Here is a 139177-nt window from a genome sequence, read left to right as displayed (position 1 = left end):
TGCGCCTGTAGCTGGCACATAAGATAACACTATTGAGTGGGGGGATGATCTCCCCCCTGTAACTTTTTTTTATTTTATTTTTTAAGAAAAAAATGAAATTACAAACCTCATTTTAAATGTGTTGTGTAAAATGTTTTGGGAAAGGAGTACAGTGTGTTTTGTCTAGTGGGCGAGATCTCCCTCCCCATTTCAGTTTCTGATGAAGTTTTAAAGAATCGTGTTACTGTATGTTTTGATCATGAATAGTCTGGTGGTGCTTCCTCATAGCACAAGCTTAAGTACTGAAAACAGTCTTACAAGCTAAATGTCTGCATGATGTTACATCTGTTGTACCTACTGAGAAGAACTTTGTATGTAAATTGTACAGAATAAAATGATGTTGTCCCATCAGTTTGCTCTCCCTGGTCTGGCTCCCTTGCAGTGACTTCTCAAATACCCAGCAGCAGCTGATGCCTCAGCAAATAGCCCTACCCTGCTCTCCAAACAGAATGAGCTGTTTGTAAATCAGGCTAATTAAAAAGGCACATTGATTTGCAAGTAATTATCCTTTACAGTCAATTACAGAAGGATAGTTGACTCTGTTTCCTCAGTGGTGTAAACTGAAAAGAAAATACCCTTCAACAGTTGCTTTTTGCTATTCTGATCTTGAACTGCAGCCAAGGACAGGCAGCTGTTCCTACCAGGTAAGGAGGGGCCCTCTGCACCCACACCAAATCTGAGACACTGAAGCCACTGGGTATTCAAACTCTTTTGGACAAGAGACTCAGCAGCTGTGCCTCCTACAGCAGCAGCCTCTCAGTTACAGGTTTTAATTGCTGATTGTGGCACCACAGCAAGGTAAATCCATCACTTTTCTGTAGGTGCTTAGGACAGCTGTCTGGAAGCAGCACCAGCAGTTTAGTTTAGGTTTGTATCAGAAGCTGATGCTTTAGCACGAGGGTTCAACTCAGAATGAAAGAAAAAAAACACCAAAACCCAGATAGTTAACTCCTGGCTGCCATCTCATAAACAAAACAGCCAATGCCCTATTAAAAGACAGCCATCCTACCTGAAAGTAAGCCCAGAGATGTAGCAGCAGGATGTTTTTCACTGGTGGTCACAGTAGCAGACCTCTCTGATTTTATGTATATGTTCAATTTACATGTAATGCTCTTCTAGCAGCCTGACAGCTTTATCTATTGCTCCAGAACTTGGCTTGTGCTTTTTCCTTCTATGTAGTCCTCAGAGATGCATAAATAACCCTTTGTGAAATCCTTCTCATGTTCTGAGTGCCCAAGGCATGGGAGGAAATCCACTCTTTAGCACCAGTACTATAATCAAGAGAGGCTAAAAGGACAAAAGTAACACTCATGTCACAGCTTTACCATACAAAAATGTGGGGGTTCTTTATTTGAACACTAAAAGCTACTATACTATGTTCAGTGCTAGTACACAACAGATTAATTGTAGAGATAGCATTTGGAACTGATTTGCCATCAGATCCCAGCACTGTGTGGAGACCACACACCACATGCACTTTTTCAGTCATGTTCATCCATTGCAGCATCCATTTGTTATCCTACTTGGCAGGGTAGGAAAAAAAAAATTTTGCTTTGAAAATTCAAATTCTATTTGAAAAAAAAGAAAATCGTAGTCAAGTGTATCTATATTTAATAACAACCACAAATTCAATCAAAACAATACAAAAGAAATATACTAACAATGTCAGTGTGAAAATTGCAATAAGATTTTCTGAAACAAAACCTTCATCTTCTTTTACAATGATGCACAATCAGAACTTGTCTGGAAAAGCTGTCATTTCTTCTTTGATCCTGTTTTCTATGAGTAAGGTGAAATTGCTGTCTGTGTTTTGAAGATTGTAGCTGACAAATATCTGCTTTTTGGTCTTGCTGGCTAAAACACAAAACAGAGTAGTCAGCCAGAGTTTACTCTTATATAAAAGTGATTATGGTATTTGAGCAAGCCTCTAAAAAAGCCACATCATGCAGATTTCTAAGATGTTCTCCACTCTTGCTGTGCTGGGTGCAGTTATAAATGAAAAGCAGAAAAGTCTCTGACCACTGGGGAGTTGGGCAAGATTTTGCACATCACAGAAGTGAACAATATAAGACTGGTGACTGTCAACTAGTTTTTGACCTGACACAAGACACCACTAGCCACTGGAGAGCCTTGCAGAGCTTGTAGTGGATTTTTGGACACATCTTCAATATTTACATTGTAAGTGATACGACAGACTGTACTGGACTCTTAGCACTGAAATTCAGAGTTTGTAAATCCGTGCTGTGTAAAACATTAGAGGGAAAGTCAAGAAAGTCATTGGGCCTAAATTAATTAAGTTCTGGTTTTTTAATGAACCTTAAAAGGTTCATAAGCCTTAAAAGGCCCCAAAAAGCTATGCACCAGTTCTGTCTAAGCCTGCTATCACTTTTGTTTCCATTAACCTTTTTTCATACAGTGTCCATGAATGCTCCTAGAGGCTGGAGAGCCTTTGCTGAACATGATGAAGCCAAGCAAAAGTTCCAGGCTACTGTAATGAGTACCTAGTACTCATACTACGTACTAGTACCTAGAGAGAGGTGCTACAAAATTAAGAGCTGCCTTCCATGACAGAGCTAATTAAGAGTGACAAAAAAACTGTCCAGTGGGACAAGAAGACTTAATTATCACAGTAGAAGAGATAACACCAAGAACTGTTTTATAAATAAAATACTTAGATTTTTACCATGGTAATACAGCAAATTTGTGGCTCTTCTTATATATTACTGAAGCGAGACTTTTTGAAAATATAAGCATATACAGGGAAAATAGGCACTAAATTTAAATTGAGTTATGTAAAATAGAAGACAAAAAATAGTATTTGGGTCACAAGATATTCTTGTCCAGGAATAAGCTGGGAGCTAATGACCCCAGACACAAATCAGACTGTTCTGCTGAATATTCAAAAATGTCATCTGAATTTTTAACACTTCAAAATAGAGACACTCGGACTTCTAAGATTTTAATCCTTTCTAAACAGGAAACGAAATAGTTAAACCCATACATTGTATGTATAAAATGTAGTTAAACAACTCCTTTAAGGCATTTTCATTATGCAAATGATTTTTTTATTATTTTCTATCCTAATAGGTTACCAGCTTCCTGACTCAGTAAGTAGAGCTGCTTCTGAAATGCAAGGATTCATTTGCCTTTTAAGACTTGGCACTACAAAATGCTAAGATAATGCAGCGTGGTGCTCTGATTGCAAAAATTAGCACCTGGCACTAGATTTTTGTGGTACAAAGCAGCATGTTTTGTAAGCACTAGTGCTTCATCATTAAGCCCTAAATGAATGCAATGCTAATTCTGAACTAATTAATGCCGTTATCCGAGCTAACAAAACTACAGAGTGCACTGCAGTGTCAAAACTCAACCTGTTAATTATGTTTGCCTATAGAGTCTCTGGGATGCTGCTCCAGTTCCCAGGAACAGTGTGAATCTGGGAGTCTCTCTGGGCTGCCTGTGCCAAGGACCGCTGCTCCCAGGGCTCTGGCCCAGCTCTGAGGGGCAGGGGGACCTTTTCTGTCCCTGCTTCCTGAGGATTCAGCTGGACGTGTGCACTCCTGTGGAAAGGACAAAAGAGGGCACATCTCATGCCTCTGTGGAAGACCATCTGCAGCTTCAGAGTAAAGCAGAAAACTGCAAAGGACAAGGCTTACCTAAAAAGCCCTCCAGCAGGTCTGCTTCCCATGCAGCCTGGGTAATAACCCCTGTTGCACTGGCTCTTCAAAGTGGAGGAAAATCATCCTTGACAGCCATCGGCCGGGATGTGCTGAGCACCCGGAGAAACTACAGCAGCACAAATCTGCTCCTACAACTTCATGTACTGAGCAAAGGCCCAAACCAAAGCTTGAAGAGGAGCCCAGCAGGAGCAGAAGAGGCAGGACAAATGTTAGACGTGAGTTTGTAGACTATTTATGCTGGAAAAGAGGTGATCAAAGTGACCAGTGCCCAGCTGAGAAATACTGAAAGAAAAGATTGAGGTGATTTTCACCAAGAGTCTGCCAGTCCCTACACAAGGAAGATTGAAGATATGGCACTAATCAGTACTGCAGCCCAAAGCACTGTTATTTCAGGATATGCACATGAGGGAGGCACTAATGGGCAAGGACTTCCTCAAGAATTGGCCTCCAGTATCCTACAGGAAACTTTCCCGGGATTTGGGTTTAGTGAGACTTATCTTGTGCCAAAGCAATCAGGCAGGGTGGTGGGAAACAGACCCTGCACCTCACAAAAGCAGATATAGATACATGTAGAAAGAGGACTAAGAATGAAGTACATGTGTCTTCAGCAACAGAAAAAAGTCAGAAATAAGGAAGGAGATAGAGCCAACACAAAAAATGCAGCTGTTGTGGCTAGGACCCCTATCAAACTGTCCAGAAAGCAAAAGGAGAATGTGTGCACTGTGATGCACAGCAGCACTGAAACTCCTGCTCCAGGGCAGGAAACCTGGCATTGCAGAAATAGTTATGTGCAAATGGCACTGCATGCTGCTCCTGCTAGTGCCTGTGGAGACAAGAAACTGCACAGAAAAAAATGATGGGGGGAGAAAATGTGAGAAAAACTGGCTGCCTGAAGGTTACCACATGTCAGGATGGTTAAAAAGGCTACCTTTTTTTACCTTGGAAGTACAACTGCAAGTCAGACTTGGCTGTGAATAGCATCTCTGCTATTACAGATTGTGTGGGTGTAACAGGGATTTAAATTCCCAGAGAAAAACTAAACACCAATGACTGCAAAGATGGGTATTTCTAGCTGAGGTGCAGCACAGATTTCCTTAGCAAGCACTTTGTGAAACAAGGATAAGGGATGCTTTTTGATGATCTTGCAGATCCACTGGCCACAGGGTAAATAAATTTTAAAAAATAGATAAATAAATAAATAAATTTGGACTAAGTGACCATGAGTTGACCTAAATTGCTGGACTGTCAAAGCCAGCCTAAAGACTATGATGTGAGATTTCAAAAAGATGTATTTCTTTTCCCTGAAGCTCAGGTAAAGAGCAAGCACAGTTATTCAAAGCCATAAGTGTATGATAGACTTATAGACCTTTTTTACCTTTGGTTCAAAGGAGAAAGTCATTCTCAAAATAATATACCTTAACCAGGATCACACAAGCAACAACAGTACATAAAAATAATATGAAAGGAGCTGACTGGCAAGGAAACCTGCAACCCAGTGTTCAGATGTCATGGATACAGAGGAACATGGACCAAAATGTAGGTGGGCCACAACTGGCTCAGAAGTTTAAGATGAAATAACAAAAGACACCTAAAGCACTCAAAGAAAAAGAAAATAGGAAGGTGCATTATAGTCCAAGGATAAAGAGTAACTTATAGACCAGTACCAAGCAACAGTATCAGCTCTCAGTAACAAAGCATGGGAAATTAGGAATGCAAATAATAAAAGGGCTTTAAGAAAAAAATTTAAAAGGGTAAGAAAAAAAGGCAGCAAAACTGAGACAACTCACTAGGATTTGTCAGAAAAGTCAGGTGACTCAGGCAGCCTCTGTCCTAGAACACTGAAAGAGCTAATGGAAGAAATGGCAACTCCAGCTTATGAACTTCAGCTATGAAACATGTAATAAATCCTTTAAGAGAGACAGAAAGCACATGAAAGAAAAAACCCAAAAGAAGCATGGCAATCACTAAGATAACTCAGAGCTGTCAGCCAGGCTGCAATGCTACACAGAAGATTAGAGCAACATTCAGAAGAAATGAGTGACAAGGAGACCAAATGGAAAGAGGAATAAACTCTTATACTTTATCCCCCATAAATCCTCTCTGACTACATTTTTACTGACTTCTTAAGCATAAGGCACTAATTACACATAAAGAAGCTGTGTTATATAGTACACCATAAAATTATTACTTGAGGTGGAATGGATTGAACTTGGTGTGTAGAGAAAATTGTGCCACCAGGGTCGACTAAAACAGTCTCTTACTTTCATACAGAAGTTATTGTGAAGAAGAAAAGATGCTAACACCATTTTTCAAAGATTAGTCTTGTGAGCAACCCTTTTTTATATGAGGCCATGGAGAAGAAGGTGTTGCAGACTCATGAAAGTGCCTGACAATACAAACTCAGGACCTACTGTCTGAAATGGAGATCAGCACACAGATCATTAATAATTCTGTGGCCTTTCCATCTGAAACAGAGGAAGTAAGGTGACACTGATGCTGCTTTTAAAGCTTGGTAACAAGCACCGCAGCAGTTCACCAGTAGGAGCTGCATCAGCCACTGGTGGGTGATGATGAGTAACCAGCATGACACAGCTCTCAGAGCTGAGAAGGTACTAGGATGTACTAGGCCGTGTATTTTTCATCCTTTCAGTATGGACACGGGAGTTTGCAAGCTGTCATTAAAATGCAGGATTTCAGCTACTGCACATAAGAGAAAATGAAGCATCCTGAGCGGAGCCCATGTGGGTCAGTCAGATCAAGGCCGAGCATCTGTGAGACAACCCTGGGCTTCCCAGGCCAGAACTTCTTGCAGTGTGGGGGCTAAAAGGTGCGAGATGTGATGCGGGTTGGCTTCGTCCTCAGGTGAAATGCACATGCCTGGCATGACGGCCACCTCGCCCACCAGCACAGCAGTGTCACAGCTTTACGGAGACGGGGTCACTTGAAACCCCACTCGACAGGTGCAGCATGTGCTGCCCCTGTCTCGCACCCAAAGCCAGGATAAGGACAGCAAATAATTCACTTCTGGTAGTGCACAGCGTGCCCAAGGCCGCTGACTCAGGTACCGCAGGCTCGTACACGGATGGGAAAATAAAAGTGACTCGGTGGATTGGATGGAAGATGTCGGAACCCGCAGCAGTGCCGGCCCCGCGGCCGGGGCAGCGAGCACCGCGTCCCTGCGCACCCCCGGGCCGGGCTGGCGGCTCAGGGCCCCCAGAGAGGCCCGGCGCGCTCCCGACCCGCGCGCTCCCGACCCGCGCGTTCCCGGCGGGAGGCGGCCCCCGCAGCGCGCCCCCGCACCTACCCAAGCGCTGCGCCAGGCAGGAGGACGCGGTGTCCGAGGGGTCCCCCAGGAGCGAGGCGGCCACCGGGATGCTGTCCTGCAAGCGGAGCACAGCACAGGGCACGGCTTAGTCCCGGCGGCGCGGGGTGCACGCGGCGGGGCCGGCCCTCAGCCCCGCGGGGCTCCGGGGACGGGCGACACTCACACGGGGGCTGCACATGGCGACGGCCAGGCTGGCCAGGGCGGGCGCGGCGCCCACCCAGAGGAAGAGCGAGTCCCGCAGCCGCATGGCGTGGAAGTGCACCCGCTGCTCGCCCAGCTGCCCGCTGAAGTCGTGCAGGGCGATGCCGCCCGCCGCTCCGCCGCCGCCCGCCGCCTCCATCGCCGCTTCTCCCGGCGCGGCCAGGCCCGAGCACGCAAGGCCCGAGCGGGAGGCTCGGCCCGCCCCGCGGCCCCGGGGAGGCGGTGCTCGCTCCGCTCCGCTCCGCCCGCCCCGCCGGGAGACCCCGCCCTCGGCACCGGCCCTGCGCCGCCGCCCGCCCCGTCCGGCTCCTGGGGCTGCGCCGTTCCCACTCCCCCGGGAATACCCGCACACGGACACGCACGCCGATGCCCGCACTCCGCTCCGTGCGCGCCCCTCCCCGAGCCTCCCCTCCATCCGCGCGCAGACCCCGCCAGCACGAACACGCCCGGGTACAGCGCCCCGGGAATGTGCCCCCTCCGTGCCCCCTACCCCTGAACTCGCGCTCCCCCCGGTCGCTGCACTCCCTCTCCGTTTCCCACTATTCCCCTCCCATCCCAAAAGACACAGCCCCCTCCCGGTGCGCCTGCTCACCCCCCTGTATGGGAACACAGCCGCAGCCCCGGTGGGCACCCGCTCCGAGCACGGCTTGCCGCGGCTCACGCGTCCCCGGGCTCAGCCCGCCCAGCAGAGGGATAACGCGAGGCAGCCGCAGGGATGGGGAAACCCCGCTAGGTGGCAGGTGAACCCCGGCGTGCGCGCCCGGCACACCGACGGCTCCGGGGAGCCACCCGAGAGGAGCCCCGGGGTTCCAGACGAAAGGGAAAGGGTTCAGCCTTCCCTGTGCAGCCTCGGGAAGGGGGAGGAAGGTCACAGCGACCTTGGCTTCATTCAGCTATGCAGGTTTTCGGCATCGGGGATCTACAAAGCAAGTGATTCGGGTTTGCATAGCTCTGGAGAATATGGAGCCGTGAATAATTAAAAGCCCTACTTTGGGTGTGAATTCTGTGCTCATCACTCTTTCCGCCGCAGCACAGCAAAGTCGGTCATTACTGGAGAGGATTTTCAGTAACTGTACCGTCTGTTGCTGATAAGAATATTGTCGGGTCCCCGATGGCCGTGGGCCCTTTACAATTGGAAACATGGATCTTCACGCCACCGGCAGGGCAATCATCGCTGCACAAAGAACAAGCACGTTAGGTGCAGGTTGGCTTTTTAATCAGCATTTCCTCTGCCTCCAGTTTCCTACATATCGCTGGAAATCAAAATTCCCATTTCTAAATGGTAAGATTTCATTTTCCCATTGAAAAAATGGGTGGAGAGGAAAGAACCCTTCATCACTTTTCTTCCCTGAGCCACTCCAGTTCTCCTGGCATCTGCCAAAAGAAAATCCTCAGCCCTGTGCTAATTTCTGGCCATGCTGCCGCAGTGACACTAAATCCCGGGAGGCAGCTAAGCCCGGCTCAGCTGCCATACCCCGACATCCCATGGCACAGGATCAGCTTGGAATGAGGGGGGGTCGCACGCCACCCCCCCGCCCTACATTTGTCACTTGATTCTTTTTGTACAAAGCATTATGGGATGTATGGTGTCAGCCCCCCACTATGTCTGTCCCCTGCCTCACTGCTGAAACAGCATCGGGCTTGTGCTGGTCCCCCATGCCCCCCACTCTACAGCCAGTCCCGACCCCTTCCCTCCATGTGGGCTGGCCTCCCACAAGGTGAAGTGCTGCAGAAGCTGGGAATTGTGTTGGGGCTCAAAAACCTGTCCCCACAGCCTGTTGCAAGCTGACGCTTTGCCTGCGGCAGCTGTGAAATCAGACAGGCAAATAGGTGACAAAAGCCACCTTGGAAGGGAGAGAGTGTTGGCTGCATGCACCGTGCTCGTTGCAGCTGCAGGTTCACTCTGCAGCTGGGAAGGCAGGCCTGGCAGCTAAAACAGCCAGGAGCATTGCAGAAATAAAATTCTAGGAACAGGATAAAATGTCTGCTGGGAGCCACACAGGTGGTGGTGATGAGATTCCTGTGGTTAGACACCTGCAGGTGATGGAGGAATTTGCCCCAGGCTTGTTTGATCAGTAGAGAGAAGAGGGAATATTAGGGCACAGTTCGGCTGAGCCCCTTTAGGTCTCTCTTTTGAGAGAGAAGGAACCTCTCTTGCCTGGTTTCCATTGACTTGAAAGGAGATGAGGGTGAAAGGTAAGGCATTGCACAGCTTTGCAGACAGATTTATTCATGCAGGTAAATCCTTCTCTAAGTGTTCAGAGCTGGTTTCTTTGCTATGCTGGGTCAGAGTTGACTTCTGCAATGTAGTCCTAGTGGAGGATCTGTTCTAACAAAGTTCCAGCTCAGGGTGTCTTCCCACAAAGTAGAAGTTTGGGCCTCCCTTGTGTGCTGAACCTTTGTTAAAGTCATCTGCTGGACTGAAGTAAGAGTTTTCTTCACTGCTCTTTCCACGTCAGGTGCAAATGTCTGGTATTACTTCTGAGGCTGTCTCCTGACTTGTTTCTCCCTACAGGGAACTGCCCCTATTTCATCATGCTGTGATCTGTTCCTCTTCTCACCAGGAGTCTTCTCCAAAGTGCCTGTAACTTCCCTTATCCTAAACCCTGCAGACCTCTAAAAGTAAGTCACAGGGCTCCTCTCCTTGTTAGCAGTTCTGTGTATTCAATGCTTTTCTGTGAAATGCAGCTGCTCTCTGTAAATCATGCTAAATCCTTGTTTAAGCTCAGAAAAGGAAAAACATTCATCTAGTGACTAAAATGCTGGTGAAGCATTTTTATTTGCAGTGCAGGTGTGTGAGTAGAGCTGTGCAGAACCAGACCATCAAGTGTGAAATGGATTTCTTTATTACAGCACTGCAAGGTCATGAGAATCTCTACAAAATAAGAGGGGAAAGCACTCTATATGTGTATGGACCTTCTTGCATTTCTTTTGAAATGCTCATTTTTTTTCCCTGTGGCCTTGAAAGCAGCACCCATAAGTCTGCCTTGTTTGTCAGGGATGAGGCTGCAATGAGCCTCAGGTGTAGAGACATCTGACTGGAGAGAAAAATAACGATAAAGCAAACACATCTTGGTAAAAGCACTGCCTGTTTATATGGGTGTGCCTGTATTCCTGCTCAGGTGAGATCCAAGCTCTGGGAAGGGTGATTTAAAGGTATTTAGGATTTAGAGGTACTTCTATCTACCTTGTTCTTCTCCAAAAGTTAGGTTGCCCTTAAGAGTCACTAGATCCTAAACCTTGATTTTTCTAGATCATCATCTCCCCTCCAGTACAGTTTTAAGTGAGGAGTAAATCTTCTTCCTGGTAACTGTGAAGTCAAGACCCATAAAGCATAGTTATGAATTGGGATATCACTGAGAGCAGCAATTTTTTCTGATTCTAAAATGTATTCTGTGTTTTGACTCCTGCATGAATAAAGAGTGAATCTGACGTGCAGGAAGGCAGGTGACAATTAGTGTGTGTCAGTGAACCTCCTGTTGATGCCTAGGATGTTCCAGTTTTCTTGATTTGCCATCCTTCTGCAGAGGAGTAAATCACTCTTGATAAAGCCAAGAAAAACCTTCCAACTGCTCTGCTAAGGCTCCATGACACCAGGCTGCTGCTGTGGTAGCTGTGCTGCAGTCCCAGGCTTCCAAGGATCTACTTTGTTTGAGGCTTGGATGCTCATTGTATGTTGACTTCTATCAGTGGCATCAGATGGCTGAGGGGCTCTTTTCTCTCCCTCTACATCAAGGCACCTGAGGATCTGGAAAAAAATACTTCCTTGTTTGTTTTTTGGGGTTTTTTTTTTTTTCTGTCATTGAATGGTTTTTCTCAGCTGGATCTATCCTCTGATGTATATTGTTGTCCCACTGCTCAAAAACTTGTGCTGCCATCATGGAGGGCAGAATCAGGCAAACAAGAAAGGCAGAAGTGTCTCTGCTTACACTTCAGTGTTACCATGATTGTGAGGCTGTGGCCATCTAAACCACTTTAAGGTGGGGCTGGCCCAGTCTTTCTTTCTCGTGCATCTAACATGATGATGAGTCAGGATCCTGGCATGGGTTGTTGGTTAGCTGTTATAGGAAGTTGCTCCTGAATCACCTAACCATGGCCATAGGGCTAACCTGAGGACTCAAAACCCTTTGTCAAGTGTTGATCAGCCTGAGTTGTAGTCCCAGAAAAAGCAATGGAAAGAGAATCCAGGCTGGAACTTCTGAAAAAGTTGCAGAAAATGGAGGAATCTGACTTGTGAACTTGTATGAAAATCAGTTTAAGAGGTCTGCAAGGGGACTGCACCAAGTTCATGCTATGAATCTCACAATCCAACGCACTATCAAAGCCAGCCCTCTCTGAAAAGCACTAGTAAGCAGATGCAAAATATACATGTACAAGCAATTCCACACCTGCAGTAGCTGCTATGACAGTGTTAGCAGAACTGCTACAACACCTCCTCATCATACATGTTGGTACCTAGGCAGGCACTGCTGCAAGGAAATTAAGTTCCTGATTTCCAAAAGACTTAAGGTAATGGTTTTTGGGTTTTTTCCTGGGGTTTGTAACCTCAGCTGTTAGGATTTCCATACATATTGGATGAAGCCTGGAATGCAGGTGGCACAGCAATTCTCTGTCAGTTGGATCCTCTGCACAGTGTGTTTGATTAGAAATCGTGTCTGTTAGGTTTTGTGCCTGACTGACCCAGTGGCCTCCTGAAAATCCCTTCCACCCTGTTTTATTTCAGTCCTCTGCAGACTAGAAGAGTACAGTAATTGTTGCCTATCTCCCTGCAGCTGAACACAGCTCCGTGTGACACGCAGCTTGTAAGGACCTTTGTGAGCCCAGACTAGGTTTCTGCTGTTATCAAATCAGACAGTTTCCTTTCATCGTCATATGAGTCATTGGAGGACCTTGCCTTAGATCTGCTGGAGCATTTCAGACTCGTGGTGTCGTAGCTGCTGGACGGGAGGCGCTAACACAGAGTGACTCATTGCTCCCCTTGGGGACAAGAGGTTTATGCAGTGAACTGGAAATCATATTTTGTATGCAGATAGACCACTTCATGGTGGAGAATCCCAAAGAATCTCACCCACACCCCTACATAGATGTCAGCAGCTGTAGTGAGATCTGCAGGAGCAGTGGGTTATTACACACCTGTGACCTGACAGGGAAGGGCACAGGTGGGAAAGGCTAATGGAACTGACTTTTTGAAAGGCTGAGAAGGGAAGGAAAAAACCCCACGAGATAGTACTGAAAAACATTTTCCTTTATATTCCTCAATTCAATTTCTAGATCTTATGTGACATACAAGACACCTGGTGGATCCTGATATTTTTCTGTCCCTGGGTTACCTAGACCAGTGCCAAGCCAGGGCAGAGAGTTTGTAGTGCTCTTGAACCAGAGGGAACATCAGTCTGCTGCAGACTCAGGAGCTCACTTGTCTGCTCAGCCTGAACGTGACAGAGAATCACGTTCAAAGCCATGGAAATTACTGATTCAACATGCAGCACTGGCAGCCACATAAACAAAGGTTTGACCGAGATTCAGGCTGCTTTGGGAGTGGAATGAAATTCCTTTTTTTGACAGATAGTTTGCTGTTGCCATGGTTATGGAACTTGCTGCACTTCTGGTCTCTTCCCCACCCCTCTGGGTACTTTCCTACTGCTGATGCCAGGATTTCCATTTTCCATTTTTCCTTAACCTGCAGGTCTGACTGGACGTGCCTGTGTGTGGCTTGTCCCATTCTCCAGCATGCCAGCAAGGGCCTGCCTCTCAGTCTGGTTCTCCAAACAGCCTCTCTCTTTCATTACTCTTTTAAGTGATGCCATGGCCTTTTCATTTTTCCATTTGCAAGCAAGCAAAACTAGCTGTACAAAACCAGCCTTGATTATTTTCCATCCTCTTCCCTGAGCAAGGCAGGAGGCTAACAGACCTGGCATTGTCCCTTAGCAGCCTCCCAGTCTTCACTCAGAAGTTCCTCAGCTCAATTCAGTTTTTTCTCTTGGCTTTTCCTTCCTGCTCTGTTGAACAGAGTGTTTTAGCCAAAAGAGTAAATATCTCAAACAATCATTTGTACATTACTAGAGAGCAGCAAATGTCACCTGATCCATAAGGATATGGTTGCTTTGGCCAGGATCTCCAAGTTCCTAGTACAGTTCTTGAAAATCATTATTTAGATTTGGTTTGTATTTTATTTTCTATCACAAGTGTATCAAACAGCCACTGTTTGCCGCCTCATCGGTGTATCTGGTGTTATTGGCGATTACACAGGATACAGCTTTCCCAAACATCACTTCAGTGACCTGTTTCCAAATTTCTGAGTTAAAAACATTTAAAATATTAATTCCCATTAGTAGCCAAAGATAAGGGTGTTCCCTATTTGCATGACAACAGAACAGACAGAATAGTTTGGCTGTCAGAGGAAAATGTTATCAATTCCTTTACTGCATTTTCAAAGTACAATCTCAAGAGGCTGAAACTGCATCTTCAAAAAGTCTGTGTCCCACCCTTGAACAGCAGCTGAAAAATATCCTTCTCTGCTGCCTCTCAGAAAGCATGAGAAATTATGTCTGTTTTCTGCTTTTGTGTTTGAAATAGGTGGTGCCAGGCACTGTTGCTGCTATTTCAGTGTCCTGGGGTGGATTCTTCCTCAGGATTGAAAGATCTGTGTCCATGAAGTTAAATGTTTCTTGTGAGGCAAACACAAATTGGTGAAAAGTATCCCTAAATCCTGCGAAGACCTGTAAAAGGGAAAATGGGAGGAGAGAGCAGGACAAAGGAATTAATGCCATTTGGAAGTGTTACCTTTTTTTAATGTGTTCAGAATCTGAGCCAGCCTCCACACAAATCGATTGAAAAAATAACCTGCTCCTGTGAGCAGAAGATAAACCTTGTAATGATGAGCCTCACTTAGCCATTGTGTGAAATGCTGCAGTGTGTGCTCAGAGGCAGTGCTGGGTGGTTTGCTTATTTACCTGCATCCCCACCTGTGCCAAGGTGAGGCCTCAGCCCATAAACCCGGGCAGCCCTGCAGGCACAGGTCGACACCCCCCTACAAGCGCCTGTCAGTCACCTACACGGATGCTCCCGAGTGACAATGTCAGTACTGGCGCTGCTGTCCTCTGCCACCACACCCCAATTTTGCTGCCTTTTCCTCATCACTGCAGCTCCAGCGCAGGGATTCCGTAAAGCACAAGGGGGAGGAAGGGATGGAAATGGTGCTGTCTTGATGAGGATGCTTCCAGCTTTAATAAGCAGACGATCAAAGCCTTTGTGTAAATCCTGCCACCAGAACGGCTCTGCTGCTGCACTGACAGCACAGCCCAGCCCTGCACAGCTCCCCCAAACCCTGCTTTTGTCAGCTGCGAGCTCCTCACACCCAGATCATCTCCCTCCAGCCCAGCACCGGACAGCAACTGGTGCCAGGGACAGAGACATCACTCAGTCATTTTCTTTGCCAGTAAGACAGATATCTAATGCACATATGAGTAGTCTGGGGACCAGTTTTTTCAGCCTTCAAAATCACATTTCTTTCCACTCTTCTGAAAATGCTTATCAGAAGCACCTGAGAGGCCAACGCAGCTGCTTGATGAGGTCTCCGCGATTAATTTGCACGATCATGCCTTTAGCAAAGGCAAAAAGAAAAGTGTTAACGAGTTGACGAGCACACTCTTCCGTACAGCAACCAGCGCTGCCAGCCGCAATGTAACTGCAGGGAGGAGAGAGCAGGGTGGTGGCAGAAGACCTTGAAAAAAATTTCTTTGTTCAAACCGGTTACAAAGGCTCGTGCTTCCCTAACATACCAAATCCGAGCTGGTCGAGGGAGGCAAGGGATTCAGTAGAAATTAGACTTAGTACTGATGCAGGGCAGCGTGTTGCTATCAGGGTTTCAAGGATGAGTCGTTGGGGTGGAAAGAAAATTTTTTTTAACCGAGGAGAGTTGAAACAAATAAGGAATATTTGCTGGGCATGTGGCTCCTGTGTTCCGCACTGCCAGATTCTAACCTGATGGCTGCAAATGACGGTCTTGCCAGCGTTTCTACCCTCTGACACTGCCATTTGCAACAAGACCTTCAAATTGTGCAAATTTGTCCAATTACTTGAGCCCGAACATACACACACGCAAAAAAAATCCTGCTTATGAAAGAAAGGAACAAGACCAGATTTCAAGAATAACTCAGACAAGCAAGTGAATATTTTCTTTCATGCCCTGCTCTTTTGCATTTACTGAATTTGTTCCACATGAATGTAGAAACAGCTGCATCAGCAACAGTACTGAGGCTGGAACCTTATTAATATTTATGCCTGGCAAGCAGAGCACACAGGAATCGAAATGCTTTCCCATCATTGGTTCAGGGACCCCAGCGTCCATTCAACATCTTGCCACGTTTGGGGCCAGGCAAGCGGATTTATTAGAGAGCAGATCAATTTCTCATCAACACTCTCACCCAGTAGTAGGCAAACTGCCCTTTGCCTCTTCTTACCTGCTCTTTGCTTCTCATCATTTAGTAATTTCCTAATTAGAGAAACCATTTTTCATCTCTCTTTTGCATTTCTGTAGTTTATATTCCCACATATTATATATTCTTGAAGACTTTATAGATGCTTGAATTATTATATTTAATATTATAATTTCCTTACATGGGGGCATACCCGTCAGCCTTAGTGTGAATGAAATGAACCAGGAAACAGCACTGACACAGGTCCATTATGTGCTATGGGAAACCAAGTGCACAATATGTGGCACTATGCACATGAAAGGTGTCATGTGGTCCTGGGATGTCCTTTAGAGCCTCCTTTGGGGCTTTTTATTGCTGTAATTTTTGCTGACAAAGTGCTGCAGTGAGAGTCCTTAAGCTGAGGCTGGGGGGTTTCCTTTCTGAGAGCACTGAGTGGGGTTCTGGCTGACAGCCTTGCTCCAGCTTTTGTTTTGTGAAAGCAATCCTTACTTTGTGTAATAAAGAGGAACTGGTGAGCACACAGGTGCTCTCAGAAAAAATTTAACAGTCACAGAGTTTTAACTATTTGCTAGGAACAATGATTTGTAGCCGCAGTAAAAGAGAAAAAAATTATCTTGCAATCTGGCTGAAGCCCATTGTGGGGAGGATGCACCAGAAGTTCCTGGCCTTAGCAGGGATGGGCCAGGATGGGCAGCACTGGCAGGGGCTATGGGGCAGCTGCCCTGGCCCTGGGCCCTGCTGGCAAGCATGGCAGCACTGTGGGGGTGACCCTGTTCCCCTGGGGGGCTGCCTGGGGGACATGGGGGCTGTGAATACAGCCCAGACCTCACCCACTGGGTTTGTTGGGTGGCCAGAGCCCACCCAGCAGACAGGATGGTGTGGGGCCACTGCTGACAGTGTAACCACCCCTCACTGTCCAGTCCTGGGTCACCGTGTGGATGTCTCATTGGCACACGTTGGCATTAACCCTGGGTACTGAGGCTTGAGGCAGCTTGGCATTGATGAGCTGTGGGGTTTAAGCATTGCACTGATGGGCAGAGACAGACTCTGGTGTGCTGGCCAGGCAGCTGCAGGCAGAGGGAGGAGGGCTGGACTTTGCTGCTCCCATGAACAGTGTTGATGCATTGCAGTTTTCTGCTGCCTTTCTGCTTTCTTCCTTTAGAGCCTCACAGCTTTCCATGCTGGTGTTGATTCTACCCTGTCCTTCAGCCACTGATGATCATGTTCCTATAATCTTCTCTCTGCCTGCATTTTTTGTCAGGCAGGGGGCTGTGCTGCTGGCTTTCCCACAGCTTAGCAATTTTCTCAGGAGTTTGGGTCCAGGCAGTGCTGTTGGGCTATGTTACAGCCAGGGGTTTTGTTGGGAGCACGGGTAATGAGGGTCACAGCGCAGAGCTGTGGCTACTACCAGCCTTGTCCTTTCCCAGCAGCTGGCACAGGTGGCTTCAGCCACAGACTGTGGGCAATCTGTAAGCAAAACCATGAAGACATGTGGAAACAGAGATACTCAACAAAATTTTGTTTGCAAAATGTTCCTTCTCCACCTGCACCATCCTGAATTCCTTCAAATATACCCAGAGTCCTCCCAGCCCACCCCTCACCGACCCGCTGCTGAGCTACAATGATTCATGCTGAGGAGCAAAATATTGGTTTGCCCTAAATGACCTAATGAGCCACTCTAGATGTCCAGCTTGGTCGATGGCCTAAGACCTCAACTCATGAGAGTCCAAACTTCTAATTTTGGATAATGCAGCATCCTTTCTCTCAATATACAGAAGGTCTTGGTGCTTCTCTTGGGGGTTTGGGCATAACTTCAAGGTCTGTAAGGAATTTCCATCCTTCTGAGAGGAGCCACAGACAAGGAGTGGGATCTCCATGAAATGTGATGCTGAGCCATGGGACAGGTCCAAGTTTCATTTTAGAAAAAATGTTCTAATGACCCACAAACTATGCTGCAGCACCTCCCACAAAAGCACGTATTTTCTATTATAAATTAAAATGACTAAGTCTTTCCCTTGGGCTTTTGTTAGCTGACTTTTGCAACCTTCTGCATCTAGCAAGGAAACCAGGACTTTCTTTAATCAGTGCCCCCTTCAACTGGGTAAGACAGAGGCTCTGACAGTGATCACACCCAATCTTGTAGTGGGAGGATGGGAGCAGCAAAAGGGAGTTTGGAGAGCACATGTTAGACAAAATTGGGTTGATCTTCTGAGTTTCATTAAAGGAGCTCTTGACTGCGATTGTCTTATTCCTCCTCTAATTCCAGAACGACTGTGAACAACCTTGCAAGCTGACATTTCATCCACCCTGCCGCCGTTACCGCAGTCCCCTACCCACAGTGCTTTTACACCCTGGGAAATCAGCCTGGCGAGTGAAAATGTTGCAGCCCTTTTTTTGTTGTTCCTTTTTTTCCTGCCGGGCGGGGGGGCGGTTGCCGGGGAGACGGGGATGGAGCAGCGCAGCCAGGGCCGGCCCCGGCGCTGGGGCAGGGGCTGCGCTGACAGACACAGCAGCGTGAGGCAGAGCCAGAGGGGGAGAGGGGCACGGGCAGCCGAGAGCGGAACACTTCCTTTCCCTGCGAGTCATTCACAACAAGCTGTGCCCAACCTTTGAGGAACCCTCCGTCCCAAAGGCTCACCTTAGAATTAAAGTGGACTCTGTCTGAAGTCTCCCGAAGTGACTTGAACGGCTGCATTCACCTCTAAGGAGTCTGGTCTAGGGGCTGCAGAAAAGCTGACCTGCGTTTCCTCTCTCAACCCTCTGAAAAGCAGCTATTTATTTTTAAAATAAACATTTCACCTATTTTTCTTTTAGTTTCAACAAGTTCTATATAGTAGATATACTTGAATCCTCCCGGCTTCGAAGAGGTGTATTAATTTATTTTAAGGCAAAGCTGTTGGGGTGGGTTTCTTTCCTCCACTGTTAATAATCTGTTTTCCTTGAATTGGATTTTAAAATGGCTTCCTTTGAAGCCTCAAGCTGTTAGGAATGAGCTTAGCGTAGGTATGGAGGATGTGTAAAATCAGCTACTCCCCTTCACACCGAAATGTCTGTTATTCTCCTCATAAAAAAACTAATCTGCAGTGTACAACAGGCAGGATACTTGGAAATAATAGTAGCAAAGAGTCAGAGTACCTGTATTTTGCACCAGCTCTGCTGTGACAGGGTTTTCAGGAGCACACCCGCAGCAGCCATGGGAAAGGCTGGCATTAATTTGAATCATTACCTGGAGCGGTCAGTGGTCCCCTGGAGCTGCTAATCTGCAAGCTATTCTTGAACAAATAATTATAGATGAGGATGTTGATTATTCAGTTAGCATGCCACAAAAAATGTACGCTTGGAATTACAGCTACACATTGTTTGTGAAGTGTAGTCAACCAAATAATTAAATTGTTCTTGGCTTGGGCCAGTAAAAACAGATTTCACAGGGACTGCAAATGATAGGATTCATTTTCTCAAAATCACTACTGAAGAGACAAACGTGAGGCTGTATTTTCTAGCACGCCTTTTGGAGATGGGATGCCTTCTCACCGTAAAGCAAACAAAAGAAAGGTGTGGATGCGCTGGCATATCAATCAGAGGAAACCGGGTTGTGCTGGAGATTGCCTTGGAAGAAGGTAAAATCAGATCTGGAGTAATCCATATGCAAGGTTATCAATCTGCATAAACCAGGTTAGAGAGATTAGGGACATCGGCACGTGTGTAGAACAAAGGAGGGGGAAAGAAGAAGAAATATACCGAAGAAATATGGGTTGAAAATGGTGATGTGCTTTAATTTGCACGTCTAGAGTAGCCAAGTGTAGAATAGACGAAGTAGCCTACATCTAGTGGGTCACTAAAACGGGGTTTAGTGGAGTCCCGCCCGGCGCTGGCTACGGGGAGCCTGCCTGGGCTATCGGTGGCTGGGAGCAGCCCCTCGAGGGAGCCGCGCCCTCCCTCCGCTGCACACGCACACCGAGACCATGGTGAGAACCAGGCGATGCCGAGGAGGAGCGGGCACGCCGGGCTGACCGCCCCGAAGGGCACCGGGCACGGCCGGAACCGTGCCGCCCTGCCCGTGCTCTTCGTCCCCGCCACCTCCTCCTCCTCCGGCGGCGCGGGCAAGTGCCGTGCCCTGCCCGCTGCCGCGGCCCCCGCCCCGCCACCGCTGTAATGCCCGCGGTGACCTACGGGCTGCTCAAAAATAAAGTGAGGGACGAGAAATCATCTCTGGGGACCACATGTTCAACCCTCTCCTGCTCCCCCCTCCCCTCCTTTCTTAATCCCTCAGCATCTGTAAATCCGCAACGAAGCGCCGAGGAGCGAGAGCCGCTTGCTGCAGAGCTGAGGGAACCTCCCCCCTCAGCCCCCGGCCCCGGGCTGCAGCCCCCGCGCCATTGTCTGTCTGCCGCCGGGTCGCGGGTGGCTGCGGCCGGACGGGGCACAGCGCGAAGCAGCGCGCTCGGCTGGAGAGCGGCTCCTGGCTCAGCTTCGCACCAAATCCGACCTTTTTAGGCATAGAGAGAGAAGCCGAGCTCGGCACCGAGGCGAGGCAGGCGGGGACCGCTCGAGGGCAGGCAGGGCTGGCGGACAGGATCAGCGCACAGCCCGTGCTGGAGGGAAGCCCACCCGCGTCGTGCCGAGGGTGGATAAACCGGGTCAGGGCGCGGGGCTCCTGACCGCCGGTGCGGGCTTGTGCGGGCACACGGGCGGCGACCACGGGCGCCTGGTGATGCCGCCGGGTGCACGGTGCCTCCATGGGGGAGGGAGTCTCCCGCCGGCACCGTGTGAACGGAGACACGGGCGGAGGGGCGGGGGCAGCCGCGGGGTTCCCCCTCCCACGCCCCCGACGGCAACGCCCGCTGCTGCGGCAGGGAAGGCTGCGCTTCACGGGGAACAAAAGGCTGCGGCGACGGCGGCCATGGGAGGGCCAAGGGTGGGACGGCGGCCGCAGGGAGGTTCCGCGGTTCACACGTGGGCGGCCCGGCCCGGCTCGGCCGCCCCATCGCGGCGCTCGGCGCCTTTGTCCCCGCTGTCACGCCGGACCGAGGCGGTGGCGGCGCGCCCCGACCGCTCCCGCCGGCCACGCCCCGGCCGCGCCCCCCGCGCCCGGCCACGCCCCCCGCGCGGGACACAATGCCCGGGCCCGCCCCGCCCCCGCGCGCTCATTGGCTCCGCGCCGTTCCCGCATGACGTCACCGGCGGGGCGGGGCGCGGCGCCCGATTTAAGGGGCGGCGAGGGGCGCGGCCGCCGCAGCGGCGAGTGCGGTAGCGGGCGGAGCAGGCGGTGAAGGCGGCAGGAGCAGCGGGGCGGCACCTTCGGACACCGGCACCATGCGTGAGATCGTGCACATCCAAGCCGGGCAGTGCGGCAACCAGATTGGCGCTAAGGTACGGACCGGCCACCCGCTCGTCCGCCCGGGATTCCGCGCGTGGGGCGGTGCCCGCTCAGCCGGGCTCCGCGTGTCCCGGGGATAGCGCTGCCGAGAGGGCGGGACCGCGACTTCCCGCTGCGGAGCACCCTCGGGCTCCCCCATCCCTGCGAGGGTGCGCGCGGGACGGTTCCCGGCTATTCCCCTTAGGGGGAAGCGCGGTGGGGCATCCGCGCCGTGGGTACGGCGCGCCTTGGGGAAGAAGGGTAGGGCGGGGACATCGGCTGCTGTCCATCAGCCCCTCGCGGGCTGCAGGGGTCCCGGGCGGGCGGGGGAAGGGGCGGCGGGGCGGTGCCACACCCCTCCCGTCGGTGGGGGGTGTGCAGGGCGCGGTGGCGGCTCGGTCTGGCCGGGGGGCCGCACCCACGCGCGGCGAATCCCTGCGCGCCACGTGGCGGGGACTTGGCCGGAGCGCGAGAGAGGGGCGTGGCGGCGCTGACCACCCGTCTGTCCCCTCAGTTCTGGGAGGTCATCAGCGATGAGCACGGCATCGATCCCACGGGCAGCTACCACGGGGACAGCGACCTGCAGCTGGAGAGGATCAACGTGTACTACAATGAAGCCACCGGTAATGGCCCTCTGTAATGAGCTTCCCGGGGGAGGGGGAGTAGGGTGTGCAGGCAGGGGTCCCCCAGCCCTCTCCGCAGTGGGTGACGCCCCAGCACAGCTTAAATGGCTGCTTTGTTTTCCCATCCCTGGATTTTTGCAAATTCCCACACCCTCCGTGCCCTCAGCAGCAAATCGTGGGGAAGCGGAAGGGAGCACAGCAGGGCTCCTGTGACATCGGCTGCCTGCTGCAGGGCTGTAACCCTGCTGCTGCTGCTGCTGGTTCCCCCCACAGGTAACAAGTACGTCCCCCGTGCCATCCTCGTGGACCTGGAACCCGGCACCATGGACTCCGTGCGCTCCGGCCCCTTTGGACAGATCTTCCGTCCCGACAACTTTGTCTTTGGTGAGTGACCGTGGCACGGAGGAGTTCCCGGAACTCCACACACAGAAAAGGCTCGGAGCGAGTATGCAAGGGACCCTGGGGAGCCTGAATCCCCATGGCAGAGTGGAGATGGAGAGAGGGGAGGGGCCCAGAGGGAAGGGGCAGTGGCATCACCCGTGTCTGTCCCCGGGGCTCTGATGTGGCACGTGGCTTGTGGTCTGGCCCGCAGGTCAGAGCGGGGCTGGCAACAACTGGGCCAAGGGGCACTACACGGAAGGCGCCGAGCTGGTGGACTCTGTGCTGGACGTGGTGAGGAAGGAGTCGGAGAGCTGCGACTGCCTCCAGGGCTTCCAGCTGACCCACTCGCTGGGCGGAGGCACGGGCTCCGGCATGGGCACCCTCCTGATCAGCAAGATCCGCGAGGAGTACCCCGACCGCATCATGAACACCTTCAGCGTGATGCCCTCGCCCAAGGTGTCGGACACGGTGGTGGAGCCCTACAACGCCACCCTCTCCGTGCACCAGCTGGTGGAGAACACGGACGAGACCTACTGCATCGACAACGAGGCCCTGTATGACATTTGCTTCCGCACCCTGAAGCTGACCACTCCCACCTACGGGGACCTCAACCACCTGGTGTCGGCCACCATGAGCGGCGTGACCACCTGCCTTCGCTTCCCCGGCCAGCTGAACGCCGACCTGCGCAAGCTGGCCGTCAACATGGTGCCTTTCCCGCGGCTGCACTTCTTCATGCCGGGCTTCGCCCCGCTGACCAGCCGCGGCAGCCAGCAGTACCGCGCCCTGACGGTGCCCGAGCTGACGCAGCAGATGTTCGACTCCAAGAACATGATGGCCGCCTGCGACCCCCGCCACGGCCGCTACCTGACGGTGGCCGCCATCTTCCGGGGCCGCATGTCCATGAAGGAGGTGGACGAGCAGATGCTCAACGTGCAGAACAAGAACAGCAGCTACTTTGTGGAGTGGATCCCCAACAACGTCAAGACGGCCGTCTGCGACATCCCCCCGCGCGGCCTCAAGATGTCGGCCACCTTCATCGGCAACAGCACGGCCATCCAGGAGCTCTTCAAGAGGATCTCGGAGCAGTTCACGGCCATGTTCCGCCGCAAGGCCTTCTTGCACTGGTACACCGGCGAGGGCATGGATGAAATGGAGTTCACGGAGGCCGAGAGCAACATGAACGACCTGGTCTCCGAGTACCAGCAATACCAGGATGCCACTGCTGATGAGCAGGGCGAGTTTGAAGAGGAAGGAGAGGAGGATGAGGCATGAAGTTCAGATGGGTAGGAGTTAAGTATAGTCTGAGCAGGCAAGTATTCATTGAGAGAAGGAATCTGTGCAGTTGTGCTGAAGCATGCATTTTTTAATTTGGTGCTCTCCACTGTTGCTTCTGTCAGCAGTTTTGTATCCTTGACTGTCCAATGTAACAGTAGTTGCAAAATACTTCAGAGTCTTCTGTTGAAATGGTTAACTTCTCAAACATAAAGGCTTTTTGTGTCCTAAACTGTCTCCTCTACTTTATTTCTCTCTAGATTAAGCAAGTAATTCTTGTGTAGTTTTCTGTAGCTTTGCTTCTCAGTTTATTCCTGAACTTCAGTGCAAGGTTAAGCTCAATAAAACAAGAATTCTCAGGCTGTGAATTTTGCAGCACATGGGAGCTCTAGTAGCTCAGCTGAAGATGCCAGGTATTTCTTAGGAACTCCTGTGTTTAACAGTGTGGCTAATTGTTGAGGCAAAAGCTGCTTTATCTGATAAAAACAAGTCGCTGCACTTGAATCATGTAATTCCTCTTTATGGACATACATGGTAGAGAGGTCAGAGAGAAGGTATTGAATTCCACATTGCAGGCTGTCAAAACTGATTTGACAGGATAGCTGCAGGCTTCCCTTCCCAGGCTGCCATTCAGCAGCTTATTTAACTTGTTCCAGGGACTATAGTCCAGGCATATGGGTGGCTGATTGGGATTTGACTTGATGCTGAGCTTGCTTGTCTTCCCCTCAACTCTCCTCTCTAAATACAAAAGTTCTATGCAGAGAAGCATAGCTTTGTACTAACAGGCAACTTGAGAGCTCAAGCAGAAACCCAGGCTTTTTCTCTTCAAGAATAAAATTTGTGTTTCCCAAAAATAGCCACTAACCTGCCCTTAACTGTAAAGGGATTGATTCTACAGGGCAATCAATTCCCTCTAGGAGACAGGAGATGCTGGACAGATTTCTAGGCTCAAAGGTACCATATGGTACCAGAGCCTACCATGCAATCTTAGTCACCTGTAGATCCCCTGACTACAGCTGTGTCCAAGTTACATGTTTACAGGGCAATTGTTTGCTCCTGGTCCCTGAAGTAGGAGATAGACCTCTACCCAGGCAGGGGAGAGCAGTGCAGCTGCACCCTGCTGTCCATCTTTGCAAAGGTAAGTGTAATTTCTTTACAGGGAGGGAGGGGGGATTGATGTTCCTATCTTCTTATAGGATGCAAGAACCCTGAATGAATCTACAACGTTCTTAATAGCAGTTAGCAAAGTTTCATAGATCCTAATGCTCCCACAGAGCAAGAGTGAAATCCCTCGTGGAGTTTAGCAGTTGCCCAGTATGTAAGCTTAGTCCTTAGTTCATTCAAACACCGCTTAGGGGAGTGGTCCTGCACTAGAAAATGTGTTGCTAAGAGAACTGCTACCAATGCTACAATTGCTGCAGTCCTTGCTGCTCTGAAAGAGCTGGTATTCACATGTGTGCAGCCTCTATTGTGATCCTTTGCTGAAATGCTTGCAAGGCATTACTGGAATAAAGAATGAAAAGGGAGCTGCTGTGCATAACTAATATCTTGCCTGTTTTGAGTCCTCTGCCTGTGGACGCTGCTCTGAATGGATGCTGTTCTTTGCAGATGGGCCTGGCCACGCTGGTGTGTGCAGGACAACAGGCACTTGCTAAAGCTTTTCTCTCATCTGTAGGTTTGGTTTCTGGTGTGCAGAGGAGTGAGAAGCTCTTAAACTGCCTGGACTGTCAGTAAACAAATACAGTCCTGTATACCTACAACATACTTGTATTTCTTAACACTTGAGCCGTTCTAGGATTAAACATTAGACAAATTGAAGTTGTTTTTAGTAACTGAGTCAATACATGCTGCCTCAGGCCCTTTGGGGAAATAACACTGTATCTGGTTGCCACAGTAACCTTGCCTTGAAATTACCTAGCTGGGTTGCACTTGAAACTGTTGATCATATAGGTTTGCGTCAGCAAATGAATCTAAACAGTTTCACTAAAAGAGAAGACTTTGATAGTAGAGATCTTCCTTTCAGCTGTGACACTGTAGCAGTTTTCACTAGTATTCAACATGTCTAGCATCTAATTCTTAGTGTAATTACACTCTGTCTCTAGCTAATCCTTAAATATAGCTACCCAAGTGACACATTTCACTACAGCTCCCTTACTAGAAAGTAGGACACCATCCTACGTTGCTTGCCTGTTGTTTCTAGTATGGCTTTTTTTTTTTTTTTTTTTTTTTTTGTTCTAGAGGAAGAAAGCCCAGAAATAGAAATACTCTATAAAGAAACATGTCCTTTCATAAATTCTACATGTCTTATTTGCCAATCATAAGCATTAAAAATTAAAAATCAAGCCATCATTTCAGTGGGAGTTGAGAAACACAGAAAACGGGGATACTGAAAGATTTGAAGGGAAGGTTCAAAGCCTGGTAGGAACAGTAAGTCAAATATAAGGGAGGTTGAGTCTCATTCTGGGCCTGGGACTGCAGTACCTATTTTTGTCTATCTTTGATCTTTAGCTGTATTTATTGCCCAGGAGACCTTTCATTATAAAAACTGGAGCTGACTGCTATATGCAAAACAACAAAGAGGTGTATTCACAGGTCTTTGTGGTTGCAGTATTTCTGTTTCACAAAGAAAGCAGAACCACTGGAAGGATTTCAGACGAGGTTATCTGACTGCCTTAACCTCTCCTGGGTGAAGATTTGTATTTGTTCATGTAATGAACATTTAGGGCTAAAGGTCTTGCATGAGGCACCCTGTTTGGAAGAAATGGGGATAGATAATATAAATTTAGTGGTCTGCAGATTAAGCCACTAATAATGACTGATTTGTGTTGAGATATAAGTTAATAGTATAAAGCAATCTATTCTCATTTCAATAGATCAGTTGTGGCCTGAAGGGAATCATTCTCCTCTGTTGACAATTAGAGCTGATAGTGTTGGAGATGGGAACAATCTCTTTATTTTTTTTTTTTTAATTCCCCTCTGTTAAATGTGTGGAATTTTTAAGCACATTAGTAGAGTGTCTTGACCAAGGGAAACAATCAGTGCTTGACTGCTGTTAAGTGCAAGAGGGTAAAGATAAAGAAGGCTGTAAAAACAAGGCAGCATGCAGGTTTAATTTGAATAGAAATGGCAGGAGTCATGGTAGTACTGGGATGCCCTCTCTCCTAATTTCCCTTCCTTGGTTATTTCTAGAACCTCAGTCTAAACCATTGTAGCAACAGTGTTGTGGAAATATAATCCAGTATGTGGTCTGATATTTCAAAACTTGTAATGGGATTGTAAGCTTACATCTGTTTTCCAGTCTTTCAAGTGGGAGCAATAATGATTCTCCTCTTCCCAAGATACATGAAGTGCCTATATTAATCAAAAACTGGGTTGCATTAAGTATAAAATGGCATGACAGATAGACTAACAATCAAACCAGAGGCCCATTCTGTTGACAGGTGTATCCTTCCAGAAGGTATGAGGTGATGAACAGAATAAACCAAAGGAGCAATAGGATTTAAAACCTGAAGAAAAAATCCTGATGTTTGGGGTTTCTCTCCAGTGAATTCCATGCAAAAACAGGGCACACCTCTAATCTGGAGCAGGGAAATTTGCTCATGGATGATGCTATCATGTGCTACATAGCTCAAAAGTGTGTGGTGCTAGTAGGTTTCTCTAGATATGCAAGTTCTCTGGGCTTAAAGAAAGCGTGATGGACTGACAGAGTCCTTATGGGATGGTGCTGCCATGCACTACTGCAAAGCACAGCTCTGGTGCCTGGAGCGACTGTGACAAAGTGGGGCAAGAGGGACAAGTTTTCTTGCCTCACTTGAAAAATTTGGGGTCTCTTTCTAATGCAGGAGTATTGTTAGAGTTCTCCTCTTGTTTCCTTTGTCCTTTGCTCTCCCTGCAATCCCCATAGCCAAGTTATGTCTAAGACCAGGATGAAATCCAGTAATGGCTTTCAGAAGGGCAAGTTACATGGTTGTTGCACTGAAATCACTTTCCAAATACCCACCTCTCTCCCCCCCAAAAGAACCCAAACCCAACCCCTCACATCTCATTGTTTTGTTGCTATTTTTTTTCAAAGAAAGGCTGTTAATCTATATTAGATTCTGCCTCACAGTGGGAGGTGCTTTAACTACTGCTTTCTGTTTAATGAATCCTAATATTTTTCTTTGCTATAGTAGCTATGAGGAGGTAAAATCTTCTCAGGAGAAATCATGTGACTATCCCTTATTATTTGATACACAACTTTTCTCCCAAAGGATGCTATTCTGCTTTTCCTCTCCACATCAAAGCATAATGAAGAAATATGGTTTAGAAATGGTAGCCTGCACGGGAGTTATAGGTTACATTATTCTCCAAGCCTGTTCATTGTAGGGAAGACACTGTTTTTTTGCTTACAAATAATCCCCTTCTCAATCTTCCCATTTGTTTTTTCAGCTGCTTCTACATTTCCACAGAACAAAGCTTGTGACACTTTTGATGCTTTATGTGTGGCTGGGGTAATCTGAGTAAGGTTATTTTTTTCCCCTTTTCTTCAGCTGAAAATAAATCTCCACAGAGAAGGAACTGATTTTGTATCAGGCATAAAAAGGAAAAAAAAATTTCTGAGAATTTTTCACCTTCCATTCTAAAATCCATTCATACTAAGCACCTGCCTTTTGATACTTCAGCAATCGCCTATCCTGGGCTGTTTGTTATTTATTAAAATGGGAAAGAGCAGACTATTTATTGTCAGATAAGACCCATTTAAATGGGAGTATCTTTAGCTTGCCTACAAGAAAATTCAAAATGAAAGCATTTGGTCAAAGAAAAGTGCCTCAGGACATGATGCATTTTGGAAAAAGACATTTCTTGGCCCTGAATCTCCTGGACAGCTGTTCAGTTGGAGCCCTCTGAGCAATGGAAACCAAAGCAGAGGGAGGATGTGGGATTTGCTGTGAAAGCCTGCCCATGCCCAGACGTTCTGCCAGCAAAGGACACAGTGCAGGTGACAGCTCCTCTCCCTGGGAAGTTTAACAAGAAATGAACTGTTTCCCTGCTCCTAGCTTCACTCCTATTTTCAGTATTTTACTTGTGAATCTGCCAGAAAGAAAAATTGTGTCTCTTTGAAGTGTGTGTATAAGAAGGCTATCTATTTACAGTACCTAGGTAAAAAAGGAAATAATTTAAGGTCATTCCCTCCTCCCCACTCAAAGTCATTTTTCCCTTACAAGCAGAATTCCACTTGTAAGGGAAGAAATCAAGTTAACTCTGTTAAATTCTTGTTTATTAACATTTGATTCTTCTAGTGTAGAGATTTTCCAACTGGTCTCAATTTGTCCATATGTCATCCTTTATAATCAGGTTATTTTTCTCACTAGGCCTCTTTGGAAAGCTTAAGGCATAGGTTTTTGTTGGTTTTGTTTTTATTTTTTTATTTTTAGTTAGTTTGTTGGTTTTTGTTTTTTTTTTTTTTTTAAATTTCTGGCAAGAATCCCTCTATCTTTGGAAAAAAATAAATTTAAAAAGTTCAGTTTAAGCCGAATGTGAAAAACCCACACTTGCTCCAGAGTGGCTGAAGTGAAGTGGCTACCCTGGCAGAAGCTGTGTAGCTTATTCAGTAAAAGGTTCTGTGTTGTTTTGCAGTGAAAAATGTTTTCACATTTTCCATGAATGTAATAGAAAGACACTGCCTGTCTCCATAGTGAATAATTAAATGAGGTTTTAAGCAGAATTCAAATGGTCTCACAACAAGCTTTACAAACACTTAATGAAATTCAAGCAGTGACTTCTTACAGCAGCTTCTCTGCATCCAGCCTATTGCTGGTCTTATAATTAATAAATTAATTGTGTGGCTCTTTTTTTTTTTTTTGAAATTTCAGCCAAGAAATTTCCAGCTCCACCCTAGCAGGCAGGGATTAGAGATCTTATTGGCATTGAGAAAACTGCCACTTCCATAGGTGGGGCTGATTCAGTATCCTCCAGCTGCCAAAAAAGGATGGTCCTATTCCCCTTGTCCCTCTTCGAGTGTTACCTCTGTGTCATTTCCTCTACCAGCTTCAGACCTTTTCATGAGTCTTTTCCTTAGCTCAGAAGTTAAGGACAGAAAATTGAGGGGGTGGCAGAAAGTTTTTCTTCAATTAGGTGGTGTGCCAGAGGGAGAACATGTGCAAAGAAGGAGGGAAACGTGGGCAGCTGGAAGCAGGAGAGAGCAAAACAAAGTATTGTTTGTTGATTCAGCCACCTAGTGCAACATCACCCTGAACTCCCCTGCAGAGAACCCGGGCAATTTTAAACAGTGTACGCTGAAACCCACCACAAACTACTGCATCTCTTAGCAGACCTCACAAGATGTAGTTCAGAGTTTGCCCAGTGTCAGTTTGAGTTACAAGTAACTATCAGATTGCAAGACAGCAAGGAGGCTGAGGAACAAAAGAAACAGTAACTAGCAGATCAAAGTCTCTATCTGTACATTGTTCTCGATGACGTGCAGGAAGCGAACTGCCCTGGAAAACATGATAGCAGCATTTCATTTCTATTGGTGCTAGAATCTTAGGCATCTTTTGACTGGAGGACCCAGTTCGTAGGGATATCAGATGCGTTTGATCTACTGAGCAGCCTAAAAAAGGTAGATGCAGCCTGGATGGGGGCAGGAGCCATCTGGCTGCTACCCCATCACATCTGGTGTGCCAAGAGGAAATAATGAGAGGCTGCATTGTTTTGCTTTTCTTCTCAGTAAATCGCTGCCTGATGATGATCACCACATTTTCCCCTTTTTGGAATTGTTTTGTGACATGTGATCATGTTTATTATGGTAACTTTGGAAGCCAGAGAAGCAGGGTTCTGTTTGCTATGTCCTGTAGAAGCACATGCACAGAAATGCCTGACTCTCAGAGGTTATAATCTAAATTCACAAGAGGAACCATATGGTGTGGAAGAAATATTAGATTCACTGAGAAACTGTTCTCCCCTCTAAAGGTGCATGGGTTATTTCAGAATTGACTGTGTCCCGAATTGCTCTGTAATGTGATTTTCTCTCACATGCTTATCCTCTCTCCTCTTTTGTTCTTTGCCAAACACACAGACCCTCAGGTATAATAAACAAAAGTTCAGAGGGCTCTACGATGAAGCTGCTTTTGTTCATTCATAAAAACATGCTCAGCATTGCTATATTTAACACATTGAGTTAAATGCCAACAGTGAGTTGTAATATTGAAATAAAAATAGATTTCCCTTTTAGATATTTTATTACTAGCATTAAAATCACTTTCACAATCATTTCATCCTCTTGCTGGCAGAATATTCTTTTATCTTAATGCATATTGCAAATGATTAAGCATCGTGTTCCAAAGGTGGCCTCATACAGTCCTCATCAGTGGGAATGTCATAGTTACCAGGTAGAAGGCAAACAATAAGGTAACAAACAGAGCCTGATCATTTGAGTACCAACAGAAAGATTCAAAAAGCCATGCAGTCTCTGATATACACATCTGAGCAACACATGACATCAGCCATCACAAATGACTGAGACTAAAGCTGTGGGCAGACATTTTGTGTGCTTGAGAAGCTTTCCTATGTGTATGCTCGTGATTCTTTCTCAAACAATGGGAAATCACAGACAGACATGAAAATGTTGTGAGATCCCTGTTGCCTCCCTTGAGCATCCATCACCAGGCTCCTTGTTGCCTTGGAAACTGGATAGGCAGGGCTTCATGCAGGCAGGGAAGAGGCTGTGGCAGAGTTTCAGCTGCCGAGGGGTCCAAGGGTGTTCCTGAGCACATGTCCTGCCTTTGTATGAACAGGAGAATTTTGGCTTTCATTTGCAATTCTGACAACTTAGAATTTATAGAGCTATATTTAAAAAAATCCAAAACAATAGGGAACTCCCATATCTCAGTACCCTTGATGGCTAAGATTTGTTAAAGCGTTTGCCATAAGCAAAGGTTCTGAATTGACATTCAAGTTGTTGACATTTAGTTCAGTTCACTGTGTTCATGGATGTTTGGCATTGCTGAAGATGAAGGAATTTGTACACATAAACTTGTACTTCCCTTTAGGTACTCAGAATAAAACCTGGAGCTACACCCTCACCCTGAAAGAAACAGTGGGAATCTACAAAGAGAACAGTACTACAGTATCTAAGAATTAGTTTCCTAATAAAAGAATTCTTAGTGGAATAACTCTAAAGGAGGTCACCATGTGCATGTGGGAAGACAAAATCTCAGGGAGTGTCCAGGTGTCTTCAAGAGCAGAATCATAATGCTTCAAGCCACAACTTTGTGGATTGCCAGGAATATTCTGGACCCAAAAAGCTCTTCAGTGTTTGTGTGGATCTCTCAGAGATGCAGTTGTGTTGCAGTCCCACCAGTAGTTAGAAGATGTAACTTCCTGCTGCTGCCCAGAAACGTGGGTTATGCCTAGAGCAAGCACACATGGATATGCCTAAGTGGTGTGAAAAATAACAAAGGCTGCCTGTGATTAAGTGTTGCTGAAATATGTCAAAGGAAAATACTGACGACAGCTGGGCTATAAAGAACACAAACTCCGAAAGAATTTGGTGAAAATATCTCAGTGCCAGCACAGTCCTGAATATTTTGCGATTGCAAAAGCCACATGGAATAACACCACACTTAATTCCCTGTGTTGCAAAGCTTAAGCCAATCTCTGCTCATGACATTTCACAGCAGCTGAGGTTTCTGCACTAGGGAAGAAAATGAGCTACAGTTGATAAGAAAGTCAATTCACTGGAGCAAACTGAGAGCTACTTTTGAAAATACAGTCAAAGCACTTTTTCAAGGTCACAGCAGCCAAATTCCAGGCAAAGATATGGTAGTTGTTTAGCCACTAGTATTTCCTGCTGTTGATGGAAAAAAAAGAATGAAAGTGGTGACATTGTGCATTGATTTATATTGCATTAAGCATAGCTAACCTGAGTATTATGTAAACTATTCTGATCATTCTGACTTTATTCTTGATAGTGGTAATGATTTCCCACACCAATTATTACCTCACTTTTGCAAAAATCTTCATGTTTTGAAGGTGTTATAATTGCAATATAATGTTATACTGCAGTGAGAAACTGAGATTAATAAACTGTCAGTCTGGTGTTGCTGATCACACACAGCCTCCCACTCCTTTCTTTCCCTTTCATACAACCACACAATTGTGGAGGTTGGACAGAACCTCTGGGATCATTTAGTCTAGTCCTTTATTTTGCCTGACAAGGTCAGCTAGAACAGGTTAATCAGGGTTGTCCCCACTAGGGTTTTGACTGTCTCCAAGACTGGGACACCACAATCTCTCTGGGCAACGTGTACCAGAGCAAAGTGATTTTGGTTTTGTTTTTAGGGTTTTTTATGTTCAGATTTCTGTATTTCAGTCTGTGTCCACTGATATCATGTGATATCATGTGTTGCTCAGACATGTCCACTGCCTCTCCTCCTGTCACTGCACACCTCTGAGAGGAGCCTGCCTCCGTCTTTTTTACTGCTTCCCATCAAGTATTTATACACACTGATAAGAATCCCCTGAGCCTTCTCTAGGAAAACTGGTCCCAGCTCTCAGCCACTGTGTGTGACAGATGCTCCACTTCCTTAACTGCCTTCATGGCCTTCCATTGGACTCACTCCAAAATGGCCATCTCTCTCTTATATTAGGGAGCCCAGAACTGGATGTAAAACTCCAGATGCATCTCACCACAGTTTATCTCCTTCCATGACCTGCTGGTAACAGTCCTCCTTTAACAAGGATGCTGCTGGACAACCCTTGCTGTTAGGGCACACTGCTCACTCATGTTCAACTTGGTGTCCACCAGGACCTCCAGGCTGTTTTTGGCCTGGAGGAAAGCTCCTTCCCATCTGGGTGGTCCCCAGCATGTACTGGTTCAGTGAGTGGGTTGTTCCTTTCCAGCTACAGGACTTTGCACTTCCCTTTTTTAAACTGCATGAGGTTCCTGTCAGCCATCCATTTCTCCATTTCTCCGGCCTACTGTGGTCACTCTGGATTGGCAGCACAATCCCCTGGTGTGTCAGACCATCCTCCCAGTTTTGTATCATCAGCAAACTTGCTGAGGGTGCACTCTCTTGCCATTAAACTCACTAATGAAGCAGTTAAATGGTGTTGGCCAGGGATCAGCCACTGGAGTACAGCACCAGTGCCTGGCTTCAACATGAATTTCATGTTGCTGATGTCAAGCCCTTCAGCTTGGCAGCTCAGCCAGTTTTCACTCCATCTCACTGTCCATTTATCTAGGCCATACCTCATCAACTAGCCTACAGGGATGTCATAGGAGACATTTCAAAAGCCTGCACAAAATAAACAATGTAAACTATGCTGAGCCTGTTGATACTTGGGAAAGTTTTAGAGCTTGCACTACCAGGCTGTCCCCTTGGTGCTTTTATGTTGTTCTTAAGGTGAACTCTCTCCAGTTCCATTATGCTGAACACAAGGCACATTGTTTTGCTTCCTCTTTACCAACCTAATCCTTGCTTCACTGTGGGCTGTCATCTCCCTTCCCTGGTGCTAGTGTAAAGCTGTCCTCAACAGGGCGGCCAGATGGGGAGCAAAGCTACTTTCACTTCTAAAAAAAATTTAGAGTTGTGAATCAAGTACTATTTCACAATCAAGTTCAATAGTTTCTGCACAATCAGTTATAGACCCTGCTGAAATTTGTTTCTCTCCTTGGCAGCAGTGCAGATATCATTGTGTATCAGAGTTGGTTAGTTGGTTCAATTATATTCTCCTTGTTGTCCTTGAACTGCTCCTCCTTCCTTGGTCATCCACCATGTACTTTTCTCAGTTTTTGTTGGTTTTTTGGTTTTGTTTGTTTTTGTCTTTGTTTTTGTTTTTGTTTTTCTACAAGAGATCAACCAGAGATGCTACTAGCAGGATTCAAAGTTTTCCAAAATGAGATGTGGCAGGTGTCTGGTAACAAAGAAGACAACTTCACTTTCAAAAAAATAGACATATTCCATTCCTGTATGTGGTAAACTGCTATCTCTGCTGGACAACTCCCAGAAAAAGCCATTCTTTAACAGCAGCATAAAATTTTATGCCAGCCCTCTGTGTTCCTGAAATTAGAGCCTCTTGTATACAGGTTTAGCAGCACTATCTAAAACAGAGTTCTCTGCTTGAAACTGGCTGTGGGCTTGAACATCACCATCCAATCTTTGCTTGTTTCAGGTGCCTGAGCTACGGAAAAATTATGCTTGTGCTTCAAACATATTGAAACATAATTAAGCAGGCCTGAGCTAGGAATACAGGCTTGAGGGTACTAATAAAACATAGCAGCACGTGCTTTGCTGCTGTGGCGTAGTAGAGGCGAAGGAAGCAAGGGCACGAGTTCCAACAGGTGTGCAAAGACGAGTTAGGCGGTTTTGTTTTCTTTTTCACTTTTTCACTCCAAGATAAGCCACGTCGTATGCGATCCCGGCCTTTTCCCCGACGGCTGAAGGGAAGTTCCCCCGGCACCCCAAGGCAGCGGCGCTCAGCATGCGGACGAGCCCTCAGCCTGCCCCTCGCAGCCCGGGCCGGAGCCGGAGGCGGACGCGGAGCCCGAGCGGGGCGCGGGAGACAATGCCGGGCCCGCCCCGCACCCCGCCATTCCCGCCGCACGTCACCGGCGGGGCGGAGCGCGCCGCCCCATTTAAGGGGCAACGAGGGGCGCGGCCGCCGCAGCTGCGAGTGCGGGAGCGGCGTGGAACGAGGCGGTAACAGCGGCGGGGGCGGCTTCGGGCACCGGCACCATGCGTGAGATCGTGCACATCCAGGCCGGGCAGTGCGGCAACCAGATCGGCGCCAAGGTACGGACGGGCAAGGAAGCGGGGCGCTCCCACAGGTCGCACCCGCGGGTGGCGCTTCCCGAAATGAAAAGCGACCCGGGCTTTGCTGAGGCGTCGTGGCTCCTGCCCCTGTGCCGGTCCGTGCCGCTCGGAGGTGCCGCGGGGCCGGGCGGGGCAGGGATATGCCCGCGCTGCCGTCCGGCGTGCCCGGCCTGCCCGCGCTGCCTCGCCCTCTGCGGCCACGGCGCCGGCTGCCGAGGGAGGGAACGGGAGTGTTCCAGTGCCACACACCGTCCCCGCTGAACGTGTGCGGGTGTTGCCATCTTGTAGAGGCTACAGGGTCTTAAGCCAATGCTAGACAATGGGAGGATGACAAATTGATATAGCCAGAGATGGCTACCCTTTGGATACAAGCTACAAAGGACTTAACTTGCACTTCAGGGCTATGGCTGCTTGTCAGCCTCTTGCTAGTTCAGCTGCTGCGGCCAGCGAAGCCCTTGTGCACTGACTCACCTTCCCACCCGGCAGCTGCTCTGCCATGCGAGGGAGTGGTCAGGGCCGCGGAATGCATGGGATGCACCGGGGGTGTGTGATTGGCACTGGCCAGCTGTTTCCACTGGCACTGGAAATGGCTAATTGCCATTTTTCAAAAATTTCCTTTAGTTCTGGGAGGTCATCAGCGATGAGCACGGCATTGATCCCACGGGCAGCTACCACGGGGACAGTGAGCTGCAGCTGGAGAGGATCAACGTGTACTACAATGAAGCTGCTGGTAAGTGCCTGCTTGCTCAGATGTCCTCAAATAAATGGGGCAGCCATGACAGCTCATTGAGGCTGGAAATATCCCTGAACAAGTGCTGTCATCTGCCAGCGACTCCTCTAAGAGATCTTTGTTCTCAGAAAGGCTCTGATAACACGGTACTCTTGATTGTGACAGTGTCTCTCCAGAGAAATGCAGGGAGGTGGAAGGGAGCCCAGCAGGGCTCCTGTGACATCGGCTGCCTGCTGCAGGGCTGTAACCCTGCTGCTGCTGCTGCTGGTTCCCCCCACAGGTAACAAGTATGTCCCCCGTGCCATCCTCGTGGACCTGGAACCCGGCACCATGGACTCCGTGCGCTCCGGCCCCTTTGGACAGATCTTCCGTCCCGACAACTTTGTCTTTGGTGAGTGACCGTGGCACGGAGGAGTTCCTGGAACTCCACACACAGAAAAGGCTCGGAGCGAGTATGCAAGGGACCCTGGGGAGCCTGAATCCCCATGGCAGAGTGGAGATGGAGAGAGGGGAGGGGCCCAGAGGGAAGGGGCAGTGGCATCACCCGTGTCTGTCCCCGGGGCTCTGATGTGGCACGTGGCTTGTGGTCTGGCCCGCAGGTCAGAGCGGGGCTGGCAACAACTGGGCCAAGGGGCACTACACGGAAGGCGCCGAGCTGGTGGACTCTGTGCTGGACGTGGTGAGGAAGGAGTCGGAGAGCTGCGACTGCCTCCAGGGCTTCCAGCTGACCCACTCGCTGGGCGGAGGCACGGGCTCCGGCATGGGCACCCTCCTGATCAGCAAGATCCGCGAGGAGTACCCCGACCGCATCATGAACACCTTCAGCGTGATGCCCTCGCCCAAGGTGTCGGACACGGTGGTGGAGCCCTACAACGCCACCCTCTCCGTGCACCAGCTGGTGGAGAACACGGACGAGACCTACTGCATCGACAACGAGGCCCTGTATGACATTTGCTTCCGCACCCTGAAGCTGACCACTCCCACCTACGGGGACCTCAACCACCTGGTGTCGGCCACCATGAGCGGCGTGACCACCTGCCTTCGCTTCCCCGGCCAGCTGAACGCCGACCTGCGCAAGCTGGCCGTCAACATGGTGCCTTTCCCGCGGCTGCACTTCTTCATGCCGGGCTTCGCCCCGCTGACCAGCCGCGGCAGCCAGCAGTACCGCGCCCTGACGGTGCCCGAGCTGACGCAGCAGATGTTCGACTCCAAGAACATGATGGCCGCCTGCGACCCCCGCCACGGCCGCTACCTGACGGTGGCCGCCATCTTCCGGGGCCGCATGTCCATGAAGGAGGTGGACGAGCAGATGCTCAACGTGCAGAACAAGAACAGCAGCTACTTTGTGGAGTGGATCCCCAACAACGTCAAGACGGCCGTCTGCGACATCCCCCCGCGCGGCCTCAAGATGTCGGCCACCTTCATCGGCAACAGCACGGCCATCCAGGAGCTCTTCAAGAGGATCTCGGAGCAGTTCACGGCCATGTTCCGCCGCAAGGCCTTCTTGCACTGGTACACCGGCGAGGGCATGGATGAAATGGAGTTCACGGAGGCCGAGAGCAACATGAACGACCTGGTCTCCGAGTACCAGCAATACCAGGATGCCACTGCTGATGAGCAGGGCGAGTTTGAAGAGGAGGGAGAGGAGGATGAGGCTTAAGCTGCCCGGTATCAAAGGAACTTCTGTAAAGCAGGCATGCATCTGAATGACTTCTGATAGTGGTGGTGAAGCATGTTTTCTAGAAACTATGTACCCAATTATCCTCTCAGCTTTTGTGACTTTGCCAGATTTCTCAGTGTAACAGTTTTGAATCCTAATTCTTACAATGTTTTTGTCCTTTAATATTAAGAGCACATAAAGGCATGTATTCAAGGTCATGGTTTCTGTCTTTCTTAACATCTCTATTGGGCAAAGAACAGCTGTTCAGCCTGGGTGGCAACAAGTAAGTTTAAAGACATGTCAGAAATCTTGCACTACAGTGGTATGCTCTGATCGCTGAGGCTTACATGTTCTTAAGACATATGCTTTTCATGCAAATATGTTTAATGTTTTTCTTACATGACTCAAACCTACCTATAACTCCATTGCAATGGAAATTCCAACCAAAATTCCTAACCAAGGCAAGGGCTAAGCACCTCTGACTTGCTTTACAGTTCATGTCAGCGTAGGAAATTTTCCACTTCTCTGTTGAAGTCCTTTGCAAAACGCAGGTGTAAATTATGCTTTCCTTCTGGCATCAGAAGCAACCTTAAAAGAGAAAAAAAACCCCGCTGATTATGCATTTCATTCTGTGAGTATAGGTATTTAAAATGCTTGTTGCATTTTCCTTGCCCTTGGTTACCCAGTAAGGAATTGTAGTAACTCTCATTTTAAGTACTGTCCTTATGTGTGTGGTTGGAATGTGAACCACAGCAACAGTTGGAACAGCAAGCATACTACTTGTCCCAGTCTGGGGAGGATAAAATAAGCCTAAACCAAATTTTTGTGCCCTAGACCCAGTTTCTAGAAAACCTTCAGGTGATCTTCAGAGAAGATAAGTTCCAAAATGTATGTAAGATGCATCTTTGAAAGGTATGTGAAGTACCTGAGCACTGTTGCTTCTTTCAGAGAACAGTAATTGTGCCAGGCAGTGAAACATAGAGTTCTTGTCATTACCCAAACTTGGTTAGTATTTGTACTTTGTCTAATCTTTCTGCAAAAAGACAATTGAAATCTAAAACCATTAATCCATTAAAATAAAAAGGTAAGTCTGAACTTCTCTGGCTATGCCAAAAGCTTAGAAGTAGTACCTGTGAATAAGGGTAATTTTTTATAATACAAGTATGAGTTTGACATGCCTAAAATTCTGCTTACTTTTACTTTCTATCTGAGACAAACTTTATATATCAGGGATGAACACTTCTTTATATGGAGGTGGGAAATTCTTTAAATTGTCTTGTTTTGCCACATACCAAGCAGTTCTTATAGAGCTAAAACCATTTTGACTGATATTATGCTGCCTTCACATCCAAGTCCCACTATAGCAAGAGGGATCACCTTCTTTTGGTGGTGCCAAGTGGTGTTTTGTTTTGGGAGAAGTGCAGCAGCATGAGAACATGCCCAGCTTGTCTAGTGAATTTCATGAAGTCTGTTTCTTGTAAGGTAAGCAGCACACAGATGCACAAACTAAAGCACTGTGCATGCAATTTCCTATTGCCATTAATGTTTCTGACTATTGTAATGCTACCAGACTCCAGCCATGATATTCAAATGCAGAATGATGGCACACTCTTTCACCACGAGAGAAACCAGCAATGTATCTGCACTGTAATCAGAAGAAGCTTTTTCTACTTTACTACTACATAAAAGTCAAGGCAAGAAAAACTGATGGTGGAAGCATGTGTTACTGAAAACATTCTGAATATAACATTTTCTTTCTGCTTCACAATGAAAAATTGGCACCTCTAATGCAACCAGGAAAGAATAGGACCATGTGCCCAAGCATTAATTTCTGAGAACACCATTAGTCTGGTTTCTTTTCTGACAAATAAGCATAAAGGGGAGCACTTCAGCACAAAGGCATGGAAAGAATCACTGTTTAACATTTTATTAGATGGCAATTTCTAACAGTGTTTTCTCTTTAACTTGTCTTCCAAAGGGAAGCTATCAGATTCTTGTCTATTTTCTTAGGATGATTTGCCTTAGTCAGCAACTGGAGTATTTTGGAGCTCAGTGAAACCAAGCAGGATGGTAAGTGTTCTGAACAGGGCGTGTAGGAGTGACAAATCAGCAGACATGAAATCAAACACCTGCATGAAACTGTGAGGAAGATTTCTTGTTCTCATCTTTCCTGTAGCAGAATGTATTACTATGATCAGCAGGGCTGACTTGGAGGTATCATTCATTTTTGCACTGAGATGACACCAGCAAAACAGTTCCCTACACTCTGCATTCATAAAAATGCTTTCCTCGACTCCACTACTTCTGTTCTCCATTGCTAATCATCACAGTCTGTTATTAAGTAGTAATAGAATGCTTGCATTTGTGTGCAAATTCATGAAGAAAATTCAGCTGGTAAAATCCCAGCTTTTTATAGGAAGCCTTTCTGGAATTTTCACGTTGTGATGGTTTTTGGCTGGGATAGAGTAAATTTTCTTCACAGTAGCTGTTTTGGGGCTGTTTTAGATTTGTGCTGGAAACAGGGTTGATAACACAGAGATGTTTCTATTATTGCTGAGCAGGGCTTGGACAGCATCAAGGCCTTCTTGTACTGCCCCGCTAGGGAGGAGACTGAGGGTGCACAAAGAGCTGGGAGGGGACAGAGCTGGGACAGCTGACCCCAACTGACCAAAGGAATATTCCATGCCTATGGCATCCTGCTAAGCATACAGAGCTGGGGGAAGAAGGAAGGGGGATGTTTGGAGGGATGACATTTTGTCTTCCCAAGTAACTGCTATGTGTGATGGAGCCTGGCTCTCCTGGGGATGGCTGAACACCAGCCTGCCTGTGGGAGGAGTGAGTTAAGTCCTTGCTTTACTTTGCTGGCATGTGTGGCTTTTGCTTTAGCTATTAATCTGTCTCTATCTCAACAGATGAGTTTTTTTTTTTCCATTTTTACTCATCTGATTCTGTCCCTGATCCCATGAGTGAGGGAGTGAGTAGTACTGAGTTGCCATCTGAGGTTAAACCACAACACACATGAAACAGATTTTTCTTGTTTATATAGTAATGTTTCTGAGCACACTTGCACTTTTTTTTTCCTCATTCTACTTTTCTCAAAAACGTGGAAAATTCATGGGACAGGTGGAAACAGAACTCTGAGGTTGTTCACATTATTAGGGCAGAGCAAACAGAAGTGAACTGTGTTTGTCTCTCTAACTGGGAATCTCTCTCCATTCATAACACCTAAATTCCTTGTTCTGCTGAATGGGACAGAAATGAGGTCTCTTATAGCAAAAGGAATGCAATGGTCATAACAACAACTTTGCTTGCTTTGATAAAGCTTAGGGAGTAGTAGTTTGTGTAGTGGAAAGAGGAAAAAGAACTTGGTTTCGCTCAGAGGGCTTTAGGAAGGAGCTTATTAAAATACTGTACTTTTTATATTGCAAGGAATGTCCAGCTACCCAATTTGCATTGTAATTTGCTAGGGAAGTTTAGAATAGCTCTCTGTGTGGCAGAGAGAACCTGTCCAAATACTTTTTCTTAAACAGTGACTTTGAACTACATTTCTTCAGCCCTTGTTTTTATAAACAAGGATTTATAAAAATTCCATCTTTTAACTTACCGAGAGCCTTTGATGTGCTTATGAATGTATTCTGCATGAGCTTGTGGGACCAAAGGGTCCTTCTCACCATGAATTATAAATGTGGGACATTTAATATCTGGCAGCAACTGCTGGCAGATGCTACCTAGGGAGAAAACAAACGAAGGTCACACTTTGGTTTAGAATTGTATCAAAGATGAAACTGCTTCCATAAAGGGCTCCGAACTCCATTGGGCTCTAGCTATTGCCTCTCCTTGTGGATTGTGTGTGATTAATCTACAGAACTATGTAAGCAGGACTATAATTAACATCTCTTTCTCCAAAATCTTACTTCACTGCAATTTGCTCTATTAATGGATACTAGCACAAAAGGATACAGAGAATTAAGTACTTCTGTTCCACATTTCCCCCAGGCTCCCTTTGACTCTTCAAAGCCGATACATGAATCTCATTCCCAGCTTTGTTCTTCTCAGCCTTAGAGTTTTATGGCCCTCACCTTAACCTACATTTTGATACAGCAGTTGTCAGGTTACAAGATTTGCTACTTCTTTGGAACAAATTAACTTAGGCTGCACTCATACCTGTTGCACCTCCCAGGCCCGTTGCTGTCTGCAATGTTCTAATGGACTGATCCCAGCTGGATGCCAAGCAACTACCTGAGCCCCCCATCACTCCCTCCACAAGTGGACAGGGGGGAGAAAACAGAATAAAAGGTTCCCAAGCTGAGATAAGGACTAGGAGAGAGCACCCACTGAATACCATTGTGGGCAAAACAGACTCAGCTCAGGGATATTAACTGAATTTATTACTAACAAAATCTGAGCAGGATCATGAGAAGTAAAATAAATCTTAGAAGCTTCTTCCTGGGTTCTACCTTCTGGCTCTCTGTGGTGCAGGGAGATGGGGAGTGGGGGTTGAGGTCAGTTCATGACAGGTTGTTCCTGCTGCTGCTCAGGGAGTCCTTCCACTGCTCCAGTGTGGGGTCCCTCCCACAGGAAACAGTTCTCCATGAACTTCTCCAACATGATCCATCCCACAAACAGTGGTTCCCCACAAATTGCTGCAAGGTGAGTCATCTTTCCACAGGGTGCAGTCCTTCAGGCACAGTCTGCTCCAGCCTAAGTTCCCCACCAGGCCACAAGTCCTACCAGGACACCTGCTCCAGTGTGGGCTCCTCTCTCCATGGCTCTGCAGGTCCCAGCAGGAGCCTACTCCAGCATGGATTTCCCACAGGTACACAGCCCTCTCTTGGGCATCCACCTGCTCTGGTGTGGGCTCCTCCAAGAGCTGCAGGTGGATCCTTACATCCCAGTGGATCTCCATGGGCTTCAGGGGCACAGCTGCCTCACCAGGATCTGCACCATGGGCAGCAGGGAAATCTCAGGTCCTGGAGCACCTCCTACCCTTCCTTCTTCACTAACCTTGGTGGCTGCATAGTTTTTCCTCTCACTTATTCTCACCCTGCTCTTCTCTGGCTGCAGTAACTCTTTTTTCCTTCTTAAGTCAGTTTTCCCAGAGCTGTTACTGCCATCACGCCTTGGCCAGTGGTATGTCCATCTTGGAACAGGCTGGCATTGGCCCTGCCAGACACAGAGGAAGCTTCTAGGCACCCTGCAGCCCCCCTGGTACCAAAACCTGGCCATGCAAACTCAGCACAAATGCATAATTTGATATGAATTGTACTAAAGCTATTCAAAAGTTATTTTCCCCACCCATTCATAATTTTGTTTTCTAGTCATTAATCTCATTAGAAGGAATTTTAATGGTTTTACTTGGAGACTTTTCTGAATTTTCTCCCCTTTTTTCCCTCATTTCTTAGTAACCCAGTTTTCAAACTCACTGCCTAACTTCCCACATTCTTGCAAAGCAATCTTTGGGCAAAACATCCTCAATGGGCTTTATTTTCTGTTTTTCTTTGGGATAACTTTGTCTATTTGCAATTGTCACCTTACAGCTGCAAGATTAATGCTCATACATGCACATTTTCCTTACCTCTAAAGTCAGAGGCTCTCACAGTTTTTCCAATTATTTGGTTATTTATGCAGCCTTTGTTTGGAATTCTACTGGTTAAATATTTTCATTTAGAATATTTTACCCATAGTCCTCTAATACCTGCAGAAATGTTGACTATTTTTCAGAACAAGCTCCAAGTAAATTTAGGTTATTTTTCTAGGAACATAGTTGGCAGTCAAACTATTATTTCCTTGTTTTCAGTCCTAAAACTGTATTGTACTAAAACCATTAAATTATATTTACTCTAAAAGCATGGGAACAGCAAGAAGAATCTTGGATGTTGCAACTTTATGCAACTTACTCAGTTTCACAAATTGTTAGCTCTTTCTAAAAGTTCATTTCTTATGGTATTTTATACTAAGAGCTGTCTCATTCAGGGAAAACAGTCTAGTTTTAAAAAAGCTTGAGGTTTTGGCCATCATTGGGTTTGCTGTCCTCCCTTTATCTCTGATGGGTTTTATTAACACCTTTTCTTATATCTGCTGTATCTGTGCCTTTGTTACAGTGTTTTAAGTTTAATTGCAAAGTGGCCGGTCTGTAATCTAAGTTGGAAAACTGGTCTTCCCCAGGAAAAAATCCTGCAGTCTGATAGCTGCTCATCTCTCGAAGCAAACATTAGGCTTCTCCCAATATCTGACCCAGTTTCAGCATCTAGATAATTCAGCTCCTTGTTACATGTTGCTTGGTGGCTTCTTTTTCACAGTCACTTTATCTCAGTGTCTGAGGCATGTGAAGGCAGTGAAGCGATGTCACAGCCACAGATTCACCAGCCTGGGCTTTGCACTTCAGAAAAAAATAGTTTTAAGGAGATTCCAGAAAAGCTAAAATAAAATTGGAATATAATTTGTTACACCACATTACTAGGAAAAGTCCTAGTCCTGTGTTGATCCTATACAAAAATTTATGGAAAAAATATGACATGAAGGAATATTTTCCCTGTAGTACCTGCTGCCTGTTAATGTACATTACCTTCTGTCTTTCATTATCAGTTACAGAAAAATGTGTATATGAGTTACAAACTTCTTTTTTTAAATACATTATGAATTACTGCTTTAGGCAAATTAAAAGCAAATTCACTTTGAATCAAAATAGAACTGCAAATTATTATGCATAGTATCCCTGGCTGAAAAGGTCTATGAAGAGTAACTGCAGAAATCTTCAGGGATAAAAAGCTATATTGTGTAGTTTTGTTTTTGTTTTATTTTTAAACACCTGAGCTGCTTCAATAGTGTTTTTAAAATGTGCTTTTTAAACTTTGAGTTATCAAAATCTGAAGTCCCTTCTTTTTTAACTCACATGCTACAAGGTTTGAAAGAGTTCTTCAGCTCTGTTTCGCAAAAAGTGAAAAGAGCATGCCTTAATTTTGGTACATCTTAACTATGTCACCAAGAGATAATCCTTTGACACAGAGACAGAAGAGGAGAGAAAGATTCTGCCTGAGCAGAATCCTTCCTATTTAGTCTGCACAAAAGCAATGACTTATTAGTGCAGTTTTATGGTGGAACAAGAGGAGAACCTCAGCAGCTGATGTTTTCCAGAAATGTTTTCCTTTGTACCTTTCTGGTTCTGTGAACCATCTACAGAGTAATTGTGTTATTCCTGAGCGTGAGTCAGACCCAGCTTTTAATGCCATATGCAGAGTCCTTCTTTTACTGGCTGCTAGAAGTACTGTTACATTTTTTTTTATCCAGAACTGCCTGCTACTCTACTTGCCTCAGTTCAATATTGTGAAAGCCTTACCATCTGAATTTTCAGCAAAGCGTGATATTCCATCTACCCAAGCCTCACAGGTTTCTGCAAAGTACTTATGGCCATACAGCTCTTCCAGTGGTTTCCTGACCTTTTCACTCCATTTTGAAACATCTCGGATGCCTGCACAAAATAAAGTTGAAATATGTTATGTCCTTTCCAGCAAAAAGGTCCAAACCACACCTAATATGGGGAAGTTCTCAAACCAGACTGCAAATATGTATTTCAGACTTGAAACTATAATGAATATTTCAAATAATTCATAGTATGGAAAGAGTGTAAAAAGACAGTTGTACAACCTCTGCTGTGGTCTTCTCAGTTGTAGAGGAACATCTTGTTATTATTTTCCTTGTCACAAGGAAAGCCAGAAAAAACATAATATTCAAAGGACTCAGTCCTAAAACTTCTGATGCTTCTTTCTGGAGGGCTTTCACAAGAGAAGTTCAAGGCCTACCTTGTGTATAAAAATAGGACTGTTTCATAACAGTGTTCTAGACCTGGAAGTTCTTTTTCATATCCTCAGCCTTTTGCATCAACTCATGGATGGAAGTTCTTCCATGGCTCCTACTAACTCTTAGAGGAAGGAAGCTCTTACTAAGGCATTCCAGCAAGCTGACATCATGGTACATTTGCCATAGTTTTACACAAAAACAAGTGACTCAATAGAGATCTGTGACTCATGGCAGGCTGGCTAAAACTGTACAAATAATCTGACATTTTAGTTATTTATTTATCAGATTTTTCTATTTTTTTTTTCCTCTAAAATTTTTGGTACTGCTCACAAACTAGCTATTCAAAAGGGTTCTTTTCATTAAACTACATTCCAGCTGTACAGCTTTGTAGTGACAAAATCTGAAAAAGTCGGCACAGCAGAGAACAGCACAGTACTGAATCATCAAACTGAAAATATGCCACTAACAAAGGTTTTAATTGGTTTCAAAAGGGAATTAAGGGAAGAAAGGAGTGAGATGTTAATTAACAAAGAGAACCTGTCCAGCCAAATGACAAAGGTAGCAGTGACGGAGAGCATTTTATAACAGCATCTGATTGGAAATGAGTCTGCTCACCCCAGGCTAGGTGCTACTGAACAATGGTTTCCCATATAGAATCTACTGGTTTATCCTTGTGGCTGGCATTAATTTAAAAAGGGAAGGGAGAACCCAATGTTGAAAGGACACGGATACCAAATCAACACCTTTCTTTCCTGCCAAACCCTCCAATGCAGCTGACATGCACTGACGAGCCAGCTGTAGAAGACTTGTGCTGCTACTCTCTGAGCTCTATCAGCCAGGGAGAGATGTTGAAAGCAACAATTTACAAAGGACAATATTTCAGTGGGTGCTCCATGTAAATAGGGCACTTTCTGTTGTTGTTTTCGGGGTTTTTTTTTTAATTTTTCTTTTACATTTTAGTCTGTTGTGTAGGGAGGAGATGTGCATTTCATAGTTATACAACAAAAAATCATAACTATAAAAGCATGTAAAGAAATAAAGCATTTTACAGAGCTAAAAAGCATTTTGCTTTCTGAACTAAAAAATATATTACTACTGCTACTACCAAGTTAGTTTTAGTATAGGTGAGGTAAATACAGATGTGCAATACATACACTTGTAATTTTGCTGAAGCAAGAGAGATTGAACAGCTAGTATAAATCAAACTCCAGTCACTAAAATGAAATTATACTGGGTTACATTTGTTGGGAGCTGACATGGTTAAATCTTTTCATTTCTACGTTCAACAGGAAATATGGCCCCTTTCTGAGTTCACCAGCCATTTCTTCCTAATTTTCATTCTAGAGAGCAGTGATCTCAGATTCTATTTCACATGAGTGGAATAAGGATCAGAAGTCCCCTATTTCTTTACTTTGCAAAGGTTTTCTAATGATAATAATTAACTGTGAAGGAATGCAAATGGTAAAGACACCTTGGGACATTTACTTGAATGATTCATTTGTTTCCTGAACTTAAAAGGTAAGTTATGAACTTATTTTCTTACTGTCTATATTATATAGCCCCTAGAGGCAAAAGCTGTAATGAGCTAGCCCAGTAATTATCTGTGGATCTGGTTTTAAAAAGGTTGTGCAAGATGTGAGATAAGAAATTTGATAGCATTATTTGGAATTTATTTTTAGAAATTTATTACAACAACAAAACTCTGACTTTCTGAAAACTGCTGATAAGCTATTGTAACTTCTGCTTTTCACCAGGCTAAGTTGGTAAGGGCTTGTTAAAAAATCTATTATATTGCCCCTAGAGTAATTGTTAGGGAGTTTCTCATTATAACTTAAATCTATCCCTATACCTCACAATGCAGTGAATTTTGTGTCATGTCTCTTCAGGTTTGCTGTGTCCTCAGCTCTGTCTCCACTTAGCTGTCTCATGACTAAGATCCTTGGGTCAAGTAGAAAGTAAATGAATTCATTTACATACCATTGTAAATTCTCACATCCTCTTGAGTAACGCTGGCATTTGCTCCCCAGACAACCAGCTTGTGGATAAGATTTGGGTACTTTGCAGCAGCAATGAGAGCTGTAATTCCACCATCACTCCACCCCAGCAAGGAGAACTTCTTAAACTTCAGTGCCTTGATTCATACAAGAAAGTTATATGGAAATCATCAGCTGTCTTTACAGCCAAATGTCAAATATTTCTTGAAAATGGACTGTAATGTTTTAAGCACAACACTACGTAGTTGAACTATAGTTAGTTTTTATAATTAGAAAGCATCATTTTCTTGCTATACATAAAAATGCTTTTAAAAAATCAAATTTAGAAAACAAGAAATTACACCTGCCATTTCAATTTTCTATAACCCTTTAATGAAATGGACAGTAGTCCTATTAGATTCTTGCTGGGTTTTTAAAAGCCCTTCAAAAAAAGAAAAGCTGATTTAAAATGGAGAGTATAGACCTTTTCAGAGAGCCTGATGACTTGAAGAATCCGTGTAAAAGCTGGCAAAGACTATCACAGTGTGGATGGTAAGATTAAGCTAAACTTAAGAAAAAGAAAAGTGTAAGATTTGAAAAATGGAAGCCAGTGATCTGGTTTATTGATGCTATCTGAGCTTAAAAAAACCCTGCTTTTTGGTAAAAACCAAAAATGCTTAAAGTATTTTCTAAAGGATTGTATCAAATTTTAGTTGCTTATTCACATTTTCTGAAGTTTGTATGTTTGAAATGTTACTTCACGGCCAGTTGCGATTTGAAACATCAATATCTAAATTCCTCTTTCTTCAAAAGGAAGGCTTAAGGCAAAAAATATGACAACCAAGACCTTAATTCATTCTGACCAGTGACAGGACCCAAGGGAATGGCATGGGAAGAGTTGGGGGAGGTTTAGGTTGGATATCAGGAAAAGGTTTTTCACCCAGAGGGTGGTTGGGCACTGGAACAGCTCCCCAGGGCAGTGATCGCAGCACCAGGCCTGACAGAGTACAAGAAGCATTTGGATAATGCTCTCAGGCACATGGTGTGACTCTTGGAGTGTCCTGCACAGGGCCAGGAGTTGGACTTGTGATCCTGATGGGTCCCTTCCAACTCCAGTTCTGTGATTCTATGATAATGATTTCTACTAGAATTTGAAAACCTTGTTTCCTCATAATCACTATAGGTCATAGGGAGTACTGATAGTCACAGGTGAGAGAATTTTGTGTGGGTTATGTTCAGTGGAGAAAGAGTGGGGAAGGTAAAGGCACTCATCTGAAGGTTGTAGACGGATGATGGTGAACCAATGGTTCAATGGTTAAGCAGTACTTGATGTTTTGCATACAGGAACTGCAGTTTGTGAACTCATTCACAAGAAAATATATTTTGCAGTGTTTTTTGCTTTTGTTCTGCAGAAATTACAACCTTTTAGATGTAATCAAGGAGTGTATTGTACTTTTGGAGGATAAACGAGCAAGTTAGTTGAATGAGTTGCTTTGCTGCTTGGTGATGTCGGAAGTCCAGGCCCGCTTTGTTGTGACAGAAGAAAGCAAAAATCCAGGCAATGAGAGAAACAACTACAGAGGGAGAAAAAGAAGTTTCTACTTTGCTTGTAAACTTAATGCTCAAGTGAGTCACAACTTTACTAATCAACTCAATATTTAGCAGGCTTCTATCCCTATCAGGCTTTTATGGTTTCGGCTTTATCTTCATTATTCTGCTCACTGTAGTTTTCACCAATTTTAGATTTCACTCTGCAAAGCTGTAATTACTAAACAGAAAATAAATGAGGTAGAGGAAAAAAAGGGACATGTAAAGTGAGAGCTCATAGCAAGAAAAGAGAACTTTGAATTTTTGCAGTTGATCAGAAGTTGGCCCTGGTCTGATGAAGAAGTAGTTCAACTTAGTCCAACTTTCACTATGTGCTGCTCCAGGGCTCCTGGTATCTTGGCAGATTTTGGGGGTTGGCAGCAGTGCTTGTAAAGGTTAAATTTTGATGTTGCTACTGTTCCTCTGCTGCCAATAACAAATGATGGAGCTCAAAGCTGGCTGAAGGATGGAATAGCTGATTAAATTTTTGTTCTTCATGCCAGGTTATTTGAGATCTATTTGCCTCCAGTATTTCTCATGTTTACTAGCCTTTATCTTGATGCATTCTTTGGGGTATCTCAGGATGCCTTTCCAGCAGGAGGAATTTAATTTATCCTTTGCAGCCTTCAGAAAAACAATGTGATGTAACAGATGTGCTGAATAAGGTGTGCACTTTTGCTTGCTTTAATTTCTAACTATCTACAGTACAGGTCGCTAATGTAACATGGGCAATAACCTGAAAAAATAACTGATTGCACAGCAGAGTTTTATGGGTGATTTTGTGCTGCCTTTACTCAGTGAATGAAGAAAAATCTCTTTGGAAGTCACCTCCTCCATCCAGGCCTCTGTGAAATGCAATCCAATGAGCACATACAGCAGTGAGCTGCAATACAACATCACTCTGCACTGCCTGTATGTTTTCACTGCACTACAGGGAGTGTAGCAGAAGCAAAAGTTGCAGTTGATCTACAAAAACGTACAAAAGCTCAGGGCCATCCTTTTGCTAGGAATGTGGCTCTGAAGAGTAAGAACTTCTTAAATATCAACACTAATTATTTCCCTAATGATTGTTTTAATGCTATTGACTTTGCTACCACTAGACATTGGGGCGGAGGACAGCAAAGTAGGCTCAGGTGCATTATGCTCCTTTTATTTCAAGTAAACTCCTTCACAGAACACAGAGATACAGAACGGTGTCTTCTGCATAAAGGTCCTAAATACTCTGCAGAATTTCAGCTTTTGTTATTTCACAGAAATCTTGCATCACTCACAGTTCCAGCAGAGACACCAGAATCTGAAGGAGACTAGAGAAAAGGTTCTGAAAGCTCACCCATATGGATGTGTTTTTTGGCTGATTGTAGGCTGGATGATGTATATAAACCATTATATTCTTGAAATCATAGTTGGAATGATTCCTTGGGATTTGTGCTATCCTTTGTAATATCCTAAAATAGCAGCTAGTCTCCCACGCTTGGAAACACTTTAGTAAGTTGTTATTATATGCTTATATTGAGAAACATCTTCAAAAAAACAGGATGCTATGCCTCATTTGCTTTGGCAGCTCTAGAGACTGGTAGGCTGCTGTTCTGTTTGGCTGGAAGCTACATGGTTACATTCCCTTTGGGGAAAGTCTGTTTAATATTATGCATTTATTAGTATTTGATCAGAGACAAGAAAGGGGGACAACCATTTAGACTGCAAGTTTGTCACCTATTCATGGCAGCATCTTTATTTTCTTTGCTAGTGTAGCAGAAGAAATTGAAGATTTACAGTACAGAGAGATAGCTTTTATGGTTAGAGGGCAAATCTGTGTCTTAATCCCGATTCTGCTGTCAGACTTACTTTGTTTCACTATGCAGAATCCACCTGGAAGGCCACATTTCCAGTTTCAGATGGGTTTTCAGAAAGGTTATTGTTTATTATAGAAATACAGTTGGACTGACTGTCAGAATCTTGCCTCATATTTTTGAATTTTTAATGCTTCGCCAATTTTCTTAACATGAGCAAAGAGACTGTATATCCTAATTTAAAAATGCCAGAATATTAGCTAAAGCTAAACCAGAAAATAGTGTCAGCAGTTATAGGACAGAATAAAAGAGAAACACAGATTTGAATAAAAAATCTGAAGGATTTTTCAAGAAGGATAAATAATAACAGCTTTAGGTCATATTATTTATAACCACAATAGCTGTATTAATTAGTAAGATTTGGTATGGTCACAGGAAGCCTTTGATTTCCCACAAAAATTACTTCAGTAATATGCTGTAAAATGCAAAGCATCAAGTTAATTTTTAGAATCAAATGTTGCTTATAATGGGCTGCTCAAGGCAAAATGCCAAGATTCTATTTGATAGAAAATTTTCTAAGAGCCCTTCAGTATGGTAATCCCTTCAACTAAATTACTTTGCATAGATTTTGTTTCCTATACACACATTTAACTAAACTTATATGGTTCTTGGCTGCAAACCTCTTAGGGCAAGGTCTTGGAATAAAGTCATATTGCTCTATATTAATTCCTACTGCTGAACCTCTATGCATCTTGCAGAATAGGTGGAAGAAGAAAATATTTCCTGGAATAGGGTGTTTATGCTCACTTTTAAGCCTTCATTTGTATAGTCTTTTCATAATTTGCTGTCTGCTGGAAACAACATTCCTCCTTCTCAAAATTTAAGGAAAACAACTTAAAAAAAAAAAAAGAAATAATAAAAATCTCACAATAGATTTACCTGCATAAGATCCACAGCATCTTTTGCATCCCTCTCAAAGAAATCTGGAGGAAAGTCTCGAGATGGAGGAATGGACTTTCCATAACCCCGAGGATCCCAAGCAACAACTGTGAAAAGTTGCTTATTCATAGACTTAAGCTGCGGTCCAAAATCAGTTTGACCACTCCCTGAAACATTATAATTTTTCAATTTTATTAACCACCATACTGCAAACATAGTATACATTCTCTAAAGGGAAACTGGGGAAATCTTGTAACTTTATTCCAAATAAGAGATTACCCAACAAGTGTACTCTTTAATTGTCAGTATTCATTGCCACTCTTAGACAGGAAGTGCCAAAACTAAAATCTTTAGAAGCATCTGCAGTACTTTCAGAGCAAACCCTTTCTGGTAGGTATGAAAGGTTATCAAGAACAGCAGTCTCATGTATGATAAAATACAGTATCTGAAACTAAGGTACCTGAGTAGGGATTTATATTAGACAGATTTAAATATGGGCATTTAATGGCCCATCCATATTACCTGGGCAATACAGATGAAACTGAGAGAGCAGGAATATTTTGCTATAAATTTGTAAGTGAAAAGCACTGTGCCAGACAGTTATTATTTGATAAAGCATCTCTATTGGTGCTTAAAGCTGACCTTTAAATACTTTGTTGCCTGAGGAGACTGTGGTGACACAGAAGCATAAAATTATATAATTTTATTTTTCTAGTATGTAAAAATAAGCCAAATACAGCCTTTTTTCTGATGCAGAACCATTTCTTTTATTAATTACTCTTATTAATTAAAGACCTTCAAAGGTTTTAAACATGAAGGACTCCTGTCTATTGCACTAAGCTATCTATGAATGAAGGTAACCTAGCATGAAGGTAAGACTGCAGTCTGTGTTGTTTGTATTGTGGTCATGTGGTAATAGTATCAAATGCTATTTGATTAAAACTTGTTCAAATTTAATGTGCTGAAATATGAAATACATCTCTTGCTATATTAAAAAGGCCATTTAAAGGCATTTTAAAAGGTTTTTTTTTTCTGTTCACTTGGACAAATCAGTCCTCAGATACCCTTAGCAGGTCTAAGTTATAAAAAAGGCTTTATACAGCCTGCTATGATGATAGCAATGTATGCATAATAATGATAAATAATCATAAATAATAATAATATTGCTCACAACTGAAGAAATACATTATTTCTGTTTGAAGAGCTTGTATTGGCAATAGTATTGCTAGTTTAAAAAGCTGTTGAAAATTAATAGATTGAAATATATTTTTCATATTTTGAAATACTTGAAGGATGACTAGTATTAATTTTTTTCCACTCTCCCCTTCAGAATTCTTTGAAAGAAAGAACCACTCCACGAAGACTTGAAAACATTGCTGCCAAGAAGAACAAACGTTTCCTGCTCTTCAGTTCTTGACATTTTATCATCTTATCCAGCAATTCAATTAATCATTTGCCCAACTCTGAGCACAGTAACAGTCCTACTGACAGCCTGCCATGAACTGTTGGTAAGTCTGATGGATCCTTTAAAACTGCAAGAACCCAGAAAAAATAGGCTGTGTTAATTTTAAAAGGTTGATATCAAAACCAGTGTTTTCAATGGACAGACACCACTTAGCTAGCAGAACCTGCTGTGCAACTCAAAAAACCATGAGAATGTTAATGATGTTGCCCTGAATAAACAAAATGTGAAAATACATCTTTAAGCAAAAAATTAATTTTAACAGTGAATTTTTCACAATAAACTGTAAGGGTTACATTATGTCTATAAGTTCAGCTGAGATCCATCCAGCTTCCAAAGAGGAATGCATAATTCACTCTGTGTAACAAATATAGCTGACCTGATTTTTTTCTCCCCCTTCTGTTATTTTCCACCTTGTGTAGCTATTTGCCACCAGTCCTGGACACCACCTTTGCACAGTTAAATCCAAAAGTGCAAGTGACCACTAGGTAAGTCAAGACATTGTATAAAAGGTGACTGGGTAAGATAAATGAAACCTTTTAAAAACTGTTAACTGATGGCAACAACTCTGCATTTCCCCTTCTAAGTGTAGCAATTTTTTTTTAATGGCAATGCTCCATAATCAGGTGTTGAAAACATTACAAAATATTTTTGTGCATTCTTGCTGGAGACCAAATGGATAAAGGAGTGGTTGCTCTACAAAGAAGATAAAATCTCCAAACCTAGCATTCCTGGAAGCAGAAGAACTGCATGGCTTCCTTCTCCTGTTTGCTGATAATGCAGGTGGACTCCATTCACTTGGATTTTGGCAGATGTTATTGAAGTACTAGGGATAGGGAAAGAGAAGAGAAATAGGAAAACATTCAGAGAGTTAATTTTTATTACTCCCTAGTCACTCCAGGAATACAGAATAATTACTTTTCTTAGATATTAATGACAGCACTATAAGATTTTAATGGGCTGCTTGCCTTGGGTGTATAGAAGATTTAAAAAAGCTTCTCAGGAGCAGAGAATTATTCAGTTGTGACCACTATGATATATATTCACACCTAGGCTAAAGGCTTAATATACTTAATATACCTAGGTATATTCTTACCTAGGCTAAAGGCTTGGGGTACAACCAGGGGCTAAAGGCTTGATGGTACAACCAGGAATATACAAAGGCAGCTTTACATGGCTACAGAAACATTGAAATAAATACATTAGAGGGGAGAAACCTCATTCTGTCACAGCATAACTTTCAACATGGCTCATGTTCACCTTGCTATTACTAAACCGAGCCTCTTCATCTGCCAGAGAAACCACAATCTATTGCTGCTGTTCCTCATGAAAACCACTTTGCACTGAGATAAGAGCAGAGAAGAAGAATGTGATAATAATATTTCTGTCAGTGTAATCTCACCAGGATATAACACTTAATTGGAAAATACCACATGAGCAATAAATCCACACACAAAAAAAGCACCACAGAAACCAACTGCACAGGCTATGTCTCAGCCCCAACACTTAAACCCCTACACTAATCTTGAGTACAAAGCAGGACATATGTGTAAATGCAAAAAAGTGACCCAAGAAACCATGCCCAGATACAAGCCCCTAGTGAGAAGCAGAAGTAGCACAGATTCGAAGTATCTTCTTAACAGTACAAACTATTACATCTGTTTTCCCAGGCAAATTTGTGCCCTAATGGTTGCAAAACATCTTTTCAACAGCCTAATTCATTTTATTTAAAGCTAATATGATAAAAATCTTGCAATTTGGTTACCTATTGAGTAGCCATAATTTTACCTAGATTAAATATTGATGTCCCATGAGTTCAATCACTGTGAATTTCATGTGCATAGAGACATGTTGTTTTCCAGTCTTAGATACAATAACAATCTCTATTCCTTGATAAGCACTGGGCAATTCGTTAACAATTTAATTTTAATATATAAAGTCTGAACTACTTAGAGTATGTATAGAGTTGAAAGTGGTGGATTACAGGTAAAAACAATCCAAATAATTTAGACCCTTTTTAGAAGAAAAATGAACAATAGCTTGCAAACTCATGTTCCCGATACATAGGTGGCAGTTAAACCACAGAACCTCTTCAACACAAAGCCAATTTTGATTTTACATAAAACTTGGGTCTATGTAACCCATCATGCCACATGCCTCAATAAAAGCTGTGACTGTGCAGAATAGTATCAGCTCCTTATGTGCAGATCCAATTTGACAGCTGGAGTACAAATGCAGATCTGTGGCAAGAGTACAGCATGAAGAAATTCATTGTGTAATTATGACTTTGTGAGTTTTGCTGAATTGCTATGCTAATGGGATCCAAATGATAGTTTGCTTGTAATGCTAAACTTCCTTATGGTCCATTTGATGTGGTTTATACACCTCATAATTCAAATTCTGCATGTAGCACTCATATGGCTGCCTTAGCCCCTTTTTGAATACTGACTTTCACTTTTTTATTTATTTTTTTTTTATTTTTCATATGCCATCTTTTAGTTTGTAATTAATTTTAACAGGTATTTTATTATAGTTCTTGCCACAGTATATCAGCACATTGTTCTTATAAAATTTTAATAATTATGTGTTGGGCTTTTTTGCTTATGATTAATAATTGCCAAGCCACTTTCAGTTCCTAACAAAACAGAAATAATCAACATCTTGTTACCTTCTTAAAAACAGGTTAGCAACATACAGTTTAATAGACAGTTATATATTTTGCTTTCCTGATTCCAATTTTTTTTCACATAGTTCTACGTTTTTAGGATTAATTATTAACATCGGGGCCTTGAGAATTTTGCTGAGTCTGTGATGCTTTTCCGTTCTTGGATTATGCCTCGGTGTGAAGTCCACTGAAATGCAGGAGGGTATTTTCAATACTTTTTGGACTAACAACAAATTACTTGGGTTTTTTATGCACTGAGAAATTGTATTGGAACTGGCAACACCTAAGGTGTTAGTCCTCCCAATACGAAATTTCTGTGAGTTTGAAATCACTTCATCAGCTTGCTTGTCAGCAGGATGACTTCACTTTTGTTAAGTTTTTGCAAAGAATGTTTTTTTTTTTGGTTGACAGAATTGGAAACTCTGGTAAAACAAAACAAAAAACCCACCGTGATATTTCGAATCAGTAACGTTAAGGTGTATAACTCCTTGAGGAGCACTGGATACATACTGCCTTTGTTTACCAAGGCAGCACAGATGCAGAGTGGGCAGATCTTGTGCTTCACCTCGTACTCTGCAGGAGCGCAGCTTAATCTGGGAACTACCCCTGTTCCAGCTGTGCTGGAATGTGACCTGCTATTTATCTGTGCAAGGGAAACAGGCAGCACTGTGTCAGTTTTTCTCTGCGGAACAAGCGGCATGATCTAGATTAGATCCATGTGCTCTCTTGGCGACCTCCAGGGAGCCCCTTACCAGCAGCAGGTGGCCGAGGGCAGGCGGTCAGGGCACGTCCTGCCCTGCGGGGCCCTGGTACGGATCCTTAGGGATCCTGCAGGGAAAGCAGGAACAGGCTCCTCAGGACACGGCCCGAGTCCCCGCTTTGTCACCTTGTCACCCTCCCGATCCGCTGCGCCACCCCCTCTGCTAACACGCTTCGTCCATCCCGCCGCCTGGCTGACAAACAGCCCCTTCCCCAAGCCGCGGGAAGCGAGGAGGGAGCTGGGGAAAGGGAGAAGAGGCGGCTGTGGATTTTACCCGTAGCAGGCGGCCGGTCCCCGGGCCGTGAGCGGCGCTGCCCGGGCGGGCGGCTGCAACTGCAGCAGCGCCAGAGCCCGGAGGGCCCGGCCCGCGCTCCGGCAAAACATTGCACCCAGTGAGGCCGGCCTGGCGGGGAGGGAAGGAGAAGGCGGGCCGGCCCGCCTCCCGTCCCGTGTCCCGCCTCCCTTCCCCTCCCCGCCGGGCGGGAGACGAGGCCACCACCGGAGCGTGCGCAGGGAGCGGGGCGGTGCGCTGTCCGCGTTCTGATTGGTGACTGCTGCTGTCACTCAGGGCAGGACGAGAAGGGTTTGGCTTCTGTGCTGTGGCCCCGCCCCCCCGTGGCGCTGATTGGCCACCCGGCGGGAGCTGCGGGGCCGTAGCGGGTCTGTTGGTCCCTCCCGCCGGGTCGTTCCCCGGTTCCTGATCCCGCCTTGGAGCGAGGGAAGGGATAGTACTGCCCCCGCTTGAGAGCACGAAGCGAGGCTTGAGGGGTTTGCTCTCTCCAGCCGCCTCCAAGAGTAGAGCAGCGCCCAGCGCCGTGCAGGTGCTTGGCTGCACCGTCGGGGAGCGGCGCGCTGTGAGCGCCTCCCTCCTCTTCAAGAGACGGAGACGCGGCAGCGGCCGGGGTGCCTGCGGGGAGCAGAGATCCCAGCCCCGGGAGATAACGGGGGCTGAAGCCATGCACTGCCCCTCCAGCACTGCCCGTGATGCGGAAGCTCCTTGGACTGTAAGAACCCAGAGGACACGGAGTCGTCTGTGGCTCCAGGTGTGCCGGGGAACGGCTCCCTGGGTGCTGGGACACTGCGGGCAGCTCTGGATAGTGCAGCCTCCCTGACGGCCGTGCCTTCAGCGTCTCAGAGTCCAGACATTCTCAGTCCTGGGCAGGAATCATTAACCCTGCCTCACCAATGTTATTTGTAGGGCCTGCTTGTGGTGAATAGGCTTTGCCCTGGCAAGTGCCCGTACTGAGCAGGGCTGGGCACTTCTGGAGCAGCCTGGCTGCTTTCGTTTAACGCAGCACTTGGCCTGGCTTTCCTCTGCACATTCTCACAATTTGCACATAAAACACCAAGGAGACCAACTCATTTCCTTGGTGTCCAGCTATGTTCTTTGGTGTCTGTTTTCCAAGCATGGAGGAGAATGGATGAGTCTGAGTCACAGCCAGCCAGGGTGATGATGGAGAAGATAGTGAGGAAAATAGCAGAAAGCTGCAGAGCTGATACAAAGCTTGGAACAGACCTAAAGATCTCCTGCCTTACACCTGGATGAGAGGAGTTTCCTCAGGACAGGTCAGTGTCACGTATTCCAGCCCAGCAGAAGCTCAGTGACTGCCCTGAGAGTGAATAGTTATCAGCTTTCCCACCCCATTGCCATATGTGTGCATGGAACTAAAAAGTCTTAGAGACGAATGACAGTCATAACAAATCCCAGTGCATAAAGAGATTAACTCAACTGTGTAAGCATACTGGTTCAGTTTATCCCCTGAGCAGATCAAACCACTTAAGATTAAGGTCTTTAGTATGGATAATTACAAGATATCCTACATCAGGACAAGCTGCCTTCGCTCTTGCCTGGTGACATTTACAAGCCCCTGCAGTTTCCTCGGTTCTTAGGCTACTTTCAGAGGCTCGTCTTTGTTCTGAGTCTCACTGTCTAAGTTTCTTTCTGGTGGAAAATGACTGGAGGAAATGGCTGACTATTCTGTAGGACAAAGAAGTAGCTTGGTCTACTGCTGTAAAAATGTAAATTTTTTTCTGAATTTTGCATTTTCTTTGAATCAAAAGGACCTCGTACCTCGTGTGTCACTATGAGCTTTCAGAGGGAAAGGTCTCCAACTTGTATGCAATTTCATGCTGGTTAAAATGCCTTCCAATCTATTCTTCCTCCATATCCACTACTTACTAAAGCTGAAGTAAACATAAATTCTCAGAATGTTTGCTGAAGGATGAGGTAGAAAGGGTTTGTCATACAGTATAAGGGTGGGGGAAGAGGTAAGTGGAAAGGTAAATCCAAATGCCCTTCCTAGATGAGAGAAAAGGGAGATGGGGAGATGTATGTACCGCCTAGACCTGGGAAAGTTTCAGGTGGGTTAACTCTATTGTCAGAGTGACAGGAATTGGGAGGTGCCTCTGAAGAAAGGGCTGTCACAGTGGAGCTGTTGCACTGTGTGTCACCTCCAGCTGCAGTCACAGCTCTGGAGCATTGGAGGCCTGTAAAGTGGACATTCCTCTTCCAAGTGCCTGCACCATGCAACCCCTTCCACAGGCAGTGTCCTGTCTGAAGAGAGAAAAATAGTGTGGCAGTTGGGCAGAAATGGCATTGGCAAAAGAGCCTTGTCTGTGTGTATGTTGAAGGACTGGCTTTGTGACAGGAGCAGCTCAAGGTGAGTTGCTGTCTGGGCCTGAGGGAAACGGCCCCAGGTAGAGCTGTGAAAGCAGGACACTGCCAAGGCTGAATGCAGGTGGTGGATGATCTGAGGACAAACAGCGTAAACTCACAGATTCAAACTGTATTCAACCTACTCAGTTCACCAGAACATCCAGTCTTGTCAATAAAGCAGATTTGCACATAATGATGGGCACCTGGGAGAATACAGTATTTCAGTTTAACTATTTCCTCAAATATGTTTTCATAAATTACTGGCTGAAAGGAGAGGAAAAGTTTTAAGCAACCCAGACACACACTGCTCAAAGCTTTTTGCATTTTGGCTTGCTTTTACACTCATGAGAGTTGAGACATGGAGCACTAGTTTTCCTGACTACTCCCATAAAATATTTTTTTTGTCCAATTACTTCGGTTGGTTCAGGCTGGAAACTACCCGTTTCTGAGAGAAGGGAAGGGAAGGGAAGGGAAGGGAAGGGAAGGGAAGGGAAGGGAAGGGAAGAGAAGAGAAGAGGTGATGTTTAGAAGAGGTAGCAGGTGCTCTGCAGGTGATGTGTTCCTGAGGACAGATTTCCCTTTTAACCACCCTGTCATTTTTTGACCCTCTTGGTGTTGCACCATCTCCTCACTGTGGACACCTACTACTGGCAGGGTTCCCCTCATATCCAGGTAATGCTCTGCAGGACATTACTGCTGCACAGTGGCACTTTGTCACCTCTGATGAACCATCACAGTCCCTGCAGCCAGGCTGCACTGTTGGTGCTGCATAGATTTTTTCCTTATAGACCTGAACACCAGGGGAAGAGTTTTTCACTACTTCTCGTAAGGGGCAAAACTGCACAACAGTGAGAATTTCAGTATGCCTATTAAATTACAAGGAGGAGTCTTCTGACTCATGATTGGATAGAAACTATGTGTCTACTATTTTTGAATTTCTGCAGGTTGTAGAAAATCTAGAAAAGACCTAGTCAGTTATTGGCATAGTGGGTCCCTTGAGATCTGCTGGATCATCAGGCAGTAAGACTAATTCCAGTTTTCAAGAGGCATTATTTTCACCCACCCAGTGATTCTTCTATCAGGAGCTGCAATCCCATACAAGACACTGGAATCATCAGCATTAGCAGGGATTTAACTCTGGAGTTTTCAAGAAGGAGCTCATTTGTCAGGGCCTTGGGGCACTAATTGGCTTTAATGGCCACAATCAGCCTCAGCTGGGGCCTCCCCCACACCCTGGCTCATGGAGCCTAATTTCAGCTCAGCACAGTGCCGTCAGTTCCTGCTCTAGCTGTGGCTACAGCCGTCTCTGTGACTTGGGGTCTCCTGTGATCCAGGTACTGTTGTAGACTTTGGTTCCTGAGTCTGTGAACACACTGACTGATTATTTTTGCTTAATTTATTTTAGCTGCTTCTATGAGGGGAAATGTCTTGCTACTTCAGGACTGTTTTGTTGCTTGGGCTCTTGTGCCTCTTGGATGTTGATTGTTATGTTTTCATCTTAGGAGAAAAATCTTGTTGCTTCAGCTCCACAAAGAGGTACGATTTGGGTAGTGGAGAATTGCCAAATTCAGAACAAAGATGTGAAAATACTGATATTTCTGTGATTTGGTATTGACCTTCCAAACAAGAAAGACTGAATATGACATGACTTTTGAAGCTGTTTCGTGTGGGGAGTGGCAGTATGTGGTTTTGTAGCAGGAGGCCTGCTTAGTTAGAATATTAACCAAGCACAAAGGAAAGGATGCTTTGTCATAAGCAGAACAGATAACAGAAAAGATCCCGGATACCTTGGCTCAAAGAACATTTCAGACTGATGAAGAAACTAAAACACAATATGTAATGATTTTCTTTGCTTGCCTGCAGTTTTCTTATTCTAGCAAAGGCTAGTATCTGTCAGCTGAAGCAGTGTCTGCATATCTTTTGTATGCTCATGAATAACTGCATTATAAATCTGACACACCTGCACTTGGGCACTTCAGTGGGAGGTGGCTTCATAATTTCAAAGTTGAATATAATCTCAATCTTGTAAATCCAAGCATAATCTTGGTATAATTTCTGACCATATTTAGGACATTCTAGACACAGAGACTTGAAATTACTCCAGATACTCAGCTATGAAGGAAGAAACAGCTTGTCCCTTGGAGAAGGCAAGAGTAACATTTAGAAGATAGTTCTTTATTGGTTTATGGAAGGGGTTGTGCGAATCTATTTTGATGAACTTGGTGACCAAGATATCCTTTCTAGGGCTGCATTTAGGTTTCTCAGCTAAAGAGAAAGCGGTGTGTGTGGGATGCACAGGAGTTGCAACCCATCGTTCAAAATCCAGCAGTATTACTGGTTTATGAAGGAAATTAGTGTGGGTTTTTGTTTCAAGCACCTCTTATCTCTCAAGTGTCTCTCTGAGCTCTATAGGCTACAGTGCTTATTATCAGATCACATCTTAGTTCTGGCAGAAGTTAGTATCTGTACCAAAAAGACGAGGAAACTCTGCTAAAGAGAAAGGAAGTGACCTACTTTAGAGTTGTAGAGGAGGGGGAAACCCAGCATAAGTCAGAACTGTGGTCTGCTGCGTTTCACTCATAGGCAATACTTCCTCCAGCACAAAGGTCACTTCTAGTCTCTGCAGCCTGTTCTGACCCTGCCTCCCCCCTTCCCTTTTCCCCAGGGGCTGTGTTAAGGGGCTGCACTTTCACTAGCTGCTCGTGTGTGTTGAGGAACAACTGAGCATCGTCACTTGACTCCTATTGCTAATTGGTATGCTAGAAGGGAAACCTAGCATGCTGCAAGGAGCACTTTCTGTAGCCTGTAGAGACTGCAATGAGGAAAGGGTAGGAAAAAATGCTTGGAGGACACTAGGATGCTGTAAAGAAAACTCTCCCAAGTGCTACATGGCTGTAATGTGTCCCTGCTTGTACTGGATGATCCTTCCTACTTTGTTTCCCTGTAGCTCCTTCTCACTGTGTACATGGCTGAGTTTGCCTAAGCCTCTGAAACATCTCAATTTCCTATGTGCCTCCATGCTGAAAGATGGTTTTCATTTGTTATTGAGCAGTGCTGAAAAATCCATCAGAGAAAAGTGGCATAGTTTACTTAAAGCTGTTTGATTAGTCAGAGGTTAAGTGCTGAGTGTTGCCTCTCCTTGGAAACTGGCCTCTGAGGAAGAGGAGCTGTATGTAGCCAGCTCAGCTCAGAGGTCACGTATCAAATACTTGCAACAGTATCTGAGTTTTTAATGCAGCATTATTAATTGGTATTATTTAGCAACTATTTTGGAAGGAGTAAAAATTCCTCATATTTCTTAGCAGCTTCTATGCTGTTAGTGGTGGCACAGTAACAAAATTAAACAAATTAATTGCTCTGAATTACATGGACTCAGTCCTCTCTGCATTTAAGAGTTTCAGCACAGATGGGGTGCTGTGTGATGAGGGTAGCTACTGGGCAGACATTATACTAGAGTTGTATTTGATCTAAAGTCTCCAAGCACTTACTCTCCTAAGATGGGAAAACATAACGTCCTCGTGCATAACTGGATGAGTTCACCTCCTTCTCTTCAAGGAGAGACCACGAGGAGGGCTGCTGCTGCAACCCACAGCCTTTTCCTCCCTGTCTTGCACCTCACCAGTTTTAAGAAAAATCTCTTTAAGGCTGCTGCTTTACTGCTGCCTCTGCCCTTGAGGCTGATAGCTTGCCAGTTTGATGTGAAATTACTCTTCTGTCCTTTTTCACCTTTGTTTTGCCATGAAAGGTATCAGATCTATCCCATAATACATCACTCTTTTTTCATCCTTGTCCCCAATATTTTCCTGCACTTTTTATCTCTCATGAAAGGTTGCTTTTCAAAACTCAGCTCCATCCTTAATTTTTTTCCTTGGTTTTTTTTTGAGCAGTGGGAGAGGCGTAGAGGGTGGTGAATGAAATGCGTAATCCAGTAAGCTAGTATTAGCTTCTCTCTCTTCCATACTTAATGTTCCTGTAAATTTTTAGGTCAAGGAGAGCACCAACTTTTCCTTGGACCTCTTGTACACCATTTGCTTTTACATGTCACTTAGTTAACCCTGTATTGAGACTTAAAGCTTTGATTTCAATTATAGCTGCCTTAAGAAGCAAGACCAGTCTTAATTAAGAGATAATAAGAAGATCCACAGACTCCCTAGGTAGTTTATCCCAGTAGTTCATCATCCTTATTATTGAATATGTATTCTATTTGGCATGCCTGGCTGCTGCTGTCAGTCATTGTGTCCTATTATGTGTTTTTCCACAATATGCTAAAGGACTTGTGGTATTTTAGCCCTTCTGCCCAGGAGCTGAATGCTCTCTGTGATTGAGTTCTGCAAGGGCTGTAGTGGAGGAGTTTGTCTCCAGGTGAGTTCAGGTGTGTTCTGTACCACCTACAATGTCACATGAACTATGAGCACTAGTCTGGAACCGGACTTGACAAGCACCAAAGCTAAAATGACCTTCATCTCCCACATCCTGCATTAAAGATCTAGGACTGCCCCATGCCTAAGTCTTGTTCTAAAATGCTTCATGTTTGTGCTCTACATCTCTGTTCTTCTTGTTTCAGAGAGTAAGGTCCAGATTTGCTTTAATAAAGAGCAAATGAAGCATTTAATGTAGGCCCGTTAAATGATCACCATTCATTCTGTGTATCAAATAAGACAGAGATCTTATGATTGAAAAATTGCATATTGTTTAAATAAAGACTGCAGATATGGGAGACTTTAAAAACCAATGGGGGCTCAGGAATTGATGTAGTAATACAGTGCAACCAGCATTAACAGAACATAAATGGACTTTGTGATCTGTCCAGGGATCTGTTTAATGAATTATCACAGTAACTGCTGGCTGTAGCTCTATGGACTGATGTAGAGAAGACACCCTATACCCCATCTCTCTATTTGCTTAAAGAATAATTTTTCTTTTTCTGGGAAGTGTATGCTTATTACATTAGACAGATAAACCACATCATTATATTGTACTCAAAAGTTTATAGAAAATTTAGAATGTTGCTAAGTCAAAACTGTAAGGCAATGCAATATATTTTAAGTAGGTTTAAAGATGACAAATATGGTGATGCTTGCTTTGATTAGAGTTTCATTTTGCTCCCACTGAAATGGTGGGTATCAGTGTATCAAGGAGCAGAAATCCATTCTAACTGCACTCCATTAAGTTATTAGCTTTTTTTTTTTGACAATTAAAATGAATAGTTATGAGCACTGATGAACACCTAGTGCTCTATGCACAGCTTAAAAAATTACCAGCTCCAAAACATCTGCTTGAAATATCTGTAAATCTGATGGAACAGGAGGCGTTGTCCCTCATAAGAAGAGCTTGGCATAAATCTTCGGACAAAAAACTTGCAGTAATTCTTCTTTCACAGATACTGCACAATGAGATTATGTCAATATTAGGAAGTCAGAGTGACAAGGAACATTTCCAGGCACTGGGATACCATCATGTAAACTATAGATCTGTTCCAGTGTTCTCCAGAAACAACCTGAGTGCTGTCAAATAGTCTTTGCACAGCATTTTGGAGGTTTAAAGAACGTGCAACTCTGGCAGCAGGCTGTAGCCTGTTTACCCTTGGCATCCAGTAACATTTCCAGGCACATTTAACCAACTGATATAAATGCAGCCTAAGAGATCCAGAATGTAGTGACACTGAGTCTCCAGAGCAGATAGGAGAATGGGTCTTCAGTCAAGAGGTAATAAGGCACCTTTCACTTCTCAAAGCTCTTGTATTCTTGAGATTTTAATCTGGATTGCATACTGATTTAACGTATTTTTTCATTATTTCATAAAGCTGATGAGACTCTTGCCCTGTAAAATCTTTTCTACCAAACAATGTAAAAATCTAATGCAACATTATAACTATAAAATATCAATTACAGAGTTTTAAAGCCAGAAATAGGTTTTGCTTTTATTTATGCTGGTGTTGTGCATAATTCTATGCATCTATATTTAATAAAAATTATAAAAATATTTGAAAAATATTATTGATTTAACCAGTCAAATATTGGCATGATAAATATTGGCACTTTTAGCAAAATGTAAGGGTTGATTTTAGTTTCTATACAAGTTTTTCAACCAATAGGTCAATCTTCGGAACTGAATGAGACTGCCAACATGTTTCAAGGGTAGAATGTAGAAATTCTGAGTAATGCATTCTCCTTGAATTGATACTTGTCTTGTATTTTGTTGTTATCATCTTTGGACAATCGTTCTATTTGGAAGGAAGATGCCTTTTTTTTATCCTTTGGAAGACCAAAATATTGTGACGTGCACTTTTTGATTTACTGGAGGTATTAACTGGTTGGTTATAAAATAGGTTCCAAAAGTGTGCAAAAGGAGAGCTCTGGAAAGTCTGTTCTCAGTAAACTTACTCTTCTTGGATTTGCATCAAACTACTAAGGAGATCCAGTCTTTGGCAGCCAAAGAGGGCCTTGGCCAGTTTTCCAACTGTAGCACCTTTGGCACCTTCCCTCATCACCCACTTGAGCAGCATTTGGTAAACTTTTTCCTTTAGTCCATCTCGTTCGTAGTCATGATCGATTTCATCAATCTCGGGATCACTGAAGCCCAGTTTCCGAGCACAGTGCTTCCACTGCTTAGCCAGCTTTTCCCTCACTAGATTCAGGTGCTTTTCTGTCAGGACAGTAGTATTGTCTGCAAAAAGAAGATGAGTGTAAGAAAATTGCATCTTTCAACAGTTCTTCTGTTCCTTTCACTCCCTCTCTCCTGTCCTGCCCCAAATACTTATTGGTAATATCTAGAGACAGAATCTTAGTGATGCAATCAGAAGTGGATTTCATAGAGGCAGCATAACCCAGTGATGGCAGGCAAGAAATGTCCAGACAGAACATGTGTATTCACGGGTCAGTTGCTGGATTTGCTCTTTGATCTGAAGCTATCATAGGTTGTCACTTAAACCTGCAAGACTGAAAAAGCCTTTTCTAGAATTCCTAAAGAGTTGTATGTGTTTTATATTCTGAGACACAAATGTTACTTAGGAATACACTGAGATAGTTTAATTCAGCATTGACCAATGAAAATAAATTACATTTCAAATTTGTCCAACTTCTATCTGAATGAAGTTGTCGTGGCTCTTGCTTACATGGTTTAACTTTTAGTTTTCTGTGTGTCGCATCAGGCAGTGGACTCTATGATCTGCATGAGTCCATTCCACCTCGGGATATTCTATGATTTAAACTAGAAGTCAGGTGAGGATCTCCAATCCTAGCCTTGCTTCTGCCTGTGTGTGTTTTATACATTCCAAACCAAATGATTCTCTGGTAATTAGGAGGTGAATACATGAAAACTAGGGAGATATTTCTCTTACCAAATACACCCACTGCTTCATAATGAGAATAAATATCTTCCATAGCAACAGAACAAGTGCTGAAATGCGGATTCTGATCTTCAATTTTCATGTGATTGTAGGATCCGATTTGAATTCCAGAGCTGTTAGTTATGTTGTACTTGATTGAATCATCTGTACAGGGAACATTAACACAAATTTAAAACAGCATAAGGTTCAAATGTCAAGAAGTAACATAAGGAGGAAAAAGTTCCACTAATAAGGTGAGTGATAGTCACTGCACTTGGTGTAGAAATAATCATTTACTGGCAACTGTGCTGTTAGTGTGTTTTCACTGTGCAGTGATACAGAAGTGTACTTTAGTGAAAGCCCAGTCTATTTTATGACAGAGTGCCACAACCAAGCTGATAGTTACTAGACTGTAAATAATGTCCTCTGTGCCTTGGGAATGAATAGTAGCAGTCTTGTTTTCTGCTGCCTAACAGCTTCAGGAGGTCAGCCTTGACTCAAATGCTCTTTTTGTTTACATTTTAAAGGCTCACCTCTGCCTCTCAGCTTTATTTTTCATAGATGTACGTGCAAGTTTACAGTTATGACTTCTGAGTTCTGCGAGACAACAGCAAATGTAGTTTCACGTTGCTCATAAAATATGATTAGTAAAAGACATAATTTGATCTTTGGTTTACTGTTGTCTGATTTCCACATGCAGCATAAAGCTAAGTCATTATTCAGTTTAGGAGAGGGCAGTTTTCTGTTCTCTTGACAGTGTTTTCTGAACGCTCTTTGGATAATTCTCCACTAAACATTCTAACTCTAGCTTAACTGGTGAATCTCATAACCTGGATCTAAAATTGAAGTACAGACACTTAAAATGATACACCAAGCTCTGTATTTAATCACCTGGAATCATGGTTACATCCTTGCTACACACTCAATTGCAATGTGAAGTGTGAGCATCTATAGTTATGTGTAAAAATCTGATTAAGAATACTTAATATATGCTAGCCTGGGACTGCAGGGCAGAAAGATCATATGTATGCATTGTTAGATGAAGTTGAAAAAAAGGAATGCATTTTATCATGTCTCATAACATTATTACTTCTACTCATAACATTATGATTCCTGTAATTTTTTTTAAGAGCCAGAGGACTCAGGAAACACATCATATTTGTAGTTAAAAATAGAAAGAAATCTCATGTTTGCTATGTTGTTATCTGGCAACAAAATGAATTTAGCATAACATATGAAAATATATACACATACTTTGTCAATATGACAGTATTAACAGGAAAAATTACTACACTTATAAATCTCCTTTCCCAAGCCATTACACTTTGCAGCTTCTCAGGTTTGGGTCATCATTTAAAGGGGGCAGAATCAAGAAGACAGAAACCTCCTCTTTCAAGTTTTCTCTGTAGTGTAGACCACTTAGAAATTGGACAAGCCTTTGAAAGGGTTAATGAAAGAAGTCAGAGTGCCCCAAGCAACACAACTTTAAAGGAGCATATATTAATATAACTCCTGAAGGATATTACATGACTTTAGGGGTTCAAGCCAGTAGAACTGTAGAGACCTGTGCCCCAATGAAGACTGATCAGCACGAAGCCTGTAGCTAGAAATTTGTACTAAAATGCAAACTAAGATAGGACAAAGTGTTCCAAATGTGTGTGTGGTTCCAGAGCTGGGCAGAGTGACAGCAACTTGAAGTTTAGTCTAAGGAAGTGACTAGGTTAGGTGTACAGGAGATCTTGCACTGCTCTCATATTCTTAAAGTTCTTGCATTAAAGAATATGTTGTCCATGATTTATCAAATACACATTTAATGGTGTGTTTAGGTCCTGATAGAGACAGGACTAAGTTTTACCTATTGATACTGAAAACTTCAGCTACGGTTAGAGGTATTAAGCAATAACAGAAATTATTTCAAGTCCCTGAAGTCTTTTGTTTTACTGGTCAGGATGCAATGCACAGCCTGTTGGCTACCAGGGCAGATCAAGGCCACAGCACTTACCTGAGCTTACTCTGGATACACTAGGATAGTATGCAAATGTTCCCCTTGGGAAAGAAGTGGAATCCCTGTAACCTGTAGAAAGAAAAAACCTCAAAGAAATGCCAAAAGCATTATGTAAATAGAAAAGTAGATATACTTAACAATGGCTGCCATATTTGTGACAATGTGAGTATACAGTGCTCTTAAATACAGAGATGAGAAGCTTTTTAATTAGCAGGATTGTGTCTCCTTGAATAACTCTAGTTTAAGCACTGATCTTATGAGGTTTTGCTGAGTTACTAATAGCCTTAACCATCCTTGGATCGCAGGGAGGACAATGGGATTCCATGTGGGTGTAGGAGTACCTGGCAGTGTGGGATCAGAGCACACTGAAGTCACAGAATGAGCTGCATGTATGAGGAATTCAAACTGGCAAATTCCAAGCTCCCAAGTGTGAGTTTTTGGATGCTCACAGATGGGCTCTGCAACTCATACTGGGGCAGCAAGAGCATATGGGTTAGAGTCACTCAACAAGTCAGTGAGGAACTGAAATGCAGCTCTTGTGCACCTCAGTCTGGTATCTGCTACACTATTTCACACAGTCTTCCTAGAATAAATATTTTCTTTATTTCTTTCAAACAGAAGGTTTTCCTTTATTAGTGATGTTGGAAATTCTAATGCCTGCCTTCTGACATGACAGCCCTCGGATTCATGTCAGTAAATAAATTCACATAAACAACTAATCACAGCCTCTGCATTAATAATTCAACAGAAAAACACTTTTGTGGCATTCTGCTTGTAAAAAGCTAGGTGTTTTCTTGTGAGATGACCTGGAAAAGAACACCATGCTAAAAATACTCAAGAGTAGGAGCAGGCATCTCGTGCTGTCTCTAGTTCCTCAAAGTTTTATCTTGTAGGTCTCCAGTTACCACTTATTTATATGCTTTGTTAATGCCCAATATTCTCTTCCTTCTTTGTCTCCATACCTTCCTACTCCATGGCTTACCAGCAAACACCAACAGAAGCTCTCCCTCAGCACCAGGCAGAGCTCTCTGGAGAATCCAGTTCCAAGCCTCAGCTCCTTGCTGGCTCCCTAGGTTCAGGAGTAGAGGCTTGCAGCTTGCTGCAAGCCAAGCTAAAAAATACCCATCTATTTTCTGAAATGCTACAAGTGTTTCTTCATGAGTAGAACCTATGGTATGAATGTTACAGTTTTGAGAGTCTAAGTTCTCCTCAGCTTTCCTAGAATCACTAGTAGCAGCTCCTGGTTTTGGGAGCTGCTTCAGCAGTACTTGCTGTCTGCTCTTCTTTGGCTGTTGGGTCAGCAGTTGGGTCTCATACTCCTCTGTTACACTGATGCTTTAGAAATGGTTCATTTGCAATTGGCAGCCTGACATCAGTGAAAGCAGCATAGTGAAGTCAAAGCTGCAGTGCTTTAACTTTGAGTCAACAAAAAGAACTTGATGAAAAGAATTCACCCTTTCTATATTACAGATCAGCCTGCAATAAGCAGGTTGTTCCCTGAGCTACAAAACTCTCTTGACCACCTCACTGAATAGAGGAAAAGTGTGTTTTCAGAAACATAGGTGTTGCAGAAGGAGGAATCTCACCTGTATCTGTGTCTGAATTCTTTGAATACCAGTTTACATTGGTCGGTGACGTCGAATTCTTTGAATACCAGTTTACGTTGGTCGGTGACGTCAGGTTTTGTCCAGATTCTGGCACAGGATGTTTACTTAGGCTAAAGTTACTGGCTGAACACAATCCATAGGGATCCACTAGGTTTCCTGTTGAAAGACTGTTGGGACTGGGCCCATAATAAACATCTACATTCTGTTTTGGTGTTGTTGCAGCTGCCGGTGGCCAGAAATATGGATTAGTGTTTGATCCTGTTTTTTCAGCTCTTGGATACAGTTCACTCAGTTGAGAAGTAGGGGATGGCTTTGCAAATGGGTCACAGGAAACTCTCCTTCTCCTCTCCTCCTCTATCATTTCAGGGCTGTACAGCACAGGTGGAACTGCTTTATCCATCCGGCTCCCAAAGGCGTGGTAGTTGTATTCATGCTGAAGTTTTCTTTCCAGATTATCAGGAGGTACAAATGAGGTCTCACAGCTCTCAACAGGCTGGTTCTCAGGGGAGGCAGCAAACAGGGCTTCGTTAACCTCGCTGGTCATGGGACCCTGGGAGCTGTGCAGAGAATTAGGCTGATCTGAAAGGAAAGCACATTAAATGTTTGAAAACATTCAAATGCAAGTATTTAACTTGTTGCAATGATCTATTAACCTACTTTATTATTATTGTATATCTAAAAGGTTTCAATAAAACATTACTTCCAGCATAAGACATTCTATAAAATAAAACATAGCTTTACTGACAAGTAGAACAGATTTTTATCTAGGAAGTACAGGTTTGTTTAAGCTATCAGTGTTAAAATCTCACTAGCTCGAGTAGTGTGAGAATTCACTGTGTACTCTACTTGTATTTATATCAAGTTTTCAACCACTGAAACAAACATTCCTGGAGGCATTTGTAGGATCTAATTTACTGGTGTGTCTCCTCTGGCATTAACTGGAGTTTGATCAGTGCAAAACTAAGGTGCAACAGGATGGAAAATAATGTCACTGTAATAACAGGTGTAATTTCATACAGCACATATAATTTGTCATTAAAATCTTATTTAAAATGATTATGTAAAGTGTTCTGTCTGGGTATGTCATGATATGAATACTCTTCCAAAGAATACATTCTTACAAGTAATGTCTACCAGATAAAATAGTCTGTGTCATCTATACCTTTCAACCTAATTCTCAGTATCAAAGGAAGCTCTACTTCAGAATTGAGCTAGATGGAGTTATAATCTGTATGATGCTGTAGCATTCTGAGACTAAATAAGAAACATAAAAATATGTTTGTTGCTACTTGTAATTATTTTTTTAAGGGCAGGACTACAGATGCTTTCTTAAAGTTCTGAAAGCTTCACACTTTTCTAGAAAATATCATACATTGCTTGAAGCAAGGGACACTTACAGAGCACTGTAAAACTGGAATGAAGTGTATGTATGTGCTTCTATTTAGCTCAGATAATGCTAGTGAACGGGGGTCCCCCTCAAATTACATTATTTCAGCCCATATTAGGCAGGACCAAAACCGGTTCCTTTGGGTGGCTGTGTATTAGAACGCCTTCAGCAGGACTTGCTCTGCTTGTTTTGCTATCACTGCTAGAGAGGAAGTGGGAGGAATGGTTAATACAGAAATAACCCCATCCAAAGTGACAGCTCTTAGCAATTCAGTATTAGCATAAACTATGTGGCATCTGCTCTCCAGGGCAAGCTTGAGATAGATGTATGGACAGATCCTGTGGGATGCCTTCACTGCCACTGCCTGAGTGATGCCCATTGACTAGAGAAAAACCCCTGCCTTTGACTGACAGGCTGGCAAGATAGCATCTTTCTGCAATGGAGATTCACAAGAAAGTCTTTTGTACTTAAAACTTGAGAGCATCTGCCAACTGCAGCAGTCATACATGATTCTTTCTGCACAGGAAATGTAACTACACTCACTTGAAAATAGAGCAGTGGGCCTGCCCTGAGTCCATCAGTTCTACTGAGGAACAGTTGTGGGAAATCTGGCTTTGGGGAAGATTTATTAGTTGCATTTACAGTTTAACATTACTAATTTAATAGTGTCTTAGGTAACTCAGCAGAATTTTATTTCTACTGGATTTTTTATTATTTCTTGTAAATCAGTGTTGCAAATAAGATCCCTTGTCCGTTAACATTAAGAAACTTTGGTAAGAGAATTCCAGATACACTACTACAAAACTCTAACTCTATCATATTCCACATATTATCACATATTAGAGAGCCAGCTCTATAAAATGGAGCTCATCCAAGATTTGATGAAAGTATGACAGAAAAGAGAAAAAAACCTGTCTACCAGTGTTCCTCAGATTCCTTAGAGAGCAAAGTCCTAAACAAAGGAGTAATTTACAATTATGTATATTGGTCATATTCAAAGCATTCATAAGAAAGGATGGAGGGGGAAAAAGAAAGGTCTTAATGAAATTAAAGCCTACAAACCAAGCAGTTGGCATGACTAAAAGATGAGGAGAAAGATCAAGTATGAAAAGTAATTAACAAAGTGACCACTGTAAAGCTGAATGTTGAACAAAATTTTTGGCATGGAAGAGGAAAGCATAAGAGTGTAAAAGGAGATAGAAATTGTAAGTGTAACTTCTGGGAGCAAATAACATCGTCTCAGTGATTACAATTCTTTCTGAGGTGCTGAATAATTGAGTCTCTTCATAACCCTTAATGGTAAAGTTACTTGCTTTGTACACAACTTTATCTTTGGCAAATAGACAGAGTAATTATGTGCTGGTGACTTACCCACTTGACCATTGCTGCTATCTGCTGCTGCAGCATCTATTTGAAGGGATTCCATGCTATGCAGCAGTTCATTTGACTCAGGCTGCATTTTCTGCACATGAGAACAAATGATCAAATTATAGGCAAAGGCTTAAACGAAGGGAGTATCTGTAGAATATGAAACAGTACAGCTTCACTGTGAAGTGACCTGGATGAATAGACTCTATCAGTCTCTGGGAAAAGATCCCATCTCTTTCAGAGAGCACAGCCTGACAGGAAATACCCATTGCTTTGCTACAGGTGGGCAAAATCTTTTCTTCAATGAAGGGAGGGAGGACTGCAGTATAACAGCAGTATATAATACTCTGACTTGGCCAAACAATATCTTTGCCTACATGAATGTGACCTTAATCCAGAGTGGCTCTGGATTGTCTGACTTGTATTTAATTGCCAGACTTTTGGCAAGCAACCTCAGTGAGGGGATGCTGCTGAGGTAAAGGTAGTAAACATGGATCCTGATCTGTGGATCTATATTTGATAAGCTCATTCATCAACAGGGAAGAAGAGGTGAGAAATCATTAACATTCAGGTTTAGGCACATTGACTTTTATGAAGATTATTAGAAATGAGGGGTTTAGAGTAAATTTTCAGAAAGAAGCAGTGCATTTTCCTTTCTATAACCCTCATCCTCACTTAACTAGAGTGAAGGCAAAATCTACTCTTGTTCTACTCTTTTGATGTTCCCATTATTCAGGCTTTGCTGGAAGTAATTTTTTATTAGCCTGCAAAAATTATTTCTCAACTTCCCCAAGTGCTGCTTATAAAATAATTTCCAAAAGCAGAGTTTATGCTAGTATTTTTTTAATTAAACCAAATAAACCAAATAAGTACTTTCTCAGATTAAAAATCAACAATTCCTACTTATCTCTTCCCAAAAAATCTACTTCCCTCCAAAAGCAAAAGGTAACATTCTAACATGCATTACAACCATAGGTCCTTAGATTTTACTTGAGTAATGAAATTGTTTGAACAGAGGGGTTAAACCAAATGACTTCTGGTTGCTTTCATCCTCAACCATTCTGTGATCCTTTTAGTTAGGAGGCTTTCATGATTGCTGGGCAGGCAGCAGGGAGGCTATGTCCAAACTCTCTAAGCCATATTGCTACTGAAGCTGAACTTGTAATTCACATAATGACTTGCCCTGGGTCCACTCTTCACAATCTGTGCCCTGATTGTATTGGATGCTTTCCTTCCTGAGAAAGTAATAAACCCACAGCCCATTTCCTAAATAGTCATTTTGTCCTTGTGATATGAGAGGTGCATCTGCAGAGAGCTAATGCACATAGTAAAATTTGCCTTGGTCCTGGTTTGGGGTTGCTGTCATAAATCAGACATATATTTAGTTCATATTGGGAGTTTGATCAAATCAGTCCAAGAGATCTGCTTTATCAGTTTCGCTTTGCAAAACTCTGTTGCTTTTTTGAACAGTTACTGGTGTTTCATAAACATCACATGAAGTGAGTAATTTTTATTTCCACAATTGAAGACTTGGTGAGAAGGAAGCTTTTAAAAAAAGGTGAAAGAATGGTTTCACAAGGAAGTTTGTTTTGTTTTGGTTTTTTTTCTTAGTTAAGAATACTCTCTGTATTGTCTGTAAGTGAAGTCAAGTCTATACAGTCAGGTGATGAAACTCATAATATCTGTGATAAAAAGGTTCCATTATCAGCCCATTTTTTCAGGAAGTTATGATTCTCTTATTTTCAGTCAGGAAATTATTCTTTTAATCATAGTATTTAAACTTACAGCAAGAAAAGTAAGACAAACCAACTTGGACACTCAGGAAAACGACCTGAGTTTAACTTTTACCTGTTAATATTACTGTGGAATACCTTCCTGGTCTCAAGCAGGCTGAGACTCATGAGACACTGCCTGAAGACAGGGCAAAAATTACCAAGAATTTATGAAGTTACTTTAAATTAGATTCTGCCACTTTTTAATTTATATGAATAACATTTTGTGAGTGAGACTTAGTGGATGTATGAGGACATTTGCAAAATATCATCATAGAATCAGCGTGCCTCTCAGGTGGAAATAGACCTTGGGCCCACCTCCTGCTCAAAACAGGGTCACTTATGGACTGGAGTTGGTAGCTCAGAGCTTTGTGCAGTCAGGTTTAAAAACCTCCAATGATGGTGACTGGACAACCTCTGTAGGTAACTTGTGCCACTGCTCTGCTCTCCTCAGAGGGAAACGTTTTGGGTTTTTTTCATTTCACTGTTACATCCAAGTTTGAGTCTCTCTTGTTTCTGTATTTGTCTTTTTTCTCTAGTCCTCACACAATGTGCTGCTGTGAAGAGCTCAGCTCTCTCTTCTCAGACTCCTCACACGCAGGGGCAGGCTGCTATTTCTTTGTCCTCCAAAGCCATTGCGTGTCTGGGCTGCATTCCCATCTCCTATAAGGACTAACAAGGTCTGAGCAGACCTGCTGCCTGTGACACTGCTGGTGCCAGGCAGGCTGTGGCTGGTGCCCAGGTCACTGCTCTCCACCCCCCTGAGGTTCTTGGCAGTGCTGCTCCCTGGCTGGGCAGCCCCTGGTTGGCACTGGAGCCAGGGGTTATTTAATCCCAGCATTCCTCTTGTGCTTTCTGAATTTCACAAGGTTTCTGTCACCACACTCCTCCAGCCTGCAGCTATCAGCCTTGTCCTTGTGACTGTCTTGATTAGCCCTTCTAGTTTGGTGCACACCTTATGTGTGTTCATTGTTTCTGTCAGGTCACTGACAGAGGAGTAAACCAGGTCAGGTCCCAGTCCCCTGCACTCCTGCAGCTGCTTTTGGCCTGCAGGTGAAGAAGGACCCATCAACTGCTCTGGGACTCACCATCCAACCTGTTTTCATCTGCTCATCCAGACAGCAGCATCTGAACTTGGATACAAGAGTAGTTTGGGAGAGAGTGCTGAAAACCTTCTGAATGTTGAGATAAATGACATGCACTTCTCTGCCCTCATTCACAAATCCAGCTATTTTATCACAGCAGGAAATCACATCAGTCAAGCATGATCAGTGTTGAAGTGGCAGAATCTGGCCATAATTGGGGTTGGGAAGAAGGAATGTGGGGAACTTTAAAATGCTTAGAAAGCTACTCACTTTTAAATTCTTCAGATCTTCTTCAATATTTTTTCCTAGCTCTTCATAGTAAAATGGCTTGTATCTTTCACTGATTTCTGCAAAAATAAAAGAATTAAGTGAAAATGGTTTTCAAAGGAAAGTAAAAGTGAATTGTACTGTTAACAATCTTGATGGAAAAGGAATGAAGAATGAAGACTTTGGCGATTTCAGAAACAAGAAAGGTATACATACATTTATAGTTTGTCCACATGGTACATTTAGTCTCAAAAAGTAACAAGAACAGGATGACTTCTATGGATTTGTTGTTGTTGTATTGTTTTTTATGGTGAAATCTGTCTGTGATCAGTGGCTGAGAGCATCTTTCCTTGGCTTGCATATGGGGAAATCAGAAGCTAAGATCCAATGCAAGCATAAACTTAATTTATTAGCAGTAGATTATATATGTTTAATATGGAGATAGTAGGTGGGCTTCTCATGAGATACACATTTCCTCTGAGCATTTAAATACATGCCTGTAAATGAAGTTGTTTGTGCCCCAGTCTAAATACAAACCTCAGTTTCCTGTTATTTGTTGGGGTCTTTTTTGTGGGTTGGGGTTTTTTTCCCCTCTTTTTGTTGTTTTGGGGTTTTCCGGGTTGTTGGGGTGTTTTTGGTTTTTTGGTTTGTTTGGGGTTTTTTTGGCACTATGTATTGAGGCAGAAAGGAGAGACAATGAGATACAGAATTTTTACTTATTTGCTCTTAGCCTCCTTCCCAGGCCATTCAGCCAAGACTTCTACTGACTGGAAGTGTTTTGCCATCTGACCATATGAAAGGATGATTAGCTATCAAACTCAGTCACATTGCTTACGGAAGGATAACTAGGAAGCTTTTGAATCTGGAGTATTTTGCATAGGGTATTTTCTCAGTCATGGTCAAGATATACTATATCCCTTGATATTAGTTTTTATGTAAGTTTCAGCAATAAGGTTAGACTATGCTGAAAAGAAATTATCAAGGATAAAGTGTCTTAATCAGCTCCATTCACTTACTAGGATTTTTCAAACCTGCAAATGCTGTATCAGATCCCATTTTTGGTCATAGTACAAAGAGCATACTTTGTACTATGACCAAAGAGAAGATTATGTGCATGGCTATTTCAGTTTTCAAAAAACACCCCATCTTATTTCAAGAGGAAAATACTCTTGAAATGTTTTGCTGCATTATAAGCTATCAATAGACACAAACAAATACAAATCCTAAAGTAATGCCTTACCTGCAAAGGTTGGACGTTTCTCTGAATCTTCATCCCAGCATTGCTTCATTAAGTCAATAACTTGCACTGGACATTTATCAGTGATCTCCTTTATGTCTGGTCTGTTTCCATTCATGATGCCAAAGCAAATCTGAGTTTCATTTATACCATCTGAAAAATAACATTTCCTATCAGTTCTGCTCATGGGTTTTGCTACCTTTCCATAGGTAAAAGAAACAATGAAATAGCTCCCTGTCTGTTTGTGGGTATGTAAAACAGGATTTCAAAGAGGTCCAGGTTACAGTTAAAAATCTTTTACATTAGTGAATTTGAATCCACTGTCCTGACTTCCATGGATTAGAGATTTGTTTTAAGATCAATGGATTTACTTTTATATGTAAGACATGCACAGTGTGAGTAAGGGTGACAGAGGTACCTCTCTAGAACCTGCTTCTCAGGTGCATCAGCTCTGCACTACATATGAACACAAAGATGGCCACACAGGCAACATTTAGCCATTTAAATAGCAAAAATCCATTCAAAATTATAAACATGTTACTCTGGAATTCCACAGCTGGCTCCTACTGTTCTACATAAGCCCATTGGTGCATGTTGAGAAATCAGCACCACACAGCTGAGAATCAGTAACTGACTGTGAGATGGTTCTCATTTCCATGTGTAACTAGTCCACCTCAGGAAACAGTGTCCATCAAAATTTCCATCCTGGCCCACCTGAGGTTTGCTTAATTTCTGCCACCAAGTCTGGTATGTACCCACACCATGTAGATGTGAGTAGATTCAGCTTATGGCTGCATTTCATTCAGATGTTCTTGTCCATGCTGACAAGTCAGGAATGATGCAACTAATTCCTCTGACTGGCCATGAGGTGCCAAACCAGTGCTATTCTAGGCCATGGCTGATGCAATCTACTAATCTTAATTTTATAACATTAAATGCTTAATATTTGTAACTTATTTTTCTGATAGCATCCTTTGAGCAATAACGTACTTTCATATGGCTCTTTGTTAGCAAAAATTGCCCAGATCACAATGCCAAAGCTGTAAACATCTGATTTCTCCACTGGTTTAGCATTAACACAGCGTAAATGCTCTGGGGCCATATAGAAAAGAGTCCCAGCATTGTTCTGGTAGGTGCTCTTCATTTGCTTCTGTCGGACAGTTTCTTCTTGGGTCAGCCTGCTCCAGCTCTTAAAGGAGGCAACACCGAGATCTGCAATCTGAAAAATGAGACACATCAGAGCTGTAATGAAGAGGAGATAAACAAGTATTGCATTCAGTGTCAAATTTATCAAGTCTTAATACAAATCTAATAACTTATCTAAAAACTAAATAGTGAAAAAAATACAACTTAAAAAAGAAAACAAACTATTTGATTTTTTTTCTTGTTTTCCTTTGGTTGGTTGGTTTGGTTTTTGTTCTAAATAAAGCATCACTGCCAAGTGGGAGCCATAAGGCTGAACTTTTATTATTTCTTCTATCCTCATATTGTGTAAGTGTAGAACATTTGCACAATGTGAGGATAGAAGAAATTTGGTTTCACTCACATTGGCAAACTTATTTGAGGTCTGCTTGCAGCGCTCACAGGAGAACAGAAGATTCATAGGAGAAGAATCTAAGATTCAAACCTAGAATCAATTTATGAGACAGGCAGATATACCTCCTCTCTCACTGCCCTTCCCATTCAGATTCCATTTAACTCAACCACCTTAGATCTTCCTTCAGAAGAGGGAAAGAAGAGAATCTAAAATGATGTGATATGTATGACAAAGAGACGTGGAAAAGAATAGCATGGAATAGATTAAAGCAGAGATACCTGGGTACTGTGTGTTGACAATGTGATATTATTGAAACTTTAGGGTGCAGTTTTGCAACTAGATTAATGGCTGGTGATGAAGAAAGTAATCCTTCCCTTCTCTCCCATTTTCTATTATGTGCTTCCTCTGCTCCTCTTGTTCCAGGACTGACACTTACCTGGGATGACCTGGTGCAAGGCAGTCAAGCAGCCTGCTGAACCAAGTGCTCCCCAACAGAAGGATAGCACTGCCAACAAGGTAAATGGTAATCTGCTGCTTTGGCTTCCTAAATCAAGACAGGCTGTTCTCATTAGCACCAGTGCTAACACAAGGGAACAGGAGGTCAACAGGAGAGGAAAGCTGAAAGAAAATGGGCATGTCTCTCTTGGCCACAGGCAGCTGTCAAACAGAGTTGAATAACTCAATTACTTCAGATAAAATCAAGATGACACCTTGCCTCACTTCTAACTCACTTATTGCCTCTAACTAGCTTATTGTTCCTCTTGAGTTTCTGCAGCCCTGGGCTATGTTTAGAGGTTGTGTATTCAGTGGAAAATCTGGGCAACAATTCTGCTGAGGAAGTAGGAGTCCAGGTTCATGTGTAGTGATAGAGAAGGATATGACAAATCTTTCTACACTTACAATTTCCTGAAACCACTATTTCCCTTTCTAATGATTGACAATGTTAGACACATTCAAGCAGATAGATAATACAACAGCTGCCTTAAATTATATTTTTGATCAAGTTACTTAAGGAAGTCTTATCTGATTCTGAATTTGATCCTGTGTTCCAGGTCAGTTTGTCATGAAATATGATGATAGCCTAGTTTGGTCCTGTCTATATAAGAGAGATGAAACCAAACTCCCCATACAATTTACATTTAAAGCAGATCATGATGAGTTTTTATTTTTGGAAAGGAAATTAATTTATAATTCTTATTGCAAGCTGCTCATACTACACTTGCTACTATATTAACCTTGTGGAAGAACTACTTACTAATTTATGTGTGAGAAATAGAAAATGACAGAGTTCTCTTCACAGAAATTTGATCTATAGTTTCAAACTGTAATGGGGTCATTACTTCAACAACTCACCTTGGCCAGAAACAGGATATTTGATGAGGACTGCTGCAAATTCCCCTCAGGTTTATTCTGCAGTAGCCTCTATATTTATGTGTCTTGATCCAAAACCCCACTGAAGTTAATAGAAGGGCTTTGGAATAGGCTTATAAACCATTCTTTGAAGTAGTGTCCTGATGGGGTTTTTTTGTAGCTCCTGGATGTCATTTTAAAATTATGACTAAGGGAAAAGAGGGATACAAAAGAGAAGAAGATAATAGAAGAAAGAAATAAAGGAATAAAAAAAGGAAGTGAAGGCAGGAGGAGAAATTACAGCAATAAAGGACAAAAGACACCATCCATAAAGCATTCTATTTTGTTTCAAACTCTGTATTAACTTTTTTTTTAATGTAATTGTTATGTTATTTACAGCTTGTTATTTACATTATTTTTTTAATGCCCTCAGTGATTATTTTTCCCACAGTTGGCAGAATACTGTGCAAATCTCAGACTCAGAGGTTGTATAGGCCACCATAATTCAGCAATCCAGGGAACACTCTCTCAGTGATAACTCACTAAACTACAGAGGCATTCATCTACCAATTCCACCAAATTAGGAACTCTAACCAGCACGGCTATGATGGTTTCTTCAACCCAAATCACCAACCTTCTCCATTCACATTTTAACAAATACCTTGATGTGGAAGTCTCTGTCCACAAGGATGTTTTCTGGTTTTAGGTCTTTGTGTACAAAGCCTTGCTCATGCAAATAAAGCATTCCTTCTGTGATTTCCAGCACAAAACGCCCTTTCACTGACAAAGGTAGTGAGAGCTAAAAGAAAGAACAAGAAGTGCCATCTATTAAAAAATGCAACTACAACAATCAACTTAAAACTCAGTCTTCTAAAAAAATTCCTCAGTCCCAAGGGTACCTCTGCTTAAGCTATGGTAAGAAAAAACTACATCTCCAGTTTTTCAATGAGGGAGGTGATTGTCGCACTCTACTCCACACTGGTATGGCCTGACCTTGAATACCATGTGCAGTTTTGGCCACAATTTAAGAAGGATGTAAAGCCATTAGAGAGCCTCCAAAGGAAGGCACAAAGATGGTGAAAAGTCTGGGGGGAAGCCATATGAGGAAGGGCTGAGGCCACTTGGTCTGTTCAGCCTGGAGGAGACTGAGGGAATACCTCATCATGGTCTACAGCTTCCTCATGATGGGAAGCAGAGGGACCGGCACAGATCTCTTCTCCCTGGTGGTCAGTGATAGGAATGGCACAAAGCTGGATTAGGCAAGGTTTAGGTTGGATATTAGGGGAAGATTCCTCACCCAGAGAGTGGTTGTGATTTTTGGGGTTGTCCTGTGCAAGTTGGACTTGATGATCTATCAAGGTGCCTTCCAACTAGGGATATTCTATGGCTCTAAGGTCCTTCTTGGATTGAAATTTTGGCATTAAAATAATTCTAGAGTCATTCCATATTTAAAAATATTTGCTACATATTTAGCAAACTCTCCACTTATCTCTACAGCCCTTCTAGAACTTTTTAATCTGTAAATGGTCTGCTCTTCTGTGATGCACAGGAAAGCCATTGTCTGCTGTCTCTAGAGAAAGCAGTGCTGCCACTGGCTTTTTAATACAAAAAGAAGAATAAGAAATTAAAAACTCCGTTCTCTGACTATGGCACTAACATCCTCTCCCTTTCAGACAGCTCACCAACCCTAAGGGATGAAGTAATTGACTGCTCACATTCTGTAGCACTTTCATCATGTTTCCCCGGTCCACATACTCCATCACAAGTGAGTAGTTTCCATCTTCCAAAATGACTCCAAGCAGCTTTACCACGCGGTCATGCTGCAGTCTGCGCATAATCCTGCCCTCTTCAAGAAGGGAAACATTGTACCTGTAAAACAGAAATTACACTCCATTTAGGTGCCAGCCCAGAAAGAAAAAAGGGATGAAAATCACACTGATTCATGATGAAAACTGTGGCCAAAAATGCCAACATCCCTAGAACTCCTGCAAGATTAACCATACTTCAGCTGTTTTTAATTGATACAGGTTTGTTCATGCCAGGTTATATTCTAAGACTCTGCTCAAATGCCTAAAACAGAGACTGTCTGTTCAGTCTGATTTTAAGGCCTGCTTTTCAGAAACTGCAAAAGCATTCTTCTTGTAGGTAGCTGTGGATGTCGAAATCTCTTGACTGGGGTGCGAACTGGGCAGAGCTGAAAGAGCCTTGGAACAAGAAGGATCAAGATCCACTCCACTACTTCTTGTACAGAGGTCTTGTTTCCAAAGGGCTTCATGTTCAAAATGGATTTCTTACAAGGGAGCCACACACATACTAATGATGACACCTACTAAATGATGACAGCATTTGCTAACAATTACTGGTTTAACAATTACCTTGACCTCAGTACAATCCATCAATAATCATAGGTACCTAGCTGGGAGCTCATTTAGGGTCTTAAAAAAGGATAATATCCATTATATAATGAATAGAAGAGATGGTATTTTTATTATTGTTCCTGTTCTAGTCATCAGACGGAAGGATCTAAGAAAATATTGAAACTATACTGCTTGCTAATGCTTTCCTACCGTCTGACTTAAAAGGAAACTGCTTTCTCCATCTGTGTTCCCTTGTATTACTAGGGAAGAAACCAGTTGTTTTGTTTGCATTAGGCTCAGTTTAAAAAATTTGCTAAAGACTTACCATTCCATATTTTAAGAAATAAGAGAATTATGAGCCTGTGTAATGAAAAAATAAAAACACAAACTCAAAAATACACTTGGCAGTCTAGTCCATTCTAACTGTGGTCATCCCAAACTGTCATGGCAGGCTGCAAACTACTAGAATCTCTTAATTTGCTTTCGACCAGCAAAATAAAAATTCAGTTAATTTATTTATCATAACCCAAAGGAGAAAAAACATGGAATTTTGTCTCTCTCTAGTGGATGACTCATGGAAGAGTTTTAGGATTGTTATGGCTGTGAGGGAGTAGAGCTGCAATGTGACCTGAATACACTGAAATAGACATTCAATCTTTGAATTAAATCAGTGGGCTTGGCTCACTCTGCTCTTTCTCAAGGGAGACAGGTTTACATTTGTGGTATTAACACACATGAGGTTGAAGTCCTGCTGATAATTTATGTACATTTAGTTCCTAGTGGACATCTACAGTTGGATAATTTCATTGAAAACATATCTGCAAGTTTGAAAATATCATGTGGCCACTGAGTTTCTGCATTTCCTTAAGTGTGCAGGAGTCCTCTTGATTCTTAAGAAGAGGGGGGAAAAAAAAGAGAAAATTTGCAGGACAGCTGTTAGTATTATTTTCCCCACATAAAGTATTTCCAGAAGCTAAAGACCTGAAATTATCACACTCCATTTAGGTTTGTCTTAACTGAATTTAGAGGACTTAGACCAACTGAAAATCAGAACTGAGATCTGGAACTTACTCAGTGCGCTGTGGTCCTGTATACACTTTTTTTAATACTACAAATCCATATTTCTTGTGCAAGCATAAAGAAATTGTTCCAAATCCTCCAGCATCTAGTTGCTTTTTCTCAAGCAAATCCTTGGTGTTCATGTGGATATCTTCCAGAGACATGGCTGCAGTCTTTGTGGCTTAGCAATTAAAACAAAATCAAGCACCCTCGTGCTCCTGGACCTGCAGTATAAAGGAGGGAAAATGAAGCGTCATTGAAAGCATTCAGCTGTTCCACTAAATAAGTGTACATTGAAGGAGTGGGACAGAAACATAAACTCTCATGACCCTTATGAATGCTCAGTTAGAAACCAAAAATGCTGCAGTTCTCACAGAATCAGACCTAAAGATTAATCCTGTCAACCCACTACTGTTATATTCAGTTGTTGTAAAATCATTTCTTCACCCGAAAATCTCAAAGTGCTGCTGATAAACAGTTTTTATCTATTCAATATACAGTAGATCAGTCCCTACACTCCATACGTGCAAAATCCAAACCCCAGAAAAACCAAGAGCCACAGTCCCAAAGGCAGGCAGTGCCTAATGATTCTGATAGGTATCTTGCTTTCTGAATTGCCTGAACACGGGCCTGTCAGGTGCCCAGATTCCTACATAACCCTAAGCTACCTTTTAGGCATCTTTGCAAACCTAGGTTTAAAGGATTTGCTTAAAGCTTAAACCAAGCAACTGAATGGAGGGTGAAATGAAGGACTGGGCTTCTGTGGGAAACTTATTTGCACGTGATCTCAAGGTGACAAGTGCTAGGAAAGAATATGTATGGCAACTTCTCCTCTGCCCATTAAAAAGAAGAGGAACAAAGAAATTTTGAAGGCTTGTAGTAACTCCTAAGTGCAACAAGACAAAAAAAGTTTGGGGGATCCTATGAAATGGGTAAGTAACAGATAAGTAATACGTAAGTAAGCACAAATGGATGCCAGAATAATTTTAATCCTTTGATAAGGCTGCAGTACTCTCTTGCCTAATGTGGGAACACTCTAGACAGCCCCTGCCTTCAGCATATGCCAGCAAGCTGCTTTGCTAGCACTGGTGCAAGCCAACAAGCTCTGCTTTTTCCCCCCTCACTAAGTTTTTAACTTAAGCACCTTACATCAGGTAAAGAGTTTGCTGAGGAAAGACAAAGTGCAAGAGACTGGCAGGGCTGTTCATTTTCCATTCATCTTGGGTAACTACAACACAGATAGATAGAGCTGGGAGAAAGGCACCACCTCTAAGTGCCACTACCAGCAACAGTAGATTGGCTTCTTTGGGTAACTAAGAGCTCTAAATTGTGTAGCAAAGTGACTCCCAAGTTTTTTCCAGACCAAAAACGACTGCCAATTCCTGTAAACTATTGTGCACTTGTATCATCCAATCTCTAATTGAAAAGATTGCTTAATGTTGTTGTGAATACCAGCTGCAGCCTAATTTTGACTGCCTCATTACCACACCCTCCTTGGGAAGCCTGGGATCTAAGGACTTAGTGTGTGTGGAAAGTAGGTACCTGAGGAAGACAGACATTTCAATGCTGAGCTGGAAATGGTCTGATCAGTTCAATACTGACAAACCAAAACAGGGAAGAATAAATTAATTTTTTAAAAAATTATGAATTTTGCCTGTAGAAGAGATAGAGCAAGAGCATTCTTTTCAGAGTACATATAGAGACTACGGGCTGCTGTAGCACAGATAGGGAACAACGTCCCTACACCCAGAGCAGTGTCCTCTCTTCAGAGTTTTCTGCTTTGGCTTTGTGGACTTCAAAATGATGCAGGCTTTGTTTTGCTGCAGTGCTAGCCTGCATTATGAGCACAGGCCTTAGGATGTGGCTGCATTCATTTAGTAAGAAGGTAAGTCTTACTATGCCTAATAATGATTAGAGGAAATTGTTCTTGTTTTGTTTGTTGTGGTAGGGGTTTTTTTGGGTGGTTGTTTTTGGGGTTTTTTTGTGAAGATTTTTGTTTCTTTGTTTTTGGGGTTTTGTTTTGGTTTTTGTTTTTCCTTTACAGCCAATCAAATGGCAGGCAACAAATGACTCATAGCAGTGCTATTGCTGCTTTCATAGCTGAGCTTTCATCTCCCTGGAAGTTTCTGGTGATGGTTCTCTGGATTTGTTGGTGTGGTCATACTGACTTTTGTGCAGATGGCATGGATGTCACATGTACAAGAGCCTAAATTCAGTCATCAGAGTCAAACATGGCATAAACTAACATCTTGCTTCTTTATCTGGGTCTCCCTTCCAAGAATAAGTTTGAAGTCACTTGTGTATGTTAATTTTTCCATGCTAACAGCAATTATTCAGCTAGGTAGTAGTTGTAAGACTTGCACGTGCTTTCCTTGTGAATGCAAAGTAGATATGCATTTTTGAACGGCAAATCTCCAAAGTTGCATTAATACCACTGATGGCTTGGGACTGGCATTTGATGCCATATAACCTGGCAAAAAATATCTCTGCCCAAAACTGCAATAGATGCAGAACTTTGTTCTTATTTACAATGTTAATTACCTGTTCCTTCCTAGCAACCCACAGTAGTCACTATGACCAAAAGTCTTGGAAATTCAAAGGAAGTAGTAACTTCTAAAATCACCATGTGTCTGTTGAAGTGAGCTGAGTAACATTCAAGAAGAGGGAATTTTCTTATTAGATGGGAGGGAACCTTCCCGCTTGGTCATGGTAAGATGCCACTGCTTTTTTTTTGGTGCTCTTGTTAAGTAATGAGGTACTCTGAATAGAAGCTGTCTGATCTGATCTAATGACTTATTTCAAACCCAGGGTTTTGTTCTGGGTTTTTTTTTTTTTTTGTTTTGTTTTGTTTTTTTTTTTTTTTTTTAAGAATGACTATCACAGGAAAACAATGTCTAGCTAGGCTTTAAAGCAAAGACTACTTATTCTGGTATGCTGTTTAATATGAGATATTGGCTTATGATAGCTTGAAATATCAAATTATAAAAAACCAAGGACAGAACCTCAAAGACTTAGGTTCACTCCAACCTCACCGCTTCTTATTGAAATACAGGGTAATTTATATGTACTTAGGACACACCAATTCATTAATTAAGTATCTGTGATTAAGAGAACAGAAATTTTGTAGCTTAATTCAGCCAACCCTTACAGAAGCTATGCATACTTCTAGTGGTTAATTTATGTTCTGTGAAGTAGCTGTCATCTGTGTACTTGATTCATTATAAAGCAGTTTTTTCGTGTATTATTCTGATCATTTGTATTCAGTTGGGTTCATATATACCAAGTACCAACATGTGTCATGAAAATTTTTAATACCAGTTGGTAGAAGAGAGGAATTTCGGTCCACCATTATGGCTGATGTTCTCTAGAAGAGGATAGTACAGAAAATTATGAATTTTTAATTTTTAATACCAGTTGGTAGAAGAGAGGAATTTCTGTCCACCATTATGGCTGATGTTCTCTAGAAGAGGACAGTGCAGCTCTAAGTGGCTTTGTGGCATTGTTCTTTTTAACACCATGGTTATGTCCTCTCCTTTAATGCCTAAAGGGCATATAAATTCACAAGGATCATAACCTGGACATTAGCTCATCATGTCATATTCCTAATCACTGTTCAAAAGTGCTTTGCTCAGTTCTAATGATTTGTAACTGATCTGATGCAGTTACAAATCTATAATGATGTGACCTGTATGGTTAAGGAGGAGAGCTGAGCACATTAGCACAGTAATATGAAAAAACATGGAGCCTTTGTAGTCTAATGATGCTCCCAGCACCTAAGTTCTTAAGAGGTGCTATAAACTTTAATTGGAGAAAATTAGCACCTTTACAAGTAGCAAAATTCGTGGCCACTGAGTTATCAGTCAGTAATGGAAAGGAATAAAGAACAGAAGCCAAAGCTGGTATACCCAAAGGAGGAGACAAGCAGAAGGGCTGCTACAGGTGATAAAAATATTGCCTGTGTCAATGATGATTCAAAACAGGGTATCTCAGATCTGTTGCTGGAAATGTCATAACCCACTCCATCTAAACCTTTCCCTTCTGCTCAGATTTTTCACCGGATGCATCTTTTCACTAAGGAAGGGGTTTTTTCCCCCTTTTTTCTCTTGGAAATAGCAAAGAAAATACCTGTGTCAGGCTATCAGCAGTTAACAGAAAGGATCCCACGGGAAGGGGAGGAGAAGCCAGTTCAAGGGAAACAAAGGTGTTTTGCAACAGAAGTTTCCACAGGAGCAGAGGCAGCGTGGGAAGAGTAAAGGATGGGATCTGTGCAGTAGCCAGTACCGGTGCAAAGCTGCTCCAGTCGGTTCTGTCAGAGAAGCGATTCCGTACGGAAACCGGGAAAGGCTGTCTGGGCTGCGGCGCCACACCGGGCCGCAGCTGCCGGAGATGGGCACTCCCGCTCGGCCCCGCGCGGCCTGGCCGCAGCCAGAGGCGCCTACTCCCCGAGGAGCCGGGAAGCCCTAAAGCACAGCTGCTCTGGCCTAGTTCCTCGTTGGCTGATTTGCCATATCGCCCTTCTCCTCCCGGCGGCTTCCTGCTGCCGCCTCCTCTAGTCCGCACCGCTCCCCCGCCCGGCGCTTCCCCTTTCCCGTGAGCCCCTCCACGGCGGTGCGGGATGGGACGGAGCGCTACACCGACACCGAGCCACCTCACCTCGGAACCCGTCAGTATCCCCGGATCCCACCGCGGCGACGCCTTCGCACCCCCTTGGCGGGGTTGCCGCCGTGGTTTCGGTTTCGGTACAGCAGCGCGGCCCTTCCAGCTGCTCCCGCTCCGGGCTCCTGCCCTACCGCGCTCTGGCCTCGGAGGCCCCGACAGCTTCCCGGGGCGCCGCTGGCAGTGGGGCTTGCCCCCTAAGGCACCTAAAGTAATGCCTCGGTCCCGGGGAGGCGGAGCGAGGGAGGCGGCTTGGAAGCTTCTGAGAGGCGCGGGGACCGCCCAGTCAGTGACTGAGTCATCGCCCGAGCTCTACGAGCACTGCCATCGCTGCCGGCAGAGAATCTGTCACTGGGCACCACGATCGTGGCCACGCCGTGACTTTGTCACCTGTCGAGCTCTATGGGAACTACGATCGGTGCAACACCCTGGCCCTGGCACCTGTCGAGTGTCTGGGCACTGCAATCTCTGCCACAAAATGGCTCTGTCGTCTGTCGACCCCTTTGGGCACTGCGATCGGTGGCACACGGTGACTGTGGCACTAGCTCGAGCCTCTATGCATTCAGATCCGTGGCACACCCTGACTCTGCACTGCCCCAGCCCCCTGGACACACCTTGACTCTGTCACTGCCCCCGCAATCTGAGCACTGCAGTCGATACCACACGGTGGTCCTGTCGCTGCTTTCTGGGCGCTGAGATCGGTGCCACATCGTGGCTCTGTCGCTGCCTGTACTCCAAGGAGCTTCTCCCCCTCTAGCGCCCCTGACTTACCGTGTTCTGGCCTCTGGGAACCCTGCCGCTTCCCCGGGCGCCGCTGGCAGTGGGGCTCGCCCCCACCGCGCCACCACTTAAATAATCTCTCAGTCCGGAGCGGGAGGCGGAGCAAAAGAGGCAGCTCGGAAGGCTAGAAGCAGCACCCAGTGGCCGAGTGCTCTCGGAGCACTGCGATCGGTGCCACCAAAGAATCTGTCACTCCTGAGCTCTGTGAGCACTGCGATCGGTGCCACATTGTGCCTTGGTCACTGTCTGAACTCTCTGGGAACTACCATCGGAGCCACACGGTGAATGTGGCACTGCTCGAGCTCTCTATGCAATAGAATCGTTGCCAGATGAGGACTCTGTCGGTGCCCCAGCCCTCTGGGCACTGAAACTGGTGCCACACGGTGGTTCGATCACTGCCTCAGCTCTCTGGCCACTATGCTAATTCCCAGAGAAGTGACTTTGTCGCTTCCTGAGCTCTCTGGGCGCTCCAGTTGCTCCCAACTGTGGTCCTCTCGTTGCCACAGTGCCTCTCTTCGAGCACTACGATTGGTGTCACACCTTCACTCTGCTACTGCTCCATCTCTTTGGGGGCTGCAAACAGTGCCACACTGTAACTCTGTCACCTGTCGAGCTATCTGGGCAGTCTGATCTGTGCCACACGGTGACTCTGTCACTTAAGATCCCTGGACACTATGATCTGTGCCACATGGGGACTCTGTCACTGCTCCAGCCCTCTGGGCACTGCGATCAGTGCCGGTAGAGAATCTGTCACTCCTGAGCTCTGTGAGCACTGCAAACGGTGCCACACGATGGTTCCATCACTGCCTCAGCTCTCAGAGCACTACGACCTGTGTCACACCCTGACTTTGCCGCTGCTCCATCTCTTTGGGGGCTGCAATAGATGCCACACTGTAACTCTGTCACCTGTCTGAGCTCTCCAAGAACTACGATCAGTGCCACACTGCGGCTCTGTCACTGCTTGAGCTCTCTGGGTAATACTATCGGAGCCACACGGTGACTGTGGCACTGCTCGAGCTCTCTATGCAATAGGATTGGTGCCAGATGTTGACTCTGTCACTGCCTCAGCTCACTTACTATAATTCCCAAGAAGGGGTTTTGTCATTTCCTGAGCTCTCTGAGCACTCCAGTCGTTCCTACACTGTGGCCCCGTCACTGCCTCAGCTCTCTGGCCATTATGAGCCTTGAAAACCTGGTAATGTTATTAAGACTGAGAGCAGCTTGGGAGTTCAAGGCATGTTGGAAATGCCTTTGTCTGTGGAAGATTTGGAGCCGGATATCTGGGGATTTTTTTATTCAGGAAGGCCTGAAGTAGGCTTTTGTTTGTCAACAGAGTTACTATCACGTGTAACAGTCCTGGGACAGTTGCAGGAATACATAACCAAAAGAATTACCATAAGCCAAGTAGTTCAGCCTCCTCTGGATGTCAGGTGTGTAGTTGATACAGGTTCTTTACATAAGGGCCATTGCTTTGCCATTCATCTGTGAAAAGGATGGTGATGATGAGTGTCTAATGTCTTTACTGTGATCTTTCCCATTCTGGAGAACTGTTGCATTCCCTATGGTGCTTTCAAGCGGCAATGACAGAAGAGCAGTGGCATATCAATGAGGTAGGGCAGTAGCAGCCCACAATTATGTCTTTAATTTCTTCCTCTACCGGTCAGCAATGCAGTATGGGCGCTCCTAAACCACCCATCTACCCTCATCTGCTCTTCCAGGGATGGCACTGTCTGCTTTGTGCCTCGTGCTGGCCCACACGTGCCAGCCGGGAGCAGGGGCTCCTCCCTTCCCGCCTTCTGGAAGGTGTCCCATGGGAAAGACAGGCGGATCACAGAAGGATGTGGGCGGCTGTGGGTTTGCAGAGATAGGACAGCCTTGGTGATCACTTCCAAGATGAAGTTTTCTCTCTGAGCATCAAAACTGCCCTATGATGGACAAACTGAATAAACATCTCGTTTCTAAGATTTTGCAATAAAAAAAAGGAAAAAGAAGAAAAATAGAAGTTGACAGTGGAACGAGTGGAACTGATGCAGGACCAGCACATTCCTGTTTTCCACTCATTCTGGATCAGCTGGGATTGAGAGAACAGGAGTTGAATGCTCTGACAGCTCCTGATGCAAGGGCTGATCCCACTTACTGTAAAGAGGAGACTCGGGGCCAAATGCTGAATTGTGACACTGAGTTCACTGTAGTTTAAATGCAGCGATTTTGTGTCCATCCACACTGTGAGGTATCACAAGGAGAGCATTATTGAATCTGCATTCTAGAGAGACTGGGACAGTCACCAGGTAAATAAAGCAAATGCAAATACAGATGTGCTATCTCTGGTGGGCCAATTGTTCAGTTTTGGTCTTCTGCAAACCCAAACATTACAGCAATCTTTTGATAACACTTGACCTCTGAGGGGTTTTTTCCTTTCTTTGGTTGGTTGGTTCGTCTCGTTTGGTTCTTCTGCTGTTTAGTTTTGCATTGTGTATGGGGCCAAAGGTGTGGTCTAAAGGCAGGAAGAGAGATGGCTGAATTTATAAGAATTGCTTGGTTAAAAATGTGTCAGTCTCATTCTGTGGTGATTTGCCAATAAGCACGACACAAAGAAAGAAACTGTAATTTATTTGTATGTATGCTTAGAGGTCAGTCTTGCCAGTTATGACATTCATTTATTAAATGAATAGCAAAAATAAACTGATCCAGAAATGCAATCTGAATTTACAGAGAAATGTCTTAATTCTTATTGAGGAGAAGGAAAGATTATCTTGAAATTGACAAAAATATTGGTACATTTTTAGTGCTTTTCTCCATAATGAATTGATCTGAGCAGAAGTCTTCAATTTTAGCATTAATGAGAATTTAATAAGCCTGTTAGTTTTCTTTTAATTGTAACTGAACTTGCATTAATCTCAACCATTTACATACTTTGTACTAAAAATCTCAGCCATCTTAATAAAATTTAGTGCTACCATATGTGTGGGAGCTGGCATGTGTCTGCCACATAGTGTCAAGCACAGTATCCTCAAAATACAGGTCAGTCTGGCATTCTTCATCTAATAGTTAACCCCACTAAGCTCTGCAATTGATCTAAAGCAGTAATGTTGGTTTCACATTGGAACTTCTGCTTTTACCTCAATTTCCTTCTTTCCTGAATAGTCTGCTAATTGAACAAAGTGAGAAGGATGATTTCCCTTCTATGCAATTTTAAAATTTGTCCTCAGATTTGTCTCAGTAACTTTGTTGTTCTCCTTAAGTTTTTAAGGTGTGAATCTGCTTTCCCCACAACTTAGATGAGTAACACTTTCTTCCTTATTTCCTTTCACTTTCCTTTTCCTATAACAGAGCTGTTCAGCCGAAGCAAATTTCCTGCTTCTGCAACCTAAAGACTTTGGCTCACATGCCCCACAGCAGACATCTGCAACAGCTTGGGGCAGCTCTGCTTCCTGGGAAATGTCTCTGCTGGATGTGGCCCTTCGCTTCATATGGGAGCAAACAGGAACACTGACCCTTTCCCTGTGTGGCATTTCCCAGTCTGGTGTATCAGCTTACACTGAGCCTCCAGAACCTCAGCATGTTTATTATCCAATTAGTCCCCAGGGAAGTGTAAGGCTGGGGTGTGACAAGACTGCCACAAAGCAGGTATGGCAGATGCACAGAGGCCTAGGTGTCATTTGACAGTGACTCAGGGGACGAGCTATCATAGAGGCCACATTCTTTTAATATCAAAGTGCAAAGGCAGCATTTAGGTGAGCTGGTCAGAACAAGAAATTCAGTAGCTAAGTGAGACCCCCCCCCACCCCTCCTTGCCATATGCACAAACAGGTTAACAACTCTAAAGCACAAAAATAATCCTGCTACAGTTCCAGGTAAAAATCCTGGCTATTAAGAGCCAGACAATTCATTTGTCACATAGATCCTGACCCACAGACAGACAGCTGCAGTCTCCAAAGGAAGGCAATTCATGCACATATCACTACATTCATATTTAATTTTTCCCTTTTCTGGTATCTGTCCTAGCTTTAATATTGCTATATAGATAGGATCTGGAGAAGCTTAGATTGGATCTGGAGAAGCCTAGGGCTGCCCACAAGGCTTTCCAGCTGTTAAAGACACTTTGCAATGGTACATCCTTTTGCAACACTACTCATGGTTTTGTTGCTCCAAGGCACAAGTGTAGCGCTACCACAATCCATCTTGGGCTTTTAAAGGTTGAGTATGGACACCATATTCCCTGGCAAAGAAAAAAAAAAGTGGCAACTGGTACAAAAAGTGTTAAAATAAACTTGGCCACATACTGTTTCACAAGCAGCAATGGTACAATCTGCCATGAAATATCATATGTGTTATCAAGCACGGGAAGCAGGATGACACAATTTATGTGAACAAGGAGAACAACATAAAGAGTTTTGCACCCATCCTTGAAGGGAATCTCTTGGGAATCAGTGAAGATAAATGCCATGTTGTCAGTTAAACTGCTAGATGTAGTATTCAAAATTCTTAAAATATATTTGAATTAGGAGATTAGTGTTCAGGTATTTAGATAGAGCATCAAAAAGAATGGGGAAAAAGAAAATCTTCTCTCTGTAGTCTTGCCCCTGACCATTACTTGAAATACCACTCAGGAGAGCAGTCTATGGGCTCTTCCTTCCAAAGAGTCTTCAGGCGCTGGCTCCAGGCAGCCAGCATCTCCTTCCTCTTCTCCTCAGAGACATTCTCTGGAGCATAACAGATGTGAGGTTCAAGGACTTTGACACCACAGAAGTGCATGATTCCATGCTGGATGCAAAAAAAAAAAAAAAAAAAAAAAAGAAAAAAAGAAATGCCTCAGGAAATATTTCAATATTTCCTCTTACTTTCATTTGAAGAAAATGCAAGATTCAAGTCTGTTCTGTTTCTTTGACCCAATTATCAGTCAGGTTCTCTAAACCTGTGCATTTATCAGGAAAAGGAAACTAAATTGCAGAAGTTCACTACTTACCCAGGCAGTCACTACTGAAGGCATACAGCAGAATGGCATACAAGATACTGAAAGGTAAGGGCAACTTCATTTATTCTGCTCTGGAGAATTTATTTTTAACTGCTGTTAATGCCACAGAATTAGGGATTCTGTCCTCTTTGGCAGCTGTTGACTGTTCACTTTGCAAGGATCACAGGAGGCCAAAAGTTCATTGTTCAGTTTGAAACTCCTCAGATGGGTGCCTAACTGCAGTGTTCCACATCTACTTCTAAGATGGGATTGTTTTAGCCTTTTGCCTCTGGCTCAGCCAAAGGTTCCTGTGGGAAGGCTAGTGCCTGTGGAATCAGCTCAACTTGCCATTTTCCCTTGTTGTGTTTCTGAATTTAGAGTGGTGTTTCACGTTTTTGCCATGTCGACCTGCGAGCTCTGCAGTTGGACCGCTCCACAGGAGCAGGCAGTTGTTAACTGCACAGGGAGGAGACCATGGAATTTTAGATCATCTCCTGTATTGTATCAAGAAGAAGCTGGATAAACATGCCTTACTACCTGTATTTCCAAACCATGCTGGGTACTTCTGTAAAAAGAGTAGCAATTGAAAGAGGAATGCTAACTTTCGTGTGTTGACTGATACTGCCAGGGTAATGTGTGGCTCCCCTCCTACCCTGCATCCTACATGAATTGGGAAACCACGGGAAACAGAAATCCTGCAAGGCTGAGCTCAAGGAAACCCTGTAACAGCAGGGAAACTGAAAAGGCTGGCAGTGTTAAGCTTTCTCTACATTTTAATCTGGAGGAAGGGGGTACAAAACAATTTTAAAACTCAGTAGACTTGTAAAGTAGTCCCAGGATTTTAGGTAACAGTCTACAATCTGCAGATCATTGGAACCGACAACTTGATTAAAAATTATTATATTTCATTTAAAAACCCCAATAAAACAATTGTTAAAAATAGATGGAAAAATACAAAATTATGAAGACAACAACCAAATGTTCATACATTATACCTGCATGGGCCACAGGACATAGCGAACATCACCACCGATACCTTCTTTTGAATACATCTCTTGGCCTCCTCCCGTGGTGAACGAAAAGAGGGATAATTTGCCCTAGAATTAGGAAAGTAGTGGTTAATTAAGACATATTTAAAGAAAAGTGCCTGAACGGTGCAAGAGGTATTCAGGTAAACCTGGACAGCATGGATTTCTAGGGGAGAGGGTGACTTCTTCTTTCCCAGACCTTACATGAAGTGGCAGTTCTGAGGCTAAGATTGATGCCATACAATTAGACAGTGGACTGTGTGTCTTTGGGAAGAGATAGGTTAAGGAAAAGGAATTATGTGTCTGACACCCTTGTGTGAAGCAGGGCTGATACATTACTTCAACATAGTGGAAAGTGAGAGCTCCGAACAACTACAATGGAAAAGAATGAACAAGCCCCCATAGAACATGGTGCAAGCCCTGGCCTTAATAAAACAATTCCAAAAACATACCTGGAGCAAGCCACCATCATAAACCTTTGACAAATCGTAAGCAAAGCCTTGGACCAAGACTCTGTCCATCCAGCCCTTCAGGATTGCAGGCATGTTGAACCAAAACAAGGGAAACTAGGCAAAGAGAAAATTACCTGTTAGCACAGAGAGTCTGGGCCACCCTTAGGCCTGGTTTACAGGACTGATCCTGTCCTCTGAACCTGCTCAGATCCTGCGTGTACCTTCTCCAGCTCTCTGTCAGTAGAGGCTGTAACTGTGCCTGGCAAAAGAAGCTGAAGTGCTTTCTGTTTGTGGTAACCTCAGGGCCAGACCTGAGCATCTACAGCACACCAACACTGTGGTGCATGTGAGGGCTTCCATCCAGAATAAAGTTGGAATAGGATGAAGTAGGAGGGTGCCTTTGAATTCAGAGTGTACAGAATCATGTCTCCTATGGCTGAAATGCAAAAGAATCAAAAATCTTAATAGCTGGACTGACATCTGGTGATCAGCTCTGATCTGACAGTCTGGTGACAAAGGCCAGGGGATCATAGGAAAGACTTCTTTTCAAACCCTGCTGACATCATAACCCCAAATCCAATACTGAGAAGAAAAAGACTTCTTTAAGATATGGACCTTTGATTTCTAGATTTTCCAGTTAGCCCATGGGATTGCATCCAAAGCTGTCATATCCATGCATGAATGGGCTCTTTCTTATACTTGGCTGCATCACTACCTCTAAACCTTTGTACACACTGCACACAGAGGAAGAAATTCTATAAACATGTAACGACATGTGGCTTAGTGGTGAAATGGTGAAAACAAAATGGAAACTAGGCAAACACCACAGTAACTACAAGTGGTGAGTTTAGTCTGTAGCAAATTTTGAATTCCTTCATGATGTCCTCAAGAGGCTTTTTAAATTTCTTTTTTATTTTCTCCACCAGAACACACTCAACTCTTCACAGCATTTTACACATGGAAAGTAGAAAGCAACCACTTCCTTCGGGGGATGTCTTATGGTTTTTATCTGGGAAGTGATAGTCAGAAAATGACAATGACTTACAGTGAAATACTTAATTGAGATTTGGCCCCATCCTAAATTCAATCAAACCTTGTAGAGAAGAACATATAAAGAGATGTCTAAGGCCAACAGGGACACAAAGAAATGTAAGGCTACTACTTCCCTTCACAGTTCTTTGGGATTTCTAGACACTGGGAACAGAGCTGGCATAGTGGAGAATGGACATGGGCTGTAAAGCTCTGTTATCAATTGCCAGTAGTGCTTCTGCAAACCAGCAACAAATGAGAACAGTCTACTTGGGAAAACCCAATTCCCTGACTTCACTGGCTACTCCCAGCTCCTTGACCAGGAAATAATCCTTCCCCTGCTTTCTGCCAGCCTGCTGACATCCATGGTCACATATGTCTTTGTGCATCCATCGGGAAGTTTGGCCCAGTGTTGGGGAGCTCCTGTCCTTGCTGTTGTTTCAACCTGCATCATTGTGCTACTCAATTACTGGATTTGCTGTGATAATGACCCAGCTAATTGTACTACTGATCTGTAGTTTTTACTGTGCCATTACCTAAAGTCAGCATCACAACTGAATTCTGTTTAAAATAATGACCTGGAAAATCAGCAGGTCTGCTTCCTGCACTTTCTTCTGCTCTTCAACCAGGTCTTTGGACAAAGCTCCTCTCTTGTAAGCTTCCCAGGTTTCCACACCATAATTGAAGGCTTCTGAGTTGTGCAGGTGACCTGCAGGTAGAAATGAACAGTCATTCCTTGCCCCTGTGCAGTATCAGTGCCAGATAAGAGGTGAGTGCAGGTTGCCATTCACAGTTCTGAACTGGGTTACTGCTTTCCATTTTTCCTACGTTCTTGTCTTTGCTGGATATTCAGCACCATCCCAGGTGATGGTCACTTGATTTTAAAAAGGAGAGGAGTGTAGGGTCTCAGAGTTCTGAAACTTCACCTTCCTGCAGCAACACAGGAGGTGCAATATGAGGACCTAAGCTCGCCTCAGGCCTCTGGGCATGCAGGTGGAAGATTTAAGAGATTGTTGTGAATTGTTCTGCCTCTGCCTTAGGGCTTCCTGAGGCCATCCTGCACTTGTAAGCACTATGGAGCTGTTTTCCAGCCTCTAAAACTGGGAAATTCATCAAGGGATGGGCAACCAGTACTGGCCAGCTTTACTGACTCCATGAGCAGATCATCAGTCTCCAGCAGAAGACAGGGGCAGTTGTAGCCTCGTGAACTCAACTCTAGCAAGCCCCAGTGAGGTATCTGAAGGCATTTCCTCTCCATGAGAAATGGACTTTAGAGGCTGATTATGGACACGTGCAAATGTGTTTCTTCCTCTCACTAGTCTCACTGTTATACAAAGGTCATGTTCAGGAGTGGCCTTGTAAAAATGCAGATGTCCGGTCATGAATAAGTTTCTGATTAATGAAAAAGGTTTCTCATTAATCTCTTGATGATCTGAGGGCTGGAGCACCTCTCCTATCAAGACAGACTGAGAGTTGGGGTTCTTCAGCATGGAGAAGATTTCAGGAGACTTTTTTCAGCCTTCTGATACCTGACAGGGGCCTTACAAGTCACTGTTTTTTGAGAGAGGCATATTTTGGCTGGGCTTACCAACAATGTCGTTCCTTGTTGCTCTGGGCTCAAACTGCATGGCGTACAAATCCGACACGGTGACGCTGCAGCCCTGCTTGGTCAGCTCTTCCACAGCAATCTTCAGCAAAGATCCATTGAAGGACTTGGGCTCTTGGTGTGCATAGACTATCAGGACTTTTTTCCCTGGAGGCAGAAAGAAAACCAGGAGACCATTTGGAATGTAGCAGGCAGGTGCAGAACAGTTGGTAGAGTTGGGGTTCGTTCCTGGCTCTTTCTGTAGTGTCTTTTCCCAAGGACACAGAAGCAGTGAAAGCAGAGTGGCAGTGGCAGCATTTGACTGCTGCTCAGCAGCACTGAGTGACTCCTGAGGCACTGATTGCTGCCTGTGCCCAGCCCAGCAGTTCTGTGCTACACTGGGCTTTCCTAGGCGGAACTCAGTGGACAGAGGGGCTGTTCCATAGCAGGTCACACTGCCCTGCATCAGCAAAACCCAGTCCCTTCTCTTGAGACAACATTTCTGTTGGTCTGATTCCACTACCACCCAAAAAATAGTGCTAGGTAGATTGCCCAAAAGGGTCAAGGAAACAACTTCTTAGAGGTCAGAACACCTTCCTATCGCAGTGATGGATCCCCTCCTGCTCTTTCATTTCTGTGCTGTGCAAGTTACAACACTGGGGTAGACATTAAAGATGCTCCTGTCCCACTTCAGCACAATCACAGTAACTTCTGTAGAGAGCAACAGGTTTTTATATTCTCAGAGAATAGATTGCCATGTGTATCTCAAACTGTTGTCAAAGTGGATTCAAGGTAAGCTAAGCGGCCAAGCAGGTGTGCAGGGATGGAATATCTTGGAGGCATGTAACAAGGCTCTGCTCAAAGAGCTCCATGGTGTGCTCAAAGTTTTATTGAACATAGGCCCTACAATTTTAATAATTCTCTTAAAATCACTCATCAGTGAAACAAAAGAAAGATTCTGTATGGGGTTGTTGTTGTTTATAGATAACCAGAGAGGGAAATTTACAGGGACTATTGAAAATGACAGGCTGTGCAAAACATGCAGTTCCTGCTTCCTGACTGCCAAGACAAAAACTCAGACATCTCCTGAACTCAGTTTCTCTGCAGCACAGCTTCTGGATGTGGGTACACAGTGTCCATGAAACAAGAGCTATGCAAAAAAGACTATTAAAACTTGCAGGTCAAATGCTATCAGAAATTCAACGTGTCTATAAACCCTTGAAATCCCTGCTCCATACTGTATTCTGGAAATTTCAGTAGCAGTTACAACTTTGCTGTTCCTGCCAGATCTCAACAAATGGAGCTCACTGACTGGACATTATCACATACTCCAAAAGGTGCTAAGGTTGATTCTGCAAAAATGCTGATTTGTTTCCATTTCGGTGGAGCTGGAGGCACTTGGGCACAGGGTCTGGAGAGACCGGAGTTTTCCAAGGCATCACTTACTGAGGTAATTCCAGTCGTTTGGAAAAGTAAGACCTTAGTGTCCCAAAGGCCCAGAGGCCTCATCCCTGAGGTGCCCAGCGGCCACCCTGGAGCCAGCAGGGTTTTCACTCGCGTTTGCTCTTACCTGCCATTGCTGGGGAGCGCTGGGGAGCTTCACTCTTGATAATCGGGTACTGCCTGAGAACTGAAGTGAGAGATTTGCTGGTGAGAAACATCAGCACCAGGAGCGGGGAGAATCGCTGTTTCAGCGGGAACTCAGGGCACTCAGCACAGCCGGGCACTGGCCGAGCGCGGCCCGCCGGAGCGGGAGAGAAGCCCTCGGCTCCCGGCCCGGGCCCTGGAGCAGGAATTCTCCTCCGGCCGCCGGATCGGCGCTTGGCGGCGGAGGCACGGCCGCCTCGGCCCGGGGCTGCGCCGGGTGCTTGGCACCGCTCCCGGTCCCGTGCCGCCCTCTGGAAAGCGGCTTCGGAGCAGCCCCCGGAGTTCCGAAGCCCAGCGCAAACCGGGCTGCCCTTACCTGCTGCCGGGGCCCGGAGCACATCTGTGAGGGCTGAGAGCGGCCCTTCCCGGCGGCCCCGCTGCCCGCCCTTCCCGGGGCAGCGCCAGCGCGGGGCGGGATCGGGACCGGCGCCGCCCGCGTCTCCCGCTCCGCTCGAGGCCGCGCTCGGCCGGGAGCGCGCCCCCGCCGCTGTGACAGCGTGGGACACCTGCATCATCTCTGGATATTATTTTTATTCTGGGTTTCTGCTCTTCTCCAAGTACAGAGCTCGTCCTTCATTTCTGCCAGCAATGCAGTATGGGCGCTCCTAAACCACCCATCTACCCTCATCTGCTCTTCCAGGGATGGCACTGTCTGCTTTGTGCCTCGTGCTGGCCCACACGTGCCAGCCGGGAGCAGGGTCTCCTCCCTTCCCGCCTTCTGGAAGGTGTCCCATGGGAAAGACAGGCGGATCACAGAAGGATGCGGGCGGCTGTGGGTTTGCAGAGATAGGACAGCCTTGGTGATCACTTCCAAGATGAAGTTTTCTCTCTGAGTATCAAAACTGCCCTATGATGGACAAACTGAATAAACAGCTTTATCCCAAGACCTTGGGGAAAAAAAACCAAAACAACTGAGTGCAGTCGTTTCCCCTGGACAAAGTTGACAGTGGAACGAGTGGAACTGATGCAGGACCAGTACATTCCTGTTTTCCACTCATTCTGGATCAGCTGGGATTGAGAGAACAGGAGTTGAATGCTCTGACAGCTCCTGATGCAAGGGCTGATCCCGCTTACTGTAAAGAGGAGACTCAGAACCAAATACTGAATTGCGACGCTGAGCTCACTGTAGTTTAAATGCAGCGATTTTGTGTCCATCCACACTGTGAGGTGTCACAAGGAGAGCATTATTGAATCTGCATTCTAGAGAGACTGGGACAGTCACCAGGTAAATAAAGGAAATGCAAATACAGGTATGGAATCTCTGGTGGGCCAATTGTTTGGTTTCAATCTTCTCCTGCAATCCAAAACATTATAGGAAACTTTTGATAGCATTTGACTGCTGAGATTTGTTTAGGTTTGGTTTTTCTAATTTATAGCTTTGCATTATTTATGGGGCTGAAGGCTGGAAGAGAGATGGCTGAATTTATAAGAATTGCTTGGTTCAAAAGGTATACGTCTCATTCAGTGTGGTTTTGCCAGCATGTACTAGGCAAAGTGAGGGAGATATTGCCATCTATTTGCATGTGCTTCAAGGTCACATCTTGGACATATAGCTGATTTTTTTTGCCAGCAGGATGAAAACTGCTGTGTGTGAAATTTGCAGGTTTCGTTGCACTATTGGAAAAATTGTATGGTCTGATGAATAAAAAGCAACAAATCTCCACGGTGCTATACCAAGGCTACCTGGAGTGCTTACCTCATTCCTTAATCTTAACTAAAAAGTAAGCTTGTGCCAGAATGGGAATGTGTCATTGTATCTGTTTTCCTGGTATTAACTTTATGGGCTGTACAGTAGTAGTAAACTTTGCCAACAAAGGTTTAATTATTAAGTCTCCTTCCTCTCCTCTTGTAATTTGCTATCAGGTATCTCTTTAGAGACTTTTCCCTCTCCGTTTCTCTGATGCATTTCAAGTTCTGTAGGGACCTGAGCATAATCATTCTCTGGCTGTCCCTGGCTTAACACTCTGCTGGGCCCAGCAAGGATAAGCATTCTCTGACACAGGAGGTTTCCAGCTCTGGAAATGACTCAATGCTGGAATATTAATTCCGGGCTCTATACCCTGTCCAGAACTCTGAGGAGGGGGATGATTTGTGGGCAAAACTCCAAGAAAATACTTGTCTATAATCTTTCTGTAAAGTGCCTTTTAATATAACAGCAAAGCATTATCTGGTCTGGTTGATCCCCCTGCTGTCCAAAAGCCATGAATATTATGCTGTAGAGCTGATTTTAGAGAAAGAAGCTGCGATCTTAGTTAATTTTGCATCATCTGTGCACCAAAACTCATATTTCTCTAAACCCTCAGAGGGCTTAGGTGGGTGAAACTGCAGTACCTAACAGAGCAGATGCTTGTGGAGAAGGGCTGCATCCCCCTGGCGAGTATGAATGCAGAATGGGAGGCTCCCAGGGCCTTTGGAACCACTGTGGTTGGTGACTGGCTGCAGCCACAACTTTTCACTGCAGTTAAGTTCAAAAGAGCACTCCCTGACATTTCCCATGGATGCTGAGCTGTGGCCTAGCAAGAGATGGCAGAAATATAAGGGTGTATGCATAGAGTACATTGAGAGGATTTAATTTCCTCTTGGATTCTTGTGGAGGGATAGAATATAGGAAAATAGTGCATAAGGTAGTCTCACACCGAAGGAGTTGCAGCTGCACTAATTACCAAGGATTAGGAACAGGCCTGCCCTTAGTAGGCCACAGCTGTGTCCAATAAGAAGATGAGTGCGTCAAAAGAGAGTTGGAGTTTGTTGGTTGTGCTGTGAGGAGAGTTGGAGTTTGTTTGCTGTGCTGTGAAGAAGAAGGAGTCAGTGCTGCAAGGAGCTGCCCATGAGAGATCTCCAAGAAGGTATGGGTCTTTGCAATAAGATAACAACAGATTCCTATTGAATTCCATTGAAGAACCACCTTTGATCTGTATGTTTCGCTGGTGTGTGATTGTATTTGCAGTTTTGGCAATCTGTTATGTGGACAAGATGGTTGGGTCTTGGTTTATTTTCTCTGTTGGATGCCAATAGAATGCTTCCTCATTTCATCAAGGGCAATGCAGAGAAAGCTATGGGGTATTTTGGCTCCACAGTCCTAGGGAAGAAGCTGGTCTTTTGTCTCCTTCCTGAGTTTTTCAAACATATCAGACTTCCTGTGTATTCAAGCTGCATGAAACTGAGCATTGTAATACTCCTAGAATGATGAGACAGTTATCCAGCACTGACTTGAGTGTAGCGTCAGCTTAAATTCTTTGCACCTTTTCTGTAGAATATAGCCTCTTTGGGCTTTAAGATATCCAATAACACAGTAGGATTTTTCTTTAAAAAAATAAAAAGAAAGAAAATAATACTTGCATTGTGCATGGTATTAGTTATTGGCTGTTTCTCTCTTCAGCACAAATTTTTGATGAATAGTTTATTACAAACTATATTCCTCTGCAAGCAGGCAGTTCACCTTAGTGGTGCTGCTTCAGGAACACAATATTAAATGACAGAATGAACTACACCTGGCTTTAAATGTCAGTTTTTTTGAAACCTGAATTGAAGGCACCTTGCACTGCAAGACATCAGTCTTGGTTTCTGTAGGCTATGAGGCTTCTTGGTAACATAGTTCCAATGGGTATTTGTTTGTTTTCCTCTGTTGTTCTGCAATTGCAAGCATGTTTGACCTGCCACTTCAGAACACCAAATAAAAGAAATACTATCGTGATTTCCAGAAAAAAGCGTCACAGGAAAAGATCAGACCACTGCCTGGATATCTGTGGAAGAGCAGGACCCCCAGCAACAAAAAACGAATCCCTGGACTAAATGTGGAAAAGCATATTCCTTTACAGCCCTTTCCCCAGCCTGAAGTGCAGCTACAAGTTACTCACCCAATTCTAGTTCCATTCTCATGCAATCAATGCTGGTTTGGCAGGGTGGCATTTGACTTTTAGCATAATGTGAGTTAGAAGGACAATTATTCTTTAGTTCAAAATGGCTGTAACATTTCCACTGCCTCTTCTTTTCTCTCTCCTTACTAACCACAGATGAGTGTCTGTTGGTTTTCTGTGCAGCAAAACTCTGCTGAGTTTTGGAAAGGCGTGTGTCAGAACACATGTGCAGCCCAGCACAATGCCCTGCAGAGCACACACTGCAGGAACATCAGGACAAGGGCAAGAACCCTTGGCTCACCACCCACTGTCACTGCACAATTGATGGCTTCCAAAGCGTTGCAACAGCAGCACCCTTGTGGAACCTGAAAACTTTGGCTCACATGCCCAACATGCAGACATCTGTAACAGTGTGGGGCAGCTCTGCTTCCTGGGAAGTGTCTCTGCTGGAGATGTTTGTGGCCCTTCACTTCATATGAGAACAAGCTGGAACACATGATTGGTGTGAAAAGGCAGGGAAAAAAAAGTATTCCATTTTGTCTCTACAAAGGGTAATCAAAATAGAGAAGTCCCTTTGATTTTAGGAAGCTGCATACTTTACAAATGGAAGTTGTAGTCTACCAAGGAAGACAATTCATGCACGTACCAATATATGAAATCTGCTTTTTTCCCCCTTTTCTGGTATCTGTTATGGCTTTAACATTGATTTGTAAATATGTCTAAAAGCCTAGGCCTGCACACAAGACTTTCCAGCTGTTTAAGACACTTTACAACACTACATCCTTTTGCAACACTATTCATGGTCTGGTTTTGTTGCTCCAAGGTGCAAGAGTGGAACTCTCACAACCAATGGCAATTGGCTTTCAAATGACAAGTTGGGTATGGGCCAGATATTCCCTGGCAAAGGGAAAAAAAGTGTTAAACTTTGCCGTGTACTGTACTGTTTCACAAGCAGCAATGATATAATATGCCATGAAATATCATGTGTTATCAACCACAAGGAGGCAGAATGACACCATTTATGTGAGCAAGGAGAACAACACAAAGAGGTTTGAACTCATCCTTGAAGGGAATCACTGAAGATAAATATCATGTTGTCAGTTAAACTGCTAGATGTAGTATTCAAAATTCTTAAAATATATTGGAATTAGGAGATTTGTGTTCAGGTATTTAGAGCATCAAAAAGAATGGAGAAAAAGAAAATCTTCTCTCTGTAGTCTTGCCCCTGATCATTACTTGAAATACCACTCAGGAGAGCAGTCTATGGGCTCTTCCTTCCAAAGAGTCTTCAGGCGCTGGCTCCAGGCAGCCAGCATCTCCTTCCTCTTCTCCTCAGAGACATTCTCTGGAGCATAACAGATGTGAGGTTCAAGGACTTTGACACCACAGAAGTGCATGATTCCATGCTGGATAAAAAACCAAACAAACAAAAAGAAATGCCTCAGGAAATGTTTCTTCTTACTTTCATTTGAAGATCATGGAAGATTCAAGTCTGTTCTGTTCCTTTGACCCAATATCAGTCAGGTTCTCTAAACCTATGCGTTTATCAGGAGAAGGGAGGTAAATTGCTGTTAAGCACATAGGTCTGTCCTCTGTCGATGCTGTATGCTGTTCAATTTGCAAGGATAAGGGACAGTCTAAAGTTCATTGTTTGGTTTGAACCTCCTCAGATTGTTCCTGAACTGCTGTGTGTTTCACATCTACTTCTATGTTGGTTTCTTGGATTTTTTTTTTGTTGTTGTTTGGTTTGTTTTGATTTTAAACTTTTATCTCTGGCTTAGCCATATGATCCCACATGAAGGCCAGTGCCTGTGGAAGTTCAGCTTGCCATTTTCTCTCTGTGTGTTTCTGAATTCAGAGTTGTTTCATGTTTTTGCCACATTTACTTGTGAGCTGTGCAGCTGAACAGCTCCTCAGGGGTGAGGAGCTGGTAACTGCAGTGGGGAGGAGATCATGGCATCCTTCACAAATTGGGTAACCATGGGGAAGAGAAATCCTGCATGCTAGGGCTAAAGGAAATCCTGTAACAGCAGAGACACTGGAAAAGCTGACAGCAAAAGCTTTACGCAGATTGCAAACTGGAGGAAGGGGGACAAAACAACTTTAAAACTCTGGACTTTTGAAGTAATCTCAAGATTTTAGATCCCAGTTTATAACCTGCAGATGCTTGGAACAGGCAACTTAATTATTTCTTATTATGTTTTGTATAAAATAATCACTAAAACAATTGTTTATAAATAGCTGGAATAGTAAAATTAAAGCCAACAGTAACCAATAATTCATATATTGTACCTGCATGGGCCATAGGAGATAGCGAATATCACCCCTGATTGCATACTTCTCTTTGCTTCCTCCCGTAGTGAAAGAAAACAAGGATAATTTGTCCTAGAATTAGGAAAGTGGTGCTTGAGTTAGACATGTTTAAAGAAGAGTGGCTATATCGTTACCAAGATATTTGGGGGAACCTGGACAGCATGAATTTCTAGAGGAGGGGTGTCCATTTCCTTCCCAGATGTGCCAAGGACTGGCAGTTCTGTCATACAATTACATCAATGGACTGAGTGTCAGGGCTTTGGTCAGAGATGGGTTAAAAAGAAAGCCAATTATGTGTCTGACACCCTTGTGTGGAGGAGGGCTCATCCTTTTTCTTCCTTATGCAACATTTGGAAAACTATACCTGGAAAGCCCTCTGTTACTGTGAAAATCTCTATTCCTGGTCTTTCTCACTGCAGAAATTCTTTTGCTAAAGTCTCCCTTCAAACTTGGGCTTGTTTAACCACCCTGTTTCTTCTGCTCCTGTGAGAAGAAGGTATTACCCATGTGCTCAGCTTCTCTCATCTCAGCTTTAGCTTCTGTAATCAAGCTAACGTTTTTCCAGTGCAGTATCCCAAATGTCCTGAGCCTGTCCTCCATCTGAAGCTGTGATCTTGGGGATTATGCCTATTTCTGTCCGTGAGGCAGCCATTTTTGAAGTTTAAAGAAACTGAAATGTTTGAAAATGTTAAGAACATCAGAACTAAAGAGATTAACATGCAGTGAAATATGTGTGAAACTAATATTGATTGCTTTTTGATGCTGCATTTGTTACCAAATAAGATCTGTCAGAGATAGTGGGCCAGAATTTTCCAGAGATATTCCCAGTGCTTTGGGGAATCAAAAATGCATGATTTGACACCTAGAGATACTGCTCTTGCCAAATTAGTAGCTACAGAGAGGAAAAGGGTCAAAGTAGCTAGTTGTGACAGAGGCTCATACTCTGAGTATTTCAGATCTTTGATTAAGTTTTATAGTTCAACTCCAACCTTTGACATCTAAAACCAGAACAGGACTTTGACACCTAGTGTATCAGTCATTACAGATAAGAAGAGTCCTATAGTGGTGGGAAGAGAGTAATTGTTGGAAATGAACTATTTTAAAATTTTTGCAAGCTGTATGCTACCACAGTACACTCTGATACTCCTAAGAAATGATAAACCCCACACAGCAGGCCAATAAAGATCTCTAGGAGATCGCATAAATATTTAGGAAATGCTGCAGTCTCCTTATTTTCTTACCTTCCAGAGAGTGTGAAGAACCCAGAAAATAACATGTTACCAAACCAGTATGTCAGAGCAGTGAAAAGTCAGAGCTCTAAGCAACTACAATGGAAAAGAATGAACAAGCCCCCATAGAACATGGTGCAAGCCCTGACCTTAATAAAACAATTCCAAAAACATACCTGGAGCAAGCCACCATCATAAACCTTTGACAAATCGTAAGCAAAGCCTTGGACCAAGACTCTGTCCATCCAGCCCTTCAGGATTGCAGGCATGTTGAACCAAAACAAGGGAAACTAGGCAAAGAGAAAATTACCTGGTTAGCACAGAGAGTCTGGGCCACCCTTAGGCCTGGTTTACAGGACTGATCCTGTCCTCTGAACCTGCTCAGATCCTGCGTGTACCTTCTCCAGCTCTCTGTCAGTAGAGGCTGTAACTGTGCCTGGCAAAAGAAGCTGAAGTGCTTTCTGTTTGTGGTAACCTCAGGGCCAGACCTGAGCATCTACAGCACACCAACACTGTGGTGCATGTGAGGGCTTCCATCCAGAATAAAGTTGGAATAGGATGAAGTAGGAGGGTGCCTTTGAATTCAGATTTAAGAGTGTACAGAATCATGTCTCCTATGGCTGAAATGCAAAAGAATCAAAAATCCTATTAGCTGGACTGACATCTGGTGATCAGCTCTGATCTGACAGTCTGGTGACAAAGGCCAGGGGATCATAGGAGGGACTTGTTTTCAAACCCTGCTGACATTATGCCACCAAGCCATATCTAAGGCCAACAGGGACACAAAGAAATGTAAGGCTACTACTTCCCTTCACAGTTCTTTGGGATTTCTAGACACTGGGAACAGAGCTGGCATAGTGGAGAATGGACATGGGCTGTAAAGCTCTGTTATCAATTGCCAGTAGTGCTTCTGCAAACCAGCAACAAATGAGAACAGTCTACTTGGGAAAACCCAATTCCCTGACTTCACTGGCTACTCCCAGCTCCTTGACCAGGAAATAATCCTTCCCCTGCTTTCTGCCAGCCTGCTGACATCCATGGTCACATATGTCTTTGTGCATCCATCGGGAAGTTTGGCCCAGTGTTGGGGAGCTCCTGTCCTTGCTGTTGTTTCAACCTGCATCATTGTGCTACTCAATTACTGGATTTGCTGTGATAATGACCCAGCTAATTGTACTACTGATCTGTAGTTTTTACTGTGCCATTACCTAAAGTCAGCATCACAACTGAATTCTGTTTAAAATAATGACCTGGAAAATCAGCAGGTCTGCTTCCTGCACTTTCTTCTGCTCTTCAACCAGGTCTTTGGACAAAGCTCCTCTCTTGTAAGCTTCCCAGGTTTCCACACCATAATTGAAGGCTTCTGAGTTGTGCAGGTGACCTGCAGGTAGAAATGAACAGTCATTCCTTGCCCCTGTGCAGTATCAGTGCCAGATAAGAGGTGAGTGCAGGTTGCCATTCACAGTTCTGAACTGGGTTACTGCTTTCCATTTTTCCTACATTCTTGTCTTTGCTGGATATTCAGCACCATCCCAGGTGATGGTCACTTGATTTTAAAAAGGAGAGGAGTGTAGGGTCTCAGAGTTCTGAAACTTCACCTTCCTGCAGCAACACAGGAGGTGCAATATGAGGACCTAAGCTCGCCTCAGGCCTCTGGGCATGCAGGTGGAAGATTTAAGAGATTGTTGTGAATTGTTCTGCCTCTGCCTTAGGGCTTCCTGAGGCCATCCTGCACTTGTAAGCACTATGGAGCTGTTTTCCAGCCTCTAAAACTGGGAAATTCATCAAGGGATGGGCAACCAGTACTGGCCAGCTTTACTGACTCCATGAGCAGATCATCAGTCTCCAGCAGAACACAGGGGCAGTTGTAGCCTCGTGAACTCAACTCTAGCAAGCCCCAGCGAGGTATCTGAAGGCATTTCCTCTCCATGAGAAATGGACTTTAGAGGCTGACTATGGACACGTGCTAATGTGTTTCTTCCTCTCACTAGTCTCACTGTGATACAAAGGTCATGTTCAGGAGTGGCCTTGTAAAAATGCAGATGTCCGGTCATGAATAAGTTTCTTATTAATGAAAAAGGTTTCTCATTAATCTCTTGATGATCTGAGGGCTGGAGCACCTCTCCTATCAAGACAGACTGAGAGTTGGGGTTCTTCAGCATGGAGAAGATTTCAGGAGACTTTTTTCAGCCTTCTGATACCTGACAGGGGCCTTACAAGTCTCTGTTTTCTGAGAGAGGCATATTTTGGCTGGGCTTACCAACAATGTCGTTCCTTGTTGCTCTGGGCTCAAACTGCATGGCGTACAAATCCGACACGGTGACACTGCAGCCCTGCTTGGTCAGCTCTTCCACAGCAATCTTCAGCAAAGATCCATTGAAGGACTTGGGCTCTTGGTGTGCATAGACTATCAGGACTTTTTTCCCTGGAGGCAGAAAGAAAACCAGGAGACCATTTGGAATGTAGCAGGCAGGTGCAGAACAGTTGGTAGAGTTGGGGTTCGTTCCTGGCTCTTTCTGTAGTGTCTTTTCCCAAGGACACAGAAGCAGTGAAAGCAGAGTGGCAGTGGCAGCATTTGACTGCTGCTCAGCAGCACTGAGTGACTCCTGAGGCACTGATTGCTGCCTGTGCCCAGCCCAGCAGTTCTGTGCTACACTGGGCTTTCCTAGGTGGAACTCAGTGGACAGAGGGGCTGTTCCATAGCAGGTCACACTGCCCTACATCCGCAAAACACTGTCCCTCCTATTGAGTCAACAAGAAAATACTTTCTATGCTGTAGCAGTTGTTTATAGTTAACCATAGGGCAAAATTTATAGGAATTATTGAACACAACAGGGTCTGCAAAACATGCGGCTCCTGTTTCCTGACTGCCAAGGCAAAAATTCAGGCATCTCCTGATGTCAGTTTCTGTGGTTTACAGGTTCAGCCTGGAGCTACACCTGCCAAGTGACAGGCAAGTTTACCGTGTCACGGAAAACTAGTAGCAACTGAACTGCATATTTAATGAAACAACAGGTCATTTTCAACGTAAATTACAAGGGGCAATTATTTCATAAGGGTACACAGTGTTCATGAAACACAAGCTATGCAAAAAAAGACAATTTAAACTTGTGGGTCAAATGCTATCACAAATTCAACCTGTCTGCAAACTTTTAAAACCCTTGTCTATATGTTATTCTGGAATATAAGGAGCAGTTACCTCTTTGCTGTTCCTATCAGCTCCCAGCAAACAGGGAGTGCCTGGAGATGGACAAGCTCCTCAAAGTGCTAAGTTTGATTCTGCAAAGCTGCCAGATTTCTTCCCTTTTGGTAGAGCTCAGGGTGCTTAGGCAGAGTGTTTAGAGAGAGTGGAGTTTTCCACGGCATTGCTTACTGCAGGTAATTTCAGTCGTCTGGAACTCAGTGTCCCAACTAAACACGGCTGGGGCACCATCCCTGAGGTGCCCAGCGGCCACCCTGGAGCCAGCAGCATTTTCATCCGGATTTGCTCTTACCTGCCATTGCTGGGGAGCTTCAGTCTTGATAATCGGGTACTGCCTGAGAACTGAAGTGAGAGATTTGCTGGTGAGAAACATCAGGATCAGGTGCGAGAGGAATCGCTGGGTTTCTCCCGCCGCTCCCGGTCCCGTGCCGCCCTCTGGAAAGCGGCTCCAGAACGGCCCCAGCGCCCGCCCGGCTGCCCTTACCTGCTCCTCGGGGCTCGGAGCACACCTGCTGCAGGGCTGGGAGCGGCCCTTCATAAAATCACTGAAGATCCGGAGCTGGAAGGCACCCACAAGGATCACCGAGTCCAACTCTTCCCGGCGGCCCGGCCCTAGGGCAGCGCCAGCGCGGGGCGGGATCGGGATCGGCGCCGCCCGCAGCCCCGGCTTCTTTTCCCTCTGCATTTGGTTTCATTTGACACCCCAGAGTTGTAGTTCTTGTACTGTGCGTGGCAGTGAAGGGTCAGTCCGTGCTCTTCTCCCCTGTCCGCTGGTGATTTTGTGGACTTGCAGCGTGTGCCGGCTGAACCACCCCTTTCCTGGACTGTTCTTCGGGAGCGATCTGTTTTCGGAAACCGCTCTGTACTTTCAGTCCTTCCCAGTGCTCTTCTCTGCCCCCGTATCATCTCTTGAAGCGAGGGAACCAGCTCTGTGCATGGTTTTCACACTGTGGACCTGCCTTGCATATACCCAATGGTCTGATGATTTTCTGCTCTGTGGTGCATATAATTCCTGACGTAAAATTTGTACTTTTTCAACTGCTATGGAGCATTGAGCTGGTGAGTGTGTGAAATTATCTGTCATAATTAGAAGATTTACTCCTGTGTGGTGATAGACAGCTCAAAGCCCTTTATTTTAAAAGTGAGGCCAATCTAGTTGTTTTGTCTTCCATAAGCACCTCTTAAGGTTCACAGGGAGTAAAAATAACTTTCACTTGTCTAACCTCCTGAGCAGCATTCAGAGCACTGTGCTGGTCTTAGTTCTCATAGAGGTTAGAAACAACCCTTATGCTCTAAGAATGACTTACCTGTTGGAGGAATTTGGCACAGGTTTGTAGCTTAAATACTATTCTTCAGATATATTGTAGGTACACTTCCCTACTGCTATCTAGAATACTTTTACTCTTTATTTGTAGGCCCAAACTCTCTAAAGATTAATAACTTTTATTCCCTGAAAATCTAATCAAGAAACTGGATAAAAATTGATTTTCTATTGATTTTCTTGGGGCAGGCATTGGGTGCATAACAAAGGAGGTTGGAAATACTTTTTTTTTTGAGAGCTGCAGCAGTTGCTTATTGGTCTACTTATTTAGAAAGTTTATGAGTTGGACTTAATTCTGTCTTCAGATTGAGGGGAACCAAACACCCATTCTTAAAGAATGACCCCACATCAAACTGCAAGTTGTTTATTCTGGAGTGGGTACATCATCAGTTCTTGTTGAAGCTGTTTCACTGCAGAAAAATACTTTATGTTTTGGTGAAGGAAAAGAGAAAAAGTGGTTATCATTTTATTACTTAGGCACTGGGATGACCTTGGAACAGGAAAGCTTCAGTCTTTATGTCAGGAATTGCTGAAACATTTAACATGCAACAGCAGATGAGTGCTGTAGTGATGCATTGCAGAAGGTGAGGGTCATCCAGGTTCTTGTTCATAAATCCCTTGGGGAGAATTAGAGGGGAAGAACACTGAGTGATTGCTAAAGAAATTCTTCCTAATGTCAAGTCTGAACCCATCCTGGTGCAGCTTTGAACCATTCCCACTGTCGTTGGATCCGGGTGGGGAGAGCTCAGCACTTCCATTTAAACCACTCTGAAAACAGCCTGGTTTGATGTTTCAAGGCAGCAAAGACTTGAGTCATAAACACAAATTTCTTCAGCAATTGAACTAGATGAAAGTTTTCCCTTTCCACTTTATCAGATGACACAGCACACAATGTTGTGATGCACAATAGCTGTTGTATAAATTCATGTGGAAATGCTAATACTGTATTTGTGTGTGTACGTGTGCATTTTCTTCTATACAAATTGCATACTGTGGGTTAGAGGGCAAGGGATGGCATCTTAGAAAATAAATTAATTAGGATAAATGAAATATATTAGGATATAACTGCGCAGGAACTGTTCCAACGCCTTTTCCTAGGATTGATACGAAGTTTACAGTACATCAATGCTTTAAGACACGGTGTATCTAAAGGATATTTGTTGTGCCCTCTACCGCCCAGTGCGAGGATTTACCCTTGCAGCAGAAGTGAAGCCTCCGCCACGGACGAGCATTTAATCCCTAATGCAAATTCCGCCCCAGACAAAATGTTTTAAAAACCTTTGCTGCCAGTGATAATAAACAGCAAGGAAATCGATGCTAACAAACCATTAGTGTGAGAGAAATCCTGTTTCAGATTCGTTTTCCGTGACTTTTGCAGAGAACACAGCCACTGGGAGAACAGTTCTAAGTGGTCAGTACTGTGGTTCTGCACTGAAAAGGAAGAAAAAAGGAGAAACTGAGAAATAATATCCAACAGAAAATAGGTCTTGCCCCCCATACACGTCACAATAACAGTGTAGCTATTCCTAGGCTTGTTTTGTCATGTAATAAAGATGACAGTCACCCTTGTATTGATCTTTCTCCTTAGAGCAGAAAGGTTGATGGGCTTGTGCAACAGGGAGGAAGGAAGGATGGACAGATGGACAGACTGTGGGACTAACAGCCTCTCACTGTGACCTGTTTTCTTCTCAGCCTGTCTGTATGGTGATGAGTAACAGAAATTGAAAATGGTAATCTCTGGGGTTAAATCTGTAATACACTCTCTAAATCAAAAGCAAACCAGGAACAGGGATAATGTCCCAGAAAACATCTCTTATTAGTTGTTTAGCTTATTTTTAAACTTTGTGATGTTAAATATTTAACACTATGAAATGATATAAATTAAATATCTATCTAAGGCTTTTACCTATTTGAAACTGAATTGCAGCTGAATTGCAGATCTTTGCCAGGGTGTAAGAGGACTAGTTCAGTCAAATACAAATTTGTTGCTTTCAAATTTTTAAACCCTTCTGTAATTTTTAATTGAGGAGTCTGGCCTGAGACGCTCTTTTGAAGAGAGGCAGAAGTTTCAAATCTGACTATGAATTCAGTCTTTGTCTGTAAAGCACAGCATATCTAGGATTTGTCTTTGCATCTGAATAATAAGAATCTTTGCGTTATGTGACCGTCTTTCTTTGCCCCATTTGTGATAACAAAAGGCAATAGGAAGTGTCTGCACTCTCCCTCAACTACTTCTGGAATATTCAATGTAAATATAGAGTGAAATTAATATTGACTGGTACTTAAAGAGGCAATAAATAAGCAGTTTAATTTCAGGGCAAGGTACTTTATAGAGTATTTGAACTGAGAATGACAATGCACTAGCTATGATATTAAAGAACTTTAATACATTTGAGCATTGTTTTTTGAGAAGGTATTTTAAAATCTGCTGATATTCTACAAATCTACCTATCTGACTTTGAACAAGTTTGAAACACAGTTTTAAAGATTGTGGGCTTTTTCAGGAGAGAGGTGAAGAAGGGACTCGGCAGATTTTCTATGCCCATAATTCTTCCCTTATATGAAACAAAAACTTGGGAGACTTGTTTCAATAGTCATTGCACTTCAAAATTGCTTTCTATGCCCAATGTAAGGTTTGCATTTGTCTGTTGTGGAGAAAAGACCATGCATCATGTTGGCATTCTGTTTTCATATTCAAGCTGATGCTTCTTTGGACTTGAAAGGTGGTGCTGGAAAGAAGCCCAGCTGCTGCCTGAAGTCTGTTATGGTGAGGGATAACAATCCTATGCAGCTGATCAGCTGTAGAGAGGCAGCAGAACGTACAGAAGGTGCTGCCTCTGGTGAGTCCCATGACATGTGTGGCATTATGTATTTCAGAAGCAACTAATTTTTGATATTATTTCCAAAGGAATTTTTACAGGTTCCTCTCACATGCCAGAGTACTAGTCTGAAACATAGGCTGACAGGTGACTTGCAACGGCCATGGGGAGAAAAGCCAGGGAAAGGAAGAGGGAGCACCCGCTTGCTGAGTGTGCCATGACCTCATCCTGGCAGTTTATGGGACAGACCCATGACAGTAAATTGATGATTACTTTCCAGTTGCTGTTGAGCCTTTCATTGACTTGGAATCAAGCTATGATATGGGATCAAGTCCTGTGCAGGAGCACGCGATCCCATGAGCTGAGCACTAGCCATCCTGGTAAAAGAGTCATCAAAGGAAAATTGTTCGAACACACAGTGCCCTGCCCAGGGCAGGATTAACAACCTGACACTGGAAATAGTGATCATCTCAGTGACAACTGGCTTCAAAACAAATCCAGCTATTTAGCCAGAGCTCAAAAGAATAATGTTATGCAGATTATAATTCTGGGGGGAGGCCCCTGTGGATTTCCACCAAAACCAGACTGTCTAAGGCTTCAGTAGGCGCAAAGCCGCATCTCACTTTCTTTAGTGCCCTGACACCAGCTAACTGAGCCTGTTGTGAGCGACAGAATAACCAGGACGGCGCTTGCCCTGCCGGAGCCCGGCTGGGGGTGCTGGAGAGCCGAGAACGGCACCATGAGATGCTTTGAGCTCCTTGAGCTGCGCGGAGCAGCAGATCCGCCCCCGTACCAGGGTGTTTTCTCCCTTGTCCGAGTAGTTGCAAAACAATTAGCGAATTCAAAATCTTTCTTGTGTGTGCCAGGGGTGGCTCTGCTGAGCAGATATTTTGTTGCTTCCACCATCCTTTCTTGGTCAATTTTATATGGCAGATAAAGAATCTAGATACCTTGGTTTCACCTGAACATTTAACAGTTTATTCATAGAACAGATGTTGTCATCTGTCATAGTACTTGATACAAACGAGGGTAATAATTAATGTTTGATGGATAGGCAAACTGATGCTTAGAGATGAAGACAGACTTGACAAAAAGATACAACCCCCTCCAATCTGCCTATGGACAAAACTTCAGCCAATTAAACTGTGTGCTGTCCAATCTGTTATGCTCAAAATCCACCAGGAGAAAACTTTCTGACTTAGGATTTGACCTGGAATTTTACAGGTAACGGTTGTGTAGCGTGAGGCACAGGGAAAATCCCTGGATCCAGCGCTGGGATCCAAACTCCTCTCTGCACTACCAGGGCAGCAGGCCACAGCCATGCTGTGCAAGAGCTGCTGCTGCCTAAGCTCTCTTCTGTAGGTGGGAGTCTCTCCAGCACGGAGCTGCTCTGACTCCCCCCTGTCCTCACCTCCTGCTCTTCTACAGTTTCATGGCTGAGGTGCCCTGAAGTGTGAAACCTGTGATAAAATTCTCTCCAGGGAGACAGGGTTTCAATTCCAGTCTTAATCATTGGGCTATAACATAGAAGGGGAAAAATAAAATAATCAGCACGTGCACGCTTGGGAAAAGGTAAGCACCAACTTCTGTGTATGGGAATGGAGACCTGTTGGTAGTTGTCCCCCTGGGATGTACCAAAACGGTTGGAGAAGCAGATGATTCAAGACATTTTCCTGATATCACTTGTTTTTGCATTACTGTGGGCTAGCTGCAGATAATCTGACTTTCTGTGGCTCTGGGACTCCCGAGCCCGAAGCCTCTTTGTCAGGATGTCTGTGTTGGCCCTTCTCTCTCAGTCCATGGGCCCTGTGCAGGCTGCAGCCAGCAAAGGGCTGCCATGGGAGCAGTGGGGGTTTGGTTGGTGGCCCTCTGGAAAATGACTGCTTGCATCCCAACTTCTTAGCCCCTGCCAGGTCAGGGCCTGAGTGCTGCCAAGGGCTGCTTATAGGCTGTGATTCTTTCAGACAAATACTAGGTTTATAACATTGATATGGTTTATAACAATGTAGGCCTTTGCTGGGCTGCAGTGTTACTGTGTCTGATAGCTACTGCTGCCCCCTTGGGATTCCAGTCATCGGAGGTGTGCAAGGGTAATCCTCACAGAAATGTAACCAGTACCCATATATGCTTCCTCCCCATGCAGGGAAAGGAGGAAGGCATTCCCACATAAGGAGGTGTTCCTGCAATACTCTGCAGAAGCTAGTTTGGTAAGCTGCCCTGAAGGATAGATGTTACAGCCTTACAGAATGACCAATACAATGTTTTGGCAATTGACCGAGTGGAGGTTAGAGCAATGCAACATTACATATTCATACAAGTTGTTATTAATTCAATGATTCCTTTGTGTTTTGGGAGTTCCGCTTTGAGAAATATTACATTTGTTGCTGTAGTATGAACTAAAATTCACACAACTCAGGGTGTCCCATTGCTTTAGATTGCTTCTAGCTTGGTCTTCATGAAAGAGTTGGCAGAGACTTGTGTATGGCTCAGAAAGGTCTGTCCCAGGCACTAAGGGCCATTACTCATACAGCTATATGCATACTTCTCTCTTTTCATGTTGCTGTGGGCTATCCCCGTTTGCTCCCAGACCTCCCACGCAAAAGGCACAAGCACAAAGTTACTTCCCTGCAGCACCCTAACTAGTAGTGCAGATCCAGCACTGCTGACATAGAGAGAGCCCTCACATTTGAGAATTACTTCCTTGCCACATATCTGTGCTGCCCAGCCCCTTCCCCTCCCCCTCTCTTTGCACTATTGCAAACCCCAAGAGCAATGAGCAGAGCTGAGAAATCCCCCAAATTCAGTTATCCGTGCAGCTACTCAGCATGACTCTCACAGCACTCAACATGTGCATTGCTTCCCTCATTGGGTTTTTTGACCTTTTCTGTGGCCTATTGTCATCTAGCATCCTGTGTTCACACCATCTCACAAGCCAAAATAGTTTGTTCTGGATTAATTTCTGTGGTTCAGGGGTTCAACCTGACGAGTTAATGTAGCAGCAGTCAAAGCTTACAGCAAAACCCCAAGTAGAAAATTGAAAGACATAAGTTCCTTTTCCACTCCACCCTCTGCAAACTCAAATGATCAACCTAAAGGATTCTCCATACCTTTTTGGATAAAGAGACATCATAGCCTTTTTTCTCCCTTTGAATTGCTCTGTCCCATAACAGTATCCCTCACTACTGCAGCTTTACCTTGTGGGAAGATAGCATAGCAAGGTATGTGTAATTTCTTCCCATTCTTAAACTACTGCAATGATAGCACAATTGTTCCTGGAAAAGTGTGTGTTAGTGTTTGTGATAGTGAATACACAAATATGAAAAATTATTGTGGTTTAGAGGTAGGACAGTCAAGGGAATATGTGCAAGTTGGGGAAGTAAGAACAATTCATTTCTTCCACTGACAATGTCCTTGGCCATGGGAAAGTAGCACAGACTCCTGTTTTGAGCAGTCATTCACTCAAGTTCATTTGTCTTGATTTTTTGGACGCCTATCTTGAAGCAGATGAGGTGGGAGCACCAAAGGGCCACTCAGCCCTTGTATCAGCATAGTCCTTAGAGAACCCTTGGCAACAGGCACTCATGAGAGCAAGCTTGGGTTGAGCTCTCAGAAACAAAAAGCTACTTTTGAAAGAAAGGCTTTAAGGCTAAGGTTATGAAAATGCTGGTTATCATGAATGCTGATTTCAAAAGGTCAGCTAGTGCCCAAGATGAGTGTTCCAGGAGTGAGGGGAGGAAGGGCATCTCCCCTGCTGCTGCTGCTGTTTCTCTGGGGAATCACAGCCCACAAGTGACATGAATGCTGACAGCATCCTGCCCCCCTGCTTGAAAAGGGGCCAAGGGTGATGAAACTTGGATGCACTCTGCTCAAGAATACCTTTGCTGTGACCGAATGTTGCTGCACAACAGAGCTGTAAATTATGACGGTGGTTTAGAGCTGATCTTAGGATGCCTTGCTGCCACGTAATAGGGTTATCTCTTCAACCAAGGTTGTTTTAACTGTAAGAAAGGATAGGAAAATATAAGTAGAAATACGGGAGAAATGGGAACAAGAATGTGCACTACATGTTCCTGGGCTGTGTAAATGCGTCAGGAATTGAGTTTAAAAAAATAATAAGAGAATAGGAACCTCTATGTGTAAATAGTCATCTGCTTTATTAGTGATACAATAGGATTTGAACAGGAACATTTAGTCTGGGACTAACAGAAACCAATTTTTTCCCTTCTTTTTCTACCAAAATCTTTAACCAAGATGTGCATACACTGCTCTCTTTCAAACATCTCTGTTTCATGGCAGACTTCAAACTTTTTACTTCATCTGTTGCAGTACAGGCAGATTTGGATGTAATAGAATACATAACCTGATGGTTTATGGATCACACTTGGATTTCCCTGAGCATTGCTCCAACAATATCATAGAACAAACATTGAACTGCTTGCATAACCTTGTAGGTGTCAGTGGTTTTGCTGCAGAGGCATTTAGTCAAACGATTCTCCCCAGCAATGTGTTTTGGAGCACAGTGGTGTTTTCAGGCCTGCTGGAAACATGCCAGGCTTCTGCTGAGCCTCACATATGCTGGGGCATGACTTGGATTAAGGCTGTGTGAATGTATTGCCTTCAGTGTTCACTTAATGTAATGGTTTCATCCCTTATGATGTAGTGACTAATCTCTTTATTTGCATGGACATGGCACGTAATGCTCCTAAAGCTCTTCTTACAGTTTCTGATGAGGGCTGATACTTGACTTTCTAATGCTCATGTCCTCTCCTCATGACATCGCTTCTGGAACGTCTTGTTCTCAAAGACAAATTTCAATTTCATTTTGATTGCCATATCCAGCCTCCTTGCTTGACTTGCCACCCTGGAGCAGTATAAAACCTAAAATCATTCTTTCACTATGTTGAAAGGTCTCTAGAGAAGAATGACACTGTGATAGTTCTTTGTGTAGTACATGGCATCTATTGTTTCCTTTCTCACTTGCACAGCACAATTGTATTTTGGAAAAATGCCTGCTTACAATTACATGCTGGGATTTATATAAAAGATTATGAAAATAATATTTGTTTGAAGCAGATGTTGGACTTCATGCTTGTGCATGCCTCCAGGATCTCTGTGTGTGAGCACCTTGCTAACAATTTTTTTTTATCCCTACCATCCTATCAGCAGCTGTACTGAACAGTTGTACTGTTCACTTTCCTTTGAACCCTGCTGAGATCTTTTCTTGGGGTGGAGAATTTGTGTGATGAGGAGGAAATGGCAGTGGTCTAGTCAGATGTCTAGACCGCATCATTTTTTCCTGGCCCCCTGCAGAATGTAGAGGTGAGGGCTGAGTAGATGAATGATTTTAGGCTGAAGGTGTGTTACACGACATACTAACCCCTCTGTGCTACAGGACGTGTTGTGTAAAGGGAGAGCTGGCTCAGAGCCAGCAGCATCTAAAAAACACAGAAATCATGTGCTGCCATGTGTTAGGGGTGCTGCTCAGGGAGGTTTCCTCTGGCTTCCCCTAGAGATAGAAAGACACATGCAGAGCCAAGGGCTGAGCTGCAGCTTGGACTTTGGGCTTTAATGATTAACTCTGCTTTTCCCAGAGCCCAGGACTGTGCAGTATCATGTGCCAAACTGTACTTATAATTTTGGTTCTTAAATGAAAAATGTGGGTGTGTGGAGGGAAATGATTGTATGTAAATGATGTCATGCAATGTGAAAGAAGAGAAAGTGAGCCTTTGTTTCCCTCTGTATGTGATTTTCCAAATAGAGCAACCTTTGCTGCATTCAGATAGTGTAGAGGACTAACAGGAATACAGCTGTCAGCATGAAAACCAAGAACAAATCTTCTGTAGGATTCTGAATCAAAACTAAATAACTTGCATGAAAATAAGACTGTGAGTCTTGGATGTAAATCTTCACTATTGATAGTAAAATATATTTTTTTTGTCAATAGAGAGGCTCATCCTAAACTGGGTACAAGTCTTTACTTAATCTTAACATTTGTGGGGTACAAAGTTTAAGCACTCAGCTGAGTTACCTCAGTATGTAATGTCAGGTTTTATTACTTGATGACCTGTGTTTATAAAGCCAACCTATGCAGTCCAAGATGCCATTTCTGTTACCTGCATAAATATCTTAAATTTTACTGGCAGTTCTTAATGTCAAATGTTTGAGGGCCTGGATTAGCATTAATTAGAATAGCTAACAGTTACTTCAGACAGTCTAAGTACAGCTGCAATTACAGCCACCTCCTCTATAAAAGTGAAGCCAAAAGATTTTAACCCAGTTTTTAATGAAGTTATATCTCTGTGTCTATATTCCAAAACTCTACCTTGGAAATGAAGCCATATTCAGAAAAAGTCTCACATCTTTAGCTCATATTTGCAATGTGAAAGGAAGGATGAGTTGAATTTCTTGGGATTTGAATTGCTACTGTTGTTAAATCTAAGAGGAACCTAGTGACAGAACTTCAGCAGACGTACTTCCCCTGTAGGTGCATCTGTAGGATTTGATCCATGGAACACTAATAAATAATACTAGGATTCTTGGTAGTTGTCTCTATTACAAAACAAACAGACATGTCACAATCTCTGTCAGTCAACACTTTTATGGAGGAGCTGTTATAGAGGAGTTGAGATCAGGTCTGTTCTATAGTGTCTTTTCCATGTAACTACCAGGCAGGGAAAAAAAAAGGCCCTCAGAAAAAGAAAAAAGCGCTTCGAAGTACCCACCTTAATACTGAACCCTGTGAATGAAAATCCTGTGAAGTTTTTGATTGCATCAAACTGCAGCCTGATTCTGCAGCTTCTCACTTTACAATGCTGGCTTGTAAGAGCTCTTGCAGGAAAAGCTTATGAAAAAGGAGAAGTTGTTTAAAAGTCCTGTCCTTTCCTGTCCTTTCCTGTCCTTTCCTGTCCTTTCCTTCCACTGCTGTGGAGGTGTCTAAGTCCTGCTGAATACTTTGGGGTTTGTTTGACTTTGTATTTGTCTTGCTGAGGGTTACGCAGAAGGACTCTGAAGAGAATAGGCTTTGAGCTCACTTAGAAAATGCAACAAAAATGGTGAAGGCTGCATGAAGGGATTAAAAAGGGTCAGATCCTGAGCAGTCTGGCAGCCATGTAGAAGCTGGTCCCAGTGTAACAGTAGTGTGGTATCTTAGCGTACAAGCTTTTGAAAAGGAAGTTTTGAGAGAAAGCAAAGGGACCACATACATAATGAAATTACATTATGAGTAACAAAAGTACCACCAGGCCTGTGGGCCTCCCTTTCTCCAGGATCTGTTTGAGCCTTCATTTCCTTGTAACTGTATTCTGTGACTGGGAGTTGTTTCATTTCCACGCCTGTTTAGAAAGCCTTTCCCTTTTTGGTGGGCCAGACTGCCTCACACACAGATGGTGCCATGATGTCCCCTGTGGCGACTTACAACATGTTGGCCAGGAGCAGCCCAGTGCCAGTACCAGCCCAAGGATGTCAAGGCTGGGTAGAGGTAGACAAAGATGGAAAAATTGGAAAATGAAGTTAGGTGGAGCTTAGGAAAGCCTTCAGATGCTCCTGGGGCAACAGAAGGATGGTGGAAGCAATTGCTGCTGTTTGCCTGATGGTTGCTGCCTCTCTGAGTATACCCATCCCTTCATCAGTCTCTTGCCTTGCTTTCCAGGGGTTTGAACAAGACAAAATTGGTCACTTCAATATCTTTCCTGAACCATATGGATAGCATTTTTCCTTTGAATTCTTCAGAAATTGAATGAAGCTGTAGAGTTCTGATTTTACTATTCGTATATTCCCTGCAAGAGCTCCCTGGGCCCAGCATGGTCCCAGCAATGGGATTCTGTGTTGCCTTTTCCAACAGGCAGAGAATTAGCCACACTTGTATTGTGATTTTAATCTAAATTCCTGAGAAAAGGCCAAGATCCATAATTTGACCTCAAAAATCTGAACAGGTGCATCATGCTGTCTTGTATCAATTTTACGGCCTTCTTGTTCTATTGCTTTAGAAGAACTTTGCCTGAATACAGAGGTATTTCCTAGTAACTGAGCAAATCTCAAGTTTACTGATGAGTGTGAAGTCTTTCTGCCTTGAAACATGACCCCTCTGGCTTGGAATGGCTGAGTTCTGAGAAGAGAAGGGAAAAGATAAAAAGGCTGATCTCTTAAGAAATTCATTTGTGGTTTGAAGGAATTCTAGAAGTGTGTGGGGAAATAAACATGAGATGAAACTTAAACCAAAACTCTAATAATTTATTTTGAAACCAAACTTAAAAAAAACAAAAAAGGTCCTAAAATCTCATCATGTCCCTTTAATATAGGCTAACACTATCTTCTAGTGAATTTTCGAGTGTTCTTTTAAAAAGTTAAACCAGTATGGTTTCCTCTTGATCTTTCTTGAGTTCAACTTGTGACTGTTACTAGGAGGAAGTCGGCTGCTGATGTTTTGCATGAAGTTATACTGCATTGCTGATATGTTACAATTCACACAAATTGAACTTCTGCCAATTACTTCTGTGCTCACCATAAGAAGCTGAATCTTGATGTCAAAGACAGAACAGAAATAGGATAGTGGTGTACTGATGGGGCTGCCTTTGATGGATGATTGTTTAGTTTTTGGGTTCTTTGGTTTTTTTTTCCACAAATGCAGTGTGCTAAGAAATTTTCATTGAACTTTCTGTAATTAATTCCATTTAATATCAAGGGTTAGATGCTACTCTAGTCCTTTTTAGACCCGCCTGGAAAAACACTATGACAGAGAAGCTCATTATATACTCATGATTTTCCCATCAAGGGAAGTCCCCACTTGATGGTGAAGCAAATCTAGACCTACCTCTTGTTTGGAGGCATGGAAAAAAATTTGCCCTTTGGTATATTGGCTCCAGGAAAATCCTTATTCCTCCCAGTCTTCCTGCATAGTAATGGGGTTGGGTATATTACAGCTGTTACAGAAGGCACTTCTTGCCTTGTTGCTTCAGGTGCGTGCCAGGCACAGTTTCATACCCAAGTCTCCACTGAGATAGTATGTAAGATTAAAACCAGCACATCTCTCCAGCCACATAAATTTGGCTTAATTTTTTGCGAACTTCTTTTCCTTTTAGTCCCCACATATATGTGCATATGCCTATATTTACATGAAAAGCATGTACTCTTATATATAATAATAGTAAAGGACAGAGTATAAGGCCTGCACAAAAGCACAGAATTACATTTTTTTCCTTCCAAAATAGATTTTTTTCTAAATATTTTCTATTAGCAAATGCAGCAAAGATGAGGTAGCCATTTTCAGTAAATTTATATAATGAATATTTCCAAAAGATCCAAACGCTTAATACACTGACTGTGTATAAAATTTTAAAAACTTGAACTGGAATCAATGCCTTCCTACTAATTTTGTGACCTTGGACCTTTCCTGCCTGCTTGCTGGACTCCCAGATGCTTTTTACAGAGAGGGTTTTTCCTCCATCTAGACCTGTAGTTCTTCAGTTTTTTATTTCTAGGGCTTACATGGTTTCCTTTCTAAACATCTCCTTTCCCTCTCTCACATTATTAGAAAATTTAATTTCATGGAAGACTCAATAGCCAGTGTTTTTTGTAATATTGCAAATATACAGTAAGGTAAAGTTGTTATGTACATTTAGGATTTTCCTGGCAAAGCTGAAAGTAATTATCTCAGGTTTATGAAGTCCCATTCTTTATCAAGGATCTAATGGTTTGCCAAATATACAGGAAGTTGACAAATAATATTTAATGTGCTGAATGATGGTATCCAGTCAGCCAGAGAAAAAAGTTCTGAATGAAGCCACACTTCAATTTTATTTCAGGTTGATTTAAATGGGAATGTGTAACTAACAGTTTGAGTTGATCGCCAGACTGACTTTTACAGCCAACATTTACCAAAACTGACAGAAGATCCCCGATGTGTTTTCACTCCTTCACAGGGTAGTACAACAGTGTTTTCAGCTCATTGTTCCTGAAGGGAGATTGCCTTGGACACATGAGTGCTCCTGTGCAGGTCCCAGCCCTGTGCTTGATAACTCCCATGCAGGCATGAATGAGATCCAGGGCTGTGGTATGGAATTGCTCAGGAACGGTTGGTTTCGCTGTGAACTGTGCTCTCAAGCAAGAGGAACATATTCTACCAACATTTTCTGGTAACCCACAGCACCCACATCCTCTGCAAGTGAGAAGCAATAGGTAGCAAGGATGATAAAGGAGCTGTGTATGCTCCCTGCAGCTCACAGGTCACGATGAGGTTATTCATGATAGAAAACTCCTAAATGTTAGCACTCAGCCCCCAGTGCAGGGCAACCACTCTGTCCCTCACCTGCAATTTTTCTTTTAAGAGCACATTAAAGGTTGCAAACAAAATTTTATGTTTGTTTTATGATGTCTGAATTACTCCACTGGCACAGTATTTGCTATTACTGTACTCAGGTGAAAAATAAACTTTTCCTGCATTAGGCTCGACACAATGATGAAACAAGTTGCCCAGCACTATTCAGAGGAAGTCTATGGCAAAACAGCTTCAGATATCTTGCAAGTGTCACAAATTTGAGATCACCTTTAATCATTTTGTGCTTTCCTCCAGGTATTGAATGAGTGGTAATAGAATGACAGCAAAATGCAATGTTGTAAAGAGAAGTTTCTCAGGGACCAGTCAATAATCTGATGACAGCAAAGAAAATACAAGAGGCCCTGCTGTGGAAGGTTTTGTTTTCATTCTGTGTGCTAGGAGGAATCTGCTTCCTTGTTAGTGTGTAGAAATTGTGTGGTGTTTCTTTAAATAGCTGTCATTATCTGGTGCATTTCCCGATCTGAAGTGATTTGAGAATCACTGTGGCCCTTCTACCACAAGTAGATGAACTGACGTTTGTATCAATAGAAAACAGTTTGTATGAACCCTAGAGTGCTAATGGAATTTCTTTAGAAGATGTTTGGCTTGGGCATGAAGGAAAGGCATTTAGAGTATCTCAAAGATTTTGGAAAATGTAATTTGCTTGGTTACCCCCATCTGTATCTGGTAGCTGGTCATTCTCTTCAGTATTTCAGGACAGCAAGAGACTGAATGGTCAATGATACCTAAAGTGAGCCTGATTTTGGTTGGAAAAGACTGTGACTTGCTTTTCCCACAGGCTTGTTTTCCTGGTGGTAGTTTCTGGAACTTTGCTGTCCTGGAAAGTTCTCTGTGCCTTGCATCTCATCACAAGCTTTCTCTGCCATCTGGCATTCTCAGGAGCTGAGCCAGCTTTCTGCTTCGTCTCTCTACTCCCACTCAGAAGAGTTTTCAGAGCAGGGTAGAGTTGCACATACAATTGCAAGGGGGTCCTTTTTCTTAACCTAGGACAGCACTGCAGAGTCTTTCCACTCTTTTTGTGTAGATACAAGTGCTTTGCGCAGTCTGGTTGACAGGCCACTTAGGGAAGTGGAGAAGGTGGCTGTTTCAGCTGGTTTTGCATTTGAGTTCAAGTGGCAAAAAAAGGGGCAGACTCTTCATTTGCCACACACTTGCCCATTTGCAGGGGTAAGGAATACATCATGGCTCGTGAAAAAAAGGTTCACCTGTCTGAAGTGTCAAAATAAATCCTTGTTTCTTGGTGACAACTGGCAAAAGCCTTCTGGAGGACATAGTGACTGGAGAACCAGAGGTGTCTGGGAATTTGCCCTTAGAGCAGGGTGACTTGTAGAGGGGACAACAGAGCAGCAGATGGGGGAGAAGAATCAAATCTGTTGAGGGGTTTTGGTACAGGGTTATTAGACTAGAGGCAGCTACTGGTTTCACCCATAACTGTGCTACACATGGCAAAGTTATTTGAAGATATAATGTGAGCATATTTGAATAAAACCATGCAGCATTTTCTCTTGCCTTGGCATTTGGTGCTCCAACTTGCTGCCTAGCAGTTTGAAATAAGTTATGTACTTATTTCAAGTAAGGAAATAAGTTATGTACCTATTTCCTCAGTGGGGTACGGCAACAGCAGGCCCAGGGGTGTGTGTCAGGCTAACCAAGAGGTGCATTCTGGTGGCTCTTGCAGAACTTGTCTCGGGTCTTTCACTGAGGTAAACCAAGACATGGCCATGTGGCATGATTGCCACCTGGACCTGGGGTGTTTTTTCACCCCAGAGGTGAAGGTTTTTTGGTGTGCTCAAATCCACAATGGAGGAAGACTCTAGGAGAAAGATTGCAACAGATTATAGTTGAAAAGGCTTGACATGAACACCTGCACATAGATCTCGCTGCACTGCTTAGTAGAAGAGTCACATTTATTTGCCATGGGTCTAAAAATTCCATTATATCATTTGTTCACTGCTTATTTCATCAATCTGAAGAGAAAGAGAGCATAATATGGACCCAAATATCTCCAGGCAAGACTGGTGTGTGTAATGTTCAGTCTCTAACTGATACTCATTTTACTGCTTTATTTTCTTTCATAAAATTAAAAATTTTTCTTAGTGTAAAATATCAAAATAACTGTTTTACTCTGACCAGCATTTTTATCTTCTAGGATTTTTGGTTTCATGTTTGATTAAAGTTCATTTTTTCTTTGGTAATGGAGTCACTATTAAAATATCTGTGCATGCAAAAGAAGAGAATATTAAAATTGGGTTATTGAGATTCATGTTATTAATTTTTAATTTCTTTAATTTTTGTATTCTTCACATAAAAGTCAGTCCCTGATTTAGACTGTGATATATTGACAGACACCCACAGGAAACTATTAATACAGATTTTTTCCCCTGTGGCTCTTTCTCAGTCATGCCTACTTAAAGTAGGGGGAGAAAGTAATAACATGGATTAGTATCTGTGGCATAAGAATCTAGTGAAAATTTTTCTTCTCAAGATGCAGTGTAGAGGCAAGAAAGGAAGTGGGATGTCAAGTTGGAAGCTTCAGGATCTGATTTAGAAACAGAATATATAAGTTATTAATTTCAGTGTTTGTCTGAATCTTCCTTTCATCATTGATACAAGAGAAAAGGCAAAACTGGAATTATGGGTGGAAGAATTCATACTATGTAATGTATGCCCACTGAAGTGGAGCTACAAAGTTTGCTCTTCACAGCAAGAATACAGAGTAAAGAATATTGGTTGCACTACTTCAGTGTAAACAAAAGATGTCACTATCAGACACAAAAAGCACTGAGGTAATTAAAGCTCGTTCTGAAACTCTTCAGATCTTACCCTTAAGTTTTAATAATGATCATTTTTAGTTTCTTTCTTTTTACAGAGGGAAACCACTGAAGACACTCTGTGAAACTACTTCATCTGAAAAAAACCCAAACCCCTACCCCAAATTCTGTTTTAAAATGTTCCTTTTTGATAGGAATGTTTATAGAAATGCTTCCAAGTTCCTGTAAATGCCCCCATGTTTCACACATCTACCACGTGAAGCTGTTCTTGACCCCAAAGAAGATGCGACTGAATCATTAAACCAAAATGAAAGAAGAAGAATATGAAGAATAGAAAGTGTGTGAATTGTGAGGACAGAACACAGAATAAAGTGGAACAAAAGGGGAAGTTTCAAAGTAGTAGATATTAGAGAAAAAATTACACCAAATGAAGAGATTTTCTTCTGCCCCATCCACATTTCAGTGAGGTTAAACTAAATGCAGTAGGACAATGTCTGGTGCAGCATGGATCTCGATTTTCATGATCCCACAGATATCAAAATCCTATTGATTCTTCAGAAGTAGGGCTGGATTAATGTGTCGTAATCAGGCTAAGCAACAAGGCAGTATTTTTACAAAAGTAGCATCATTAGCAAGAAAAATGGACCTGCAGACACAGCCAGATCCCTTCCAAGGTCAGTTGGACTGGCCTCTTGTTCTGATTTACTTCCTCCAGAAATATCTTGGGCTGGATATGAAAGTTGTTACATGGGCCAACTGTCCCTGTTCCAGCTTTCCTGAGAGTGTCATCTCTCCTCTCTGCTTCTCAAATGTGATAGAGCAGAATGTGGTCCTCAGGCTGTCCTCAGCCTTTATTGAGGTCGAGCTCCCAGGGGCCCAGGCCATTTTCTCAAAACCAGTATTAGGCAGAAATGCCATATCCATGATCCTCTTTATCCCTGCTTCCATTTCTGACTGTGCATCTCTGCTAGGCTATTAAGGTTCTTGTACTTATTTTTCAGTCTTTGCTTTTTGTGTTGTTTTTTTTTCCTTCTTTCTGAAGGCTGAGCACAAGATTCAGAGAGGAGGTAGTTCATGGGAAGAAAATAATTGTCCCTGTTAGTCCCATGGGGAATCTTTTAGATGCTCAGTACAACTGGAGACATGCATTTATTTCTCTGTAAGTCCTGTCTCTTCTGGGGAACTTCCCCATTTAGGGGGAAATCCACATTCAGCCACAGCTGGGGGAATCCCAGGCAGCTGGACAAGAGGTGAGAGGGGTGTAAAGGACCTAGAAATTGCTTCAGAGAAACTAAGGCATCTCTGTAGGCACTTTTCAGTGCACACCGGTAGATGTAACAGAACTTGGAAGACCTGTAGACTTGAGTCCTAAGCCTACTAGTTGTTCCATGGTGAAACAAGCTGGCATCTTGGTCCCACTCCCTGGAAAAAACAAGTCTGGAAAGCTGGTGAAAGCATGTTGCGGAAATTGATGGGAACTTTTGCCTCACAAAGCAGTGGGGAAAAGCTGAGTGAACATGTTGAGATTTCATCAGATGAAAGAAGAGGAGAGGAGGCCTCTGATATTTGCAGAATTGAAAAATGAAGCTTAGGTTTACTAGTAGGGATGCAGGAATTTCATGTACCTGATGTGGTCACAGACTGGTGAGACATTATGCAGTGAAGATATCTGTACCTTTACGTGTGTCAATACCTGGGCAGGTGCAGTGTGACAGGAACCAGGCTCTGTAGCTCAGCTCCTAGTGAATACATCTAGAAAATATTTCCATATTTGTTTCCAGGTCTGCTTATGACTACAGATCATTGGGTCAAGTTAACTGTAGACATTATCCTATGCTGTGTTATGGGTGAAAATTTATATAAAAGTTTGCCTTCATTTAAACAATTTGTTCTGTGATAGCAACTCAGAAAAAGAAATAATTTTCAACCTATCCAAATCAAAGGAAGTTTTTCTATTTCTTTCACAGGATCTTTAGACCAAAATATAATTTTCTAGCTGAATGATAATGGAAAAGATAGTGGTTTGAACTTAGTATAGATGAAGGACTAGAAAAAGCACAGTGCTGCTTTTTTCCCATCTTACAAAAACTACAAGGTAGATGACAGCAGAAGATGTATTAAGAAATAATCAAATGTTGATAAAAACGTTTATCAATTTTGGATCCTGTAAGAACTTCCCTGAAAGGTGAAAAGCACAGGTTTATTTTATTTTCCTTACCTTGGCACCTCCTTAAATCAGGTGTGTCACTCAGCAGAGTGTAGTGTTACATTCAATATATCATGCCATAGAGCATTTAATGAAAGCAAACTCATTAAATTCAGAAAAAAAATCTAAAAGTCAAATTGCTTCTGCTTCTTAAGAAGTTTTCATAATGTGCAGAATTTTTATTTCCTTAAGCTATTTCTATCATTGCCATTTTTTCCTAAATTTTTTACATATGCTTCTGTAGAGTAAAGTGGTTACGTGGTATATTTAGAAACGTTCTTTAGTTGCCAATTCACATTTTTATTTACTGGCAATTTTAGGATATTCCTCTGTAGCAGTTCTTTCCAATTACACTGTTATAAAATTTCACATACAGATCAAGAATTTTCACTGTTTTAATAAATCCTTATATGCAAAAAGCTTTTATTTTTCTGCTCATGCAACAGCATAGTCACTTCACTTGGCACTCATATCATATTCCAATAGTTGGCCTATGTAGACATTATCCTGCAATGCTGATTAATAAAAAAGGTATTCTAAAATAAATCTACTCAGGTATAAGTGTTAGGGAGCTCATCAGAGCTATTAATTTGTACTGTATTTATTAATGGCTTATTGATTCCCAGGGTTTCCAGACTGAGCATACATATTCTATGGAGTCATTTTACTTGACTGTGGTGAAATATGGCATGCATCTGCTCTAGTATGTAAATAAGATTAAATTAAATAACTTGATACAGAATTATTTATGACGTCCAAGCATTTATAAGTAAGTAAATTTTATTTGGAAAATGTGTAATTGACAGGAGAATTTTATTATATATATATTTATATGTATATATATATAAAATATATATATATTTATATTTAGGAACTCTGTACAGAAGCATACAATAATACCAGGGAAAGACATTATTAATTTTCATATATTTCTATTAAAATTAGAATTGTTACATAGGTACCATAAACCTCTTTGCTGTCAAGGTGGTTCTTTCATCTTGGAGCTTATAATCTAAGAGTAACCCAAAAACATAACAGTGGAACACAGTCTGGTAAGGAAGATGGAACTTAAATTATCTCACTGTTTGCGTAATTGGGACTCACATTTGTTGTAATGGAGCATTTTGCAGGGAAACATGAAGGCACACATCAGCAAGATAAAAGAAAAAAAGCAAAGGTGTAGATCTCAAAATGTGACAAGTGTAACAAGATACTTGAAAGGACCTCTCATACTCAGCATTTCGGTAGGAAACACGCAGTCACTAGATTAGGGTATAGACTGTGATCGGTCCTACTGATTGGGTTAAATTTCACATGATTTAAAAAAGCAAGGATAAGAAGTGTCTCAAAAAATGAGATGAAATAAAAAATCTTATTGTAGAAAGTTTGTCTTCGCTTAAACACTTGTGTGGTGCAAGACTGTGTTGCCAAAGCCAGGAAAAGCAATTACTAGGGAGAACAATTAACCATATTAAACTTCCACTGATGATTACACAGCCAGAGCGAGCTGTTGGGAAAGACAGGCTGAGTTGTTAGCCTGGCTAAAATGATTCATGCCTAGAGTGGAAATGTGGATCTGTAAGTGATGAGTATCAAGTTGTTAAGTGAACCAGGGGAGTGATTATTCAGAGGTAAGGGGCAGGAGAAGGGAACCAAACCAGGATTTGATAGAACACCCCATACTCCTTGCAGTGCTGGGGTGGAATGAAGATGCCTCCAAAGAGTTTGTGAGCTGTTATAGAGGGTGGAGGGGAATCAGGAGAGAATGGAGGCCCTCAAACCAATGAGTGTGAAACTTTCAGAAATGATGTGGTTGTGCCAAGAACAACCAGCAGACCAAGAACTGGAAGGCTGCAGTGCTAGAACTGTAAGCTGCAGTTAAGAAGCCACTAGAGACTATGATGAAAACAGTTTAGTCGAACTCAGCTGCCAGGAACTGAACTGGTGGAGGCCTGAGATGCAATTAAAAAAGCCAGCTTTAGACAGTGTGCTTACATGTGCAACATACCTGGAGTATCCAAAATCATCAGTTAGGTGCCTTTGCTAAGTAGACACCATAATAATTACAAAATAATTCTAAAAGAAAGAGGTCTTCCATGTTTCAAGTATCAAGCCTGCAAGAAATAGCTATATTTAGTTAAGGGAAAGCACTGGTAGTGTAGGATGAATTAGTTGAAAGAAATTAAAATGCATTAAGGAAGAAAAACTGAGTGGATGGTTTGGAAAAAAATGAACTCCATCCAGCATGAAAACCTCACCAATGCAATGTAAACAAATCAAAACAAACCCAAACTAATAATGGTACACAGTAAAAAAAAAACAAACCAAAAAACCAATACCAACACTGCTGTTGGAAAGTAACAACTAGAAATAATTGATAGAGTTCAGAAAAATATATTTTTAAAATCAACAGGAAAAACTTTGTTTACATTGCACTGATTTCAAGGAGAAAAATATGCTGCTCGCATTTTTGTCAATGTCCTGTATGTGAATATTGGCAATGTGTATGTGAATTTTAGGCATTTTGCTAGCTGATAAAAATTGTGTTTTAGGCATTTTACTTACTGAAAAAAATTGTATTTATCTGCTTCCTAATGAATCTTATTCCAACAGAAATGAGAGCAAAAAATCTGTAGAAGCAGCAAACTAAGAATAGAATATAATCAAGGTTATTTGTGCTGGGAGGAGAAACAGGCAGACAAGAAAAGCTTGTCTGCAAAAGAGACCAGGAGCTGGAATAGGAAAAGATCATGATGGCAAGACAAGATGTTAAATGAGGAAAGCAGATAAAAAATTAATACTTGTGAGGTGAGAAGAAGGAGAAAGCCAAAAAAAGGCATGAGCAATTGAAGGCAAGCTGAAGTGAGGAGGAAAATCACAGTGTGTTTAACCAGTTATCACTGGAAAGAAACTGATGGCTTCTGGTATGATTTACTACATGTTCTATGACATCTTGAAAGTTCTCATCCAGAAAAGAGATCTATTATATGACACACTAAATAGCTGTAAGGAGTAATTTTAATAGCTTTTCCTGCTGGGCCTTTTTTGTGTGAAATATTCTTTTTTCCCAAGTATCTTCTTTCTGATCACAAGTTCCAGTTCTAACTTTACACTTGCCCTTTTTTTATTAATATTTTTTTTTCATGTGAGAAAGATGGTTAAAAGCATTTACTTTGTTCTGGATTATTTGTTCACTCTTCAACTCTCACTTTATGAAACTACACTCTTGTATTAGAATGTTCTTCTGCTGACCACTACTGAATGAGTGAAATTTCTACACAGAAACATAGGGAAGCTACCTTTCATCTTTTCTTTCTAAAATGGTATCAAGAATCTGCTTTCTCTACAGGTTCAGTTTTCTTCAGTCCTGTTAATTCTGTCTTCATTGCCTGTGGTGGAAGATCAATTTTTTATCTTCCTTATTCAGACTAAACGTCTTCTGGAAATCACCAGATTTGTTTGAATGTGGTCTGTATCTCAGATACAGAAGTAATATTTTAGGGCCAGCTTCACAGTGGAAGGCCAAAGGGGTAGGTCTGAATGGTGAAATGAAACTTGGGAGTACTTGGAACATCGCAAGACAGCAAACCAAAATAAAATACTTTAGGTTCTAATTGGAATGCACCCAAAACTAGCAAAATGTTTCAGTCAGGAGAAAAGGGTGAGAAAGGCTTTGGGAAGTTCCTGCAAAAGCTGAGATTTGATTAAAGCTAATCTTCAAGTTCCCCCACCCACATATGTCACCTGATATTCAAAAATACTCTCATAAAACAGAAACTGTATGGAAGATTTTAGTTTCAGCTGCATTTCCTAGCCTAACTTACAGGACCAAGATGAAATTACAGAAGTTACTCTCACTGATTTTCTTAGAAAGTGGAATATCTTCTGAAAGGCTGCAGCATAAGAAAACATGAATTTCTTAAAAGGCTGCCCTTTAAAAGCTGAAGCAGTACAACCTGATGGTGCTGTTTTGTTGTTTGGGTTTTTTGGGGGGGGGGGGCTTTTTTTTTATTTCTGTTTAAATCTCTCCACTCATTCAAAACAGTGGATATCCAATTATTCCACGGAAACATATTTTAAAATATATTCCTTGCTGGAAAGATGTTAAAATTGTCATACTCTGAAGAAGGTTAAGAGGGTGGAAATAGTGCCATCCCTGTTTTTCTGAGGTGCAGCTTTCAGTTTTGCTTACCCTTTAGACTTCAATAGGTAAATAGATACCAAAGGCAAGTTTAAATAAAAGACTCTGCTTTCAAAATGTAAATTAGATGTCTCAAAGTTTTCATGTATTTCATCTGAAGCACTCCTAATTCATATGAAGCTCTGCACTGTGGACTTACTGAAATGCAGGAAACACCACCAAGTGTTATGAATCTTAAATTCACTATCTTTGCAACCACCCTTCCTGTCATCCAATAGTAAGATATGACATGAGAGCTAGAAGGAGAGCTAAGACCATGGTATTAATCTTAATTTCAGTTTTTAGAAATTACCTTTTTAAAAAAATTGTCTGATTTAGACAATTACAAGATTAAGCCTTTTAAAAAAAGAAAAAACAAATGGAAAGTAGAAAAAAAAAATCTGTGAAACTGTAGAATATCTGAAGTGACTCACTAAAATGCAGAAAAAATCCAACCAAATAACCCCCACAAAATGATGTACAGAAGTAGATTTAATACTAATATAAAGCTCACATCTCTGGAACCCTATATTAGGCCCCTCATTACTTTCAGGGAGGGATGAGTGTAGGAGATTTAATGTATAAAGAAATGGCAATGTTTAGATACAGCTTGAATATGTAGTCTTAAAAAGCTGGACAAGAAAAAGACGGTACCTAACGTTGGGACTGAACTGGAGGATTTTGGAAGAAAGGCTTGAAGTTCTGTCTGTGTTGTCTTTAAACTGATGGCTAGACACCATGAGAAAATACTGAAGCAGACTATTTATTAGGGAAAAAACAATTGTGAAAGGCCAAGGCTAGCAGGGGAGAGCTACAATAGCTGCATTTTAGTGAGACCTCCCCTAGCAGTGGGTGGTACATGGGAAAAAGGAGAATCATTGAGTCCAAGACTTAATTGAAGTTGGAAGGGATCTCTGGAGGTCACGTAGTCCAAGCTCCTGCTCAAAACAGGGAGCATGTCACAGACAGATCAGGTTGCTCAGGCCTTGCCCAGTCGGGTTTTGGCTGCACACAATCTCTCTGGGCACCTGTTGGAGTGCTTAACCACCCTCCCTACGACCAGGCATGAAACTCTACAAGACTGTGTAGGATGTTGGAGAATGGTACAATCATTAATTTTAAAAGGATGATTTCAGCATTAGGACAAAGTGCCAGAAGTTGTCAGTGAATGAGGTTTCAGAAATTGCAGTTCAAAAGCAATTTTGTATAAGCCCTAAAGTATGGCACAGAAAGAGTTGAGACCTTCTAAAAGGCTCCTCTGAGCACTGGGAATAAGAAAACTTAAAATTTATTTTAATTGGTAGACAGACAGTTAATTCTTACATGATTTTGCGGATGTTATTGCTTTCAATGGTTGACCTGTCCACAGTTGTCTGATATGTTCATGGTCAGATACTTTTCCCAATGTTTAAAATATTCTGGGGAAGCAGCGACAGAATTAAAAAGAAAGATTTAATTAGCCCAATGCTGTCAGCAGCAGGTCTTCTTTTGGAGGTTCTTTTTGGCCCAATACAAGATTAAATGCTTTATAGTGCACAGCCATCACCAAAACTCAAGGTCAATAAAAATACTGTCGATTTTGTTGAAAGCAGAGTTAGGCTGACACTCTGAGGTTTTGAAAATTCTACCCATAGATGACAATTGAAACTACTAAGAATATTAACTGTGATGGAAAAAATGCATAAGTAATAATATTTGAGACTGAGAGTTACATCGTACAACTAGTGAGACCATGTACTTGTATAGGTGCTAGATCAGCTCAGTTTTCTCACCTCCATGCCACAGGCACTGTGACACCCAAGGTAAGGCAGAACTACTGTATTATAAAAAGGGTGTCTCAGAGGGCCACAAAATAATGAAGCAATAGCTTGAATGTCATAGGCACACAACAAGCAAGCAAAGCATGCATCAGGCCTACAGCTAAACAGCATCCTGGATCTTAATTCAACTGCTGAGTAACATTTCAGGTCTTAGGGAGGGACATGCATCTTGTCTAAGTTTAGATTAGCTCCTCACAAGGTTGTGCATCTAGGCTTTGCTGCCAATGCGCCAGTGAGTGTAGTTGTGAGATGAGACTCCAGTCAAGGTGATGTTTGGATGTAGCTAAGGCTGCATCCTGGTCTCAGGAACTGGATAGTTTTCTTCTGTTTCCTAATCTTGAAGTAGCTTCAAAGCCTGTCTTTCATTTCCAAGAAGTGTAGTGCTTCTGATTTTGCTGCTGCCCACGCAGCTGTCACCATTTCTCCTGTATTTTTGCTGAAATGGCAACCTTCTCACTGGTCAGCCACCAAACTAACATCACAAGAGAGTCACTGAAGGCTCACTAAAAAGAGATCTGTGTCTAAAGCCGAGAAGAGCCAAAGGCCACTTTAAATCTGACACTATTCTAAAGTCACTATGGAAGAATTCCACCTTCTGTAGGAACAGCTGTCATCATCACTTGTGCTGAAGAAGGGGTTTTCCCCTGATTTTACCTCTGTGCAGCTAGGTAACCAACTAAGGGAGGTGGTATTTGATTCAGTTCTTCATGAAAAAGTTCAGGCCTTGGAAGCAAGGACTTTCATGCCTTGACTCAATGTACAGGAGCACTCATTTTGTGTCACATTTTATTTTGGCCACTCTGAAAGTGGTGAATTTGCATAAAATATATTAAGGGACATAATATGATAGTGTGAAGAAAAGTTTCATGAAGGAAAGAAGCCATCACAAACTTTAGAGATCTGGCTGGATTTATGCTATTAGACTGCAGAAACAGGGTAATCTTTCTTCCACATAGGCAGAAAACTTGTACAAAAGCTGTTGTATTGAGTGATGATTCATTACTGCAACAGAAATTGACATGCAAAAAATTTACGCTTTCTCATTTCACATGGGCAGAGGAAAACATCTTAATTTTGAGAATTAGCATCAAGACTTTCAGTAGATAATCAAGGATGCATTGAAGGTGCCAGACTGCCAAGTGCACCAGAAGGTGCACAGAGACTGAAATCCTGCCTGTAACCACAGAAAGGCTCACAGAGGCAGCAGCAGTGTAGACTTCCCAAACACAGACATACAGCAATCTTGTTCTAAGGGTATAATTCCTTCCATCTTGCCCTCCCTCCTTCCCTAGTACTAGAAATGGTTGAGTGATCTCTTCTATGCCAGCAATTTGAGGAAACCTTTCAGACTTAGGGGCAAGCGATACAGCTCTGCTGATTTCAGTCAGTGTTGCACTTGATGGACTGGAACTGGCTGATTGTCACCTTTTGGTTTCCAAGAGAACATAAACTACATTGGCAGTTTTTGAACACACAGTCATACAGTAGTTTGATTTGAATCAGCAAAATCAACCCTTTTTATAATGTTATATTTTGAATTCCTTTTACAGGCAGAGAGGCACTGAATATGCAGCATGGGCAGCATGTCATAGCTCCTGTTCCTTAGTAGCTGGTGCTTTGCCCTGTTCTATTTCCTGATGAACTGCACAAAAAATTATTTCCTGTCATTTGTGCTCTAAAATTATCCTCACTGTTGGAGTGAATAAATCAAAAGAGGTCTGCTTGTTTCAGAGAGCATCCTGCTGCTCCATAGACTGTCCATGAAAATGTCAAATGGAAACACTTCTGTCAGATCACTCCCACGGGTGTCAGGTGTGTGTAAGTGGAGGAGGCTTCAGCAAGGATGGGACAGAACAGGCAGGGAATAGAACAGCAGGGAGCTGTTATCTTTTGTGAGAACACTTTTCCCCTTGAGCTTCTTGGGATTGGTGTTTCAACCAGTATAAGATACTGCCACCTGGCCTAGCACCAGCTCTGCTGCTCAGCTGAGACCTGTATCCCATGTAACAGAGATACTGTCTTGGGAAAATCAGACCATCCACTACCTACCCCAAGGAACATGTAACTTTCATCTTCCACTAGCCCTCCTCCTTCCTACATCCTTTTTCCTGAATACAACAACACACCAAGAGACATAGAGAAAAGTTAGCTTGCTCATCTTTCTCATATTGCTTTTCTGTTTCCTATATTAAAGGACACAACATATTTGATGAATATAGATGCAAATGCATTTGTCATAATCCTGCTGACCCCAAGGTGTGGAATGAAGGTGAATCTGGTGAAGATGTTTGGATTCGTGCATTGTATTTGTGAACTTCTTCAGGTTCGGAAAAACTGTGTTTTTTCTTTAGCTCTGGCTTTCCAGGCATTATTTTCTGGGCACCAAATCTCTGGAAACACTTCCAGGAAAAGGGATCTTGGGGTCCACCTGCCTGTGCTAATTTTTCAAAGCAGTTTTATTCTAGCAGCTTTTGACTCCATTATTTCTTTCCTACTGTGATATTTTATACTCAACTCTGCAGAAAACCCGATGCCATTAAGCCAGAGCCATCCTATTGTTCTGCAGTGCTTCCAATTTGCATGGAAAATTATTCATGTTAATAACTCCCCATTGTTCATGTCTTATCTTCCTAAGTCATGTCAGAGAGCTACACAATGCAAGCCCTGCTGTCACAAGGTTTCTGTACACTTAAAAGCATGAAGCCATTTGCCTTCAGTGAATTCAAATGAACTGAAGGTTTTAGGGACTTATGTAAAATCAGACAGAATTCTTAAGATTTTCTTAATTTCTCCTCAGATCACGTTTTCCACCTCTGCCTCTGCTAGCACTCTTTGACCCAAATACTCCTCCTGCCCGTGCTGCTGCTGAGCCCTGTGTTCCAGAGGGAGGCCACCTGTCGTTCTGCAGCAAGGGGAGGTGTTCATCTCACAGTGCAAGGGAACGCTGCTTTCTCAGCTGTCAGCAAGTTAAGGTGTTGACTACAGATGTCACTTGAATTCAGCCAACAATATTTGGCCTACCCTTTCATTCACTGCAAAGGACTTTGCCTGTTTCTACAAACCATAATTGCTGGTCAAGTGAAGTTAATGAGGCTTTTAGGTTTATTGTGCTTTTCCCCATTTGTACACATGCTCTAGATAAAAAATAGTGGGTTTTAGCAGTTGGGTTCATAAGCATGTTTTCTTAATCTTCAAAAACTGCTGACATGCTCATATTACAATAAAAAAGTTAATGTTTGATGGGCATAATCCAAACTACAGAGCTACCCTGATATAAGATGCAGTGTCTTGTACATAATCACAGAAAACTCTAAAATTATTTTAGACTATAGGGGAGTGCTTTAAAAAACATCAAAGCATCTTTTCAGTTGCTGTTTAAAACCACTCTTGTTTCTCAGTTTTTAAGCACTATCACTCAGCATTGGTTTTGCTTCCTAATGTTGATTTACTTTGAGGTGAGCTTTTGTTTCACAAACTTTGTGAAACACACCTGTTTAAACACTTTGGCAATATG

The 139177-nt window shown here is 43.3% G+C and overlaps 7 protein-coding genes across 9 annotated transcripts; 2 read left to right on the top strand and 5 right to left on the bottom strand.

The window, feature by feature from the left end:
- Positions 1-1359: 1359 nt before the first annotated feature.
- On the bottom strand, positions 1360-7384 carry PSMG4 (proteasome assembly chaperone 4). The gene is made up of 3 exons (XM_054284820.1): positions 7208-7384; positions 7024-7099; positions 1360-1893 (listed from the first exon to the last, which is right to left on the bottom strand). The coding sequence occupies exons 1-3, from the start codon at positions 7382-7384 to the stop codon at positions 1772-1774; spliced, it is 375 nt and encodes a 124-aa protein (XP_054140795.1). The 3' UTR covers positions 1360-1771.
- Positions 7385-20909: 13525 nt separating this feature from the next.
- LOC128942289 (tubulin beta-2 chain) lies at positions 20910-23547 on the top strand. Its single transcript, XM_054284648.1, has 4 exons — positions 20910-21053; positions 21554-21662; positions 21936-22046; positions 22255-23547. The coding sequence occupies exons 1-4, from the start codon at positions 20997-20999 to the stop codon at positions 23313-23315; spliced, it is 1338 nt and encodes a 445-aa protein (XP_054140623.1). The 5' UTR covers positions 20910-20996; the 3' UTR covers positions 23316-23547.
- An 11400-nt stretch (positions 23548-34947) lies between these two features.
- On the top strand, positions 34948-37710 carry LOC128942288 (tubulin beta-1 chain). The gene is made up of 4 exons (XM_054284647.1): positions 34948-35086; positions 35729-35837; positions 36118-36228; positions 36437-37710. The coding sequence occupies exons 1-4, from the start codon at positions 35030-35032 to the stop codon at positions 37495-37497; spliced, it is 1338 nt and encodes a 445-aa protein (XP_054140622.1). The 5' UTR covers positions 34948-35029; the 3' UTR covers positions 37498-37710.
- Positions 37711-37804: 94 nt separating this feature from the next.
- Positions 37805-56889, bottom strand: BPHL (biphenyl hydrolase like). The gene is made up of 7 exons (XM_054284646.1): positions 56742-56889; positions 53765-53868; positions 51581-51747; positions 47272-47425; positions 44834-44965; positions 41102-41225; positions 37805-38085 (listed from the first exon to the last, which is right to left on the bottom strand). Exons 1-7 carry the CDS (start codon positions 56849-56851, stop codon positions 37998-38000), a joined length of 879 nt encoding a protein of 292 aa, XP_054140621.1. The 5' UTR covers positions 56852-56889; the 3' UTR covers positions 37805-37997.
- A 7348-nt stretch (positions 56890-64237) lies between these two features.
- RIPK1 (receptor interacting serine/threonine kinase 1) lies at positions 64238-83700 on the bottom strand. Of its 2 annotated transcripts, XM_054284831.1 has the most exons (12): positions 83494-83700; positions 81781-81934; positions 80727-80864; positions 78169-78397; positions 77182-77331; positions 75945-76021; positions 72821-72911; positions 70134-70641; positions 70042-70094; positions 68453-68524; positions 66463-66615; positions 64238-65789 (listed from the first exon to the last, which is right to left on the bottom strand). In XM_054284831.1, the coding sequence occupies exons 1-12, from the start codon at positions 83643-83645 to the stop codon at positions 65503-65505; spliced, it is 2064 nt and encodes a 687-aa protein (XP_054140806.1). In that variant the 5' UTR covers positions 83646-83700; the 3' UTR covers positions 64238-65502. The 2 variants fall into 2 exon arrangements, with proteins under 2 accessions (XP_054140806.1, XP_054140805.1); XM_054284830.1 differs by having other exon boundaries at positions 70042-70641.
- Positions 83701-92965: 9265 nt separating this feature from the next.
- Positions 92966-100012, bottom strand: LOC128942453 (ribosyldihydronicotinamide dehydrogenase [quinone]-like). 2 transcript variants are annotated; one of them, XM_054284943.1, is made up of 7 exons: positions 99929-100012; positions 99536-99588; positions 97969-98133; positions 96959-97089; positions 95352-95465; positions 94867-94968; positions 92966-93681 (listed from the first exon to the last, which is right to left on the bottom strand). In XM_054284943.1, the coding sequence occupies exons 2-7, from the start codon at positions 99540-99542 to the stop codon at positions 93508-93510; spliced, it is 693 nt and encodes a 230-aa protein (XP_054140918.1). In that variant the 5' UTR covers positions 99543-99588; positions 99929-100012; the 3' UTR covers positions 92966-93507. The 2 variants fall into 2 exon arrangements, with proteins under 2 accessions (XP_054140918.1, XP_054140919.1); XM_054284944.1 differs by having other exon boundaries at positions 99536-99595; positions 99929-99997.
- Positions 100013-104543: 4531 nt separating this feature from the next.
- Positions 104544-110516, bottom strand: LOC128942618 (ribosyldihydronicotinamide dehydrogenase [quinone]-like). The gene is made up of 6 exons (XM_054285184.1): positions 110506-110516; positions 109272-109436; positions 108262-108392; positions 107188-107301; positions 105762-105854; positions 104544-104875 (listed from the first exon to the last, which is right to left on the bottom strand). Exons 1-6 carry the CDS (start codon positions 110510-110512, stop codon positions 104702-104704), a joined length of 684 nt encoding a protein of 227 aa, XP_054141159.1. The 5' UTR covers positions 110513-110516; the 3' UTR covers positions 104544-104701.
- Between the last annotated feature and the right edge of the window lie 28661 nt (positions 110517-139177).

The sequence above is a fragment of the Melozone crissalis genome, unplaced genomic scaffold (assembly GCF_028551555.1).
Source record: "Melozone crissalis strain CALT ecotype California unplaced genomic scaffold, PUWL_Pcris_2 ptg000042l_1, whole genome shotgun sequence".
In the NCBI taxonomy this organism is placed as follows: Eukaryota; Metazoa; Chordata; class Aves; order Passeriformes; family Passerellidae; genus Melozone; species Melozone crissalis.
This window is presented reverse-complemented; position numbering and strand designations above follow the sequence as displayed.

Bases quoted from the DNA above. Each gene is read 5' to 3' on its own strand.
- LOC128942288 (XM_054284647.1), top strand. From the start codon at position 35,030: ATGCGTGAGATCGTGCACATCCAGGCCGGGCAGTGCGGCAACCAGATC. The intron at 35,838-36,117 runs GTAAGTGCCTGC...TTCCCCCCACAG, and splicing joins GTACTACAATGAAGCTGCTG to GTAACAAGTATGTCCCCCGT. The intron at 36,229-36,436 runs GTGAGTGACCGT...TCTGGCCCGCAG, and splicing joins TCCCGACAACTTTGTCTTTG to GTCAGAGCGGGGCTGGCAAC.
- LOC128942289 (XM_054284648.1), top strand. From the start codon at position 20,997: ATGCGTGAGATCGTGCACATCCAAGCCGGGCAGTGCGGCAACCAGATT. The intron at 21,054-21,553 runs GTACGGACCGGC...CTGTCCCCTCAG, and splicing joins GCAACCAGATTGGCGCTAAG to TTCTGGGAGGTCATCAGCGA. The intron at 22,047-22,254 runs GTGAGTGACCGT...TCTGGCCCGCAG, and splicing joins TCCCGACAACTTTGTCTTTG to GTCAGAGCGGGGCTGGCAAC.
- LOC128942453 (XM_054284943.1), bottom strand. The intron at 94,969-95,351 runs GTATGTTTTTGG...TCCTAATTCTAG, and splicing joins ATGATGGTGGCTTGCTCCAG to GGCAAATTATCCCTCTTTTC. The intron at 93,682-94,866 runs GTATAATGTATG...TTTTGCATCCAG, and splicing joins ATGTCCTGTGGCCCATGCAG to CATGGAATCATGCACTTCTG.
- LOC128942618 (XM_054285184.1), bottom strand. The intron at 108,393-109,271 runs GTAAGCCCAGCC...TTCTACCTGCAG, and splicing joins AACAAGGAACGACATTGTTG to GTCACCTGCACAACTCAGAA. The intron at 105,855-107,187 runs GTATGTTTTTGG...TCCTAATTCTAG, and splicing joins ATGATGGTGGCTTGCTCCAG to GACAAATTATCCTTGTTTTC.
- PSMG4 (XM_054284820.1), bottom strand. From the start codon at position 7,384: ATGGAGGCGGCGGGCGGCGGCGGAGCGGCGGGCGGCATCGCCCTGCAC. The intron at 7,100-7,207 runs GTGAGTGTCGCC...CTCCGCTTGCAG, and splicing joins TCGCCATGTGCAGCCCCCGT to GACAGCATCCCGGTGGCCGC. The intron at 1,894-7,023 runs GTAGGTGCGGGG...TTTGTGTTTTAG, and splicing joins CTGCCTGGCGCAGCGCTTGG to CCAGCAAGACCAAAAAGCAG.
- RIPK1 (XM_054284830.1), bottom strand. From the start codon at position 83,645: ATGTCTCTGGAAGATATCCACATGAACACCAAGGATTTGCTTGAGAAA. The intron at 80,865-81,780 runs GTGAGCAGTCAA...TCTTTCTTTTAG, and splicing joins TGATGAAAGTGCTACAGAAT to CTCTCACTACCTTTGTCAGT. The intron at 77,332-78,168 runs GTACGTTATTGC...GTTATTTTTCAG, and splicing joins TAACAAAGAGCCATATGAAA to ATGGTATAAATGAAACTCAG.
- BPHL (XM_054284646.1), bottom strand. From the start codon at position 56,851: ATGTTTTGCCGGAGCGCGGGCCGGGCCCTCCGGGCTCTGGCGCTGCTG. The intron at 53,869-56,741 runs GTAAAATCCACA...CCCTATCCCTAG, and splicing joins GGACCGGCCGCCTGCTACGG to TACTTCAATAACATCTGCCA. The intron at 41,226-44,833 runs GTAAGGCTTTCA...TTTTCTCCCTAG, and splicing joins CTTTGCTGAAAATTCAGATG to GTAGCATCTGCCAGCAGTTG.